General features: G+C 49.0%; 2 protein-coding genes, 1 long non-coding RNA gene and 1 other non-coding gene across 4 annotated transcripts; all 4 read right to left on the reverse strand.

The window, feature by feature from the left end:
• Positions 1-5,646: 5,646 nt before the first annotated feature.
• On the reverse strand, positions 5,647-6,273 carry LOC128918045 (GTP-binding protein Rhes-like). Its single transcript, XM_054221909.1, has one exon. The coding sequence runs from the start codon at positions 6,271-6,273 to the stop codon at positions 5,647-5,649; it is 627 nt and encodes a 208-aa protein (XP_054077884.1).
• A 21,343-nt stretch (positions 6,274-27,616) lies between these two features.
• On the reverse strand, positions 27,617-70,858 carry SEC14L1 (SEC14 like lipid binding 1). The gene is made up of 16 exons (XM_054221476.1): positions 70,722-70,858; positions 69,105-69,197; positions 45,797-45,946; positions 45,577-45,708; positions 43,394-43,522; positions 42,915-43,149; positions 42,081-42,190; positions 41,134-41,323; positions 38,065-38,153; positions 37,027-37,097; positions 35,251-35,422; positions 34,822-34,956; positions 32,922-33,056; positions 32,214-32,465; positions 31,011-31,189; positions 27,617-30,438 (listed from the first exon to the last, which is right to left on the reverse strand). The coding sequence occupies exons 2-16, from the start codon at positions 69,165-69,167 to the stop codon at positions 30,333-30,335; spliced, it is 2,148 nt and encodes a 715-aa protein (XP_054077451.1). The 5' UTR covers positions 69,168-69,197; positions 70,722-70,858; the 3' UTR covers positions 27,617-30,332.
• A 20,540-nt stretch (positions 70,859-91,398) lies between these two features.
• Positions 91,399-94,626, reverse strand: LOC128918145 (uncharacterized). Its single transcript, XR_008469449.1, has 3 exons — positions 94,432-94,626; positions 93,937-94,080; positions 91,399-91,544 (listed from the first exon to the last, which is right to left on the reverse strand). It is a non-coding gene; the product is annotated as an uncharacterized LOC128918145 (long non-coding RNA).
• LOC128918187 (small Cajal body-specific RNA 16) lies at positions 94,200-94,379 on the reverse strand. The gene has a single exon (XR_008469459.1). It is a non-coding gene; the product is annotated as a small Cajal body-specific RNA 16 (non-coding RNA).
• Positions 94,627-109,929: the final 15,303 nt, after the last annotated feature.

Raw genomic sequence — 109,929 nt, forward strand, 5'->3', positions numbered from 1 at the left:
AATGGCTCTCCCCAGTCAGCCCAGTGCGGGGCCAGCTGGGTCCCAGTCCAGCTGTGGGACAGACCCTCTGGCAGACCCTCTGCTGGTGTGGGGGCGGCAGGTTCGCTCCTTCCACAGCACTCAGCACACCGGCTTGTTTTCCCCTGTGCCGAGCCGCGCTCAGCGAAAGGCCCTAAAGACAAATACAGCTAATTATACCCTCAACGAGTAAGTGCCGCTTTTCCTTTTAAAATGTTTTGCTTTCTCGTTCGGTGTCCTTGGCTTAAGTGTTTGTGCCACATCTTTCCATCAATCAAGACCCGAGCAAACGGCAGGAGCCAGCACCAATTAGGCACAGCGCGGTCTCGCAGCTGATGCCCCCCCCCGCGGGCCAGCGCGGCTGTCACTGGTGCGCGGCTCTCGCAGGCGGCGTCTTGATTCCCCCTGATTGTTTGTGTACACAAATTAAGCGGGAGCATCTCGCGGCGGTTTGATGGGATGTGCTACATGATGTGGAACAGAACAGGAGGGATCACAGGGAGCTCTTCTCCAGGGGAGACGCGGGCTGGCGGCTGCTCTGGAGGCGAGTCTGGAGTGAAATGGTCTGACTGGGGAAGGGGGAGGCAGGGGGAAGGGAAAGAAAAGAGTTGCGATGGAAAGATGCTCAGGACCTTTCTGACATTTTGAGGGTGGAAAGAGGGTGGTTCGGCACATGGATGGGTCAAGTTCACCACAAGGTTTTTGGTTTGGTTTTTTTTTTTGATAGAAAAGCAGCAGCAGAGACTCAGCACCAGCCAGGGCGGCAGTGAGGGGTGGTGTGTGCCCGGCACAGACCGCACCACTGCCGAGGGGCTGGCGTTTACAGAGCAGCCCTGCGAAGGGAGCGCGACTTGCCCACGGTCACCCCACAGGGGCAGGGACACCCACCTGTGTCCTTGTCCCGCTGTTGTGCTCAGCAAAACCTCCCCTCCCCGGTACCAGGGCCCCTCTACACATGGCCATAATCGCTCACCTGTGAGAAACCAACCCACACTAAGAAGACCAGTGTGATGAAACCCCTCGGGTTGGGAGAGCCAGCACCGCTGCTGCCTGGGATGCCAACCCGGGGACAGCAGTGTCGTGCCTGGGGGTTGTTTCCTAGGGATCAATGCTTTTCCCAGGATCCTGTGCCCCGAGGCGTTGCAGCAGCCTCTGGCACACCGCTATGGGAGAGAGAGGACAGCCCTGATGGCCCACAGCAGGCCCCGATTGCCCCTGGGCCACCGTCATGGGCATCCTCCCCACTACATTACAGTTAACTTCTCTGTCCCCAAGGCTCTGCTGGGGACAACCAAGCGCTTCAGGGCAGAGCTGAGCTGGGGGGGACCCAGGTGGATGTTTGGATGGATCCTGCTCTCCCCAGGCTTTCTCCTGAAGCCCTGGCACAAAGCATCTGCCCCAGCTGCCTCCTCCTCCTCCTCCTGGGAGGGGAGGCAGAAGGAAGGGCAAATTTGGCTCCTCTCATCAGGCACGTGCCTGGGGTGGGGGTTTGCAGGGACAGCTCGAGCCGCGTGCGGGGCTCACTCCATCACACGCTCCACCGTCCCCCCTGGGCTCGGCTGCCCGTGCTGCGGGTCTGCTGCGTGCAGTAGCTGTGACTGGTGTCTGGGAAAGAAAAGCCATTTCACTTGTTGCCGCTTGTTGAGGGAAAATGAGCGGCAGGTGTTTAGTTCGTCACCACACCCCGTTGTACAGGGCTTTACCACCCCTGCGGGACCCAGCTCCACCGGGAGTGCCCTCAGCTGCGTTTTTCTGCGGAAGCAGAGGCTGAACACAGGCTGCACACACAACCCTCAGGCCGTGAGATGCAGGACCTGCCTATTTTTCACCTCACTCGGCACATTTGCAGCGGGGTCACGTCTTGCCCTGCTCCGGCACAGGAGAATCACAGAATGGTTCGGGTTGGAAGGGACCTTGAAGCCCACCCAGTGCCACCCCCTGCCCTGGGCAGGGACACCCCCCACCAGCCCAGGTTGCTCCAAGCCCCGTCCAGCCTGGCCTTGAACCCCTCCAGGGATGGGGCAGCCACAGCTTCTCTGGGCAACCTGGGCCAGGGGCTCACTGCCCTCACAGCCAAGAATTTCTTCCTAATATCCAATCTAAATCTCCCCTCTTTCAGGTTAAAACTGTTACCCCTCGTCCTATCGCTCCACTCCCTGATCCAGAGTCCCTCCCCCTCTCTCCTGGAGCCCCTTTAGGGACTGGAAGGGGCTCTAAGGTCTCCCCGGAGCCTTCTCTTCCCCAGGCTGAACCCCCCCAGCTCTCTCAGCCTGTCCTCACAGCAGAGGGGCTCCAGCCCCCTGATCCGAGAAGCGCTGCTGGAGTCCCAGCGCACCGACAGGCAGCAGCTGGGGCAGGGCTCACGCCACCTCGGAGACACCGCTGTGTCTGGCACAGATCCCTCCCCGGGGACAGGCAGCGGGGGCTCTTTACCACGCTGCTTTATTTGCATTTTGGCAGGACAGCTATTCCACAGCCCTTCTGCACCGAAACGCGGTGCCCGGCAGGTTGGCGGGGGCTGAGGCTCCTGGCTGCTCTCCCCGGCCCTGCATCCTGCACGGAGCCGCGGCGGGGGGAAGACATGGAAAAGGCTCTTGTCCTGCCAGAGTCCCTGCACGGCCAAAGCCCGCTAACCCCCAGCTTCCATGCCATGGCCCAAGCTTCCTGACCCCAGCGCCCGGCGAGGCGGCTGTTCGTAACCCCGGCACAGCAGCCCCTGCACCAGGATTTCATGTGACTGCTGTAAAAAAAAAAAACAAACCCCCCCAACCCGCAACGCCAGAGAGGGGGACAGTCAGGCGAGGGGCAGAAGGGCAGGGGAGCGTTGCCCCCCATCCCACCAGCATCCCAGCCCCCGGCCGGGGGAGCGGGGCTGGGGGCGGCCCCGGGGGGGATCCCACCCCTCTGGAGCGGTCTGGGGGGGGCTGTATAACGCTGGCAGGCATTGGGTGTGTGGCATGAGCTGCTGGGGGAGCTCCTCCAATGGCTCCACTCATTGCTGGAGCCCGGTACTGCAGGGGCACCCGGGGGTGGCCCCTCCAGAGGATTTCTGCACCCCCAGCATCTCGGTCGGCAGCTCCTGCAGCTCCGGCATCTTGGTCTGCAGCTCCTGCAGCTCAGTTTCTGCGTCTTCAGCATCTCAGTCTGCAATTTCTAGAGCTCCAGCATCTCGGTCTGCAGCTTCTGGAGCTCCAGCATCTCAGTCTGCACCTCCAGCATCTCGGTCAGCACCTCCAACATCTCAGTCTTTGCGTCTCCTGCACCTCCAACATCTTAGTTTCTGCATCTTGTGCACCTCCAGCATCTTGGTCTGCAGCTGCTGCTGCTCCACCATCGCGGTCTCTGCATCTGTTGCAGCTCCAGCATCTCGGTCAGCATCTCTGCCCCAGCAGCTGCTGTATCCTGCAGGTCTGGGGCTGGGAATGGGGGTCCTGAAGCCCCCGGGGGTTATTGCTCTGCCTGGGGAAGCCGGCAGTTGGGGCACAGGGCAGCCTCGCTCATCCCGCCTTCCTAATTTTACGCTGCAAAGACATTTTATTCTGCTTTTAGCATAGTACTGTAAAGCAAAAAGCCTGGTGCTCCTGATTCTAGCGTAACCCTGCTCTAAACCGAAGTAAAACCTCTCTGCAAGTTGTGAAACTCCTGCAGGGCTTGGCGAATTAGCGAGAGGTCGGATCACGGAGGCAGGACCCACTGCACTGGCCGGGAGGTGCCTCAGCACGGCCAGGTGCCCCCGGTCATGGCCAAGTGTGGGCAGCGCTGGCAGGGACAGCCCCGTCCCCATCCATCCGCGGCAGGGTGGCCCCGCTGATGGGTACAGCCAAGGTGTAGCATCACCCGTGGCTGTGTCCATTGTGCCCATCCCCGCTGTGGGCAGGGTGCCACCACCTTGGGTCAGCTGCCCAAAGGGAACTTTCTTCATGTTTCGTTCCCTCTGAGCAGGACCCCCGTTTTCCCGAGGAAAGGGCTCTGCCCTGAGCTGCTCCGCGTGTCCCCGAGGTGCTGGGCAAGGAGCAGCTGTGTCAGGGCATCATGGTGGCGGCGAGCCGGAGAGTGAGGGCAACCAGGCCCACCCAGGCACTTGCCCACCCTCCCCGCTGCCTGCCCCCGGCCTCATCCTGCGCCAGGCTCCAGGAGGACGATTTTGGCTTCTGGGGGTCGCTGTCATTATGCCGGTGCCCATGGGGGACGTGGTGGTGGGGGACTAGATGGGACCCCGTTGGGGGGTTGGACTAGATGATCTCCAGAGGTCCCTTCCGATTCTATGATTCTATGACCCCTGCAAGGGATGCCCATGGGGAGCCTGGGCTCTCCCAGCCGGCACCTTCTCCCCTGTCCGGGTCGGGAAGGGGGTGGGATCACTGGGCTGGGCAGGGGCACACCGTACACTAGGGCCGGGCTTCTGGAAGCCGGAGACTCCCAAACTGCCCAGCTCACCTCGGGTCTGGACCAGGGTGGGTGACTCTTTAATCCCCCAGGCTTGAATAGCTTTATTTGTTGTGTTTGTGCGGCTGCTGAGCCGGTTAAATGCTTGTTACAGCAGGGACGGGCTGCGCGAGGGGCGAGTAAATCAGTGCCGCGCATGGTGAAGCACAGCAAATACTGCCCTTCTGTGCTCTTCCCCCACTCCTTTTATTAGCTCCTTCTAATGTGTTTATGGGTTTTATTTCAGCGGATCCGCTGTCTTTTAACGGCTGTTGTTCTTTTCTGTACTTGGCCGTGAGAAGAGCTGTTTTATTTTTAGTTACTCATGCTTGGTAAAAACTTTAGGGGTTAAATTGTCAGGAAAATCGTAACACCGAATGTCCTGACACTGCCAGGGAGGCTCCGCTGGTGCCAGGATGCTCCAGATAAGGATGGAGGAGGGAAAGCAAACGCAGCGATAAGGGGTCCAGGCGTAAAACACTGATATCAGGCACTGCAGCATGTGAGGTACAGCAGAAAGAAACCCAGGTGTTTTCCAGCTCCACTTTGCAACAACGTGTTTATTGGGTATGCTAAAAAAAAAAAAAAAAACCCCACAAAAATAGAAAACCGAAGAGATGCATAGACTGCCCTATCGCATGCTCTACGTGCCTACCCGAGGTACAAAAATCAAAACTACTTTGGACATGTTGTAACCACAGCCGTGCCAGGAGGTTGTAGGAGCGAGCGTGTGGGGCGAGGTGACACAGGACCCGGAGGGGACCCAGGAGAGCGGCACCGGCGGGTGCGATGCAGCTGCACGGGCGCCCGCATCTGCCTTCTGATGCATGCAGCCAAAGACCCGCTGTTTGTCCCCATTTCCCAGCACGCGAGGAGCCTCCTGCCTGCCTCCTGCCTGTCTGCCAGCTCGCCAGGGCACAGCCGCGACCTGCCGGCTGACCGACGGTGCTTCCCCAGGTACCCTCTGCCTTTTGGGGCTCTCGCCCTCTCCCCGCGCCCTCCGGGTGACCGCCATCCCTTCCGAGTCCCTCCTCCTTGTCACCTCCGACTCCCAGGGGTGCCGGCGGGCCGGGTGGGGAAGAGGAGGGGAGGGGTGGGGGGCAGCGGGGTTGGTTTCGGCCGAGGCAGCGCCTCTCCCCACCCAGCCCACCTGAGTTTCCAGCCGCTGCCGCTGCCACCGGCGCCTTCCCGCGGGCGGCCGGCTCAGCACACCGAGCAGCTGTTGGTCTTGTTCATGGGAGGCCTCAGTGCCTGCTCCTTGGGCAACGTCTCCCTCCTCTTGCAGAGCGCCGGGCTGAGCCGGCTGGGCAGGTTGGCTTGCTGCAGCAGCTCCCTGAAGACCTCCAGGACGTTCTCGTTGTCCTTGGCCGACGTCTCCACGAAGCGGCTGTTCCAGTCCAGCTCCACCAGCGACAGGGCATCCTCCGCCGGCACCTGCCGCTCGCCACCGCTCTCCGCCTTGTTGCCCACCACCACGATGGGAGGGAACTTGTCTTCCTTCACCTCCAGGATCTCCTCCCGCAAGCTCTTGACGCTCTCAAAGGACTCGGCGTCATCTACGGCGTAGACCAGGGCGAAGGCATCGCTGTTCTGAATGGAGAGCTTCCTCATGGCCGGGAAGGAGTAGCTGCCGCTGGTGTCCAGGATTTCCACCGTGACCGTGGCCCCGCTCACCTCGTACTCCTTGCTGTGCAGCTCCTCCACCGTGCGCCGGTGCTTGGGCTCGAAGGTGTCCATCAGGAAGCGGCGGATGAGGGCTGTCTTGCCCACGCCGGCAGCACCCAAGAAGACCAACCGCACGTGGTTCTTCTCCTTCACCACCGGGGACATGGCTGGGCGCAGAGGGGTCGGGATGCTCCGCAGCTGGCGCTCCCCTCACGGGTGTCCCTGGGTGGCCGCAGCCCTGGCGTCCGTCCGTCCGTCCTCCCCTGCACCGTCTCGGTGCAGCTGGGGAAGTTTGGTGCCACCTCCCTGCAAACTTCTGCCGGCTGTTCTGCCGTGCGGACGCTACAGTCCCCAAGTCCAGCTCATCTTTTATCCTGGTTCCTCTCTGCCATGTGGCACCCGGCTGTCCAATCTCCGTGGGTTGAGGGTGCTGAAGGAGAGGGGGGGTAGGGAGGGAGGAGAGTGGGGTGCTCCGGGCCAATCCGCGGAGCTCAGTCCTGGAAAGAGCCACTCCAGCCCTGGAGAGCACCGCGCTACGTCGCACATTGCGCTTGCATCGCCTGCCGCCGCCGGTAGCACCGGGGAGCCGGCAGCGTCGCAGCCGTCACGCTGCGCCAGCCCTCCTGCCCGTCTCCCCTCCCTGGAGATTAACCCGAGCTCCTTGGCGGGGGCTGGCTGGCGGCAGGGGAGCCGGGTGGGGGTCCCCCACCCATTGGGCGGCTCATGGACAGACATGGCAGGGGGGCTGGCCGGTCACCTGCAGCGGTCCTTGCACTTTTTTGGGGCTGGGGGCTTGTTTGTGTCCAACTCTTTCCTGAGCCTATGAAATATTTGAGCTGAGGGGAAAAATAAGGTCTCCCTGAAACCCGTGCGTCATAACCTCCGCGTTCAGCTGTCAGTTATTCTGTGATTTCTGTGAAATATTTAACCTGAGGGGAAAAGAAAATCTCCCTGAAATTGATGCATCGCCATCTCCAGGAGCAGCCGTGGGTGGGAGCGCCGGCCGTCACCCGGCTTCGGCAAAGCCGTGACCCAGAACGGAGGGTTGGTTTCTGGGGCAGAGAGGCGGGATGTGTGTCCGTCCCCGTCTCCGCGTGGATGGGCATCGCCTCTGGACGTGGGACTGCCCGTGGCGGTGCAGGTCTGCACCTCTGCGTGTGTTTCCTCAGCCGTCGCCGTCCCCGTTTCACGCTGGAGTTGTTCCAGGAGCTGATTCAGGCAAAGTGCAAATACAAAGGGAACTTGCTCAAAAGTTAAAATAAGTTTTTATCCCAAATTTGTGCGTGTATGGATTTTTCTAGCTTTGGACTGGTTTCTGTAGTTTTAGAGCAGTTGGATTTCTTTCCATAGTGAAGTGCCAGTTCCGGCATTTAGTTCTGGCTGAATTTATTCTGTTGATTTCAAAAGCCCTTTTCACGAGAATGATTCCTGCCTCTTAATCCCCCAATTACCGTCACATGTTAGCCATGTTAAGAGCTTTCCCTACCTGATCTTATTCCCAGGAGAGCCAAGAGATTGCATGGGGGTGAGCAGAGTCCTGCCCGGGGCTCAGCCTGCCCTGGGAGACGGGGAAGGTTGGGTCCCTAACAGGACTGGCAATGGGACAAAAATACCCAGTGCCCCACGGCACCCTGAGGGGTTTTGCACCATCTGGTGATGCACCTTCGCTGGCCAACGTGAAGCTCTTTCCGGAGAGACTTGCTGTGCCACGAGCAGAGCCAAAGGAGGACTGAGCCGCAGGAGTTGGAAGGAGCTGAGGCTGCAGAAGATGTGATGGCACGGCCGTAGGACCACGGCGGGCCAAAAACCAGGAGAAGAGGTGGATGAGCAGAGGGTGCTGGCTTTAGGCACGTTACCAAAGCGGTGATTGCGTTTTGGTGCCTGGCGTGCCATCAACATCAGTGGAAGTGAAGAACTGAAGACAAGGAGGAAGCAGGGCATGACAGATAATCTCACCCCAGTTTGGGAAGCTGTTTAAAGACAAAAAACATTTTTTTTCTATTACAAAAGAATTTGGTTAATGCTGCTTTGTGCTTAGATAGACATAGCGATGGGGCTTTTCAAGAGAGGCGGTGAAAGGGTTTCCCGCAGTTCCTCCCCGCTGGCTCTGGTGAAGCTCCGCCGGGCACAGCCGGCTCTCAGGAGGTGCCAGGGGCCTGTGCCGTGCCCTCACCCCTGCTCAATTTCCCAGTATTTCATTCCGAAGGGCCTCAAAACATGGATCTGTTCAACCTCACAACACCCAGTGTCTCTCTTACAGGTGCAGAAATGGTGCCCAAGGTGAAGGAGGAACCGGTGGCAGGAGGGAACGGGGACCCCGGGCTCCAAACGCCCCATCCTGGCTCTAAACCATCCCCGTTATTGCCAGCGCCCTGCGGGCAAGGAGCCGACGGACACACTGGGAAACGCCAGCTGTGGAGAATTTCCCAAATTGTGTCTGGAAAGGTGACCCTGGTGCCATGGGAGCTACCACCAGGTCACATCACTAGTGCCATATCTGCATTTTTGAGTCATTTCTGCAAAGAACCGATGTGTCCTGCGTGGTGTGGCCAGGGTGAAGAGCCAGCCCTGGCTGGGTTAGACAAAGAGATGTGCTGCGGCCGAGAAGCTGCCCTGCCTCGGCGCCGCGGTCGCGCGCAGCCTCTCTGTACGTCCCCAGTGATTTTTCACATCAGTTGTCTCCCCGTGGTTTTCACATCTGTGCTGCTATGGTTACCGAGAGCCTGAAAGGTTTTAAATCTCCCTCAGAGCAATGGAGGATTTCAGGGGTAATCTTGTTAAGAGATGAGCAATGAATATTTCCAAAGGCCTTTTGCATGAATATCTCGTTCCGTATTAGCTTATGTCGGCTGACAGCAGGGAAAGCGAAGCGCGGGGGGACTGGGGGCAAAGAAGGGAAGAAACCAGAGAGGGATGAATGCAGCGACTTGTTTTCCAGACACGCTTGCAGCCTTTTGTGTCCAGAATGATGTGCTTAAATACTGTATTTTTCAAGGAGGGCTTGGCCAGCCACCTTGGGTCAGTTGTTATGACCCAATAATGGGTCATAATGGGTCATTATGGGGTCAATAATGACCCATTATTGGGTCATAATACCCTTTGGTATTGTAGCCCAATGGCTATACCCAATTGGTATTATAGCCCAATGGGTCAAGGCTACCAAGATGATGAGGGGACTGGAACACCTCTCTTGTGAAGAAAGGCTGAGGGATTTGGGTTTTTTTAGTCTGGAAAAAAGAGGACTGATTGGGGATCTTATCAAAGCTTATAAATACCTAAAGGGCGGGTGTCAGGAGGATGGGGCCAGGATCTTTTCAGTGGCGCCCAGGGACAGGACAAGGGGTAACGGGCACAAACTTGACCATAGGGAGTTCCATCTCAACACGAGGAGGAACTTCTTTCCTTTGAGGGTGGCAGAGCCCTGGCACAGGCTGCCCAGAGAGGTGGTGGAGTCTCCATCTCTGGAGACATTCCAAACCCGCCTGGAGGCGTTCCTGTGCCACCTGCTCTGGGTGACCCTGCTCTGGCAGGGGGTTGGACTAGATGATCTCCAGAGGTCCCTTCCAACCCCGGCCAGTCTGTGATTATAAAAAAAATAATATTTAAAGCCTCTGTTTCCCCCAGGGAAAGACTCAGGGGGCCTTTATGGGCACTCGGAGAGGGGGACACAGGAGAGCCCTGTATCCTGTGAGCCGTGCGTTGGGCCACGGGGACCGGCTGAGATGGCGGGCGGAGCCGAGATGGCTCTTGGCTTCAGCAGGGCTGCGGGAGCGTCCAGGATCCATCACCTGTGGGGTTTAGTGATTCTGATCCTGCAGCGAGGGGGCATGCTGCACCCGTGGGGACCGGAGCATGGCGGGGGCAAAGCCTCTGCCAGCGCTGAACCGCAGCACGTGCCCGCGGGAGAGGGGACCATGATGCCCCAAGAGGGAGGCGGGGAGGGAGCAGGGAGGGAGAACAGCCCCGAGCTGCTGGCGGGGAGGAGAGCAGGCAGCAGGAGGAAGGACAGAGGGACAACAGCAGTGATGGGGCACAGACGAGCTGGGGATGGGTTTGGGGCAGGTGGAGCCCCACACCCCGCAATCACAGGCAGGTCTGGACCAAGGGATGCTTGGAGATGTGCAACAAGAAGGTTCTTGGTCAGCCTTGCCCCAAAGCCAACAGCCACAGCGCGGTGGCGTACCCTGGGGGGAGGCGAGGGATGGTCCCCACTGTCCCAGCCGGTGCCAGGGCGCAGGCAGAGCAGTGACTCCAGCCTGAAACGCTAGTCAGTCCCTGCCTGGGCACAGCCCCCGCAGGCTGGGCAGCCTTCAGCAGTCAGGAGAGGGCGGTTTGGGGCAGAACGCGGGAAAATGGTGTGTGCACTGCTGCTTCCCACCATGTGCTGGCAGGAGAGAGCTGGGGAGCAGCAGCAGCAGCAGATGGAGGGGTGAAGGTAGAGGAGGGAGCTGAGCTGGACCCCCGCCTCCTGGAAAAAGCCAACAGAACTTGGTACGGGAGAAACTCTGGGCTCTGCATAAGTGACACGCTCCCCTCCCGCTGCTGCTCGCAGCCCGGGACGCGGGACACCGTGGTGCCTCTTCTGTCCCTGAGCCAGCCCACGCTGGAGGGACGGAGCTCCTCTGCTGGAGGGGGTGAGCTGAGCTTTCCCAGGTAAAGGCCCTAATGTTCTGACGCGTTTTGCAGCATCTTTTACAAACGTTCATATTTTATTTCACTTAGCAAGCCTTACGTTTGGTGCCTTGAAGTGATTGTGAAGTGTGAACCCAAAAGAGCATGGAACCTTTCCCACCAGCTGAGTGCTCCCAGCCCCGCTGCCGGACTGGTCTCCACTGCAGCTCTGAGCTTCAGTAGGACAATTTGCAAGGAACAGCCCGTGCTGCGACTGGATGAGTTTTCGGGGAGCTCGTATCTCAATGCTCAGCTGTCACGGTTCAGAGGGGACGGTAAACACCGAGGAAGCCAGGAACAATGTTCTCCAGCACAGTGCTGGAGCAGCTGGTGCTGGGCATCACTCCATTCCCGGACACGGTGCCCCAGTAACCTGCGCTGCCCAGCTGGCAGATCACCGTGCGGTCACACACGGGGTGAAGCTTTCCCAGCTGACGGGAACGATGTGCCTTGCCCATGAAGCATCATTACAAGCACCTGGATCATGGCAGTCCCAGGCACAAATACAGGTTGGGTGGAGAATGGCTTGAGAGCAGCCCTGAGGAGAAGGAGTTGGGGGTGCTGGTGGGCGAGAAGCTCAACATGAGCTGGCGATGCACGCTTGCAGCCCAGAGAGCCAACCGTGCCCTGGGCTGCATTAAAAGAAGCGTGGCCAGCAGGGCGAGGGAGGGGATTCTGCCCCTCTGCTCCAATCTGGGGAGACCCCACCTGGAGTGCTGTGTCCAGCTCTGGAGCCCTCAGCACAAAAAGGACACGGAGCTGTTGGAGCGGGGCCAGAGGAGGCCCCGGAGATGCTGGGAGGGCTGTAGCCCCTCTGCCGTGAGGACAGGCTGAGCGAGCTGGGGGGGTTCAGCCTGGAGAAGAGAAGGCTCCGGGGAGACCTTAGAGCCCCTTCCAGTCCCTAAAGGGGCTCCAGGACAGATGGGGAGGGACTCTGGAGCAGGGGGGGTTATGACAGGACATGGGGTAACGGCCTCAAGTTGAGAGAGGGTAGATTTGGATTGGATCTCAGGAAGAAATTCTCTCCTGTGAGGGTGGTGAGCCCCTGGCCCAGGTTGCCCAGAGAAGCTGTGGCTGCCCCATCCCTGGAGGGGTTCAAGGCCAGGCTGGACGGGGCTTGGAGCAACCTGGGCTGGTGGGAGGTGTCCCTGCCCAGGGCAGGGGGGTTGGAACTAGATGATCTTTAAGGTCCCTTCCAACCCGAACCATTCTGTGATTCTGTGCCCATGGTTTAATTCATGGTGTACGTGAGAGCAGCTGCGTTTTCAGCCAGGGCTTTCTGGTGTTCCAGCTGAGAAGGTGAGAAGGAAGCGGTCAGCAATGAGAATCTCTGGCGAGACCATCTCTGCTGTGTCCCCAGCTGCTGCCCATCACCGCAGGCAGTGGCCTCGCGGGGTGAATCCTGATTTCTCCCACCCGGAATGAGCCCTGGATGGGAGACCAGGCAATATCGGGAGAGGGGAGGAGAGGGCTGGCAGCAAGTTGTCCTGTATCAGGGGTCGGCGAGGCAGGTCCTCACCCCGGTGTGGGGACACCCGGCCGCGCAGGAGGGGGTTAAACCTGCCTCTGCTGGAGATTAAATCCAAATGGCCTTTGATTTAGCAACAGGTGAGAGGAGAAATCTGAACCGCTATCATCGCTTCCACCCCCACTTTAAAGGGAAGCCGCAGCCCTCCCTGATGCATAGATGGATGAGCCATACGTGGGGCTCCGTGCTCTGTCTGGAACAGCGTGTCGCCGCACGGATCCTGTTCCCGGCGCTGGCGGGGCCGCCGTGGGGTACATGCCACCCCAAGCGGGGAAAGCCTGTGGCTCAGCCTTGTCTTGGGGGGGCACATGGGGGTGACCAGCCCCGGAGAGGGTCACACGAACCCTGGCTCCTGCCCCACTGCCTCCCTGGGGCTGGTCCCCCCCCACCCAGTGCCAGATGGGGTTAATGGCTTAAAAGCCTTAATTGCACGGAGGCAGGAGTTGGTTGGAAGATGCGAGGGCTGAGGTTTGCCCATAGCCCTGGGCTGGGCGTCAGCAGGGAGACGGGAGGAGAACTGAGCTGGATTTGGGGTCCTCCAGTGCCGGTGGAGGAGGGATGGGAGGAGATCCCCGCTGGCGTGACCAGCTGCATGACCAAGAACATCCCTGTGGCATGCCCTGCCCGAGGGGACAGGACCTTCCCCAGGGATGGGGCTGATCCAACCTGCAGCCAGGCTGGTGGCAACCAATGTCACCCGTGCAGCCACCAGAGAGGGTGCTCAGCCCCCGTGTCGTGGCCGCGGCAGCCGGTCTCAGACACGGGGGTGAAGGGAAGCTGACCCTGGCACGGGCGCTTCCCAGCTCATCCTTCCCCCATATGACCAACCTCTTCCAAGCAAAAGAGGTCATCTTGGGTTTGAAACCCCACCTTGACCCAAGCCAAGCCCCTTTTCCTGCCGCAGCCCCCCCCAAGGGGACTGAGGGACCTGCGCCAGCGTGGCGGGGGGGCGGGCAGGGAGCCCACGAACAGCCTGTACTAGACAACCCTGGGTAATAAAATCTAGTCTCCCTGTAAACAAATGTCTTGCTGAGGACTAAAGGGATTTAGCGCAGCTGTTCTCCAGCTTGGAGGAGTTTCTATAGCATCTCTTATCTTGTCCTGGCCGGGATTATTAGCTGGAGCGACAAGCTTGCCTCTCTTAGGGCCACCGACACAGCTTTTCCTTGGGTGACATGAGGTGACACACTCTGTGGCAGCGCTCTTGGGTCATCAGGAGATGAAAAGTGTGATGCCGGGGTCTCAGGCATGTGTCTCTGCAGCCCCGAGGTGCCATACGGGAGCAGGGCTCCAGCCCGGCCCCTTCCCAGACAGGCTGCAGCGGTCCCGGTGGTCCCAGTGCCCGGCTCTGCCCAGCTTTGCCCACTGTGGTGGCATCAAGGAGGGAAGCCCAGCCCCGGCACGTGCCTTAACCTCTCTGGACACAAGCATACGGCTTCATATTAGCACTGAGCTGCTTTGAGGGCCAATAAATGCAGCAACCGGTCAACTGATGGGGTGTTACAGGGTTCATGGAGCAGCCGGTTTTCCCCACGCTGCTCCAAGAAGGGCTGAGTCTCCTCCATGTGGGGTTGAACCTTGAACCTCCTCCACCTGGGGCTGACCCTCCTCCCTGGGGGGGCTGCAGCTGCAGAGGCAATGGGTGGGTGGGCTGGGGGCAGGGAGGATGCTGTCCCCATCCACCCCCAGGCACGCTCCCTGCATTCACCCTGGGCCGCTGCAAATCATTCAGTCTGGGCAGCAGTGGGAGGCTCTCAGCTGATGCTACTGTAGGCATGAAAGCCCTAAAATAACACTGGGGTTTCCTGGGTTCAGGGTGCAGATGGGGAAGGGCAGGGAGAGGGGCCAGGAGCAGATGTGGGGGGGGACAAGGATGCTGACAGACCAGTGGGGCTGACCGTGAAAGAAGGGTGAAAAGAAATGGCACAAAGTGCAAGGCCAGGCTTGCAGGGGCGTAGCTGGCAGGGCACCTCTGGATGACCGATACATGTACGGGTAAGGTATTTCCAGGAGCAGGGTCCTGCCATTGTCCAAAAAACTTAAATGTGAAGAGAGGAGCTACTCTGAAGCTCAGAGAAAGCCTGGCACCTCCAAGGGGTGACTGAAGGGCTTTGGGGAGCCGGGAGTGGATATACGGCTTCTCAGAAGGGAGATGGGATCTTCAGCAGATCCACAGTGTTAGCACAAGGTGGGTGCAGCAGGGTCTGGAGCTGGCAGGAGATGCCGGACACCCCGGACTCGGGAGATGGGAGCACAGAGAGGGGTCTCACGGGCCCCCCCACCAGCTTGCCATGGAGCCCGACCAAACACCCCTGCCTGCCTTCACCCAGGGTGCTCCTGCTCAGGCCGGGACTGTGTCCCCTCTCTGCCAGGCTGTCACCAAGGCGGCTGCTGCCGCCAGCCTCACGTCTGGCCTCGGCTCCCCAGCAGCCGGGCGGCCGCCCCTGTCCACGAGCAGCGTTCGCAGCGGTGCCTCCCCTGACCCGTGTCTTAACGCGAGCGGCGCTCTGCAGCGTGCCCCGGTGCGAGGGCAGGCAGACGTGACGCTCTCGCCTTGAAAATCAACCGCTTCTTTTTTTTTTTTTCTTTTTTTTTTTTTCCCCGAGTGCATGAAAATGTCATGTTGTAAACATCCCCCCGTGGTGCCGCCTGCCCGCGGGAGCCTGCCCGTCACCGCCCGCGAGGGACGGTTCCCCGCCGACTCCGTCGCCTTTGGGGAACGAAAACCCTCCGTGGTTTTCATTCCACGGTCCTCTACCCTTTCCCCACTGACCCCGTGTCCTTAAATAACAAAATAAGCTTTTATATCACAGGGGCAAAAGTGACCTTGGTGTTATCCCAGATCTGAGCTGATTTTTGCTGTAGCCACGTTTACGGTCACTGCTCCTTCCTTTTCAGGGCATGAGCAAAGGATGGGTCTATCAGGGGCAAAAAAAGAGGGTTTCATGCATTTTACAATGACGTTCACACACAACGGTGTGGGCTGTGTGTGTCCTGCGAGCTGGGGGACGGGTGACCTGGGGTGGCAGCCCTGTGGCTGTTGAGTCTCAGCGGTTTTGGTCTGCCTTCCCCCAAAACTTCTCCTCCTGCCTCTTTTGGGGTTCGGAGGAGGGTACCTCTGCCTGGTCCCCGCACCGTCCCCGCTCCCTGAAGCCGGCGTCACCGTAAGAGCTCCTGACAGTGCTGCATGAGCAGCCGCTGTCTCCGCTCTGCAGACTGCGCCGAGGGCTCCGGCGCGACCGCAGCCTGTCAGGACATTTCATTTTTAAAACATATTTTCTGTCGGTGAGGATCAGCCGCAGCCGTCCCTGTTCAGCCCCCGGGGGCACCATCCCGCTGAGCTCTTGCGTGCCCGGCTCCATGACGCTCTCCAAACTTCTGGCATCCGCCCAGCCCTTGAGCCCTCCTGGTTTCCCCACGTTGTTTTCATTCCGAAGGAAGCAAACTGGTGTCGGTGAGCCATGAAATGGCACCTTCCCCTCCCTGCCTGCGGCTGGAGTCTGCTGCGGTGGGACTCTGCCCTGCCCCAAAGGACGAGTCTTGCCATGTCTCTGGTGCCCAGAACACCTTGGCCACCTGCAAACCAGCTGTGAACATGAAAAGGCCCCTCTCAGGGCGGTTAATGGGGTCAGTGACTGTGAGCAGAGGCGCTGGGGACTGTCCCCAGCAGGACAGACTGCCAGCTAAACCGGGAGGAGTGATGCTCTGGGAATAAAAGATGAAGAACCAAAAAGCGCATTTGCAAGAGGGGAGTGGAGGGCAGGGGACATTGCACGAGCCAACCTGGGGCTTCTCTACTCTGCTCTTGTGAGACCCCACCTGGAGTGCTGCGTCCAGCTCTGGAGCCCTCAGCACAAAAAGGACACGGAGCTGTTGGAGCGGGGCCAGAGGAGGCCACGGAGATGCTGGGAGGGCTGGAGCCCCTCTGCCGTGAGGACAGGCTGAGAGAGCTGGGGGGGTTCAGCCTGGAGAAGAGAAGGCTCCGGGGAGACCTTAGAGCCCCTTCCAGTCCCTGAAGGGGCTCCAGGAAAGCTGGGGACGGGCTGTTTGCAAGGGCATGTAGCGACAGGACGAGGGGCAATGGTTTAAACTAGAGCAGGGCAGGTTTAGATCAGACATTAGGGAGAAGTTCTTTCCACTGAGGGTGGTGAGACACTGGCCCAGGTTGCCCAGAGAGGGGGTGGAGGCCCCATCCCTGGAGACATTCAAGGCCAGGCTGGATGAGGCTCTGAGCAACCTGATCCAGTTGAAGATGTCCCCGCTGACTGCAGGGGGTTGGACTAGATGGCCTTGAGAGGTCCCTTCCAAACCAACACATTCTGTGATTCAATGGTGGGGAAAAGGGGGGCTCGGGTCTGCCCTTCCCTGTGGGGCCAGAGGGCACGGCTGAGAGCCATGGGGTCTCCTGGCATCAGAGCTGCTCCTGAGCGCCCCAGCAGAGCTTTGTGGCTCTTCGGTGGCTTGGAAGATGGGGAATGACATGCACTTCGCTTCCATCAGCCTCCTCGGGCATCAGCAGGAAGCAGAGACGAGCCGGCAGCAGTAAGATACCCTGTGCAGCTGCTTTATGCTCAAAATCAGCTCTTGTTTTTATCAAGGCCAGCGTAACTCCAGTGGCACCGGGAGAGGAGGGGAAGCTGATATAACACCAGGATTTGAAGACCTCTTCGCATCTCCCAAACGGGGCCACGCTCGCCCCGTGGGTCAGGCAGGACCTCCTGCAGCACCCGGCTGGCTTTATTTTCCTTGTGCAATGACCTGTGTGCGTGCTCTTGTGTTTCGCTCCTCTCCCTTCCAATAACATTTAAAACAATTGCCCATATTTAACCAGAGCTGATGGATGTGGCTTGTTGTGCTGAGGCTGGCCAAGTTCCTTCTCGTTTCACAGCAGGGACGTGGGAAGGGAAAAAAAAATATCCCAGCCTTCAAAACACGGCTCCAGTTCCTCGGGTCGGTCCCTCTGGCCGAGTGCTTGGAGTTGCCAAAAGCCTCTTCAGGAGCAGCCAAAAGGGGAAGAGAAGTGAGATTTTTTTACAAGGTGAACTGAGCCGAGGAAGGCAAAGCACTGCGCTCGCAGAGCAGCTTCTTTAAAGGTGAAAATAATAGTGCAAAGCTGGAAATCGCTAACTCACCGCAGTGGAGACATGTCCATGGGGGCTGGCAGGGGAACCCAGGCAGGGCTGCAGCAGCCTCCTTTACACGGTGCTGCTCGCCCTGCACAGGGTCTTCTCCAGCCCATGGTCCAGCAGGGCTGTGGACACCAAGGGAGAAGCACAAAAAGCCTCTGAGATCCTCCCAAATGCCTCTGAGATGCTCCCAGAGGCCAGGCACTGCTCTGCGTGAGCGCACAGAGGTGTCCTGCAAACGCACCTTGTCCTCCCGGGGAGCTGCTCAGTGACACCTTGTCTCTCAGACCCGTCGTACTTGCACCCTGGCTGCTGAGAGGTACAAGTTAATCTGTGCGATTAATTGCCCACCGAACTCGCCTCCCTTCCAGAGGGGGCACGGGGGTCCCGAGCTGAACCCCGAGCTGCAGCAAAGCAGGAACAGGGACACTTTGTGGGCAGCAGCATCCGCAGCATCCACAGCATCCCTCCTCCGGTGCTTGACAAAAGCACGAGCCTTTGCCATTATCAGAGGACTGAATGCCCAAAAGGGAGTGATCCTCTTGACCTACACTTTAAAACATTTAAAAGTGGCGAGACTGGGACCAATCCTGCCTGAGCCCAGGGAGGGGGGATTTTGGGCTGCTGCAAGCTCAGGGGTAAGAGACAAGCGTGTTTATTTACCCAGCCCTTGCTCTACGTCCCACCACAGGGCACGGCAGGAGACAGCACGTGCGGCATCGCGTCTACCCGAGGGTGGGAGCGGAGGGACGAGGGGATGTCCTTCTCTCCCCCAACCCTGCAGCTGCACCGTGCTGGTTCCCCCCGGGCCTGATCCGCATGCGGCGCCAGCGCCAGTGGGGAGACCTGCCCCGTCCCCGAGAGGCGAACGCCGGGAAATCGGGGCGGTGGCGCGGGCGGCCGGTCCCTGCTCACTGTAAAGAAGCCTCTTCCTGGGACGGATGGGGAGAGGGAGCCCCGTGAGCACACCAACCTGCGTCCGCCACAGGCAGAAACACCCCGCAGTTTAATTCCCAGAAGCCCTGCCGCCTCTGCCATTCCTGCCTGCCCAGCGCAAGGAGAGCAGCAGCCCAGTCAACCCCCGTAACCGCCGATTGCCACGTGCTGTGGCTCCTGGAACCCAGGAGGTGGGCAGGCAGCATCCCACCGGACTCACCGGGTCCCAGCAGAGCAGTCACAGCCCCAGTCCTGCCTTTGGAGGTGGGAGCAACTCCCAGTAACTGAGGCTGTTTCAGGACAGCTCATGGCATGTCCCCACCACCACGGCCACCTCCATGGATGTCCCTGATCCCTTCAGAGCCACCCCAAGTGACCGGCTCAGCCCGGCTCACACTTGTTTATTAGCGAAGAACCATCCAGAATGTGCCCTTCCTTCAAGGATGCTGTTTCTTGTCACTCTGTCACGTCCACAAAAATGCTAAGGCAGCGCCGTGAAGCATAAATGACACGTTCTGGCAGCTGACATCTCCAGGAGGAGTTTAGCATGAAGACAAAACAACCCTACGGTGAGTTAATGTTCCCGAGCCGCCGTCCTACAAAACCCAGGACGCTCGTGATGCCCAAACAGGGGAAAACAAAGGCGAGGGTTTGTCCTAGATCCGTATGACAAGCGCCAGCGGTGCGGGGCGACCTGGCACGGCCAGATGTGTTTGGCATTTCTCTGGCCCCGCTGCCTCATAAGTTGGATTTGCTGCTGCCTTGTCACGCTCCAGGTGGCAGGGTACCTGTGCCCCAGTGTTGGGGGGGGGCACGGCTGCGTGGTGACCCTCGGACACGTGCTGGCATCTGCTCCTGCCCTCAGGTGGACTCAGATAAAAGGGTCTTTCAGGGCTGGGAATGAAGAGAATAGTGTTTGCACATACACGGCTGTGTTTGTGCAAAGTTTTTGTTAAAAAAAAAAAAAAAAAAAAAAAAAAGAAAAGAAAAAGTTTGCCAAGTCACGGCACCAGCACGGAGTAAAGGCAGAGTAAAGCACGGAGCTGGGATCGGGCTGCAGCGACGTCCTCCTGCGAGCTTCTGCCCACTTCTGGCCGCTGCCTGCTCCATCCTGCCTTGTCTGAAGCCCACTCCTTCTCTTTTTTCCCCCATATATATATTTATTTTTATATACGGGGCACGATACAGGCACTTTGTCAAGCTCGTGTTTGAAGACATGGCCTCTGCCCTCCCCGGCCCAGCACAGCTCAGGCAGGTTGGGATGGAGGACTGGGTCCCAGGGAGGGATGCTGCGCCGAGGCCGACGGTGCTTCGCTGTGAGAGCCCCTGGATGCAGTTTGGAAGGGATTAAGAAACCTCCCTGCAAAGAGGGTCTGCAGGAGGTGAGGACAAGCACTCACATCGGCAGGGGGCTCAAATGTGCCACTGAGCACCCCCCCCCCGCCACCGCTGCAGCCTGGCTCTTGTTCCGCTTCGGTGTCCCTCTGCCCTCAGCCAGGGGAAAACACTTTTCCAGGGCTGAAAACACTGTTTTGGCAGCACTTTCCATGGAGCTGCAGACCGCAGACAGATGAAATTTATGACTTTGCCTTCCGTGAACCAGGAGACCGAAAGCTGTGGGACGAAGGCAGCGGCTCTGCCTTCACCTGCCGGGTTTGAGCTCCGTGGGTCCCTGCTTGCTGGCGTCTCTCCCCCAATCTCTTCCAGCTGCCGCGGGGGCTCGCGGGGGCCGCCAGCATCACAGGAGCTGGCAGCTTGTGACGTTGGTGGCTGAGTCAGAGCCCCGAGGCCCTGCCAGCTCCATCCCCATCCATCCATTCATCTATCCATCCACCCATCCACCCATTCCTCCCTGCCTGCCCCGGGATCGCCATGCTCTCCTGGCTCTGCCGGGGGAGGTTGGTATGCGTGTACCAGACGTCACTCCAGGTCCCCACGGCCTTTCTCTTCATCCCCAATGGGCTCCTTGAACTGTTTTCTTAACCCGGTGGCTCCTCACGGGGGTGGGTTAGGGCCACTGTTGGGCTGGGCGGGAGGAGGGGATGACTGCGTCTCCCGGCCAATCTCCACGGAGAGCCCTGGAGGGGCTGCGGGCACCGCCAGGTCCCCGACATGCCACCAAGCCACAGCGGCTTTCCGAGAACCCAGCGCTGTATGTTATCCACTGACCTACTTCTCACCCGCTCTCCCAGCCCCTCGCTAATTAACCCGTGTCCTCCTCCTCCTTCTCCTCCTGCAGCTCCACATTGGGTCCTGTGCCAGGATCCTTACACGTCACAGCAGCCTGTCCCCATCCCACCTGGGCCCTGCTCCTCCACCGCCCTGAAGCAACACAAACATGGAACAGCTCTGCAGCCTTTGAGCCTGAACACGTTTATCCTTCTAATTTTGGAGGCAAGGACCCAGCACTGCTGGTGGCACGCTCTCTGGGTTCCCTCCCAACAGCTCCCCCAGCAGCAGCGTGTCCCATGCCAAAGCCCATGTTTCCATAGGGGTTTGGGTATCTGCTTGCACAGGTTGGTGACACTTCTCCAGGACCCCCAGGGGAAGGGTCTGGAGATGTGGCTGCTGAGTGTCCTGCTGTGGGAGGGCCTGCAGGACAACCGCCACCATGCCAGGAGGGGTGACTGGGCCAGTCTGGTGCATCTGCCTTCACACCGGTGCTCCCCGTGGCCACACTGGTCCCAGTGTGAGACAGGTCTGGAGGGTGCCCTCTGCTCTCACTGGGTGCCAGCCACGGGGCCACCACCTGGCCTGTGCCTGGGGGTTGGGATGCTCCGGCTCCACCATCCCACTGCTCCGCATGAGTCCTGGGCAGCAGCACCAGCCACTGTTTGGCAAGATGCTGCCTTGTCCCAGGTGGGGAAGAAGGCTGCTGCTTAGCTCCGGAGAGGTGCCCTTGTGCCAGGGGATGGGATTTGCCATTCCTCCCTCTTCTCAGGTCTTTGCAGTTCCTCTCAGCATCATCTATGGCTCAGGAGAGAGCCAGAGAGGCGGGCGGAGCATGGGCTTATTCCTCTCCACTGCACAGCAGAGCATTAAATATCTTCAAAGAGAATTGCTGATTGCAGCGGCTGCAGGCAGGGAGCTCCACACCACCCAACCTCTGTGCTCCAGGGAGGAGGAGGGGGAGGAAGAGGAGGAAGAGGAGGAGGATGGTGCGATGCAGAGCAGAGCTGGAGCCCATGGCCTGCCCGCAGAGCAGCTCCTGGGATGCTGAGGGTGCCGTGGTGGCTGCCGCAGGGCAGTGGGACGGGGCTGGCAGCTCTGCCCCGCTGCCGGTGGCATGCTGGGTTGCTGTAGCGTTATCAGGGAAGCGTTACTGGGCAGGCTGGAGGGCCCCAGAGACCCTGCCCGTGGATGCTGGCAGTGGGGTGACATCTTCCTGACAGCACCAGGCGGCCGTCCCTGCTCCATCCCTCCCTGGGGAGGGCTCACATGATCCTTTCCTGCTTCTTTTCTTGTTAAATTCTTGTGAAGGACAAATAAACAGCCGCGGCCGGGGCTGCCCAGGGCTGGCTAAGGGCATCAACGTTATCATGCAATGTGTCCTGTCTCATCTTGGGAGACAAAGGCAGAGGCACACAGCGAGTGCCGCGGCGAGATTGCTGCAGCGGGGCTGATGGGGAGACTGGCCCTTCCCTGGCTCAGGAAAACAGGGTTTTCTTAGGAAAAAACCCATGCAGCGGAGGCTGCCCCACAGAGACCCCCATCTGCAGCTGGCCCCTCTGCCCAGGGAGCTTTCACCCCTTGCCCATGTCCGGCAAGAAAAATACCTTCTTTGTTTTGCTTGGGGTGACGATGGGTGCTGTGGTCCTGCAGGGCCACCCATCTCCGGCTGTGTCAGCTCCGTGTAGGGTGCCGAGCCTGGGGTGGGCAGCATGGGGTCAGGCTGATGCTGGTGGTCTAAAACCTTGACCCCACGGGTCCCTGGCCCCCCTGTCAGCCCTCATCCCCTCCGTACCTGCGAGCTGCTGGCTTTGGGTGTACCATCAGGAGCTGAGCGAGCCCAACAATGCTCTGCTGACACACGCTGCGATGGAGAAGGTTTCTGGGAGCCGTTATGAAACAGATCCATCATGGACTGATGAAGGATTTCGGGGAAATCCACTGGAGCAAGAGCAATGAATTAACCGGCCGTATTTACCGCTGTGCGTGTCCTCCACCGCCGCGGCAGATGGGCTCTGAGGCTCAGGCGGGGCCGTGGTCAGAGAAGCCATTGTTCTTGAGCCTCTCCAGCCAGCGGAGGGGACAGCAGGAGGTTGGAGGGGGACGCGCTGGCCTGGCCATCTCTCCCCAGGGCTGGTGAAGCCCCCGGCCAGGACCCGGCAGCACTGGGAGCAGCCGTGGGGAGAGGAGCGATTCCTGCCCTCCCTGCTCTGGCAAACGCCTTTTGGAGCTGAGAGTCCTCTGGCCCCTTTGCTGCTATTTTAACACCTCCAGGAAGAGACAGTACATCGTAATAATACAAATAATTACACAAAAGCAAAAATACTTGAGAAAAATTTTGTTTTGCAGTCCCTTCAAGGCTCTGTTTTGGGAGAACTTGCATGCACAAGCACGGGTATGCAGCAAGACCGTGCAGGTCAGGCGCATCCTTGCCTTAGGAAGGGCAGGACTAAACCCCAGTGTGGTACCCTACTGTGGGGCTATGTATGTCCTCCACGGCCCCCCCAGGGATGCGTGTTGTATTTTTCAGTTCCCATCTTTTTCACTCTCCTCTTTCCATCTCGCTTTCCCTGGGGGAGTCCTGTGCATAATCCAACTGAATTGTTTGGTTACAGCCCAGCGCAGCTCGTGGGCTGAGTCTTACTGGGGCCATGGCAATAAGCAGAATATTTTTTTCACTGCTACGGAATTTCTCCCACCAGCTCCTCAAGGGTTTTCTCCACTGTTGATTAACTTTCTCCATACTCTTACAAAATGACGACTGTTTTGGAACATCCCTAGGAGCAGGAGAGCGAAACAGCAGACAGGCTGATGCTCGAGGGACAGCCGAGCATCCTCTCGTCGCAGGCAGGCGGTTTGGAGGTTGCGCAGGGCAGGGGGTGAGGATCTGGCCCCAGGGCTGGGCGATGACCCGGGTGATGGTCTGAGGACCAGAGAGGTGTCTGCTCCCCGCAAAATGCTTTCCCTGTGCCGGAGGGGGTTACACGGGGGATGTTTCCAGTATGGCCCAGTGCCGGTGGGGCAGCAGAGCCTGGAGGGGACGGGGACAGCCCCGGGGACAGCGGGGACACCCCGGGCAGTGGCGCCGGGTGGCCCTGGGCCGTGCGTGGGCTGCTGGCACCATCTAGTGGGGTTTGTGCCAGGGACCGGCCGTGCCGCAGCCACCCCCGCTGCTGAGCCCTGTCCCCTGGGGGGGGCAGCACAGCCCCCGGCCCCCACAAACGCCTGGGTATTTCTCCCCCAGCCCTTTGTCCCGGCTTGGGCAACACAGGATTAATTTCTCTTTCATTAATTTGACTTTTCCATAAGGTCTCTTCTAACGCCTGGGCAAACTGCATTTTTAGAAAACTCTAGTGTCTGAATTTGCGAAAATATGTACTTTATGGCCAGCTCTGGGGCATGGGCTTCGAGGTCTCGGCGTTTCCGAGCTCCCCAGGTGTGGGGACGAGGAGCAACGAGACCCAGGCCCTTGACCCAAGCTGCCACCAGGGTTATTTCATACCATGAACGGCACTTTCAATAGAAATTAGAGAGTTTGCTGAGGAGTTCTCTCTCCCTCTTGATGGCTGCGACCCTGAGAACTCCTTACCCCGGTGCCAGAGCCCCGAGCCCGTCCCTTCCTCCCGAAGCCACAGCGCTCGCAGTGTCCCACATTGGCTGTCCCTGCGGGGAGCGCACGGCTTCTGCTGGGGGAATGGGCTGGGTGTGATCCTTGTCGATTTTATATTGGTATCGGGATCAATATCAGTTCTTTAGTGTTATTAATGTTAATTATCTAGTCTTATTCTATTAAATCTGTTTATATTTCAACCCCTGGGTTTCCTTGTTTTTTCCTGATTCCTGCTCCTGGGTGGGGAGGAGTCATCGGGTGAGAGAGTAAAGGTCTAAATGACGATAAATTGTTGTGGGTTCCTCAAACCACAGTGCACTGGGATGAGGGTTTTCTACTCCAGGCTCAGGCTGGTTGGGTTTGTGCCTTAACCCCCCACCTTGGCAGGTGTCCCCTGGCAGTGCCAGCGGGGCCGGGGGGGTATTTGGGGATGCAGAGGCTCCCCCAGGCACTGGCTCAGCATCCTGGGGATGGGTAACCCCATGGAGAGGGCCAAGGGGTCAGCGTGGGACCCCAGGCTGTGGGGTGGTGGCCTGCTGAGCCAGGGACACTGCACAGCGCTGGGTCAGGCAAGAGAGAGCTGCCGGCCCTGGGCTGGGGGGCGGCTCTTCCCCCACCCCACTGGGGGTGTAGGGGTGCATGGAGGGGGTCCCACCTGGCACTTACCCTTCGACAACCAGCTGGATGTTTCCTGCACAAAACGCAATTAGGAAAAGCTGGTGTGTGTAAAGCAAGGGGGCAGTGGAAACCGCTGGTGGTGCCGGGTAGTGGCAGGATGAGGTGTGAGTAACACGTTAACTTCCCTTCTTCCATTTCCTTTTTTTTTTTTTTTTTTTTTTTTAAAAAAAAACAATATAAAACACAGCCCTCAGGCATGGGGCAGTGCTGGCTCACAGCAGCCCAAGCCTGACCTGCTGGGGGGCGGTTTGGCAGCCGGGGCTGCCCTTGGGCTGTCCATGGCAGGGGAGAGCTGCCCCAGTCAGGTCACCCCATGGCAGCAAGGGAAGGCTCTGCCAGCACTGAGAAAAGCCAGCAATTTATTTATTTGTCTGTTTATTAGGTCAGGAGGAGGGTTGGGGGGAGGCCCAGCTCTGCCCAGTGTCCTGGGGGACCTTTCTGGTCCATGAAGCGGGCCAGCATTAGCCCCCGTTTCCGCAGCCCCCACGGGGGAAAAGGGCTGAAGCAGACCTGGCATCAGCCACAAAACCAGGGTCCCTTCCCTGCTGCCCTCAGGCCCACAGCTGCCAAGTGCCACCTGAGGGACCAAGGCATGACAGGGGATGAATTCAGTAGTGATCATCAGGCAGGGAATTAAAAAAAAAAAAAAAAAAAAAAAAAAAAAAAAAGCTAGAAAATCCTGACCTTTTCATTCTCAGCATCCAAACTCCTTACAACAGCAGGAGTTAGCAAAATAAAATAAGTTCTCTCCTCCCCTTCCCAAAAAAAAGGGAGATGGCAATTTTTTATTTTTTTTGAGAGCCCAAACTGTGCTGGATGTTAATGACTTTTGAAAGACAGCCAAAACCTAACACTTCAGGCTTAGGATTCTTCTCTCCCGGAGGCATTTAGCAACCCACAGCAGGGATGCACGGAAAGACTTGGAAATAGCAGCTCAGGACCCTTTGTCTTGGGCAACTGGGAATTTAAGGGCTCACTGGCAAGCTAGATTTGCAAATGAGAAAGGACACCAGGATCTCACGCCTGGAGAACAGGGAGCCCTTGGCTTTGTGGGGAGCAGGGAGGGCTGGCGGGGGAGGCAGGTGGAAAAGGGCAGGTGAAATTTCTTCCATGAGTTTTGCTTTGTCTCAAAAAAATCTACCAAAAAAAGAACAAACCCCAAACCAAAATCCATGGTTCAAACAGTTTCCTGCCTTTCCAAAGGGAGCTGCCCCTGTCCGCACTCTTATCACCTGCTCAGCTCAAATAAGGTCTGGTGCTTTGGTTTTAATTGCCATTTCAAGATAGGAGCATTGGCCAGGAAAGGTAGCTTTCCCACTGTCCCTGGGCACGGTGCAGCTGAACAGCCAAAGCCACCTTCTTGTACGGTGTCTTTTCAAGGGCTTTTGTATTTAGGAACATCCAGAGCAGCAGTAAGCCGGCCCATTATAATTATGCGCTGGCATAAAAATATTGGCCACATGTTAAAACTTGAAGTAGGTCAGGCAGCCATCTGGTCTTGCTGACAGACCTCCACGACCATAGTTAAAGATTCTCATTTTAGAAACTTTATAGCTCGGATAAAATCTGAAAGACCAACCATAATGGATGTTTCAGCCACTGCTCCAACTCCAGGGGTTAGAGAAACCACAGCCTGACTTTTATTGGCTCCTGCTTTAAAAATAGCTAAGGCTTTGTCTACTTCTACTAATAAAATAAAATAAAAAAAAAATAAATCGTAATTCCCCCAGATGTGACTGTGATTCCTCCCACCCAAGTGGCAGGGGCAGCCGAGTAGCCCATCTCCTTCACACTGTATGGCTTGCTCACCCCTGGAGGTGGGCAGTATCAAACCCCTGCATGAATACGCTTACACTTGAACCAGAGAAAATTACTGGACCTTTATATTGTTAAATTTCAGTTTAAACCCCCCAACCCTAACAGCAGCTGCATCCACCAGACTAAAACACATAGCAGTGCAGCTGAAAAACAGTCACCCCTCTCCCCGAGCCCTCGCTGCACACCAGGGAAGAGCAGCTCTCCCCAAGGCCTGCAGAGCGCAGCGCGATTGCAAAGACCAGGATTTAGAGGCAGTTTTATGGCCCAGGCAGCCGTCCCTGCGCTAAGACCACCCAAGTTTTCCCAGGACAGTCCTTGCCCAGCCCAGGGACACAGCCAGCCACTTATTCTGCCAGAAAGCCTACGGCAGGGCCACTGGGTAAAAAGAAATAAGCAGGTGGAAAACAGTTACTGCACTCGGAAGGTCAGGTGGCCAGAGACATTTCAGCCTCCACAGGGGCAAATGAGAGACATTTATCCGTCCCTTGCTGTGCTAAGCTTGGCAGTGCGAGCCTTTTAGCTAATACACTCCACAAGGGATGCTGCTGCAATCAGCTGTGAAAAAGGAGTATAAAGTCATCATATAATCCATAAAAGGAACCATTTTCTTTTTAGGGCTACCTGAAGATTTTTTCAGCACAGTATTTTGTTCCTTTTATGTATTCACAGACCAGTAAAAAATAGTGTGTGTACATGGACTATGGGGAATGGATTTTGTTATGTGACAGCGAAGTGCCCAGCAGAGGCCGTTTTCCTTCTAAAACCGCATTCCTCATACCTCGTACTAGCTCAGGCTTCTGCTCCCCAGGACAGGATGCTTTCCTGGAGCTTCTCACTGCAGCAGAGACTTGAAGCACCTCCTTCGTCCCCCATAACGGCATCGCCCCGGAGCAGCTCTCGCAGGCTTGAATTCAGCACCTAAAATAACCTGAAAGCTTTGCATCAGATGAATGAAATAAAGAAGCTGATCCCTTTTTTCCAAACAGTTCACATTTATTGATAACGATAAAAAAATCTTTTAAAGACTATCTGTATTTTATTACCAAGAATGAGGTATTATGTATACAAAACATTTACAGAATTTGATATGCAGTTCATGAGTACAGACAGGAAAAGTGCAGAAGGACACTGGTAACAGGAAAAAAAGCCAACAGAAGAGTCATTGGCTGAGAGAAGGAAGAAGAGCAATAATATCACAGAAAGACAGACCAGGGTATGGGAAATTAATTAGTCAGACTGCAGTGATCAAGTCATATTGCCACAGCACTTTGCTTAGAGGAGGATTAACTACTGTTTTTCTGGAATTTTATCTCCCCAGCTGTTTGTGCTGTCGTGTGCTTTGAGCTCTAAAAGATGTGTTAAGATTAACAGCAGGAAATACCCAAAGTGACACTTTTGAGCCAGCTCAAGTAAAAAACAAAATACAGATCTTCAGACTTGAAAAGTGACTGCAACTCAAAAAGGTCTACAAAGCCAGACACCTCTAGACAGATGTGGAGTGTTGAATGAAGCAGTTTCTTTACAGTTGTCAGCAAAATCGCCATCTGAGAGAGAGAGAGAGAGAGAGAAAGAAAGGGGACCTTCAACCCTTACAGCCTGGTAAATGGAAAGTGGCATTTGCAAAGAGCCATGAGTGTCATGAAGTCAAGCTCACTGTGTCTCCTGCTGCACCAGCTCCCTGGCACCTGGGAATACTGGTTCCTGCATGCCAAGAACCAAACCACCTCTTCCGCAAGCTGGGTTCCTCCTCGGCAGACAGCTCACACCAGCAGTCCCAGAGCCCCAGCGCATGCCCAGATGCTGTGCAGATGCTGGGTGACGAGCTGTGTGACACAAAAGCGGTGGCCTGTCTTGCACAATAACACACTTTGGCAGCCTAAGTAACAGTCTAACCTCCATCTTCAATTTTTAAGTCCAAAAAAAGACAAAATAGACCAGTTTGGTTCAATTTAAGGAGACTGGCCTCTCAGCACCTCTAAATCTATTATTAAAACACTTGTCAGCTCTGTCTGCCACGTTCCACAGCCAGACTTGGTCTGCAAGAGAGGTGCTCCTAGTTAGAGGTTAGTAACCTGCCTCACAGAAGCTTTGCAGTAGAAAAAAAAAAAATTTCTACTGAGTTCAGAACCAGCTTTCCTCAGGCAGGGCATCCAGTATCTTAAGTGAGTTCTGCTTTGAAAGTGCAAGACCTCCAAAAGCTTCTCTACCACTTACCACAGTGCTGCCTCCCAAGACTCAACAGAGCCTACTCAGCTTTCTAGCAGGGACTGCAGCCAGCACAGTAGCTCCTTTTTGCCTGGATAAACAGTTTAGCTCTGAGAGGGTGAGAAAAAGATCAGGCAGGGTCTAACTATACAAATCCTGCTGCGTTTCAGACAAACTCTGCTCCACTGCCAGGTATGGTCTGTAGTTGTCTGCTGACAGCCCTTTGCTCAGCACTTCAGTCTTTTGTGCCTTTTGCTGTGTGTGGGAAAGAGAGCTCGAAGTGGAAGAGTATCTGAACAGACTTTAACAAAACGAGTTCGAGTAGGATTGCCTGAACAATCCTACTTTTGCTGGGACAAAATCCAAAATGGCAATTCACCACTGGCAGGAGCAGTAGTGAAAATGGTGGAGCAGGCACTGCTTAGAGCGTCTTCTACTGCATCACTCAGAGTATAAGATCCCTGTGCTCCCTGCCTAGACCGAAGCTTCCGCTGCTCAGAACTAATGCGCTCTATTTCTGACATACACAGGGAAGGATAAGAGGCAAGAGGGATTGAAGACTGCACAGGAAGGATGTAAGCCATACCTCTTTCAGAGTGATTTAAGAAGCAAGCTTAAGCTCTGCATAAATTCCTGATAAGAACAGAGTCTCAGTAAAATCAATTCACGTAGAGTGTACTAAGGAAGTGGAGCGAAGCTCCAGCACAGAGCTGGGAACAAATCCTCAGAGCAGTTCTGGATCAGCCCAGCGTGACACAGCGAGGGAGAGCCTGCTCTCTGCCTCTCTCTCCACAGTGCTTCAAGCGCAAATCCAAGGAAAGAATTAATTGCTTTAACCCATCAAGACCCAGAGCTCAAATTCCCCAAAAATGTGCTCATACAAAAGGTATTAGTGTTTACAGCCTGGCCACAGCTCTGTGGGCGTGCTTTGAAAAAAATGGACTCACAAAGTCAAGTATCCAGCAACTGCTTTTCTTTGTCTCGGACATCACTCAGTGGCAACAGGAGAACAGTTTGCAGCACTGGAAGATCACAGGGGATTTCTTAAGATGGCAAGGAATGTCCTGACAGGAGACTTGCAGTTGTTCTCTAATGCACTACGGAGCATTTTTGGTAGGGTTTTTCCTTTTTTGCTTTTTAACATTTACACAGTTAAAAAAATTATTCTTAACTGATGCACTGGTTATTTTTCCTTTCAATGAGAGCCCTTGTGTTCAGAGTTAGGATTTGTGCAAGCACACTTGCAAAAATATTTATGGCTGAGTTAGGAAAAAAGGGTTAAAGTTAAGAGACAAGCTGTTGGATCTAACAACGACCAAAACAACTAAGTTTAAAATTCAAACAGCTACTTTACTATCTATAAAAGGTTTTTGTGGGGTGGGGATTTTTTGCGCAATTGCCAGTTGAATACGCTGTATTGCAGTCAGCTGCCACAGGCGAGGGTCCAGCCATCTCATCCATTTGCTTTTCATCTGTTGTGGCACTACCTGGAAATCATGGAGCTGGAATGGGACTGGCTAGAAGAGGTGGTGGCAGCACTGAGCTGGGAGAATCCACTGTGGCTTGATTCAAGGCTGGTCATAGATCCCCTGCAACATAAAACAAAGTAGTTTTAAGCTTCGGAACATACAAAGATTTTGCTTTCTGCTATGTGTTTATATTGTATTTGTTTGCACGTTGATTAAAAAGCAAGTAACAGTTTTGGTGCAGATATTCAAAAGCTTTTCTGCCTCACCACATAAAATAATGGAGACACTGAACACCTTGCAAAAAAACAGTCGCTGTTCAAAGCGACTGAGAACTAGTTTCAGTCAAGTATATCAAACTGGCAGGCAACTCAACCGACTCAACTCCATTTTGAGTTACACCCATTTCTACACGACGACCTGCCAGGCCCAACAATTCACACAACGCTTTCAAAGCGGAGCAAAGCAACCAATGATGATTACAGTGAGGTAACTAATTAATACCTTTTACACATTAGTTGCCCCCAGTGCTGTACAGGTTGAATTTTTTGGTTCAGGTTTTCTTTTTTTGGACTAAGAAAACACAAGTCCTTACAATTTACTTGTATTTAAGCAAACTTTGACTCTGGCTCAATTGTCTAAGTATCAGAGAGGTCTGACATCGGCTGACCTTCATGAACCTTGGCCAGACATACCTGAAATCTTCAGATCCTATTACTTCTGTATAGTACATCACTTTACATTTGTGAGAGGAGACCTGTAGAGATGCTAGTACATCATCCACACGAGGCAGGTTGGTTGTAGCACAGGCAGGCATGCTATGAAATTTCCACTGGAGAATATAAAAGCCAGGCCACCTGGTCACATGCGATCCCTGGAAGCAGCCGCAGCAAAAATTTAAAATTAACTTCATTAACACAATGATTTGTAAGCTTGAAATTTCTTTTCCAAGCTTAGAAAAACTACCTACATGCCCAAAATTTTCCCCCCAATGTCAGTATTTCAGCTCCTCAGCCTGACAGTGCTGGTGAACTCTCCCCACACAGCATGCTTATAAAAGTTATGACAGAATGCCAGCGGTTCCTCCTGCTTTTTGACAGTGTCAAGTGGTTAGGATTTAAATACAATGAAAGGACTAAGTTCTGGTTTAAAACAATATCAATTTTTTACATTTAGTTTCATTGATGCCTGTCTTTTGAGACTGAAAAGAACAGTCAAGGCTACTGCCTCACAGACAGAGAAAGTACAGTTCAAGACGTCACTGCCCATCTTTCCAGTTTAACGCTTCCAATTAGATGACTTAAGGGGCTCCTTTTTCAAAGGCTGTTCAAGTCAAAAGGAATAGCAATGGCAGAGTGTGATTGTAAAAATGCCGCATGTAATATCAAACTTGGCAATTAAAGGATAGGTTGCAATTGCCGTAAAAAAACCCCAAAAAACACTTCAGGAAAATTGGCCATAGGGAGCTCCTTAAAGTGCCTGTTAGAGGGACAAAACACAGAAACTCAGTCTTGATTTCCAGGGTTCTCATTACTGAGGTAAAACACTGATATTCTTCAAACAGAGACTGTTTGCTTCAGAAAATAATGGTCAAAATTACAGGACAGGAGAAAGCACCTTTTACTATTTTCTGGATGTGCACTACGTTCCAGGTGGCTTCCCTATATCCCTTGCTGCTCAATCTCAATCACTATTAGCCTGATGCAGCCTCCCCTCCCAGCAGATCCCATGTAACCCTCCAGCATGCAGCTAGGAACATACGTTGAAATGCCGGCCAAAAGCAAGCAGACAGTCCGGAGCTGAATCACCACTCAGTCATCAATAATGATTATGAATTAGAACATTTAGTTTTGGAGCTAGTTTCCATCTGCTCCCACACAAGGATTCGGCAGTCTTACCTGCACACTCTCCCCTTCTTTGCAGATAAGGGGAGACTCCACCATACTGTAATCGCGCCCCAATTGCCAGACTTTGTCTATCAACTGGACGTTGTTCCCACCAGGAGATGTAATACTGTGAGCTCCCAGAGAGTCCTTTTTAGGAGGCTGTGGGGCTCTCTTGGAATGAAAGATGTTAAAAACAATGTCGCCCTTGCACACGTCAAAATCCCATGTGATCACAGATGAGGCATCCACAATCTGAATGAGAACCTGAGACAGAAAAGTCATATTAGACAATAGCAACTTGCTCAGTAAAGACAGAAAATTTTAGCAGAAAAGATAACAAACTCCAGAGGTTTTGTTGCTGGGCTTCATTTAGACTTTTAAAAAGGCAGTGTAGATACAAATTCTCTCCTGATGGAGTGTCCTTATTTAACATGACTTTCAGGAGCTCTCAAGTAGCTTCTGAGAATATAATTTGTCTTTGCTTAGAAGGACACTGCTTTGAATAGAATGAAAACCAGCAATATTCTCTAAATGACAACAAGATGATACCAGGAATGATCACAAACTTCAGCTGCTAAAGCATCACTATCACCAGAACTATAGAACAAGATGGAAGCATGGCAACTAAATAATCAAGTTCTAAATCATATTCAGTTCAAGAGACAGAGTCCAGAGCAGAGGGTTGAGATGAAAGAAAACAAGGGCAGTCTGCAACCCTACCTCATGCGGAGCTCCTTTGAAGACGCTTGCAGACTGGTAGATTGTTTCAGTCCAAAGCTTTATGTCTTCATTTTCCAACTCTTCTGCTGTCCGGTAGAGGGACTTGGGGACCAGCCCACCCTCTGGTACTTCACACTAAAAGCATAAACAGCCATTAAAAAGTATCCCCTCTGTGCATCCACACCCTGTCATGCTCTCTGCCTGCTAGCTTCAGAAACAAAACCCCACATTTAGCAAGTACTCAGAAGAATGACGTATGAACAGAGTTTGAAAGTAATTTTATAGCTTGTACATCATACATATATAAATTTGTTTAGGTTTAGGTGAGCTTGCAGAACTTGACACTAAAGTAACAGATCTTTACACAGATCACAACAGCCCCTGCCACAGAAAATGACTGTGCAAATGCTATAATTATCGCTCATGCTGCCCTGTACTGAAGAAAGACGTGAACCACTTAAGAATCCTGAGGAAAGCGGCAATAGTGACTCAGTCTAAAAAAATACAGCCTAGAGAGACCTAAAGAACCCAGGTAGCAAAATTTAAGGACGAAGGATGGTGGGGAGATGCAGTTAAGTTTCCAAACAGGGAAAAGGATGTTGCAGTCAGGAAGGCAACAGCTTTCAAGTTACAACTGTCTTGACAGCTCAGTACTGGAACCGATTACACAACTTCCCTAAGCAATCATCTTTTTTTAAGAAGTCTCTAGTAATGAAGTTAGACAACTATTTGATCACGAATACGTCCCATAGAAGCATCTGGGGCAGAAGAAGTGTTTGATAACTGAATTACAACAGAGAATTGAAAGAATCTTTGAGAAATCATTTTTGTTCAAATATCCAGAAGTAAAGATGAAGAGAAAGAGACTCTATTACTGTCTGTGACCAGCAGGAAGTATTTAGCAATTTGCTTTCTGGTAACATCGACTTTTGCTTACTTAAGCAGTGGATTTTGCCAGCTGCTCAAGCTCCAAATTACATAGCACAAAGTCTCTCCGCTAAAAGCTACTGCTGCAGCAAAAAGCAGCCCACTGAAGATAAACACATGCTCTACTCCAACACATCTAACAGTACTTCATTATAATTTGAGACTATATTTGAACAGACCTAGATTAATTTTCAAGAACGGTACAGAAATTAATCTAGGAAGTGTACAGGGGCTTAAAAAAGCAACCCTGAAATTGTATTTTAATACAGCTGAGTTCAGAAAAAAAAAATCATCCAAGTTTTACTGTGATGGAGGCTGCAGAAATGCCTGAGTTATACTTCTACATCTCAGTCACAGCAGTGAGCCTGTGTTGTCAAAAACATTACAGAAAAAACAAACCTTATAGTATCATTGAGATGTTAAAATGACAGATTCAATTAACACCCATAGTCTAGGCAGAAAGCAGCTATTAAGGCATAGGACAAGGGACTGAGAAATTACAGAATCTTCCATTAAAAATATTTTTTTTTTGTTTGCTGTGGTCAACTCGCATATTGTGCTAGGAGACCTGGCTGTTTGTTAAGCCCTCCTAGCAGATGTGTCACGTATTTCCTTGGGCTTTCTGTGGTATCAGTTAGTTTTTAGGTGACACAGACTTCTGATTAGCTGATGGCGACAGCTCTTGCTCAGTGCTACCATGTCTGCTTGAATTTGACAGGTAACAGAGACTATGGCTTTTAACCCTGCCCGGCTACTTTGATAAGTTATTTGATATTCATTGTCAAGAAGTATTGCACTTCCCTTTTAACAGTGGATCCGAGAGAATACACTAAGCCTGGAATCCTACATCATAGCCCCCTCCCCTCCAAACTACACTAGGAATCATTCTGTGCTTCTAGGCTTCTTTGTTTAGAGGAGCAGGGGAATAAAAACCCCACAAATAATTGCTATATGCACTAGTTTATATTCATACCATGCACTCTCCACCAAGAAAATCAGGGATAATTTCTTTGTCGATGTAATCCAGCAGTCCCCCAGGACCCTGGTAGTCATTTCCAGCATAAATAAGGAATTTCTTTCTAGTGTTGTCATCAATGAACGGACTAACCTGCAAACAAAGAAAAACAGAATACATCGATTTTGAAGGAATCAGTCTGATTGCATTAAGTGTTACCATCCTTGTTATGCAAAGTTGATACTAAAAAGAAGCTAAATTAACCAACTACGTAGGCAAGTTCTTAGGTAGTGTTTCTAAATCCATTCCAGGAATCCTATACAAGAGATGTTTCCAAACAGTAACATTTCCTGCATATAAAGCCTGATTTCTGAAGTGCTTTTACAAACTACGACTGTGCAGCAGTCTACTGAGAGAGCTGAGGAATGCCTTGAATTACAAACATACCAGTGTCCAAAGAACTGGGAATACTCGAGGAGCTCTTAGGATTAGAAGACGACCCAAAGTCTCAGGGTAATTAGCTTCAACCACTTCAATGATTCTTAGCAATGCTTTGACACCAGGTCTCCATAAATGCCGCATGTTCAAGCCTTCTAGATCTACTAGACAGGTCCAAGAGCTGAATTTGAGAAAGACAAAAAGAAAAATCTCTATGGCATCAAAATTCTCCTTTCTTATGCAAGTGTCCAATGTACTGAAATGCGTGGACCCCACCACATGTTTCAGTTTCTTCTATTTTACCTCCTGGCTTTGTGCTACCTGTAGACACTGGAGTTTAAGATCCTTATAATGGAAATGTCTTGGAGTGGGCCAAGTATGGTTACAGATTATGTGCAAAGCTCACTTGCCACATCATACATATTCTCCCACAGACATCGCAGACTCCAGGTGAAGGTTAATATGGAGCCAAAAAAGATCCTGTCAACAGCTAGCCCAAACGTTAAGCCATTGCTTCTACTGGGAAGTCAGTGAAGCGGCCACACTGCTATGAAGCAATTTAACATTCATGGTGTAGATTTCCTACTAACACAGTACAGTAACAGTGCCTTTACACATCAAAGCTAATTCTGTTGTCAGATCTCAGGGAAGGAAGCTTTTTCTGTAGCAAGAGGTATGTTCTTAACTCTGAATACTGAGCTTCAGCATATGCTTTAGTTACTCTCCAAGTTCAGGTCTCGCCCTGGGCATGAATTCAAGATCTACAGCTGTGCTACACCAGCTAGCATCCACAAAGTTATGCTTCTGTGAAACAGCAAACGCTTCTTTGTTTCACTTTAAATGTTTAATATGTATCCCTTTAGGATTACGTCTACAATCAAGATCCAGTAAGCAGCACATAGTTACACACATGAAATCCATCTCTTGGATTTGACCTCCCACTGAGAGCTGGGACAGCAAGTTCTTTACCAGGGAAAGATAAACAGACATACCATGCATCCCCGAACCTTTTCAGATTAGGGGAAGGAGTCAGAAATTCTGAAGAGAGTCCAAGAAACACTGTTTCCCTTCAGGGACAGTCCTGCATTCAAGTCACATTCTCAAATCCATTTTACAGTTAAAACTTTCTTTAAGTGACCCATACAATGACTTCAGGATGGGATAGCAAGCAGCTTTTGGTTGAACTTCACGTGAAGTCATGCCAGTACTTGGACAATTACGAGGTTTCACAGGAGCCTCGTGACCTTACCTTGGATGACGAGTTGAGTAACTGCATATAATAAATGGAGAACGCAAACAAGAACTGAGTGTAATGAGCCTTGGTATGGACTATGGATGAACAAGTGACATGAAAACAATACCTGACACTACTGCAAAGGTTATCCATGATATTATCATGGCCTGCATTTTTCGGCAGCCTGTACCAACACCTGTCTATAAAATCCCCCAGAAACAGAGATGGGAGTTAGGCCGCATTGTTCTGCGGACATCCAACGGTAGAAGAGACACATAACACGCCCCCACGTAGAACCATTCTGAGCATGACACTGAGACACCTGGAGCAGGTGTTGTGTTTCCCTCAGGCTTGACCATGCAGATTCGCTTTAGCAGTAATTGGGGAGGCTCTCGGTTAACTGTAACCGTGCTCGTACCTGCATGTCAAACACACAGCCTACCCTATGTTTGTTCCATTTAATAAACTTTGCTCAGCAGCATCACATTGTCCCATGCACGCCGTGAAACCAAGTAATTCCCAAAAGAGCAGATCCACTTGTTTTATTTTACCTTATTGGCCTGCCAAATACTTTTGTATTCTCCTCACATCGCCTCAGTCCTTCTTCGTTTATTGAAAGAACCTGTTCAAGAAAACATGCTGTTTAGAGAAGACAGTCTTAAACTCCATAGATGGAATAAAAGAAAAAAATTATATCCAAAGACTAATTAAAACTACAAGCTCAAACCAGAATAACTTTTTTTTTCCAAAGAATGAACTAGAAATCACGACATTTACACCATTGGCTGATCTTGTCAAAAAATAAACATGCCTTTCCATAAAAGCAGTAAAATGTAAACAAGAACCTCCAGAAAACTGAGACCCAGGAGTGATACAGACAAGAAGTCTCCCTACGCTTCTGCCCCTTTAAGCATCGATTTCCTGTTTACGCAGAAATTAAAGCCCCTTTTTAAGTCAAAGAAAGTAACCTTGAAACAGAACTAGGGCAAACAAACAAAATTTAGTCTGTGGCTGGAAATGCCAGTGGAAGAAAAAAAAAAAGTAAAAACCAGCCCCTGCTTCTACTGGTTACTATGGCCGCGACTGTCATTACTAGGATACAAAAAAAAAAAAAAATAATACTGCAAACCTGTAATTCTGCCAGCTTTCTGCTTGGAAACTGAGCAGATCCACAATAACACAGTCTGAGTGATGCCTTTACAGAAGCCAAAATTACAGGCAAGTACTATTTCTTTAAAAATACATTATTCTTATCCTTGGAATACAGGCTTGACAAAATCTAATCATGGCATTTTCTCTTCTGTACAAATGCAGAGACTTGAAGCACTGCACAAACTGCAAAAGAATCTGTAAAAATGCTAACCAATAACTACAGGAGCTGCCAAGAGCTACGCCTTTCTGCCATCAGTTTGCAGTTGGAAAGAATGCAGAAGATCAGCTACTAGGAGCTTTCAGATATATTCAAACCAAAAACAGACGGCCAGAGAGTACATCAAAATATCCAGAGTGATGAATGTTCTGGCAGAGGAGGAAATTTCTAAATGAAAATATCACATTGTTAGTAACTCGCTGGCTCCAAAAATACTTACGTATCGAAGTAAGGCCTCTTCCCCAAGAGCTCGCACTAAACCTTTGGTATCCATCTGTCCCAATCTCAGCACATACAGCGGGCGACCATCTGAATAAGAAGAACAAATATATCAATGTAACACTTATTTTTACAGCAAAAGGCTATTTGAGTGAGCTAGTTTTATGCTAAAAATCCAAACAGAAACATGCCACAGTCAGTTCAAACTTTGTTGTACAGCTGGAAGAGGAAGAACCTGGAGCAGACGGCAATATAAACTTTACCCTGCCCAGCTATACCAAAAGATTGCCTGTAAATGAACTGCAAAAGTTTAATGCAGACATCTTGATGCAAAAATGGCTCCCCTGTCTGCAAGGAAAGTTCAAAGGTCTTCAACAAGTACATTGGTACACACAGGATCTTGGTATACACGATTAGATATACAGGACTATAATTAGCTTCCAGGACAGCTAAGATACAGGAAAAGCTTTAGCCCATTAGTGTAACTAAAGAGTTTCAATGAAGGCTGTAAGCCTTCTATCACGCACAACGCAATACTGCTTACAGCAACGTTTTTGGAAAAGTAGATACCCTGAGTTCTGGGAATTAATGAAACACAGTGTTAACCCAGAGAATTGCTTTCTGCAGTATTTGCTGAAGTCACACCTTTCAGCTATGTCATTACACATTATGCGGAACTGGCACACAGCCTCACTTATGCAGGTTAAGCCCGGTGAGAACTGACTCTGTTCCAGAAATCAGCTTCAGATGGACCCTCCGCATGCAAAGCCTCGCCTTTTCACAGTCATCTTGCTGCATACTGGAGCATCTCGATACTGTCTAGGATACAAGAGCATTGAGCTTAACAACTGCATTGGCTGAATTTGAGAATCAAAGCTTGCATTTCTGGCTCTTCGTAATACGAGCTAGTTGTCTGAAACAGCTTCCATCCTGCTCCCAAAGCTGTGATGCATTTTTTAAGCTTTGCTCCATCTATTCTAGTACACAAGCTAAATAACCACCCAACTTATAAAACTGAATATGCTAGGACACAAAATAAAAAAAATGAGCTTTCTACATAAAAATCTCCCTGAAGTCCTGTTGTCTGTTTAGCTTCACTTCCCTCCAACAACTGCAAAGAGAGGTATCAAATTATTACTAAGTCCTTTGGGACACAAGGAAAGAAACTGTCAAGATAAAGTATTAAAAAAAAAAAAAAAGGAAAAAAACAACCAAAACTGCAGACTCAAGGCAAGTTATTTATTTGGCAAAGACACTACCCCCATGAAAGATCACAGCCTTTTGTATTTTATCAGGTGGTCCAAAAGAAAATATTCTTGTAACATCAGCACACACTTATCTTGGAATGTACCGTTTAGCTTTTGAAACACTAAACAAAAAGTGCTACTCAGCTTCATAGCAGGTCTCCCTCCCTCACAGATGCACTTTGCATCCAAAATCAAACTAACAACTCACTAACTCTGGTCCACCCAAATGACACATGAAGGAAAGTCTCAGCTGACAGTGCTGCATTTTCACTGTACATTTTATATTCCATTAGAGCTTTGTGATTTAAAAAACCATTTGACTGAAGCACTCCTGTCAAAATAAAAGCCACTCAGATGTATAGAAAACTGTGCTAACTGCAAGCCAAAATAGTAACTTTTATTCTTTTGCACTAATAGCTCATTCCGGACAACATGCTTTATAATCGCTGCTGCTTTTGCTTTAGCACTAAAAGCTATACAGAATTTAGCTAGCTTAAGTTTGGCACATTTAGTGCACGTAGGAGGAAAGGAGCAATACTAGAGAAGAGGGTTTAAAAAAAGAACCTACCACTGTAAGATTTTAAATTACATAGAATTGCTCAGTTTTGAAATTCTGTTTCCATTATTGACAAACCCATGCTTTACTTGTGGGTGTGCTGCAAAAGAACTGGAACTGGAGAGGAAGGGAGGGGAGTATGAAGTTCACCACAAGACTGAAAAACTTCTCAGAAAAACATCAAACAACCCTTTCATGCATTCTGTACTTTTCTACTCACTGGCAGGACCCAATTAGATGCTATTGACAGAGGAAGTCTTTGCAAACTACGGACAAGGAACTGACAGAAAGGGAGAACTTATTCACAGTTTTTTTCCCTACAATCTTTACAAGCATATTCTCATTTTCCATTTTCTCAGTTTGAGGTCTGTCAAACCCTAAGCAGTAGGGGAGAGCCATTCAAGCTTCAGCTTTACAGTGATTAAACTTCTGCTGTGCCCTCCCTGTCTCCTGGCCACTACTGCTGACAGCATCTTGTCCTGTTTCATATGCTTTTTGTTAACAGGAGAAGCCAGCAGAAACAATGGCGCCTAGTGGGGGAAAAGACTAAATGAGAAAACAGATAGCTCACAGTAAGAGATCATTTCCTTATCTAAAGAGCCCAGCTTCCCTCAAGCAACAAATTCCAAAACATTTCATTTCTGTGTATGTATTAGCAATAAGACGAGCGCGTGATAAAGCGAGCAGAGGGATAGGGGGAGCATGTCAGGCACAATCACCGATGCTTTAAAGATCTGGCCGTGGCTCATCATCCAAAGGGAATTTAGCCAAAGCTTCTTCCCTTCTTAAATAAACCTGCTCTATTTGATGTTTTTCCAACATCACACTTCTCATCATTAAGCTGATTGTAATGCCAAATAAGTATTTATTTATGCCATCAACAGACATACAACATCAGAAACACGTTGATTAGGAAGATACTCTTATTTACAAACATCTTTTAATCACTGAAAGAGAATACTCAGCATTTGCATAACAACCTTCTAAACATTTCAGAGCACTACAGAAGTGCAATTAATAACTTTAAGCTACTAGCAAAGCAGAGCTCTTTAGAGAATTAAATATGTCAGTACTAGTCAGAAAGATTAGGACCTAGGAGTATGCCTCCACCAACTAAGGAGCTGGCAATATCAATTTAAATGCATTTAGTACATAGCAACTAAGAAGGTCTAACCATCTTTCCAGTCACCTCTAGTTAACAGAGGGACAACTATCACCTTTAATTCAGAACATAAAAGCTGTTCAATATCCACCCTATAGAGCATACCTTTGTCATGGTGATGCCAGCCTCCTGCATAGTAATCTTGGAGCACTTGAGGAGGGTTCCAGGTGTCTAGAATGTAGTCTACCTGGTGTTGCTTACGCCACGTCAGTGACTGGCAAAGGATCTCTCTTGCTTTATCAATGTTGAAGTCCCGGGCACGCAGGAATCTTAGAATGTGCTCATCCTTTGGGATCTGTAAAAAACACAACACCAAACCAAACCTAATTTTGTATTCAAGATTTGAAACAAGAACAAAACCACAAACAACAGAAGCTGAAAAACATGCAGCCCTGCACCAATGCAAAAGGATGGTATGTAACACTGGAATTTACTCAAGCAAATCAAGTCTTTGTTTGCAACAAAAACATGATCCCTGTCAGGTACTGCAGCTACCTTTATATAAGGGATATAAAAAATCTCATGAACTCTACTGTAATCACTTTCACCTGTATGACCATACTGAGTCGTTCCAATTTAAAGGAACCGAGGGACAAAACACGGACTGTATTTCATTGCTAAGTAAAAGGAAGCTGAGACATACATGCAAATCACAGGCCACTGGAAAACCCCGGACTCACTATCAGTGATTTAACTGGCCGCATTGCTTCCCTTTCAGTACTGCATGTAGGGATATAGATTTGAGAATGTGATGTTTGGCCACCAAAACAAACAAGGCAGAGTTACAAAACTGATGTTATTCCCCTGTGCTGGTTTATTGACATTCTGAGAGGCAGTCACACTAACCATTTAAGCACCTCAGTTGGCAAAGTCAGCTGGACAGTCACAATGAACTTCTGTGGCCATTGTATAGACTTAATTTAGGGTTTGATCATGGAGAGCCACTTAACAGGAACAGTTAGCCACAGTTGGCGTGGCACGATCTTTCATCAGGTCCACCTTGCATAGCACACATTCTGAGAAAGAGCCACAAGAGACCACCAGGAACTTACTTTGCCCTTGTGTGTCTCCTGGAGCCACTGTCTGAGTCGAATGAGGCAGCTTTCCTGCATTGGCGTCAAGTCACCCAGGTATCGCTTGATGTAGTCTGCATCTAGCTTGTCTAAAAGGAGATGTACATGTGATTAGAGTGGTCCTGAACTGACCTAGTCAAAGTAGCAAATGATCTTCTATGCTGATATCTGAGGCAGACAAGTGGCTGCTCTGCGTTCTGTGTAGTCAGAATTGAATAAAGTTTCTCGAATTAATGAAAAGATGAGCAAGGCAACGTACACAGTCATCTTAATTGTACACCAGGAACAGTAATTCTCCTTCTGCAATTAAGAAAGGAATAAATCCAGACATTTATAAAAGCATTTCTCCAGTATATTGAGATTTGTCAATCCACAGCTTCTGGAAATACGTAGAGAAGCTTTGATCTAAATTTCCCAGTGCAAGAATTTTCCCAAATTCCCTATTAACAAGGGAAGGAAGATATAACAGAAGACTGTGCACAGGAAAGCTTCAGTCCTTTCCTCCCCATTATTCCTATAGTTACACCCATCCCTGAATTTCAAGACAAGAAGTAGGCCATCCCTTTGCAACCTAATGAACAGCAAAGTGAAGAGTTTTTCTACTCATATCTGATCTTTATTTGTTAAAAAAAGCTCAGCTCATAACAGCTATCCAAGCTATCCCACATCTTACTGCTTTGCAAGCCTGCACTTTAGCATTGTATGTTACCAAAGAGCCAATGTGAAGATTTTCAGCCGCCCATGAGAAGCAACAGAGTGCCGAGAGCCTCTACAGTGTAAAGAATACCGCTAAAACAAGTCAGACCACCATACCATCAGGCGTTCCTGCTGTGGGCTCCGAGGGGCTATTTGAGGTGTTGAGGATCTCCTTATTGTTCAAGCCCTCCTTTGTGGCAGAGTCTGGTATATTAATAGCGGGTGAAACAGGTCGTCTTGGGTGGGATGTGCTGCTCTCCAGTTTACATGCAACAGGAGGAGTCCAACGAGGAACAAAAGTTATTCCTTCTTCCTCCAGCTGCTTCAGGTAGTATTCTATTATCTCTTTTCCCTTCAAAAAGAAATATTTACTTTAGCTAATAAAACCACCCATTTAGAGACAGAAAGGATTGGGCCACTAAGTGGCCAGACCTCTCTAAAGATTCCACTTGAAAATACAGACCTACACACACGCTGCCCCAGGCTAAAGGGTAAACAGCCCAGCTTTTCAAGCACAGCAGCCTGTTACTTAGCAGCAGCTACATTATCTTTTGTAACTTAAGAGCCAGGCACCTCCTTCATGACTGCAGGCTCACCTTTTTAATATTGCTGGTGTACTGCTTCATAGCAATCTTTTCCACTGTGCTTTCGAAACCAAAAAAAGATTTTATATCCAGACTTGCTGACTGTTCAAAACAGGTCCAGTCTTCGTTGTCAGGATGAACCTATTAGTTAAAAGGAAGTCATACAGCTCAGTTATCCATTTAGTAATTTTTTCCTCACAATATTTTAAATGACTTGTTTCTTGTTTTACAGGTTCACAGAGTCAAAAACATTCAAGTGGAATTTGCAGACTTTTGCGTCATTTGCAAAACACGGTTAGGAAATGGTAACGCTAAGGAAGAAAAAGCTGAGAGCCCTCCTATAGTCTCATGGCTAGCACAGAGCATTTTTTTCTTAACAAGAAAGGAGAGGGTAGAGAAATCCCACCAGCCAAGATCCAACGGACTAGCACATTTATACAATTAACACTATCTCATTCTAGATATGGGCCACGACTGTAGTGTTATCTGTGGAAGGGGATAAAACGCTCCACAGTGAACTTTCTGCTGCAGAGGGTTGGACTGACAGACCAAAGCCAGCCAGCTCGAGGACAGCAGCAAGTACAGCATAAGCATTTCCAAGCACTGCAGCCTAGACGTGTTTGCAACAGACATACTGCAATAGATCATTCCCTCACTGACCTACGAAGTACCTTAGTATGCTGTAGACTGAAAACTATTTTATTTTGTTCTCCTATGATAATGCTACAGAAAGAAGTGTAAGCTTCTCATTCAGTTGACAGCCGAATAAGCTATCTCAGAGCACTCCTAGCTTTCTTCTTAGCTTGTATCTTACTTTGCTGAAATGATCCTGAAACAGAGATGTTACAACTGAAGGAAAGCTGTTTTCTAAACTCTCTTCAGCTAAAAAGGACTCATCTAAGGCATTTCCAGGCTGGGCTCCGGATTTGTGGTTATACAAACATCACGGAAGGCTGGATTTCTGAGCATGCAATTGTCCTGATGCTTTAAGGTTCCCCTCCCCCTCACAACATACTAAAATTAACTGGGAACAGTATCAACACTTTATAACACAACAACTACAGAAAAAAAACAGCTCAACCCTTTTCCCTTCATTTTCTTCTTCTGCACTAAGGAATGGGGGGAACAAAAATAGCTTATACAGCCTAAATAGGTACAAATCATAAAAATAACATTTAAGAATCTTTCTGTCACTTCATAAATTCAGTTATAAAACAGTTTTAATAAGAATGAACTTTTAAAAACAATTTATTCTTGAATTAAAATTCCAGTTTTGTATTTGCCTACTAATTTCTTGATCGAGTAGAGCTAGGGCAAGGAGGAGTGTTCTGTTTTGTACATATTTGTCAAGTGCACTTTTCTGTATCGCATTTGCCCTGCTTAAACAGAGCTTTTGCAGAAAAATTGCAGATGGAAAAGTATTTTTAAATGTGTGCTGGAAATAATTGCAGAAATAGTAATTTAAAAAAATAATCAGATAATAGCGTCAAGTGGGTTTGACATCTAGTGACCTTTTAACCACAGTATTGTACATAACAGAAAATGTTATCACCTACACGTAAAAAGAATGCTACAATACAAATAAGTCAGTTACATTTGCTAGCTTTGATTTGACCTTTAACATCAATTGGAAGTTTTACTGCTATACATGTGTGCTGTATGACCCTATAAGTATTGACTAAGCCATTCAGAAAAAAACATGACCAGAGCATAGCAGTAAGCGTGCCACCAGGCTCCTTTGTATCAGAAAGCATCTGCGCTGAAGACCAAGAACAATGGAAAGAATTTGGTTAAAACATAGCTGACTTGATGAACATTTGTCTAAGCTGAGCAGAAGGCAAGTAAGCTACGCTGAACTTTCCTTTAACAGCTCTGTCAGGGTATCATCAACCTCACCAAGTCCCACACTGCTATTACAGACCACATTTGCCTCAACAGAGCTGTCAAACACAGGAAATTATGTTGTATTCTGCTCTCCGAGAAGATGCTCAAGCAAGAGGGTGCCAAACTTGTTTCAGTTCTTCAAGGAAGTGTGTTACATTTAACACTAACAACAATTATCACTCATGGCAGCGTGTTGGTTATTTTTTCTTGCAAGGCAAAAGCCAAGAAGAACCCAACTTCTGTTTATGAGTCCTGAAGTCTAAACACTGACTTAGCTCCATCTGTAGCACCACCAAGAGCCTGTTACTCACCGTGTAACAGCAGTGTTCGTTAATAATGACTCTATTAGAGAAGGTTTCGTTGTAGGCTTCTATATGCAAAGTCCTTTCTCGTCTGTTCAAAGAATTCTTCTGGACAAAGTAGACATAATCCACTCCTGCAATCTGTGGAAGATGACAGATTGCGTTAAAATACCATATTCATGTGAAAGGATATCCAAAACTATAAAATAGGGATTGCAAACGTAATCACCTTTTTCAATAGCCGCGGTGCATCTATATCTAGCTTACAGCGCCGTTCAATCACATGGATAGCTTCATCCTCGCTCTTGTATTCGTTTACGGTGTCACTGGCTACAAACATAGGGATCAGAGGACATGTAGGAAACCTTCTTTCGTAGGCCTATAGAGATGGAAAGAGAAGAAAACAAACTGTCATCACAATTAATTCCTGAAGGTGCGTGTAGAGTTCCTTCATTGGCATCACCAGCATTTGGAGGCACAATGCCCTTCACACCTTTCATAGAAGGGATTGAGTCCTCCTGGAGTCCCCGTTATAGCTGAAAAAAGTCACAGTGCATTCCAAACAATCCATTTATTGTGTTCCTAATCTAGCCAATTCCAGGTAAAACAATTACTCCAGGTAGAAGACACAAAATACCCCATTTCTCCCCTCCAAAAAGGAAATTGTTCATTATGTACAATGACAATCCTCTTGTCAGCAGTAACAGGAAAATAAGACCCTCTAGTTCTAAAATACCACAAGATAAAACAATTATGTGTTGGATTAAAAAAACCCACATGCTAATTATCGGTGTTTCACCAAGCTGTCTAGAGGGTTTTGCATACAGCTCCCAAAGGTCTAATAAAAACATTTCAAAACCTATTTCTTAAGCTAATAGAGCTCTCAAGCTCCCTGTGCAGAGTATTCATAATGATTTCACTGCACAGTTTATCAGCTTCCAGTTTTGTCCAACAACATACAGTAAGTATTTCCAATACAATGAGGCCATTTCATACTTCTGAAAATTTAAACTTTTTGCAGTAACACAGAGCTAGCAATAGCTTTGAGTCCGGTTTAAGAATCCAGTCATGTAAATAAGTTCATGTCAAATACTCGACAGAGGCAGAGAAGATGGTATTAAATCAAACACACTTGGAAAGGATAGTTAAGAATATGGGATCAATAAAACAGGTAAGAGGAAAATGGGAATTATCCTCATTAGTAAATTTGTTGAATTTTAGTTTTAAAACCACTGTGGCTGGAGAATACAACATAACTTTTTTTTTTTCCTTTTTTTTTGTAGTCACTAGGGTACCTCCACTACTCTTTGGCTTTTTTTCCTCATGGGGTAGCAGTAAAGTAATTAATTCTTTAGCCTTCCTTCCATATTCTGAATTCTTTCATTTTTGCTATTATCAGAACCTAGTTGGCTATGGTGAAAAGGCAGGATTTGCAAGGTATCCCAATGCAGAAGAAAACTTCAGGAACACAAATCTGAGAGCAGAACATGAAACAACTCTTTAAAAGAACTGAAATATGTACTTTGTCCTTTTAGATGATTTTAACTGCTTTGGATATAGCTGGGTTGCAGCACAGGAACAGCACCAACAGGGAGAGGGTGTGGAAGAAAATAAGCAGCAGCTGCAGAAAGTATGCAATGGTGGCACTGGACAAGAAAAGGTCTCTTAATTCTCCCTTTATAAGAATTAAAATACTTCGTTTGAATGCAGTGTTACTATGGTGACCGTAGTGCAATGCACTACAACAGTGTCAGCTTTTTTCCCCTCATGCACATTTTTAAACTATTTTTGCAGCATGATTGTCCTGAGTTCATAAAGCTTCTCTGTAATGCACTAGAAGTAAAACCAGTGAGTGAGTACACATGCTCCTTTTTTCAAACTTTCCATCTGTGCACAGCTGGTTTTGTTTAAATTAAGAATAGAAATAATTTCTGGGTTCAGAGCTGGTGCAAGATAGAAGTGACAGAGCATTAGTGTTGTAACACAATAGCAAGCAACAGGAAAAAAACCCTTTCACAGCTCCAAGAGAAGGGGAGGATGGGTCCTATTAATATCATATAAGAAGTTTCTTATTTCTTTTATGAGGCTCTTGTTCTGGACAGAAGGCTGTGTATTTTACAGTCGTTCAAGAATCTCTCAGTCCTCTCACTGAATAAATCTCAGCATTCTTTCTAAATTAATCCCTGTTTTAACGATATTGACTGTAGTTAAATGTTGTTCTAAGTCAGAAAAGAAAAGATTTCCAGAATAAGCAGAATTGAGAAGTACTTCTGGTTTTCAGATTACTTCACTTAATACTTTTATTTTATTTTATTTTGAGGACCTTATGTTACAGCAACTATTTTACAGACACGAGAGAAGAGGAAGTAGGTATCTAGCATTTTTCTTACTATTTTCAAAGCACTTTTACTTTTGTATAACAATGAATTTTCCCCATCTCAGAAGCCTCCTCTATGCCAAGCCTTTGCAAGTCTCCTTTGTTGCACATATTGATGCATTTCTCATCTTGGTCCTCAAAATGCTTCCCATTTGCCCTGTGAACACTTGCAAATTACAACATTACCTACTCCTAAGTGTTTATTGAAACTGTGAACAAAAAAATGCCCAGGAAGAATTTGTTGTTCTGAACGGGAAGACTGAATTGAATGCGTTCAATTTGGAAGAGAACAAAATAATTATCTGCCAAAAGTTGGCAAGCTCAGTGCTTACAGCAACAAAGTACTTGAAGGTTTCAAAGAGATTAACAGCGACACAGGATTCTTTCTCCCTAAAGAACGTGCACACAGAGTATTGAAAGCTGTTCACAGTCTTTTTATTTGGCTCTTAAATTAGGCTGGGTTTATTTCTTTATGTACCATTGCCAGTATGTTCTTGTAATGCATCATTTCTCAGCACAGCCTTGTTTGAAGAAAAAGTGATTATAGTAAGCCATAGCCACATCAAAATATTCGATCTTATTTAAGCATGGCTGTCTCTTCCACATGTGGCAAACCATTCTCTTTCATGCTGCAGAGTAGGCAGGAAAAAGCTGCTAAAGTCTACAGGACACTGAAAGATCTCGCTTCACCATGGACCAACACGGCACAGGAAGAAAACCTGTAATTTGTGGTACAACACAATAAGAGACACTTGAGTCAAAGCAGCAAGTGCATTGCCAAGACTGGAGCTATTAAAAGAATATGAGAAGATTAAAGAAAGATCAAACACTGCTTTTTCCTTTCTAATAAAATAATTTAATGGATTTTTCTGCATTATTGGGGTGTTTTGAACCAGAAATTTTGTCTCGAGTCCAGCTTTGCAGAGAGTGACTGAACTGCATTATCCAATATTTCTTTACCAGTCTGATAAAGCACAGTATATTGTAAGATGCCAAACATTTTTCCTGTACGGTAGGTCTCTCTCTACAAATAAAATCATTAGATAATACACACCTTTCTCTCAGGATTTCAATTTTACTGTAAAGATACAATCACAAAAGCCAATTAGTTCCTCAAAAGCAAAGCAGCTGCAGCAATCCTGATGGACTCAATGCAAGGGTGAAATGCCCTTGCTGTAGGACTAAATGCATCTAGAAAGGATGTTGCAAGGATATTACTTAACGTTACCATTTTCTTCTGTAACATTTGAAAAAATAGGGTGCGTGGAGATTCTGATATGCAACACAAGTACAAAGCGCAGGCGTGCTCACCCTCAAAGCCTCTAGAATTCATGCTGGGCTTGACATGAAAAGTCACAACGTCTCTTTGGCGAAGAGAGACACCCATGTACAGACCTTTCAAAAAAGTCATTTTAAGCCTGCAATTTTGTTGTTCCCTATAACGTACTTTTACAATTCCCCAGCAGCCTCTGGAACATTTGTGTACTCCAATACATTAGAACCTGGCACTGTGCATCAAGAAAAACACAGTATGGTGAAGCAGCTTGAACTTCAAATTTAATGGACTCATTATATAAACCCTTAACTTTCTTAATGCATGTTAACAGTAAGAACACTGACAAGCATAATTCCAACCAAAATAGCACCGTATTAAAGCTTCTTTTCCAACTGCTTCCCTTAGCAACTCATATTCAGAGTAGAGTCAAAATAACAGGATTTATTTTACTTTTATCTTTTCTAGTATTTCAGCTGTGTTTAAAGACATGAAAGCAATTCAAAAAGTGAGACTATTTTAAACCCATTGCAGTCATTTTTCATACCCAGGGGAATTATACTTGCTGCTGCTGTGTTTAGATGTTGGGATTCTAATATCAGCCATAACAGGATCCTTTCAAAATACCACCTTTACAACAGCATTTACATATGACTCCAACCCAATTTTCAGAAGGACCAAAGACATTGATCTGGATTTTTCCTTCTCAGACTATGCCTAGGGCTAATAAAATACCTTGATAATAAGCATGTGCTCAGTCCTCAGTGGAGAAAGTCAGTCATTTATGCAAATAAATTACTCAGCTTCTCTGGCCAGATTAATATATTCCCAGTCTCATGCTTTAAAGGATAGGGATTGTTCATATTTCCATTAGATGACTCGAAACGAATTTCAGTGCTTACAAGAAGCAAAAAGATCTAACAAACCTTGCAAGCAATCTTGCCCTGTGCTGTTATAGTAGCTGAACCCTCCAAATAGAACTTCTAACCTGGTGAAATAAGTAGGAATTTTAGGCACCATTCAGAAAATGAAGCATATTGAGGGTTTTCTTAATAGCATGAAACAAGCCGTGAAGATGTTTTATTTTTAAGATGTTTTCTGTTCAAAATTGCTAGAACAGTAACCTTCTAAGAGCAGCCCACATTCTCCAAGGGCACCTCGAGAACACACAAAGAAATTCATCCTGGCAACGGAATCTAGTTCACTGCACTTCGCGTGCACCACATACAAACTTTAATTTCTGCCTGCAATACCTGACCACATTTGGGTACTAATCTGCAAGTGCATACCAACGTTCACCACGCTCTCCTATCCACTTTGAGCATGTGGAATTTCTGAATTATTCCTAAGCACACAAGGAACAAGAAGGGTCACTCCAGCAGGATGCTGCCGTAGCTTGACAGGCTGCATTCCAGCAGCTTGATCAGTCCTGTGTATCAGCATATCCCCTTCCTCCCCCTGCATTACAGCTCTGTACATCAATAGGAAAAACACTGGCTCATGGGAGGCCAACCAAGAGGTTTCAAATTCTTGGCAGCTGCATTTGGAAAGAAACAATTCTGGATTAAACCTGACAAATCAGCAAATACCTTCTTATCCCCCATATACTGCTGTTCATAGCTCTTTACCATTCTCTTTATAATGCATACACGTTTAAAAATCACTATACTCTACAAATAAGTGTGTATCTCAGTGCCAGTGTATCTCATGGATGTTCGTAATCATCTCAGGGGCGTGTGTATGAAAGAAAGCAGATGGTTAGAGGGGATATACCTCACAAAGCTCTAGAAATAGTTTTTCAGTAAGGTAGCATTCCTAGGCACCAGGAAGGGGCAACATGAACTGGACTGCAGCTCGGGAAAGAAAAAACATCATTAATATACAGGTTGTCAGCTCTTTGGAAAGGAACATCTCTGTGAAGCCAGTTCTGGAAGGACAAACAGTCCTCCAAAGGGATACCTCCTCTGCTAAAAGCCAGACCCCTGCTGCCAGGCTGCAGCACAGTCAAACTTGGCTTTTTTGCCGTTAACTTCCCCCATCAGTACGGCTCTCCACAGCAGCCCTTCTTCAAAGTAGGCTTAAGTGGTTTTTTTCTCCACTGTGTTTTCACTTCATTAAATGTTCTCATTTACAAAGAGGGAAGTTATTTTCTTACTGCTGGGAAACAAAGGCTTCTTGGTAGTGACTCAGTACTAAGAACTCTCTCTCTCTCTGGAAAAGACCAAGAAGGCTTTAGTTACACAAGATTACAGATGAGGTTCACAAGGACTACAGGCAACCCACCCAGCACGAAAGAGGCAAGTTCAGACTGAACGGCTGTATATCATCTGAAACACAAAAATTTTCTATATGCACATTTCTGGCCCTTGACAAATAGGAGGTAGTTTAACCAGCCTTATTTTTGACTTGTCTGTAAGTCTTGGCACAGTCTATGCCATCAAGATAGAACTAGTCAGATTTTCAAAGTACTGGGATGATGACCCACTGCACAACTGGTATTTGTAAAAGTGGATAGTAGATGTAAGAGACTTTCCCTACTACTTTTCTTAACAGACTACTGAACACTATGTCTTATTTTAAAAGGGGGGAAAAAAAAAAGAATTTAAGCCTTCCATTACAATTTCTATTTTTAAAGAGTGTTTAAAAGGTTCAAATTAGAACACACTAGAACACTCCTCCAAAGCTTTCCCAGCAAGATTCACCAATGGTTAACCTGCTGGCTATCACAGCAAGATCAACAAACAAAATGTTTGCATAACAATTTATCACTGAACTGGATTTAAGCAATGAGAAAGTACATCAGGAAATACCTTGTGGGGAAGCCCTTTGTCTGAATTAAAAATTATAATCCTTCACCTGAATGACAGCTACTTCAAAGGTTTTAAGAAGACAAATTAAGCCAGCAGTGAGCAGCCATTAAAAAGGAAAGCTCTGTGTTCCATCTTGTTTTGCTAAAAAAAGAAACTAAATCCCAATGCCCCACATTTGAAAATAACTTAGTTTTAATACATTAATTTTGGAACAGGAAAAACTCTTCCATTCTTATGAAGAGCAAGATTTCACTGAAGAGAGGAAAATTCAGCCTTTACAAATGGAGCTGTACTTGAGAAGGGTGTGAATAGCAGAGAAGAACTGGCAGAACATTCAATCTGACAGCCGTGCAGATGGCTCCGAGGGGACAGCTGCGTCGTGTGGTGGGATGTATTCTGGTGAATCTCTTAAAATGAGACCTGACAGACATTCACCTGGAAAATGTGAGTAGCCCCTTACCCTAAACTATAGGCAAAAAATTGTACAACTCCTCTCCTTTCTCCCCCTCCACACTTTACTACACTGGCAACTGCATCTTGGTCTTACTTTACTTTGTCCCTCTTCTATCCTCCCTCCATTACACTCCAAAAGCATTTTACCCTCTTGTGGCACGAGTCACTCAGGAACAGGATATATTGTCTTCACCCTCTGTTCCCTGGTACAAGATGAAATTTGGCCTCTTAAGTATTAATGGTAACTATTAAGTATGTCCACGATAAAATAAATAACCCTTCTATAAGTTACACAGAAAAAAAAAATCAATAGGACAAGTCAATATCATTAAGACAAGCATCCTGCTTCATTTTAGAGGCTAAAAAGTTCTTGTTTGCTACACAAGTGTAAAAAGTGCTATTGACCTAGGACTTTCTGGTGAAATTAAGCGTAAGCTTGCAGCACTGGGAACAAGCAGTGCCTGCACTGTTCACATCCAGTCTACCAAAGCACAACATTCCCAAGAATTGCCCAAAATGGCCCAACTGCTTTTACTTTGCAGTATACATCCCAGCCTTAAAGTTTCATAACAATGGAGTTAGTCTAAAATTTTCATAAAGGGGGCTGTTCCATTTTTATATAATTATGCATCAAATCCTTGAACTACAATGGCTTTTTAGTTTTTGAAGTTCTGGGGGGGGAGGTTGTGTTTTTTTTTAAATATAGACCACACAAATACACACTATTATACAAATTATGAGGCAAGTACTAACAAGAATCTACTCTGCACAGATTTTGTTCATGAATTTTAATTGAAGGCTATTAATTGCTCAAACAGTGAGAGAAGCAAGCTTGAAAAACAATCTCAGATGTTCTCCAATGCAGTGAACAGAGCTTTTGGGTAGAGTATCTGAGAAGAAAAACTGTCAGTGGTTCAAGAACTTATTGCAGCGTGATACTCAGTTCTTGTAATGCTGTATTTATGATATTACACTGAAGTGGTGCTCAAATTTATAGCCTAGGTATACATCTCTTATATTCAGAAGATCAAAGGCCCAACCAATTCAGGAGAGACTTAACACACTGAATCAGTCATGACCATACTGACATTATTGGATCCTGCACAGGCCTCATAGCATTCCCTGTGCTTCCAACACCCACAGGTGTTAAACAACCTGTGCTCTAAGCAGCCCATAGGGCATTACAAACACTGACGGTCACTTCAGAAACGGTTTCATTAACATCTCCAGGGCTTCAATTGATCTTGTTAGAGTATGAAGTGCTAAGATGACTTGCTGTTTACAGTATCCTTGTCTCTAGAAAAGCACCTGAAAGCCAGTCAAGCCAGTAAGTTGAGCTTTCCCTGCTTGCCTCTCCTTTTGTGGAATGGAAATGAAATTCCTGAGAAATTCTCCAGGAAACCAGGAGCTGAGGGAAATTAAACTATAAGGAGAGGTGGACAAGAAAACATTTCTTTCCCTGGCATTCACCAAAGCCATTAATTTCTTGCCACTGACAGCTCCTCTGTCACTCAAGAGTTCTGCATGGAAGAAAAGTTTTTATTAGGTGGACAAAAGAGCATAATGCCTACTCTTCCTTGTCTTCTTTCGATGCTCATACTTGTTTAAAGGGGTCTGCTTGATTTAATCAGGTTTCATTGAAAAGGATTTCAGACCCTACACTGCTATGAATGACCTGCTTATACCTTGCAAACGTCCACCCAGAAAGAGGAAGGAAGGATGAGAAGAAAGATTTATTTCAATGCATTTAAATGCACCCCTTAGCTTAACTGTATAAAGCCTTAGGCTTCAATACTTTGTTCTGTTCGTTTCTACATTTAACTGTATTGGAAGCCCATAGTACTCTGAAGTTAAGTAAGTACCCAATTATGTTTCTTGCACATTTCTAATATACCCTACTCGTAGATGACGAGAACAGAGTTAATGAAAACCCATCGAAGTAATCTTGTGGATGTCACCACAGAATAAACAATACCTATTTGTTCTACCAAACCGGTTAACAGGATTGCCACACGCAAAGCAGGCACAGCAGCTTGCTGCTCAAATCCTAGAAACGCATCGAGAAAGCTTCTGACCTTCACATCCATTCTCCAAATTCATGAAACAAAGTGTCTGAAAGCAATAAGGATATTGTCCACAGCCACTACAAAATAACCCACTATACAGACTAAACTCAAATTCAATAGCTACTTCACAACGTTGTATGAAGAGCTTTGATTTAATAAATTAAAAATCTCTATGGAGTCAGGAAACAGCACAGAAGCTATTCTTGTGCTTTAGCTCAAATAAGTTACTCTAGCTGAGACCATAAAAATTTAGAGACAATTTTTTTTGTTTGCTTCTGGATCACCATCACTCCAAACAGCACTTACCACCAGTCACCCAAAACATGCAGGGGATGTACACAGGAGAAGGAAAACAACCTTGCAGAATAGAGACCCTTTTGACAAGGAACAAAGCTCTGTGACACATAACAGGAAGTATCAACCCTTATCTCCACACAGCTCTGTAGACACAGTCCAGGCTACTTCACACCTATTTAATCTCTTTGAAGCCTTCTGCTGCGTAAAAGGAACAGCTTCATGCTAAATTTCAGGCATAACAGTAGTTTATACACACCGCCAATCACAGAAATCATGAAATGCAACTGAAATGGCATCACAAATGAAACTGTATTCTCAATAGCTTGCAGTTAGCGTGCTGCTTACACAACCCCGTGGCACACCATCCTGGATTTCTGGCAACAGGACATCCTTCTCATGTGTTAACACTGCTACAAAGCACATTGAACACTGAAGTGAATGTAATAGCACTAACACACAAATACTGGCATTTCTGTTCATCTTTTTAGTTCAGGCAGCATTTCCATGGTTACAGTGTTGATCACTATTGGCTTTAAGTACATGCCAAATATAGACCGAATGCATAGCTTGTCATTTTAAACAGCCCTACTAACTACCCTGCAGGCTAGTTCTTGTAAACTAGCTTTGAGTCTCTCCGAGGTGTAATGCACTCAAACAGGCTATAGGGCCACCTGAAAACTTAGCAAGCATACTGTTCATTATGTCATCCAGGTCATTTGTAAGAGCAGTCACTGGAACTGGACGGATCTTCAAGCAATCTCATCACAGCATCTGCACCACTTTCTAAAACTTTGGTACCCATCTTAAAAATAGGTTTGTCTTGCTTGTGCTTAAACTTCTATCCTTTGAGGCCATCATGCAGGGAAAACATCAAGAGCCCTTCTGAAGTCAAAATATCCTTACTGCGCAAAACATTGCCCCAAACCACGTGCACTTTGGGATATTATCTTAGCTGTTAATCAGACAATACTGTTTGCAACAAGTATACCTCTTGGTAGCAGTTGCAGAGAATGTTTTAGAGAATTTCATCCTATGTATGCACTGACTAGGTAGGATTATGCATATTAGTATCACTTTCATTAACAGGATTTAGAACTAATTATCTTTTACTGCTATTAAAAGTTTTAGAAGACATCAAACCCAACCTCAAGACAATAGTAACAATTTCCGTATAAATCATATTTCCTTGTAATTCAAAAAGTTTACACACATTTCAGAGTTTGAGTTCACATTCTCTGTGAAGGGTATGTGAACCAAGGACGGACTCATTTTTCCACCAGCATACAAATCAGAAATCAAAAGGATTTCACAGGCAGCTTAGTGAAAGGATGCTCCATTTAGACAGCACCTTCAACTAAGTATCAGTAAAGCTTTAAGCTTATCCAAGGAAATACTTGATAATGTATAGTCATAAAGTGTTCTTGACAAGTTTGAGTTATACTAAAAAGAAGTATAGCATATTTGCTTAAGACTGCCCAAAACCAAAAGCAAGGCAGGGGACAGAAGGCAAAAAGCAGGAGCAAGGAGTTACTGGGGGACAGGAAGGTCTGAAGCAAACTTCCTCTGTATCGGAGTATAAACATGTAGGCCACAGAACTAGTGAATCTCAGCCTCAGCACCCAGTGTTTTCAAGCACGAATAAAGCTACTTTAATATTTTAATATTTCATTAAACTAATTTAGACCTTATAAATAAAGCAGGAGATTCAAAACAGGCTATGAAGCAATCTTCTAGGTAAGTGGAATTTTACTAGTAATTCACTGCTGAGTTATGCAACTGTGGTAACCAACTTACCAGACCAAGCAAAGAGCCTCTGCTTTCCTGCACCAGAAGAAAAAGTCAGACACAGAAACATCTATTCTTAGGAGGGATGTGACCAGTCAAAGCCACCCACATAGGCTCTTTCTATACAGATCACTACTTTATCCCCCTCAGTGTACCCTTCCTGCATGGATACTATTCAATAGCCGGGCATTGTCATTTCAGAAGAGTGGTCACACAGACAAGCTTTACTAGCAAAATTATAGTGGCCTGATTGTTGCATACAGCTGAATGTAATGAAACTGGAAGGGGACTGGCTCTTAACCACCCAAGAACCAGTTCACTACATGCAGAGCCATTATCTTCTTGCAGATAAAAAGTAAACCCTTCAATGACTTAACGCAACTTTATTCAAGCTTCTGGTGGTAAAGGTATACTGATTCAGCAGGCAAAACAGATTGGGGATAAAGAATCTGACCTGAAGACAAGGGCTAACATTCCATCTTTTATCTGTAAAAGATGATCTTTAATAACCACAGACATGCCTCAACGGTACTTTAATTGGAAGAGTGGTTTCTTCAAAACAGATACAAGTCATTTGTGGTTTGCTTAAATAAATTTGCACAGCTGCAACTGTGTAATACTTGATTCTCATATGGGAGCCTGAATGTCCATCTTCAGAGAACAAATAAATCACCAGGGTGGGATTTGAGAAGACAGTGGATAGCCAGTGTAAGAGTTTAAGAGTTACACCTGCTTGCCTCCCAGACACTCACCAGAGGATCATTAATTCTTTTCCTCCCTTCAAGAAGTCACAAGAGCCTGAAAAGAGCCCCAGGCATGGTGCCACTCCACTCAAGAGTGAGCGAGGCTAACCTCAGTTGCAGCCTCTGCTCAATCTTAAACACAACTCTAAAATGAGAATCTAGAATAGAGAAGTTGGGCAAGTACCACTGCTTCCTCAAGAGAAAATAAAAAGAGATTAAGGACAGAAAACCCAAACATGCTGAATGTAAATAATTTTAATCTTGCTTTCCTTTGGAGTAAGCCAGGAAAGCCCAACCACTCAGGTTAGGTTGCCTTGTGACTGGAAGGCCAATATCAAATTGCTGGTTGGAAAATAACCTGACATTGCTGTGGACTAGGTTGAAGGTGGAACATTAACAACAGACTTTACAGCCATGCTGCTCTAAGTTGCTCATCAGTATACCCAAACCTTAGTTGACTTAGCGGGGGCAACGGCAATATCAGATTGACTTGCAATTTTCACTTTAACTTGTTTATATTAAATGCATGCACAAAACCATTCCACTGAGAAAATGAGTGTTTGCTCTGCCTGTGTTCCAAGCAAGACAGATGGAAATCAGTTCTGGCCCAGAAGCCACATAACTCTGAGCACAACACTTTGACAGAACGTGCCCTGCAATTAGAGTCAACTTCAGTAGTTTCTAGGATAGGAAACTTGGCTTCTGACCCCAATTGCACAGGACATGACTGGTTTGGCTCAAGGTTAAAGCACTACGGAGAAGAGGCTGACCTCCAAAAGAGCATCACAGTAAAGGCTGGCAACAGGCCAGTGAAAGCGTAAATGCTTGGAGACTGACATGTGATTACTGGGGAATGTGAGCTATTCTCAAGCACTTCCTATTCCTCTGCAACAACAGCAACACATAAGCCTTCACGCAACACAGGAACATATCTTTCTTTGAAATTTTTAAGATACACACATCAAAATAACTGTAAACCATTAAGCTTGTCTTAGCATTGCTTGTAAATAACCATTACTTGTCTTACAGCAGCTGAAGAGTGACAACTGTGTTCTGCATTGCTAACAGGCATCTCACAAATGCACAGGTTTCTGTCACACAGAAAGCAGAATTTGGTACTTAGCTTCCCCATTCCTTTCCAGTTAACAAAACTGCATGCCTGGTTCCTCTGCAGTCAGTTTTACTTTAAAATTCATCTGAAATCCTACTGTGTCCACTGAGGATCTATTTTTGGAACGGTCAAATATTCCTTACTGCACTACTGATCCATGCTTAAGTCTCACTTTTATGAGTCCTACAATTGGTATTCGTCACTTTTTTGGTCTTAGAATCACAGACACTTTCACTAAGCAGGTCTGTTAAAACATGCTTAACATCTGGAATATGTTAGAGTATTTTAAATAAAATTATTACTGTGTAGACAAAATCTAATTTATGCACAGGGGAGGAAAGGATGACTACAGCATTGCTACACTATCAGCTCAGGATTCCTCATTAAACCATTGTCTGAAAGGTTAAAGACTTGTACTACCACAAAGAACAAAAGTCTCCTGATCTCCATCCAGATCAACCCCCCCACCGCATGAAGGTTCAGTGAAACAGGTTTGACTTCATTGTCTCAAACTGCACCCACCAGGTTTTAATTTGTCTCAGAGGCAACTGGCCTCTAAGCACTGCAAGAGTGATTTCACTCTACCAAGCGCATAATCAGTACAGTAAGGAAAGCTTTGCCAAAAGGGCATAATTCAAGATAAGCACCATGGCTCAACTGTAAAGGTCTTGGTTTGACTTTCGGACCAGCAAAATACCAGCGTTCAGGTCGAGAGCAGCTGTGTGCTATTAAGCAAACCAATTAAAAGTTATTAAGTACATCAATTAAATCTTGACCATTCACTAATGTCAATGGACTGTCATCAAAATGCAGCATGATAGAGTCTGGGGCTTGCAGACAATTTACCTCTTAAGCTAGGAAGTTAAATGTAACATTTAAAAAAATCTTAACTTTACATACATGTCTGATGTATGAGGAGATGCCTCAAGAAGGTTAGAAATTGACGGTGGAAGGTGTACAGAACAGCAGTGGTTTCTTATATGGAATCATAAACTATTAAACAGACTAAGGCTCATCCCCACAAAAAAGAATAATTTAAAAACTGAGAGAGATATCTTATAGACCTGACAGGGCAAGCAGCATAAAGGATGTGAGTAGGGTTTTATCGCCTCTTCCAACACAAGGAGCAGGTGGTGTGAAGCTGAGCGAGCAGGAGCCAGGCTCTAGATAAAGGATACATCTCTTGACAGAGCGTGTCATGAAGCACAAACTCCTGCTAGAGGGTGTCACAACAGCGAGTTCGCTTGGCTCCAGAATGGAATTGGGCAGGCGCAAGAGAGAAACCACATGCGGTGCTATTATAGACAACGGGCACATTCTGGACCAGAAGGGCTGTCAAGACACATTGCTGTAGGATGAGAGAGTATCCCAAGAGAGTGCTACCATATGTTTATCTCATTCCTATCCTCTTCCCTAGAGGCAGATACTGCCCTTGGCCACTACCAGATACATAGCACACTAGCTACATAGGCCTGATGGCGCAATTCAGTACTGTGGTTCTCATTAAGAGACAGAATACAATCTTTTTCCCCACATCCAAATACATTATTAAAATATCAATAACCAGGTAATACCACTGCTAGATGCATCATTGGCACGTTAAGGTGGCACAGCTTCTGTACCCCCGAATCTGCTCCCCCATAAAATACAAACCGAAAGATGCCACCTAGCTTCAAAAGATAAGCCAATTAAAAAAAGAACATCAAGGCTCCTTTGATTCTTTTCTAAAAAGCAACTAAAATAATAGATTATAGACCATCGGTTTTGTTCTTTACCCTCCTTTACAACAAAGAAAGGCAGACACACAAAAGCAAGAATCAGTTTAGTCAAAACAGAACAAACAAGTTCAAGTGAAATTGCTTTAAATCCTGTTCATTACAACATCAGTGGCTGCACCATGCAGACCATGAAACACTTCAATAGAAATAAGTAATTTCATAGAGCCATGAATTCAGTAATGAAGAATTTATCTACAGGCCAATGAATTGCACAGCAAAGAGAGTTTTGCAAATTAAGTAGTATAATTTACACACCGAATGAAATAGCCAGAAAAATGGCCTCTGGAAAGGATTCCGCTGACTGATGTTCCTGAACTGGTCTTAATGTCTATGGCATTCACATTTTACACTAAATGAAGAGTCACAACGCACTCCAGAAAAGAAGTGCTCTCATCAGGAAACTAACTGTTCCCCTTCCGTTGTGGCATAAACCAATATAAATGACACATGGCCATCCGGACCACCACCAGAGAAATATTCATTTTCACAAAATGAGATCTATTATCATCAAAGCAATATGTTATAATATTACAGCAGCAGTAGTCAAGGCAGAAAGTTATCAGACATAGAGAGGCTGAAATGTTAAGAGGTTTGCAATGTAGTTTTCAACTGTTACACCGATTGATCTGCATATATTCCAAAAAACACCTATACTCAAGTTTTGAGAATATAAATAGAAATGAATGAAAACAGCTGTAATTATCCAACAATTGAAAATGTACATAACCCTACAGATATAGACACTGAACTTCATAAATCTGACCAAAGTCTTGAAATGCTAATTTAAGAGAACCCAAATGTATATAATTAAAACAGTTCAAATAAAAATTCATTTTTAATACAAAAGGGTAGCTTCTCTTTGCTCCCTCCCACGATCCCTCTGCTGTCATCAGTTAAAGCTGTTAGGTTCCAAGAGCCCTGTGATATTTTTATTTTCAAATTTATTGATATATAGTCCCCAAACCTTATTATCATAAAGTAAAACCCAAGAACAGAAAATGTTCAAGTCTGAAGTTTCATACATGAATACAAAGCAAGAAAACCAACCAGTCACCTTGCATGCTACCCCATTAGATCATACAAACTACCTTTCTTCTTTTTTTTTTAATTTTCATGTTTCTAAGGAAAGGACAGATTCCCCTTTATGCCAAAGCAACTCCCAGAATGCACAACTCCAACTGTTAAGCACAATTTGCACTGCTAAATAATACCAGGCCCGAAGACTGCTGAATCGAGTTTCTAATGGCTCCTTCACTTACTGTTACAGCAATGGGCTTCAGCATTTTTCAAACTGCAGATCCCTAATTATTTCCCCACGGAATCAAGGGCTCCCGCAGGGCAACATGTACTGGCAAATGCCCTGCTGACTTGCTCTTCCTTTCTTGTGGCCAGCTGCCATCAGCTCACTAACGGTGCTGGGGGGACAAGCCCCTGCTCCCATAGGGGTGTACATCAGGGCACAGGGGTGCTCATCAGCCTTCCATGAGCCTGGTGAGGAAATTGGGCTGACGAGGTATTTATTTTCCTTTTTTTCCAGGACAGCTTTCAACCAGCCTAGCTCCCTAAACTGGCTTGCTGATGAACATGTCTTTGCAAGAAAGCAACAAGAGCAAGCTGGGACACCAACTTAGCTATAATGGGAAACCGCACCTTTGGTTACGTTTCTCTGACCCTTAGAAGCAAGAGCCCATGAACCACAAGCTGAAAACCCCAGTGGACTGGGTGGAAATCAGCAGTACTTGATCAAAAGCAACGCAGAGAAACAGCAGGACCTTGGGACCTGATCTCAAATTTTGATGGCTCATTGCTTGCTTGTACCCTTTTGGCAAGGCTGCCCCACGCTGCAGTGGAGCCCAGATGATGCCAGCCAGTCCTCCCAACACAGGCTTTCCAGCCATTGCCACCATTGTCTTCCACCAGCCCAAGCTCTTGGCGTGACTCTCACTTCAGACATCACTGACTGATGACAACTGAAACAAGCTGCATGCAAACTGACTGTGAGAAAGCCGAATTATTAAATTACCCGTAATAGGTCCTACTTAACATTTTACCTGAGCTACTAACCTGACCTGTCTTAACTATATCACAAAAATGAGATAAAAAGAGTTAATAATTCAGCTTAACAGCCTAGTGCTTCATTTAGAATATATACACAGTAATTTTAAACTACATGAAAAATTGGAAGACAAATTCACCCGGGAGAAAAGAAAATAGACCATTTAAGACTAACCTGTAATTAATTTTAACTTGAGCTAATTAACAGATTTCCTTGCAAATTCTCAGAAGATTCATTCTATATTCAGAACGCAACAGTTTTAAGATCACATCACCACCTTCCTTCCAGAAACACAATGAATTCAACTAAGTGCAAAACCAATCTTCGGTTACGAAAAAAAATCACAGTGAATACCCCTCAACTCTGTGTTCCCACGTCTGAACTCTGAATGTGCTTTACAGAAAACCCTCAGGGGTTGCTTCCAAGCCCTCAGGCTTTCCTTCTACTCCCTCTTCCACGGTGTGCTTGCTTCCGAAAAGCAGAGCTGCTCGAACACTCTGCTGTAAGACAGCAGCAAGAGCTCCACAGGAACGGGAAGTGCAGATTGCTCACGCCAGAGGTGCACGTAACCAGCCATACCATACGGAAACACCTCATTCTACGCCTGCAGCCGACGTCTCTGATCTCTGTGCAACCTCTGGCCCCTCATTGGACTCATTTTTATAATTAACAAAAAAAAAATACAGCCTATCTCTTTCCCATGGGGTTTTGAAGGCTTTTACGCATGCTTCTCAATGGTTAACCACTCGTTAAATTACGATGATGAAGTTACACCTTTTCCAGATCGTATCTGTAGTACCACGGGTGTCTAGGACTCTGCGGAATGCGTTAGCCACTTCCTTTCTGCCAGGTCCCCACATGTTTAACTTTGAGATTTTTTTAACTGAAAGGCAACAGTCACTTGTCCGACCAACAGATCCTAGACCAGCACTTCACACCAGTCTCAGAGCTAAAACACCTGCGAAGGGTGAAAAGCTTGGAATGCTTTCAGAACAAAGTGACAAGAACTGTTTTGATACATGTTTTTCTTCTATTGACACCTTTCAGAGTTTGACAGTAGTGGTGTTTTAGCTTTTAAAGTGTAAAAGACTTGCTAAAAACACTGACTAAAAGCATTTGGTGCACAAGAGAACTGCAGCTGTCAGCTACAGTCAGGTCATGTGTTTGCCCACAAAAAACAGGAAACAGCTAGCCATGGAAATATCTAAGCAGGCCATGAAACAACACGTAAATTGCACAGTAAGCAGCCTGCTAAGTCAATATTTTTCCCTAATGCTCAACTTAACTCTTACATCAGTTAATCACGGCTCATTCCAAACCAGCGGCCAGAAATTCATTTGTTCTTACAACACATGCTAACACAAGAGACCATCAAACATAAAACAGCAGTTAAACTGCATATACATATAAAGTAAGAAAAACCATACAAGGCACTATTCCACCACAGTTTTATCAACGCATTTCCAACAGTAAATAAGCCTGAATTTTGAACAAAGCCAGGAAGCAGAGTCATATCAGCGAAGGGAAAACTGCTGAGCAGCTTCAGGAGCAGACACTCGGTTACTTCCCCGGGCTTTAAGGATCCACTACAAATCCTCAAAAAGATGTGGGGGAATACATTACTTCTCTATACATTTAAAGCCTACTTTGTGCTTTCAAAAGCACTTGGAGAACGGCTTCCTTTTTCTCATCAGCCTCTCAGCCCCTCTTCACAAAATGCATGGAATGCATTTTTCCCAAGAAAAAGAAAATGAGACTAGAAGGAATAGAAATTGTTAGGGATTTATGAGCAGGTGTGGCACTTACCTTGATAGATAGTAAATTTTTTTAAATGACATTTTAAAGTAATAACCTTTAGAATGAAAAGATGATGTGCCGCCTGATCAGGAAACTCATTACAATCTAGACCAAGGGATTATACTTTGATTTGTCAATCTGAAAAAAAATCAGATAAATTTTTTCTAATCTACTCTATCACTGAAGCGTATTTATGGCATCTACAATCTTATTACTTCCCTGTAATTTAGGGATACTTTAAATCATGGAGATTTACCTTAAACATTGCTTTTTTCAGACCTCTAAACCCAAAGAAAGCCAGTCAGCCTGTTCTCCAAAAGCAGCAAATTCGAACCATTAAAATGACAATATCATCACATTATACACTACACATTATACTTATTAAGAAAGAAAGATTCGTGCTTTAGATACTTCAGATACTCTAACAGAACAAAGGAAAAACATGAGACCAATTTTTTTAAAAGGATTTTGATGAGAATACGTAGTTTGGAAGGAAGTAGTTTTCAGCCTCCAGGCAGTGCAAGATTAATAGCTATTTTGATCTTAAAATAAAAATCAAACACATTATTTCCACAACTGCAAGCTCCCGACATTGATGACTAGTTTACCTACAGACTTCTCCTCATTGTTTGCCACCAGTGGAAGCTGATAAATGCCAGGGACTTTAACAAAGCGGAAACATTATTTTAGGCATCCAAGAGACTGCAAAATACCTTTGAAAGTCTGTCTCCTGTCACAGGCAGATTTGAAAAATCTCAGTTTTCACAAAGCCACAAGTACTTACAAATCTACGTTAATTTGACTAAACATAACAGGACAGGTTCAGAGCACACTTGCCGTGTTCAGCTGTGTTACTATTCATATTTATTTCTGATACTAAGTAATTTATAGCTGTAAATAGGACATTTTCTAAAGCGGCTGAAGAGCAATACATTTTCCACAGAGCTTCCAGAAACTAAAAAAACCCAGAACCCTCTTGTCAATGCCTCAATTCAATGTGGTTCTTTCAAAAATCTTACTTATTTTCTATTTGCATAAATTCCACCCTTGGACTGCCATAGTAGCTGACTATTCATTATTTCAATTTGCTTTGGAAATTAAACTCGGTGGGAATTATCTAATGCATGTCAGACTGAAAATGAACTGTGAATCTCCAAAGTTAATTTTAGCCTCATGTGTGTTAATAAAGCTTCAAGATTCAAGTTCTTAACTGCCTTTTAACATTAAGAACTACTTATTCAGCAAAGTCCCTATATATTTCTTTTAATGTAAACCTCTTTAAGCTAATATCAAAAATTGAATCTATAATATTTAGAAGTTTTATAAAAGCAGCTTCTCAGTTTTTTTCTCCAATATATTTAACCTTGGTAAGTTGACAAGTGAGTCTAAGTAAACAGTCATTTTTCCACATCTCAGCTGCTTCCAGCATTACATAAACTTCAACATGAACAGGAGGAAAAACAAAGCAAGATTCTATTCAGTCTGATGAACAGCTGTGCAAGTTGTTTGTTTGTTTTTTTAAAAAATATATATGTATACATACACACAGAGTTTTCAAGAAGTTGATTATGACAGATATGCCACAGAGCAGCCAAAAGTCATCACATCGGCATTGGTAACCATTTGGTGAAATCATACTGCCTGTGTTAGGCATGTCAGACTAAAATAATAATTTCTAGCCTGATTCTTGAATCAGGAGATAGTTTCATTAAAGGATTTGGATCCAGTTCTTACTGTTTCCAAAGCAACTTAGATATCATCTGGAACCACACAACTCGCCAGTAAAAGAGAATCTTTCAAGGGAAGTAGCTTATATTAGATTTTACGTGGCTTGCCTTTAATGGTAAAGGAAGGCAAGAAACATGCAGCAATAGATCTCCCAACTCTCTACCAACAATAGTACTTCACCAGTTCTCTCGCTGACTTGAGAGATAAGGAGTTCTGCCTTGAAGTATATTGTCACAGGGATACATTAGGGCTCAATAGATGATTTTTGGATTTCAATGGAGGAGCATAAGAGAGAAACTTATTTTCAACACCAATTCAACTTAGAAAAAGAATTTTCACCACATCTATTTTAAGTCTTTATATCATAATTGCCTGCAAAACACTTGTCAATCTTGGTTTAGATCAAAGTGGAATTTAATCCAGTTTTTTGTCTCAATAGAGCTGCACTCACCCATCACAGAGAGAACAAAGTTCTCTCAAAACACACTAGAGCAGCATGAATGGAATGCTGATTGTACTTTATTCTCCTTCAAGTACCTCTTTGAAACACAGGAAAGGAAAAGTGGGCAAGTGGGAAGTTTGTAGTGTAAATGACCCATTCTGCAAGTAGCATTCACTTGGTTGCTTGTAGAAATTAAGAATTTTATGCTGATTTTTTCCATCTGAAAGCTAAATATTAGTTTGACTTAATGAGCTTCAATTTGTAGTTGGAGCACATATCATCCAGGAAATCTTTACAGTACACATGGGCTTCACTGACACTGGTGATCTTCATTACCACTCTACAGAATGAATTAACTTTTCCATCCCATGAAACTCCCTGGGAATGGAAGACAATTTTCCAAATAACATTGTTAAAAGTACTCTGCACCCTAAGACAAAGATGAGATCCCAAGCAACAAGACCCAAGCTAGAAACTATGATTTTTGTTAAGACTTTTGTTAGACAACTTAGCATAAAGAACACTGGTGCCACATTGACCAAAGGTTGCTTCAAGAGGCTTTTTACTGACAGCTGAGTGTCTCTGGTGTGCAAGTTTAAACGCCTTTTTCAGAACACATTCTCTCAAAGGTTGGGTCCACATGAAAGAGAGGGACAGAGGAAAAAAATCAAACATAAAAACCATATTGTTAAAGTTGTTTGTTGGGTGCCTTAAATTCCAGCTTGGTAGATACCAGGATGTGTTCCTCATTTCACAAGAGTTGCTGATACAGTTAAAATAACATTATAGGAATTTTTTTGTTGAGAATATGCAACAGAGCACTTCCACTTCAGTGAGCACAAAATTTGACAGGAATATTCCTTCCAGAAATACTTCATCAACTTATGCAATTCAACCACAAGAAAATAGTAAGAAAAGGCACGAAACTATCATATACTGTTTATATTCTTTAAAAAAATTGGCTCATGGAGGCACTCCTCTACATACTTCAGAAAATGCATGATGAGTTTTGATAAATCACCGTCAGGAATTTTACACGTTTAAAAAACCAATAGCGTAACAGAAGTGACATGGCAGGAGAAGGATGTTCATCCAGTGATCACATTCTGAACAAGTTCAAATGATAACTCGTTGCCCTGACATAGACAAAATAAATCATATGTATTATCGCTAATCTAAGCTTCTAGTCTCACAAAGCATCCTGTTCAGCTGTTTCTTTTTATAAACATTCTTCCCTTCTTAGTTCACTATTTTAGTTTTTCAACTATTGTTTTCTCCCAGTTGCATATGTAATATAGCCTCTTTCTTTCCAAAAGAGAAAAAAAAAAGCTTTTGTGCTTTTGTGTAAGAAAAGACTTAATATTTGTTAAAGATTACTCTTCAAATGTTACCCCAAGCTACAGAACAGTTTGAGAACTCAAAGTTGATACTAATAGTCAGAACTGTTTCTATTTACACCCAATAAAGCATTGTGAAAAATTCTGATGTCAGCATTTTAACTCAAAATATCCTCAAAGCAATAAAAGAATTTTTGCCTTCAATTCATCAGCAACGTAAAGACTCACCAGCTCAACAAACAGCCAGAGAATTTTGTCCAAGAAACTCATTTTTGTTGACTGATCTAAGAACAAGAATCAGTATACTTCACTGAAGGCCAAAGTTACACTCAAATTTAAATTAGAAACCATCTGAAGCCTTGCTGTCAGAGTGTAGTAAGGTCCTAATAGACCTTCAACATATCACGGTCAGATTCTCCACTACTCATGAAAATTACCACTCGCTGCCTTGAAGTGCTTGCAAGAGGAAGAGCTGCATGTATAGTATCGGAGGCAGTTTCAGGACTAAGATAAAAAGAAATTGAAGTATTCCCCTTAGAGTGATCTAATCCTCTTTTGCCCCGTGACTGCAAAGGATAACTTCTGTAAGGAACTCTGTACTCCAAACCATGTGATGTATCTAAATATTTACACTATGAGCACTATTAAAACTCCCCTCTGAAGCCATTAAACATAGTATTTTCAGCAAGTGAAACAAAACAATTACTATTTAGGTTATTATTTAGTTTTAAGTGTCTTTATCAGGTAGAAGCCGATTTGACTACTCTCCTCAACTGCTCTTCATAACTCGTAAGAGCCACACAGCTGTGGTTTTGGCTGAATATACTTAAAAATGTCAAATACCTACTTCCTTTCTATTCTCTAAAAGAACAAAGGGAGGGAAAAGGGGAGAGAGAGAAAGAAGAGGGAACCTAATTAGGATTTTTTTCTTCTTTTTGGTTACTATTTGTAACCTTAGCACACAAATTAGCAACCATGCACCCAAAAGGCTTTTTGTTCATCTCTCTGGCCTCCATAGCAATCAGGTTTTTTTCCGCCCCTCAAAGTATTACCAATGCTCAGAATGCTTTCTCCTCTTTCATTCAGGCTTATCCTTGCTTTCATGGCTTTTCTCTGTGCTTTCTACTCCTGTAAACTCCATACTGATGAAGAAGCAACCACAACAATCTTTTAATCAATGTACTTGACACTTTCTCCCATCCTAGAATAGATTGCTCCCAGTAATCAACTGGACAGTACACTTCAAGTCCACTTTTGCTCTAACTTTAAAATAAATCTATGAACTATAAACTTTGGGAGAAAAAGAGAACACATTATGTAAAAAAATACTCTGGGTAGAGAAGAAACCATCAAAACATATACCTCTCGTATTTTGTGTATCATTTCAGATTTGTATGTTCTACAGTACCTATCGAATGGAGCTCAGTAAGTACTTAGCAATACAAGGAACTGTCAAGGAAGAAAATTACAGCAAAAATACTTACAGCCATAATTAACTCAAAAGGGTGTTTATACACCCGTACGGGCGATTGATACTTCTGCACCATAGCTGCAGTTAGTAAGGTCAACTCTCAAACCTGAAAAATAAAATTTTAAAATCATCTGTTAAATATAAGAAGCCATTTTCAATCTTCTTTTACAGTTATTCTGTGCATGACACCATGCTAGCGATTCTATAGGAAATCCTCCACAAAGCAATGGGGCGCTGAAAAGCTATGTGTATTTTTGTCATAAATGACTTATCATTTCTCCCAAAGACGACACAAAATTAGCACATTTTCAGACCGGTTTTAGCAACAGATCTTCAACACACTTTATGACTCTTCATCAGGGCGGTGAGACTTCCTGTGCTGCTGCTGAGAACCAAACATTGACACATATCAGCTAAAGGCAGAAAAGCATTGCCGATGGTAAGTGGGCTGCCTTGCTTATAGCTCATTCTGAATGGGGACTGGTTGAAAAGAAGAAAAAAAAAAAAAAAGAGGTTAAAAAGTAAAAAAGTATACCAAGTGTTAAAATCCCTTTTGGATTTTCAGAAAGAAAGAAAAAAATGGATCACTACAGCACATAGCTACATGTAAGGCATTCCTTCCTCACTCCCAAATCAAATTAAGACTTTTGAGAAAGAAACTTAAGAGATAGCTGGAGGGAAAAACTTAAGAGAAACTACAAACAGTCCAATATACAGCCAAAAAAAATTCACTAGCAGAAGAGATAGGAGCTATTCCAACGGCTTCGTGCCTGCTTTCTCAGCAAACTGTTCGACCCAAACTCTCTTGAATGCAATTACGTTTATTGAAAAAAAATACTGGCAGTAGCACTTACAGATGAAGCCACGGGCTGCTAGCCACGCTCATTTTAGCGAGAAGTGGCTTTATTACAATAAGCTAGCACTATTTTTATTTTCTTTAATGGGTTCTCACGTTATCTACAGTGCTTCTGGACAGCGTTATCAGCCCCTGTTACCGAGACGGGCACCGCAGCTTCTCGGAGACGAGAAGCAGCCAACAATAAATTCAAGAGTCACAAGAAAGTTCACCCGACATCCTATTCCAGAGAGGAATTTACCCGTGACAACCATGCATTTAAAAAAACAAAAAAAGGGCAAAAAGAAAAAGCACCTGAATCAGCACAAAAAAGCCGCAAACCCTCTCTAAGCCTTGGACAAAAAGAGTTACACAACAAAGAAACTCAGCGCTTCTCCTCGCAGGCTGGCCGGGACGGCGCTGCCGCCCGCCGCCGTGCCCCCTCCGGGCCGGGGAGCTCCGGGGAGGGGGGGACCCGGCGGACACCTGTGACAGCCGGCCCGGCCGCGGGATGCCCGGCGCCAGGAGGACCCGCCGCTGCCCGGAGGAGCTCGTCGCGGCCCTGAGGGGCTCCCCACGCCCTGGGGAGGGGGACCAGACCCAGGGCCGCCGCCCGCCCGAGGGCCATTAACCCCCGCCGCCACGACAGGGGGAGCGCCGGCCGCTCCTCGGGGCTGAGGGGAGCCGGCGGGAAACTCGCCGCGGGCGGGGGGGGGACACAGCAACGGCAGAGGGTGAGGGAAAGGGAGTCCGGGGAGGGAAACGGGGAGACAGGCACCCGCGCGGGACCCTTACCGCCTCCCGTCACGACGGCCAGCCGGGCTCTGGCCTCATGCCGGCGCGGGGCAGCGCCGCCGCCGGTTCCGCCGGGGCTGGGGGCGGGGGGGGGGAGCAGGCAGGCGCCGCCGCCTGTTGTTAGTGGTGACAGAGCGGTGGGCGGGGCCTGGCCCCCGGCCAGCGGCTGCGCATGCGCGGCCGGCCCGCGGGGAGGCGGGGGGGCCGCGGGCGCCTGCCGTTTTGCGCATGCGCACGGCAGCCGGCCGGGCTGGGGTGGGGGGGGGGGGGCGGAGTATGCGCAGTGTGGGGCGCGGGGGGGCGGCCACGGAGGCGTGAGGGGGAAGTTCCTGTTACACACAGGGACAGGCACATGGACACCTACACACCCAGTCACACACACACACCGCGGGGGAAGCGGGATGTGGCACCCCGCTGCGGGCACCTCGCCTTTCTTCAGGCTCCCCGAGCACCGCTTTGGTCCTGCGACCCTTCATGGCTCCCCTCAGTGCAAGGCTTTGGCAGTGGGGGTGTTCAGCCTGGAGAAGAGAAGGCTCCGGGGAGACCTTAGAGCCCCTTCCAGTATCTGAAGGGGCTACAGGAAAGATAGAGAGGGACTTTTTTACAAGGGCACATAGTGATAGGACGAGGGGTAATGGCTTCAACCTGAAAGAGGGGAGATTCAAATTAGATATCAGGAAGAAATTCTCTCCTGTGAGGGTGGTGAGCCCCTGGCCCAGGTTGCCCAGAGAAGCTGTGGCTGCCCCATCCCTGGAGGGGTTCAAGGCCAGGCTGGACGGGGCTTGGAGCAACCTGGGCTGGTGGGAGGTGTCCCTGCCCAGGGCAGGGGATGGCACTGGGTGAGCTTTAGGGTCCCTTCCAACCCAAACCATTGCGTGATTCTGTGATATATTCCTCCTGGAGGCGAGGCCGCGACTCTGCCTGGGCCTGTGGCCCCTCAGAGGCTCCGGGTGGGCGCTGAGTATGATGGGAAGCAGGGGGTGTGGGGAGGGAGCGGTGCTGAGTCCAAGGCGAGAGCTCAGAGGAATGGCCACAGCTTGGGGCAGCCGTGGTGGCATTGCTGGGTGATAGTGCCAGGCTGAGGGGAGAAAGAACAGGAGAAAAATGGCCTCAAAGACCTGGCTGGGACATGGTTTATCTCTGCTGAGAGGGCAAAGAACTGCAGCATGGGATCACAGATGGTGTCTCCTGAGACAAAGCACTACATCATTTCATTAGTAGTGAGCAGTCGCCCCGTTTAGGCTAATCACCTGCTTGAGCATCTTTCTGCCTCTGGTCTGTCTCAGTCTCTAGCCAGCAGCCACCCAGCCTGGGGTGCTTAGCATTTGGGGATATCTGAGAGAGTTCTGTCTTAGACCACGTCTAGCAGGTTTTAACTATCATGTACTAAAAGCAAGAAATACAGTTATGTTTTGTACAGTACCAACGTATCACAAACAGTGTTAAAATAAGGGCTTGAAAATCAGAGGCCCGTGTCTCTGTTCCCTTCAATGACTCCATTAAGGCAATGTGTTTACCCAGAACATGTTTTATTACTGGCTTACTCCCTCAGAAAATAAATCTTTCTACTAAAATTTAGAGCCATTACCCTGTCCTTTTGGTGCAATTCTTTTTCTAGGAAGGCTGAATTTGTGGTTACTATTAGTGAGTGATTCAGCTACAGTTCTTTCTTACACAAGCCACGTGTCTTTTAAAGTTAGTCAAGAATAGTCTGCCGTCTCATCTGAAACTAGTCGTTACAAGAAGGTGTTTAATGTGTTGAGAAATTGTTTCTCTGAATCTGGTTTCTGTCATGGCACTTGGCCAGTTGCCTTCATGTAGCTGAAGTTAACTAGTTAATCTAGTAGCTCTCTAATTAGCTTTAGTTATCTGATTGATATTCCCTGCCATTATGCCTGTAACATCCTTTTCCTGCTCTGAAAGCCTGAGATATAATCCTACCAGCATAGCAGGGCGAGGAATTTACGCCCACTCAGATTCCTCTTTGTTCGTAACAGTTCTCTTCTAGATTCTGGGAAATGTTTTAATTCTTACTGACTGCCACTATTCTACTTAACCAAATGGCCATATAACCAGAAGAGCTTTATTTGGACTTTTAAAGGTATTCGGAGTTTATTGACAGAGTGAAAGCATTAAAGTGAAAGTCCATAATTTAATGTCTAAATCAATCGTGGTAGGTGTCTCGCCTGTTTTCTGCAGAAACAATAATTTTAACAAGATAGACACAGAAGAGGAAAGCAGTATGTTTCTAAATTTTTCTATTGTTCTTTATATTCCTCGTTACATCTTCTGTTATGGAAGCTCCGGCAGTGCATCGTTAGAAGGAATATAAATGAATAAATGGGTGGGTGAAATGTTTAAGGAATGCTGTGAGGCATGCTGAAGACCGGAGCCCAGACGACAGAGGCTGAAAGTGCAAATCATTCAATATTTTCAGAAAATTAGGAATGCGGCTCGCCAGATATGAAGGGAAGTTGGGCCTTAGGGAGGTTATGCAAGGTCGGTCCCTCCCCACCATCTGAGCACTTTTCCTGGATCGCATTCCTTCACGCTATGGACTTTGGTTACACAACTCAAAGCCCAGTCATTTATCTTGTTTCAGGCAATATTGCCATGGAAATTAATGAGAACGATCGGTAGTCTGTCCTTTATTATTAATAATAACTAACTTAAAGTACAATTGCCTGGGAGCAGTGCGGGGCTGATGTATACAAGAAAAGATTCAAAATGCCTCCGGGCCTTGCTGTAATTCAGGGCAAGCCCCTGGAATTTCAGCAGGCAGGGGCTTGCTCTGGTCTCTTTTGTTTGCATCCCAGAGGGTGAATAAAAGTGAAGTGGTCCTGGCTTCTTACTGTTCAGCGAGTCTCATCTTTGCAGCTCTTCTGCTAAAGAGAGGAGAGTGTCAGGAGTTCTCAACAAGAGAGAATGTGTGTTCATTCAAGGTCTTGCTGCTAAGCTGTACCTTTATTAAAATTATGTGGAAGAGGGATGAGATTTTGAATTGAGATATATTGAAGTTCTTCAAGAGCTGTTCCCTAATAAATCAGTCCCATCTGAGTCGGTGGAATTTTTTATTTTCCACTGACTATGTTGAAAAAAATGTCTGCTTCCTGAACCTTTAAAACCATGAAAAAGTTCCCAAATGATAACATTTCCAGCTAAAATAAGCGTGATGACTGACAAATAGATAATGGGACAGAGTTGTGCCCTGGGGACACGTGATTCTGGTTTACACAAAGTTCTTATTAAATGCATTATAGATGCTTAACTAGGTGTCACAATTTTTCCCTTCCCTTGTCAGTCTGGGGAGACAGTATCCGGTGGTGCTGGATGTGAGCTGGTGTGAATTCCTTCACTCCTTTACTCTTAAAACTAAAGTAACTGTGACACCCAAGTCGAATCCTCCAGACACATACCTGAATGTGCTCATCTGTGACAGCTGCACCTATTTTTGTAAGCTTCTTGTATAGCCCCTACTGGGGAAACGGTACACAGGGGGAGAAATATCTCCACACATCTCTGGAGGTCTGAAAGCCCTTTGTTGCGGCAGGGAAGATACTACTCGTCCTGATATGCAGATATAAACATGGAGGTTCACATCATGCTACACGAAAAGCCATGCAGTCAGCCTGTATGAGAAACCAGACCAGAGCTCTTCTCTCCCAGGGTGATCCCCTTGTTCCCGAACACCACTGCCTTTTCCTCCGCTGTAGTTTTCCCCCATTGACAAGATTGGGAACAGGGTGAAATAGCTCCAGACTGGCCTGGAGATATGATGAGATATGAGTTCAGAGAGGTGATGTTAATGTACGAAACCTCGAAGGCATTAAACTCTTGTGCTGAGATTTTAATTCAGCATTAAATCGGCTTTAGTTTACCGCAGTTTAGTGCAGTATAAATGAAGGTGTATTAACTTTATGCCATTATTTGATTAATCTGAACTTTCCCATTTGTCACAGTGTAGAAAAGCCTTAAATGACCTTATAGGCTGGAGCCCTTTATGTTTTGATGCCACAAACAGTCAGAGACATGTTTGTGCCTTTCTTCTCAAGTGCCTGATAGGAAAATGGAATTGTAGGCTGGGAGCTAGCCAGAGGCAGCAGCTGCCAGCGCTTGGACTCCGGCGGCTGACATCAGAGCACAGACACCATTGACATAGCAGAGGTTACGGAGACGAACGTTAGCAAATAAGACTAAGTCCTGATTCATAAAATACATGAATCGGGATGAGCATGTGGAAAGTGTCCCAGCCCTTATTCACATCCTCTCCTTGCAAAGCCCGTAACCACACGAGGCTTCCTGCGTCGAATTCAGTGTCCCCGCGCTTGAGCAGCGCGGTGCTAGAGCCAAAGCGAGCAGGTGGTGCAGGGGGGGCTGCTGCTACAGAAATAATTAAAGCCTGAGGAGCTAATGTACCGTGTATTCTGGATGAAGCACCAAATCCAACACTCATTCCAATACCCGCGTTGGATATTTGTAACACCCAAAAGGTTGATAGCGCAGTCTTCCTGGGGGAGTGTGAGGAGGGGGAGACACCCTTTGGGGCTTCCACAGGATTATTTTATCCCTCAGACATCAGGAGGTGGCACCAGGGGCCCAAAATGTCAAAGGAAACTCACACCCATGACCTTTTTTCCAGTAATAAAGGGAAAAACACTTGGATGGTGACTTATTTGCTGGAGTATTGTATTGTTGCTGAAGGTGTCATGCTGGAGTTGCAAGCAAGGAAGGGTTTAACCGGGCTGTTTGTAATTCCCAGCTTTTCCAATTGCCTTGGGAAACCTCCCGTGTGCCTGTGTGCCACTGCCTGGGAGCCATGGGGTACCTGCCTTCCAGGGAACAGCTTGTTACCAGTCGTCTCTCTTAGGGACTTAAAGGACTGCCTGGGTCTGATCAGTTCATTAATAACACTTTTCAATCCTTAGAAAAATATCAGGCTCAGCCAGGAGGCATAGCAAATGCAAGGATGAGTAAACTTCCTATAAAAATAAAAACAAAGGCTGTTTACTATCCCTCTTTTTAATGAGCCTGACAGTACAAATGCTCTCATCTCCTTCAACAAGCGTTGAATCAAGCTGTTGTGTTGTTCACCAGGTACACACTTTGTCCCTGTTTGTCTGTGAAATGTTGGGGTTTATTTTTTATTTTTTTAATACCGGAGGAGTAATAAGAAACAATTACTTATTTTTAAAAGCGTCCCACAAATCCAGCTCCTTTTAAAGTACGCGCTGACTCCACCAGTTCTGGGTCTGCACCCCGTGGGCAAACACTGCACCTTTCACTGGAGCTGTGTCGGGACAATCCTTCTTTGTGGCTTCTGCTCTGCCAGCGTAACAGCGCCTGGATCTGTGTAGCTTATTCCTGAAGGAAAACGAGGCGTATTATGAGGCACTTGCACACCAAAATAACTACCACTATAGCTATTTCAGGGTTTATTTTTTAAATCGCGCTGTCTGTGGATCAGGCCTGTGCTGGCAGCCTTCGTCCAAGGCTCTCTTAGAAAACACTTGAGAAACAGAAGTCTCTTGACGCTATTTGCAGGCCCTAGAAATGCTGCTTATCTTCTCTGATCAGCAGAATTCTTTGCATGAATTCCGGTCCTGTATCCAAGGCAATCTCATTATTTGCTATACACGCTCGATCTGCTTGCTAATTTCTTTTTCCTTGTCAGGAGGGAGGAACCTTCCTGTGCTCCACAGGCGTGCCTGTGTTTGGGAGATTAAAGAAAGCAAGCAAGACGCGTAAGAAATGTCACCCACTCGCAGCGGCGGCGGCCTGAATGGGGAGCGCAATTTAGAGACAGATGTTCCTGCCGATGGAATTGTCTGTGTCACCAATTCCAGCGAGTTCAGTGCTCCTGAAAAGCGTGAGGCGAAGGACACTGCGGAGCAGAAGGCTGGCTGCGGCCAGGGAGCTGGCACGCTGCTGATTTTGACATGGCTGCAGCATTAATCTGTCTCGGCCTCAAGCACCACTGGCTGACTCCCTGTCCTGGAATTAATTTGGCCAATGTACCGCATGATGGAAAGCCACGTTTGCAATCTCTTTGCTAGGCAAGAGTGAACAGAGATGGATAGCATCCTCTGCCCTTGGATAAGCAAACTGGTAGCAGAGCTCCACGGAAGGGGTACCCACCGAGAGCTCGGCTCCATCTCTCTAGGGATGAGAAATGATATGTTTAACACCTCCTGGCTCTGGTAGCTGTCAGTGTGGGGCAGGGGGAACCTGAGCAGAGATGGAAGAGGTGCAGTTGCCTTTTAAGTGTAGCACTGGCTCTGCAACCCCTGTGCAAGTGGGATGTGGAGGAGTTTTTTTTCTGAGGGCAGCTTCCAAATAGCAGTCTCAGAATAACTTGGTTTAATGAAGGGGATGATCTCCAGCACAGGAAGCCTATTTGCAGTTGTGGTTTCAAGCTGGTAGCTACAGACTAATGTGTGACCACTCAGTATTTCAAATTAGCTAATGAACAGCTGTTCTGTTGGATTTGCTTTTGGTCATAAGCAGCCTGAGCCTGAATTAAACAAGAGCCCAGTGATGAAAAGAACCGAAGCCCAGGGGAGCAGGAAAGGAGAGGCGTCTTCAGCACCCAGGAGGCAGCAAGAGGTCAGATGAAGAGGTCAGTGGTGGGAGTGGAGGTGGCACTAACAGAGCAGAGGCCAGACCCCCAGGCTCCAGAGAAGCAGAGGACAAATCTGCCCAGCAGATGACATCCAGCTCTGGAAGCAGAAGAGTGTGCAAGACAGACAGGAATACATGGGAAGGAGATAGAATTATAGAATCATAGAACCGTCTAGGTTGGAAGAGACATTTAAGATCATCAAGTCCAACCGTTAACCCAGCAATGCCAAGTTACCTCTAAACCATGTCCCTCCGCACCATGCCTACTCAGCTTTTAAGTAACTCCAGGGATGGTGACTCCACCGCTTCCCTGGGTGGCTTGTTCCAATGCTTGACAACCCTTTCGGTGAAAATTTTTTTCCTAATATCCATATCCTAAACCTCCCCTGGTGCAACTTGAGGCCATTTCCTCTTGTCTTATTGCCTTTTACTTGGGAGAAGAGACCGACCCCCCCCTCGCTACACCCTCCTTTGAGATAGTTGTAGAGAGCGAGAAGGTCTCCCCTCAGCCTCCTTTTCTCCACACTGAACAACCCCCGTTCCCTCAGTTGCTCCCCATAAGACTTGTGCTCCAGACCCTTGGATCCAGATCATTGTATATCCACCAGAGCTCCAGCTAAATTAATTTTATGTCCCAACTGGACAGGACTTTTTGAGGGGGACTGGGCACCCCTTTACCACCACTCTGTGAGACACAAGCTCCGCACTGGGTGAGGAACTGTGTGCCTTCCCTCCCCACCACTGCCCCGGCCACATCCAGCATGGGCACGGTCAGCAACACACAGAGAACTACAGGTGACTGCAAAAAAACCCATTAATACCTGGATGTGAGCCGCATCAACACAGCACTGCTCAAACTAACCCAGAAGGAGGTTTTAAATGCAGGCACGCTAACTGCCAAAAATAAACCCCAACCAACCCCGGCTGCTGCGCTCTGCCATGGGAACAATATTGCGCATATGATCAGATTCAGCAGGACACAAGCAGCCTAAGGGTCTTTTTACATTGGGCTTGAAAAGGCTAAAAATAGCACCCCAAACCGCATTCCTTTTTTGCATTGCCATCTCCTCTGCCTCTTCCTATTACTGGCACTTTTACATGCAAAGCAGGATTTGGGATCCAAGGCTGGGTAATTAGACTCCAGCCCGGCAGCTGCAAGTGAAACAGCTGGAGGTGTTACTTTTACGGGTTATTAATTGACTCCATGAAAAAAAAACAACTAAGCCCAGCAAACAGCGAGAGCCAGCGAGCTGCAGTCCACAGCCACATGACAAGGTCTTAGTGACAGAAAAAGATAAAATAAAAGAGAGAGCCCAGTATCCTAAAGCCGATTAGTTATAGCAATTTCTTCAAAGCTAAATATAGAAAAAAAATCCTCCCCCATCTTCAGCTCCGTTGGCGGAGATCAGAAAGCACAAGGAAGGAGATGGAGAGAAATTTCATTTTTCACTTAACCCCCTCATGGGTTGCAGAGAGAAACTGCTGCTTTGGGGACGTTCCCAACACTTAAAACCCGATTTCCCTGGCAGCTCTGCCCTGACCACCCCTTTCCTCAGCACTGACAAGTGCATTTGCTCCAGCCACGAAGCCCAGACTCCGGGCTGCTGAGCAGCATGATGGTGCCGGGCTGGGGAGCGAAGCAGGGAAGCTCCTGGTGCCCAGTGCCCGGTCACAGCTGGGCCAGCACGGTCGGTTGCCAGCACCGCTCTGCTAGGTGCCGGGAGGGGACCTTGCGGAGCCACCCCTTCCCAGGCACAGTTTTCCTCCCTTCAAAAGGGCTGAACCACCCACACTGCCCAAAGCCAAAGCAGGAGAGAGCCAGGAGACCTCCTGCCTCCAATCTTCCTTCCTCCCTGCCTGTCCTGCAGCTGGGGACGGACAAAGCTTGGGGACAGATGGAGCCACCTGGGGCCGGGCGAGAAACCCTCCACTTGTGGCCAGAGTAAGGAAAAGCTCAGGGTGCTGGTGATAGGAGAGAACAGGACCTGGGCCATTGCCTCGGTAAAACCTACTGCATATCTCCTTAGAGCTCAGGCAAATAAATAACAGGCAACTCCAACAGAGATGCTGAGAAGCCGGGAATCGGGCAGAGCCTCTCAGATTTATGGGAAATTAATTTAGGCCTTGTCTGGACACTGACAGCCAGCAAGGCACCGTCCCCAAGATTTCTCATATTGCTGGTCCTGGCTGTGGCCTCTTTGTTCAGGACCTGGGTTTAACTTGTGAAAATAAATCCCCATCGTACAGCGGAGGTGAAGCAGCCCATCTCCCAGCGGAGAGGACAGCCAGGTTCACCGCCCCTGGGCATCGTCTGTGCTGGTAGCCAGAGGGGAGGGAGAGGCAGGGGAAAGGCTGCTGCTGCTTTGGACCAGCCTTGCCAATATCTTGCCAAAACCCAGCCCAAGAAAGCCCCCTCCATGGCAGTCCTTGGCAGGAGAGCCCTGTGTTCCATGGCTCCAGCACAGGGATTCCTTCCCAATTTCATCACCCATACAGCAAGAGGAGCACTGGAGGCCACCCCAGACGTCTCTTCCCAATGTTCAGGCATAAGCAAGACACAGAGACGTTGGTTAGAAGAGGGGGATATTTCTCTCCAACCTCTACCCGTGACACTAGCCATTCCTGATGTTGGGTTTGGGGTATTTTCAGTCCCTCCCATGCTCCCACCTGCACAGGCTCCATCTGTGGAGCTGGATGAGGAAAACACACATTTTCTGATCTCTCCCCTTGGAGACACTTCTCTGAGGTGCAACCAGTTCCCTTAGACATACCTTCAACATGAGCATGCACTCCTGAATCCAAGCCCACCCCTGCCTGCTCGCAGGACCAGCTGCTGTCTGTGCCAGCCTGGCATTGCTGGGATCGTCTTTGAGTAGGAAAACTCCTCTTGGAAAGCAGCTCTGCCACGTGCTGTGAGCTGGGAAGAGCTGTCAGAGCTCCTGCTGGATGCCGGCACATCATTCTGTAGGACAGGGTTGTTGGTTAGTCCCTCATTTTCTGCTGCTTTGCCTCAGCTGCAGTCTGCCTGCCCCACATGCAGTGCCCAGCACTTGCAGCCCTCCCCAAGCCACAGCAAGGCCATGGAGCTTCCAAAACACCGCATGTTTTGTGCTGTTACATGGCCTAGCCTCAGGCTGGAGGTACCCGTGAGACCATCAGCTTCATGCAGAGACAAAGGCAGAAGTGGCAGGGGACCAGGATGTCATGTTCCCCCCAGCCCCAGAACAGAGTTCCTGCGGGGAATCACAGCATGGTTTGGGTTGGAAGGGACCTTAAAGCCCACCCAGTGCCACCCCCTGCCCTGGGCAGGGACACCTCCCACCAGCCCAGGTTGCTCCAAGCCCCGTCCAGCCTGGCCTTGAACCCCTTCAGGGATGGGGCAGCCACAGCTTCTCTGGGCAACCTGGGCCAGGGGCTCACCGCCCTCACAGGAGAGAATTTCTTCCTAATATGCAATCTAAATCTCCCCTCTTTCAGTTTAAAACCGTTCCCCCTCATCCTATTGCTCCACTCCCTGATAATGAGTCCCCCCCACCTTTCCTGTAGCCCCTTTAGGTACTGGAGGGGGCTCTAAGGTCTCCCCGGAGCCTTCTCTTCTCCAGGCTCCCTTCCAGGGAAGGCAGGGCTGGGTACCCAACTTCAGAGCTACAGGGACACATCACCTTTCCCCTCACGCATTAATTCAGCTCAACCAGGGAGTCGCTCCATGTCTGACAACGTGGGAGCAGCTGTAGCTTTGCAGAGGCCCTGTGTCCCCATGGTGGCTGTATGGAGCCCCCGACACTACCTTTAACCTGGGCAGGTGGGCCGCAAACAGGCTGCCATGGGAAGGGAGCTCAGCATCAGCTGTGTGACCCTGGTCAGGCCTGGGGAGACGAATGTTGCTCGTGCATCCAGAGCTCTGGCAGCACCACAGCTCCCCAGGCTTTCTTCCCTAGCAAGACTCAGTGTGAGCCATCTGTGCTACCATCACACCTCTCCACAAGATCCAAAGTCGTGGTTACACAGGGATAGACAGCGCTTTGGGGACAGCAGAAGGGAAGGAAGCTTATTCGAGGGGGTGTCAGAACCCCAGGTGACCTTGCTGGAGAGCTGCAGGCAGCCCCCGGGGCTGCAGAAGTCTTTGGCCTCCACAGCGTGGGATGGGATTTGAGAGCGAAGCACATGAAGTGAGCTGAAGGAGAGTGACATTTTCCTTCCCAGCTGCTATATCCGTGCCCACACAGCCGGTGGGATGACTCTGCGCAGCTAATGATGCGATGTGATTAGTAAACAAATGATGCACTTGCACCAGGAATAAAAAAAAAAAGAGGAAGGGAGGAGAAAAGCAAGGAAAGAAGCCACATTTCAGGCTAGTAGCATGCAGCAGTGAGCTCTTTAAAAATCTGCTGAGGAAGGCACTTGCACAGCACATGGGTTGTGCAGATCAATGAAGCTGCAAAGTGGCCTGCTCCTGGCAGGCACACAAATCCACTTTCTATTGAAATTTACAGCAAGTGGAATTTAGGTCACTACTCGGAAGCATTCAGTTTATTCCAGGCAGCTTCTTAAATATTTAAGAAATAGCTGTCAAATTAAGCCAGCTCACCTCTGGCTGGAAGGTCCAACTTGGAGCCACGGCAGATTTCTTAGCTACAGATTATAAATAAATATATTTTTAAGCTTTCTTTGATTTCCCCTTCCCTTCATCATCACATCACCGTGGTTGAAATCAACTCCTGCTGTATAATCCTGGCACGGGTGAGAACTAAGGCCCCAAGTGATGCTCCGGCGGTACCCAGCCCAGCCTCATCCCTTCCCCAGGGTCAGGGCAGTGAGACACCCCGCCATGACCTCCCTGCAGCCTCTGCTCCCCCTCCAGCAGTAAACGCAGGACTTTATCTGCTGAACGAAGACCAATGCTACAGCCAGACCTAAAAACGGCTCTCAAGGGAGCAGCTAAAAGCAGCCTTCTAGCAGAGGTGAACCTTCGCTAAAGGCTGAGCGATGCCGAGTGGAAAGATCTGGCTCGAGCCGGTGGTTGCTAGCACCATTCCCAGGCGTCACGCATTGAGAGAGCTGCCGGAGCCTCTTTGATGGATGCTGGAGAGGGAGGAAAGGTGGAAACCAGGCAGTTCGCTGTCTGTTTACTCAGCAGAAGAGGCCCCAGCCCCAAATCTCCATGCTCTCAATTCCTGTACAAATCAGAGCGAAAGTACAGACGTTTCCTCTTCCGACAATGCAAAGTTCAACGGTTTGCATAACAGGCTGGTGGCACAAACCGGTTCCTGTCCCAGCTCAAGGTCCAGCCTGCTGGGCACAGCCCTCGAAGCTCTCCCAGCCTAAGCACAAACCAGGAGCAGAGGAGGGGAGAGCAGAAGGCAGCCTCAGAGCACAGCCAGGCTCCTGGCATGTGGCTGCATTGTGCTGGTTCCTGGCCAGCTCTTGAGGACTGGCCCAGCAGAGGAGCGAGGTGGCCTCATGGCTACTGGGTCTAAGGGCTTAGTGCAAAGGGAGAAGCCACCTCCACAGCAAGGCAAAGGCACTTGCTGGGACGTGCTCTGGAGCTCAAAGCAGTTTTCCCCATTGCTCACTGACTTGCCCTACCTTGGCAGCCACCTGCCCGCCCCTGGCCCCCATTCTGTGCAGCCAGGGCATCTCCCCTGCCCGCACGGGACCTGCTCCCCTTCCCTGGCATCCAGCTTTCCCCCCAGCCCAGCCCCAGTGCTCAGGATTTGGCCCATCTGCAGTTGAGATAAAACGTGGGTGCATATGCAAACACCTCTGCCTCCTTCCTCATTATTTCTGACTTGCACACATAAATATCCATTTCATGCTCAGCTGATGAAGGATTTTCTTGGCTGGGTTACAGCCATGGCTTTGTACCAGGATCTGGCACCGGTGGACACAGTCGGTCTCTGACCTACCTTCCATCATCACTCCTTGGCTTGGATGAGTACACCAGGATGCGGCTGCTGGCGCTGCTGCCGCCGAACACAACGTGGCACCATCCCCAGCCGGCCTTTCCCTCTGCTCTGCCTTGCAAGCGTTGCCGATGGAGCGATACACTTCACTCGTAAGAGAGAAGCGGCAGTCTATTTATTGATACAAATCAACAATTTAACAAAGTTTGATAGTAAATGCGTCAGTTTTAACAGGATTCAATGGCAAGGTCCACTTGGTTATTTACTGCACAGAGGACAGGGTCAGACAGAGCCACCAGGGAGACCCTCCTGTTGACTCATGAGGTTCAAAAAGCACACCCTTGCTTTTCTAAACTCCTCCTCAGAGTGGAGCCTAGGTGCAGCTGGATCCGATCCAAGCCCCAGACTTGGTCAACGGTTTATGTCTAAAGGATTATATGTGCACAATCAATCCTTTATGTCACTTAGCTAAGAATTTAAAAGTTTAGCATGCTATAAACCACTTACCGAGGATCTGTTGAGGCAAGGAATCTCTTAACCTTGAGGAGTAATCTTGAGAGGTGTCCCTACTCAATGGGAGATCCTTGAGCCCGCTGCCATTCAGGAGAGCTCCAAAGGCTCTTGGGCTGTTCACTATTTATGGGGGTAAGATGATTGACTTTTTGTCATATTTGCATATTGATCACAGTACCAGTACTGTGGTTAGGTGGACGCTTTGCTCAAGTTAGCCCTTGGCTGTTGTGGCTGTCTCCCCAAAACCACTTTTGAGCCCCAGATGACACCGCCATGACTAGATGCCCCCATTGCGACCACCACGGGTGGTTATCGCTTGGGCAGGGTTACGGGAGATAAAGGCGAGGTTGGGGCCTGGGGAGGAGCACACCGTCACGGCAAGGCAGTACCAGGGCACGGCAAAGGCTGTGCAGAGAGGGATGAGGAGGGACCAGTGGCGCAGAGAAAATACCATCCCTGTAGAGCTCCGCAAGCCTTGTTGTCCTCCCCATCTCCCATCAGCGCTGTGTGCCAGCCTCCTCCGCACGGCTCAGCTGCAGCCCTGGCTCCGTGCTGCCTTCAGGCTGCAAGTACGTCTGTGTTTGTCCTCAAGTGAATTCCCACCGGTGGCCCATTCAGCCGGGTCTCAGCACTGGCAACAACGTCCTTGGATGGAGAATCTCGCAGGAGGGCTCAGGGCACTGGTGGTCCCACCAATCTCCCCACGCTGGAGCTGGGATCTGTCCCCTGCCTGCCTCCATGGAGCTGCCTCCCCTCACCCTGCCTCAGGCCTCCTCCTGCCCGCAGCTCCAGGAGGGGAGAGCACCACAAACAGCAGCTGGTTGCTGTGCGTCTGCAAAAAAGGGACTCACCGGCCGGGCCACGCATGCCTTGCTTTGCCCATCTGTAATATGGGAGTAAGCCACGCTCCCACGGGTGGCCAAAGGCACTGACTGCTCTTTTGCTTTCTACTTAGGAGGAAAAATGCTCAGCGTTAGATGCCTCACAAGAGCGATCAGATATTTTATTCTATCACGTGGCCAGGGGAATTGCTCTCTCATCCATCTTCTGCTCCTAGGTGCCCGCAGGGTTTCATGCCCGCTCGCTGCACCCTTCTCTGCTGCAACTGGCTGCGGGAAGCAGCAGGTCCTTTATCCCCGCCGTCCCAAGGGCTTGCCCTCCAGCTCGGGGATCAGGGCATGTATTTTAAATCCAGAACATTGTGCATGGACTCGTTAAAAACAAACAACCCAGGTGAGAGCACAAAAGAAGACTCCAGCAACATCAAGGCAGCCCAGCAGAGCAAGAAGCCTCGCTGCAGGTTTTACTTCTGTACATCTTTTATGACTTCTTGGCCAGTCCCAGGTTTTCTATTCCACAGAAAATTCCAACGCCGAAAACCCCAAATCGGGCCAATTTCAGAGCATTTGGTGTTTTGTTTTGTTTTGTTTTTCCCCAGAAACTTTAAAGGAAAAGGAAGAAGCTATTAATTCTAGAGCACTGAATTCAGGATCGAGGACTGTAAGAAGAAACACTCACAGTATCACGACATCCCAACCTTTCTGTACCCAGGCAGCATCCTTCGGCCTTCAGGAGATGGCCAGACTGGGGCTCTGTGACCGGGATTCATTGTTTAGGAGGAGAACCCTCATCCCATCAATAAAAACAACGCCCTTAAACCCTGCCTGGAAGCCAGAATAATTATTCAGCCTGGAGGACTAATTTGATGTGGAAAATGAGGGGAGGAGGCTGGCTCTGACTTGTCCTCCATGCCTTGTGCTGGTTGGCGAGGAGGGAACGAACCCCCCCCTCAAGCTGGGTCTCCGGTTCTGAAGACATTTCCAGGGGCGGCGGTTGGAAAGCACAGAGGAGCTGCAGTGCCCGCTCCAGCCACGCAAAAGCCGTCAGCCTTGCACTTGGTTTTGCTGAGAGAAGCCTGACAGTCCCCACCACCTTCTCCGAGTCTGATTTTCCTGTTTTTCCATTTAACAGATCCTGATTAGTCCAAAAAGAAGACGAACGTGGCTGCTCTGGCCCAGCAGGTTATACAGACCATATCAAGCACAAACCTCCTTATCAGGCCATGGTGGCTGGTGGCAGAGCTGCGTGTGGCACTGTTATCCCTGGCATCTGCCAGCACAGACAAGAGGGCACAGACAGCTTTTACTGCACCTGCAGCCACAGTTCTCCAGTGGAGGGGCTTTTTTTTTTTTAATTTCTTTTTTTTTTTTGCCTGTTACAGAAGAAATCAGTTTATTACACAGAATTTGCATCCTGATCCAAGAGTCCTGACCTGAAGTTTTACTTCTCCCAAAAGAAGTTTGGCATCGAATGGGCTGAAAAGCCAAGTCATTCCCCATGGTCGCTACCGTGCCACAGCTGATCCTCACGTACAGCAATGGTATCACAGTCCTGCCATAGAATCACAGAATGGTTTGGCTTAGAAAGGACCTTAAAGATCACCCAGTGCCACCCCCTGCCCTGGGCAGGGACACCTCCCACCAGCCCAGGTTGCTCCAAGCCATGCCCAGAGAGTGGTGGTAAATGGAGTTAAATCCAGTTGGTGTCCAGTCACAAGTGGTGTCCCCCAGGGCTCGGTGCCGGGGCCGGTTCTCTTTAACATCTTTATCAATGATCTGGATGAAGGGATCGAATGCACCTTCAGTAAATTCGCAGATGACACTAAGCTGGGTGGGCGTGTTGATCTGCTTGAGGGTAGGTTGGCTCTGCAGAGGGATCTGGACAGGCTGGACCGATGGGCTGAGACCAATGGTATGAGGTTCAACAAGGCCAAGTGCCGGGTCCTGCACTTGGGTCACAACAACCCCATGCAGCACTACAGGATTGGGGCGGAGTGGCTCGAAAGCTGCCCGGCAGAAAAGGACCTGGGGGTGTTGGTGGACAGCCGGCTGAATATGAGCCAGCAGTGTGCCCAGGTGGCCAAGAAGGCCAACAGCATCCTAGCCTGTATCAGGAATAGTGTGGTGAGCCGGACTAGGGAAGTGGCCATCCCCCTGTACTCGGCACTGGTGAGGCCCCACCTCGAGTACTGCGTTCAGTTTTGGGCCCCTCACTACAAGAGGGACATTGGGGTGTTGGAGCATGTCCAGAGAAGGGCTACAAAGCTGGTGAGGGGTCTGGAGGACAAACCTTACGAAGAACGACTGAGGGAGCTGGGGTTGTTTAGCCTGGAGAAGAGGAGGCTGAGGGGAGACCTTATCACCCTCTACAGCTACCTGAAAGGAGGTTGTAGAGAGATGGGGGCTGACCTCTTCTCCCTGGTGACAAGTGATAGGATGAGAGGGAACGGGTTCAAGTTACGTGAGGGGAAGTTTAGATTGGATATTAGGAAACATTTTTTCACTGAAAGGGTTATTAAACATTGGAATAGGCTGCCCAGGGAGGTGGTGGATTCACCATCCCTGGAGGTGTTTAAAAAAAGGGTAGATGGGGCACTTAGGGACATGGTTTAGAAGTGGCTTTTGTCAGGGTAGGCTAAAGGTTGGACTCGATAATTTTAAAGGTCCCTTCCAACCTCAGCAATTCTATGATTCTATGATTCTAAGCCCCGTCCAGCCTGGCCTTGAACGCCTCCAGGGATGGGGCAGCCACAGCTTCTCTGGGCAACCTGGGCCAGGGGCTCACCACCCTCACAGCAAAGGATTTCTTCCTGATATCTAATCTAAATCTCCCCTCTTTCAGTTTAAACCGTTACCCCTCATCTTATCGCTCCACTCCCTGATAAAGAGTCCCTGCCCATCTTTCCTGTAGGCCCCCGTTAGGTACTGGAAGGCTGCTGTAAGGTCTCCCCAAAGAGTGCCCCATGAGCTGGGGCACTTTCCTGCTGGGGAAAAGAAATCAGCTGCATGTCAGAAAGGGCAGTATTTCCCAAAACCAAAGTGGCCTGACTCTGCCATCCTGCACAGACCCACTTTTGCACTGAATAACTGTCCACCATCACCACAGAGCTGCCTGCTGTGCTGGGAAGTGCTGCTGGGCAGCTTCAGCAGGGACCAGATGCTGCTGGCTGCTGGCAGAGCTCGGGGGTGACCTTCAGCACCGAGATCTCCAGGGCCTCGAGTCCAGCAGGATTTTCCCTTGCAGTAAGAACTACTGAGAAGCCATAAAAAACCCAGTTCTGTGGTTAGAAGCAGAAGAGAAAATTGGAAGCAGTGTCTGTGCTCGGTGCCCTCGGTTTAGGGTGCAGGACAGATCCCAGTCTCCCTACAAAAACACAATGGGCAGAGCTTTTTCCAAAAAGGCACGGGATGTGCAGAGCATGACCTCACCAGAGCTGACATAAGGGCTCAATGCTGCCAAAAGGCAGAGGTCCGGCTCCCCCAGTGCCCACCCGGATCTTCTGTGGGCCAGTCTCGCTCCTTCATCCAGCAACAATAAAAGGCTTTTCTGCCAAGCGAGTGAGTTGCGTCAGCAGCTCCCTGTGAGGAGAAAGAAGAGCCAGGCTGAGCTGGGCACAGTGAGCACTCCAGCTCCCTTCCCGCAGTGCCAGGCTGCTGAAGCAGCTCCCGTCCCCATGTCCCCAGAGCGGCCAGAGGAACCATGTTAGAGCACAGGATGAAATGAGCAGAGAAATCCCACGTGCTGGGAAACAGGGACCCAGACGCGTAAGGGAAGAGCAGAGGGGAGCTGAGCTGCCTGGGGCTGGAAGAACAGGTCGGATGCTGCAGCCAGGCAGGCCACCCACCTGTGCAAAGGATTACAGCAGCTCCTGTCCATGGAGCCATCTTCAAGGAGGTTGACAGAGCCAGAGATGGATGAGAAGCTGCAGAGACCCAGGGGCCACATGGGGAGCAAAGGCACCGCGCTGCCCCAGCGCAGGGAAAAGCAGCGCTTGGAGGGTCACCAGGACTGTGACCTGCCAAAGAGCGACGTTCCCTCCAGCAAGCAAAGGCCTTGCTCCAACAAAACACGTTTCCTCGGCTCACTGTCAGCGTGGGGAACGCGTCCAAGCAGATAACTCATTGCTCTGGAGACTTGTCTACTCATGAGATGAGCTATTCTTACGCGCTCAGGAAGGAATGGCTTGCAAACGGCACAAACAAGTGCGTGGCTCAACAATATCGCAGCACACAGGGCGCAAACGGCGGACGAGGCTCCTCCAAACAATTACTCATGCTTTGACAGTGGGGTTGTGTTTGCAAAAACAGGGAGCTTCAGTGGTGGCCAAAGCATTTTGCATACAACCTCCTTCACAGACAGGGAAGAAAAATAAATGGCGTTGTGTTTGGAGAGCTGGAGAAAGGACCGCTTTGGGGACCTGGTGACAACACCCAAAGTCTGCGTTTGGGTGCAACCCGCCATCCCTGCCAGCGCCCTCAGCACCTCTCCTGGGTCCCTCTGCAACGCATGCAGGGCTCGCAGCTGCCCTCACATCGCCCAGCACCGACCTGCTGCGGATGCAGGAATTCCTCGGGGAAGACAGGCTGTTTGACATTGCCCACCTTCCCCCAAGCAAGAGAGAGCAGCGAGGGAGAGGGCGATAAGTGCCTTGTTGACCACAGGGTTAAAAACAATTTCCCTTCTGGGAGAGTCTGGAGCTAACCACGGTAGGGATTAATTTTGCCCAAGTAGTGGGTAAAACTAGTAAAACAGCACGGGCTTCAAAACATACCCATGCGATACCAATGCTGACTGGTGAGGGTGTTTGCCTACTCTTTCTTGGCAATAAATTCTCAGTTACTATTTAAGAAACTCACAGCAGCTTCAAGTTATAGGAAAACCAAATGGGCAACTGATAAGCAAATCCAGGTGCACCCATCTTCCCTGAGCCACGAGAGGCTCCGGAGCAGGCAAGCAGGGACAGGGGATGCATCACCCTGCTCCCAACAGGCACAAGCCATTTTTACAATGCAATTTGAGTCACTCCCACTGCTAAACAAATAAGATCCTTAAGCATGATTTGCAAGTTACGCAGCCCCAAATATCCAACTGACCCACTTCTCCCGGGGCGGTTGTGCTTTCCTCAAATGAAGGCTGTTTACAATCCCTAATCCACTTTGCGTGTAGGTTAAGCAGTGACCTCAGCACACCGAGCCGCATCCTGCCTCCACCCATCAGCCCAAAGAGGCTTTTACTGCAACGGTGCTTCTAGTGCAACTAATGACTCTTTCCACTGGACTCTTTTCACAGCAAGACCCCGGGAGAGGCGCTGGGATGGGCTGGGGACCACACTTGGCAGTCATGTGCATATGACCGTATCAAGACATGGCATCCCCCAGGAGAAGCTGGGGAAAAATATTTTTTTTTTTTTTTTTTTTTTAAAAGGCAAACGGTGACCAGCTCCACGCTGACCCATTCTGAATTAAAACCTTCAAAGAGAACACTGACATTATTTTTGCAGAAGCCGCAGGGTCAAAAAGATCTAAAATCTTCCTGAAAACAAAGCAAAGGCAGAAAAGCCTTGCAGGACTGCCCTTTTCTGCAGACACCCCCCTCCCCACCCTCAACTCACTCCTCAGCCCTGCGAGCACCACCCCATTTTGGCTGCCTCCCCGTGGCTCTCCAGCAGCCTCCACCCCGACAGCTGCAGTAGGAGCAGCAACCGGCAGACATCATCCTTCAGCCAACAGAAAGATCGAGCTCCAAAATGTCCACAGACCCCACCGGGTACCAGCAGCTAGAGAGGAGCGTGCACTCCTCTGCATCTCAAGGCACAGCAATAACATACTCATGAAGATGCCCATCTCTCCTTTAGGCACTGCTTCTCAAGCAGTACGAGTGCTGGAGCAAAGCCAGCATTGCTGGATTCTGCTCAGGAATTCATTCTTAACGTGACACTTAAGAGGCAAAATTTAGCAAGGAAGAAATCCTGTGCTCAGCCAAGGAGCCAGGCTGGCCACTGTGAGCTGACCGGCTTCTGCAGCATTTCCTATGAGCACTAAGCCCAGGGAACACAACACAACCCTGCAAGCAGCACGCGTTCACGGCATTTCACAGCACATTGGCCTCAAGCTTCGCTTGGGAGTGTTCCAGATCAAGGGTTCCAAGCAAGGGTACATATTACTGCCCAGGTGGAAGGAAAGGGAACTTAACATCTGCAAGTTAACCCTTCAAGCAACCTCTTCCAGGTACCCGCATTGGAAGTTGGCACCAACTGTATCAAACCCGCGGCAGAGCGGTGCCCCCCAGGCACACACGCACATTGCTTACGAAGAATTCCACTGGCCAGGGACGAGCATCATCACATTGAGCGCGCGGCCAGCCCGCCTGATGGTTGTATAACGCACAAGCAACCTGGGCTGCTGCCAACGTGCAGAGCGGGGATCTTCAACGGGAACGTAATCCCACCGCGGCCTCGCTGCCCACGCATCCGATTAATGGAAGAAAGTCTCCCTGTTTTCCAGTTTCAGTGAAATTCAGCCATTCCGTGGAGCTTCACACCCTCTAGTGGAGATGGGAGCTTGGCACACTGAGGAGATGCTCTCAAATGCCTTCAGCACTGCTGAATTCAAGACTGAATTAGCCCTACAGACCCCCACGGCACTACACGTCTCCAGCGTGTGACTGCCCCGGGCACAAGCCACAAGTGTCAGTGCAGAAGTAGTTTTACATGCCTACTTGCCTGTATGCACACATCCAGCATGTTAAAAATCTACTTTGTCCATGCACACTAGCAAGTGTTAAATACAAAGAAAGGAAGAAAGTCAACTTTGAATCAGATTTTATTTATGTTTACCAATTAGTTAAGCAAAACTACTTTCTGTAATCTAAAAAGACCACAGAGGTATAACCAAACTGCAAGGGCAGCACTCTCTCACCATCCTGCAGGGCGATCTTCTGGTCCAGCCACCTGAAAAGAAACGAGGATGTTCAGTAGGAGCAAGCACGCTGCAGGGAAAGCTGGGCACAGACATCAGAGCTGCTCAGCGCGTGCGCCAGGTAGCCAGACCCTACAAGGCTGTCACAAACAGCTCGTGACCCAAGGCCCTCCTGCAAATGGTTATGTTGCATATTAATTACATTGAGAAAACGCTTTATTGTTTAAAAGTTAGCTGGCAGGAAAATCCTCGGTCAGACAAATCACTTTGTTTTTAAAATTAAAATTCTTCAAGATTAGAAAATACTTTTCTGATTTATATCCAACTTTTCCCCCCTTTATTAGAAACCTGACAAGTTTTAAGTACAGCAAAATTTATACATTTTGGATTTAAAGGATAAATATAGGTTATTTTCCAGGAGCAACTAAGATCAGGATATTTGCAATCACTCTGTCTAGGGCTCCGTATGCTTTATTCTGACAGTCCACCTGGCCAAAAATATGAATTTGTAACCCAGGGAATAGCAGCATTAGTGAAAGGAAAAGGAAGTGCTTGTTCAAATAATAAAACGATCAAAGGTGTCAGTCTGCAGCAGTACACAAGTGAAACGTCTTTAACTGCAGCTTGAGACTGTCAGACAGCTCTGCCCAGGTCAGTTCAACATCAGGAGACAAAGCAGAAAAGGACAATTGGTTGCAAATTCAAAACATGTGACTTTACAACTGGTGAACGGAGTGCAGCTTTGCTCGGTGCAGGAGACGTTACCTGGTCAGGATGGTAGCCAGAAATCCAGCTAAAGCTAGAGACCACTGTCCTACATGAAGCCAACTTCTCGGGATCAGCATCAACTGAAACATCTAAGCGAAGCAGCATGCCATGCCAGCTCTCCTTAAAATCCTTCCCAATAGCACTTCTACCGTGAAAACTTCCAACAGCACACTAGTGGCACCATCTCCTCTCCAGCTGGGGGGAAGCTACTCTCAAGCCTGTGGTGTCATGGTGAAAATAAGGCTGCCAGATCAACTCAAGCACGTGCAGGCATGGCAACGTGACTGCATTTCCGCCAAAATGGCTGTAACACACAGCCCAGAGCTTATGCCGGTTGACACTGATAGCAGAAGGTCAGATGTGTGACCAGCAGAACGCCTGCCAGCACAGCATTAACCTCCTAGACTGGTCTGAGCAAATTAGAGCCAGCAAAGCGAGCTTGGACTGGATCAGAGTGTTGTGACACTCGGGTCTGGCACCAGAACACCCTGAGCCAGAGACACTGCTCCATTTCTGACGAGGAGGTACAGTATGAACAGCGTTTCTTCAAAAATATACTTCATGCCGTTGCAGTTACCCTGGCAGAATCAGCTGGCCAAGACGTAACACTTCACCACCTGATGAACAAGTAGGTGTCACACAAAGAACTAACAGTGAGCTTGTTAAACCATCAGGCCCCCAAATTAACACCTCGCTAGAATTATCAGGGACAGTTCACACATCTGGCTAAAACGGCATGAAACTGGACGGAGCAACAGCATATTAGAGCTCCCATGACAGACACATCAATCACATCCTTCGAGCTCAGGTGCTGCTGGTCTGCAGTGCCCGTTTTCAAGATTTAATTGAAAATACAGCATCTGGTGGCTTCTGCATGGCCACTGTGCACACTGCGGTCTCTACAGCACAGCAGAGCTCCCCCACAAAACAAAGCCACTGCGGTGAGGAGGAAAGAGGGGCAGAAAAGTTGTTTTTCTCTCCCGCAAACTACACAGTCCTTCCTCTCCCTACCAAACTCTGATACTGTTAGCTTTCCTGTAACTTCATTAACGTGCTAGAAAGTTACTTATTTTTCTCTCCTCAGCTTGTTCTTGCTGCTTTATTGGGTTAAATCTGCTCACGTATGGTCCCAACAAACCCCAGTGCCAGGTCAAGGTGTGCAAAGGAAGCATTTTGCTGGGACTGGGGGCAGGAAGGGTTTCCCACTCCAGCAGCAATGAAATATCCATTCATTTTATCCCAAACTGCACTGAGAGAGCTCGCCAATCAACGGCAGATCAACTGCAGCCACATGCAAAACACAATGACAGCAAAGCTGGTTTAAGGAGCAGCTTCTTCCTCCCACTGCCTGACAGCTCCTCAGTTGTACAGGAGCAACCATCTGGGGTGACCTTGCTGTGAGCCAAATCACCCAACCACAACAAACAGCAAAAGTGCTTTGGTTTTTTTTTTTTTTGGCAAAGAATTTTTGTCAGAAGCCAGGGCCACCTTGGTGCCAGGTTCACAGCACAGGCCTTCCCCGCTTCCCTTCCCGCGCTTGCGAGAGCACGTGATGCCTGAGCTGTGTCCCCAGCTGAACTCCCCAGCTGCAGGAGAAAAAACAAACAGTAAAGCAAATCACAAGAGCAAAGCACACAACTTCCAACAAAGCCTTACAATTTGCAGAAGTGAAGAAACCACCTTATCAGTATTCCCTACGACGTAGGGAACAAAGTTTTGTAATTCAGTAACAGTGATAAATCAAGGGAAAAAAAATACACGTGCAATGTATCGAAGTTCTGCTTTCCACATCTGTAAAACCTGCGCGCAAAGGAAGGGCAATGTCAGTTTAATTTTGCTAGAGCTTTTTCAAAAGAAGATTCAGTATACATTAAAGAAACTAACGTAAAAGCTGATTTTCCTTGGCTTAGGTAGGAGCCTGTTGTATGCAGTATCATACATGACCATCAAAACGCTGCATGAATGCTCACACCTGTTACTGCACGGGATGAACCCCAGCACGGAGCCTGCCGGGGAGTTGATCTTGGGCGCGGGTGAGGCTGGCTGATACGAGGCAGGGCCGGCTGGCCCCAGCGCCCAGCAGCCCTTCCCCAGCCCCATGCTTGCTGCAGCACCCACAGACCCCTCGTGCCCATGACCCACAGGGCTCACCTGGCTCGCCTGGTTCTCGCTCAGTGGAAGCGCCGAGGGCCAATGTAACCACTGCTGGTCACCATCCGGGGCTGGGGCTTCTGTGGGGCTGAGCCCTGACAGGAAATCCTGCAACGCACGAAGTTTTGGGAAAATTCACAAGAAAAATAAACAGCCCCCTTCCTGCTGCACAGCTCGCCCGTCCCACCCCTTGGGCCCAACTCAGCTCTCCCCCTGCCCCCCCACCCCCCGCCACCTCCAGTGTGGACTCCAACACCTCCTCCATGGAGCAGCCGTAAATCGAGTCTGTCCCCTGCACAGCCCCCAGCTCTCCCCCATAGTCCCCCAATCCCCCCCGCCACACCCACACTGAACCTCATCTCCTGCACCCCAGCCCCTCACTACACCCCCACGCTGTGCCCCAAGCCCCCCCTGCACCCCCCATACCCTGTCTCCCACTGCCCTCCTCCCCGCACCGCCCCCCAGCCCCCTCTGCACCCCATGCCCCACTGATTCTCAGCCCTCACTGCACCCCCCAGCCCCATCTCCTTCCCCCCGACCTTCACTACACCCCCAAACTGCGCCCCAAGCTCCCCTTGCACCCCACCATCGCTCCAGGCCTCCATACCCTGTCTCCTCCAACCCCCACTGCCCCCCTACCTCCCGCACCGCCCCCCAGCCCCGACTGCACCCCATAACCTGCTGCCCCGCAGCCCCCACCGCACCACCCACCACTCCAACCCCATATCCTGGTCCCCAGACCCCAACAGTCCCCCCTCCACTACCCCGAGCGCCCAAAATACAACCCCTCCCCACAGTGCACTCCCCCCCGCAACCCCAAACCCCCCGCCCGGCCGCCCACCACGAGGCCCCACACAACCGGAAGCAGAAAGGCCGGAAGTGCTCGTCTCGGTGGGCTTCCGGCCTCCAGCGGTCCTCCAAGCACTGCCTTAAAGTGACAGCCACATGCCGAGGCGGGCTGGCCCGCGTCGCTATGGCAACCGTCGGGGCCCGAGCCAGGCCCGAGGGCGGCGTTGCGCGCTCCGGGGTCAGGTAGCCCGCTGGCGAGTGCCCCGGGGGCAGGGTAGTGTCAGCAAGGCAAAATCTCTGCAGGCAGAGGGTTGGGAGGGTGCTCTGGGCCAGCGCTGAAACTGCACCTGCATTAATATGGAGTAGATCAGCATTTAGATCAAATTTTCTGTTGTTGGTTTTTGAGGCCGCTCAAAAACGTGGCGCGGTCCACACGCTGGAGGGACGGGATGCTGTCCAGAAGTGGGACCGTGCCAGCCTCATGGAGTTCAACCAGGCCAAGTGCAAGGTCTTGCACCTGCGTCACGGCAATCCCCGGCCCAAAGCCAGTCTGGGCGGAGAATGGTTGGAGAGTGGCCGTGAGGAGAAGGACTTGGGGGTCTTGGTGGATGAGAAGCTCAGCATGCCCCGGCAATGTGTACTGGCAGCCCAGAGAGCCAACCGCAGCCTGGGCTGCATCCCCAGCAGCGTGGCCAGCAGGGCGAGGGGGGGATTCTGCCCCTCTACTCTGCTCTGGGGAGACCCCCCTGCAGTGCTGCCTCCAGCGCTGGGGCCACCAACAGCAGAAGGACACGGAGCTGTTGGAGCGGGGCCAGATGAGGCCACGGAGATGCTGGGAGGGCTGGAGCCCCTCTGCTGTGAGGACAGGCTGAGAGAGCTGGGGGGGTTCAGCCTGGGGAAGAGAAGGCTCCGGGGAGACCTTAGAGCCCCTTCCAGTATCTGAAGGGGCTACAGGAAAGATAGGGAGGGACTTTTTTACAAGGGCACATAGTGATAGGACGAGGGGTAATTGCTTCAAACTGGAACAGGGGAGATTTAGATTGGATACCAGGAAGAAATTCTTTGCTGTGAGGGTGGTGAGCCCCTGGCCCAGGTTGCCCAGAGAAGCTGTGGCTGCCCCATCCCTGGAGGGGTTCAAGGCCAGGCTGGACGGGGCTTGGAGCAACCTGGGCTGGTGGGAGGTGTCCCTGCCCAGGGCAGGGGGTGGCACTGGGTGGGCTTTAGGGTCCCTTCCAACCCAAACCATGCTGTGATTCTATGAGTTGTGCTTCACTTTCAGTGGCTCTGACAGCTCCACTCCTGGCTAAGTGAGAGGGGCTTTTCAGCATGAATAAAGGTATCTCAGTCATGTAATTTAATCACAAATTTCACTGTAAGGCATTTCAGTATAACTAGTCCTACAGAAGAAAAACACTACAACACACATGCAATAGCTTTCTCCCCGATGGCTCATTAAAAATTAAAAGGCGCTTAGTTTTATTTCTGCAATAACACATTTTAGCAGACCTTTTATGAAATATACATACAGACCTAAATCAAACATGCAAAACCCGGACAAAAAGAGCAGCTGGTAAAGCCAAGCACCACACTGCTAGCAAACGCTCGCTTTCAGCTTGCCCAGAAAACCTTAGCATGGCCTCTTGTTGCCAGCATATTCAAGTAAGGGGCTTGAATGACACGGTGACAACTCGTGGTCCCATCAGCCTGTGAGGGCAGATCAGCCCCGCCGGCTGAGCAGGTAATTCAATACTCTGGTTTCCCATTAGTGGGTGTGCTGTGCCGCCTGCGCGCTGCTGGGAGCCTGCTCGGAATACTAAACTCTTCATTTTCTTGTGATTTTTCTTCTGGTGCTTGTAAATATCCAGGCAGAGTGTTTTACAAATACCGAGGAATGTCTTTCCAGTCCCCATGAAATCAGAGGTCACGATCCTCATTTCGCACGCAGAATTGTGATGCAAAGGGATGAATAAAAACATAAATACCCGTGGATTTGAGGAGCTCGCTTTGTATAACTGCTTCTGCGCTTTTCAGGGTACAAAGCCCTTTCTGCCTCTCAACTGGTGGTCACAAGCCAAGGGACATTCACCTCTCTCCCAACACAGCCCAGGTCCTCATGTGCAGCTGGTTTAATGTTGGATGTGGTAATGCTCAGTAGGTTGTTTTTTTTTTTCTTATTATCAGAGTGAAGTCCTTTAATGGTGCCAGAGCAGGATGGAAGAGCCCTGCAGCCAGCCTGCCCGAAGCTGGACCCCGGGACCTCGCATGCAGTGGCCGCGCGAGGCTCCTTGACGCCGGGACCTCGCATGCAGTGGCCGCGCGAGGCTCCTTGACGCCGGGACCTCGCATGCAGTGGCCGCGCGAGGCTCCTTGACGCCGGGACCTCGCATGCAGTGGCCACGCGAGGCTCCTTGATGCCGGGACCTCGCATGCAGTGGCTGCGCGAGGCTCCTTGACGCCGGGACCTCGCATGCAGTGGCCGCGCGAGGCTCCTCGCAGGCCTGGGCACCCTCACAGAAGAGATGGGCTTTTCCAGCTGAGTGAGAGGGGCTCCAAGACCCTCACAACCTTCTTCAACACCAGCCCAGCAGGGAGGTGCAGCCGGACACCCCACTCCGGACAGACACCCCCTTTCCTCCGGGGCAGTGCGTCAGGGTGGCATGGGGACACGTGTGTGCAGAGCTTGAATGCATAAGCGTTTCACAACCAACACTGCGACCTGCTGCACGCCTTTGCCGTGTCCCCTTCCCCTCACACACCTCCTTTTGTCTCTCCTCTTCATTTCGGCGCCGCTGAAAGGAGCCACGGGACCACACTGCCAGCCAGCACCGACTGATCGGCTTCCACGCACCCTCATCCTTCCATTTTTCCTCGGTGCAATACTGCCAGGGCTGCAGCCAGCTTAAATGTTATGTATCTCATTTGTACAGCTGAACCTGTGCTGTCTGGCTGATGGCAGGGACAGCTCTGAAAACAAGCTAATTTTTTTTTTTTTTTCCTTTTGATAAAAGAAAACATTACCTCTCTGAGATATACACACTAGATCAAGCATAAACCTGAATTATCTCCCTCTACTTTTTTTTCCAGGGAGCAGATAATAGGTAGATGTATCCATCCGTCTGCTTTGTTACACGTCGCCCAGCTTGGCAGCATTTCTGTTGCTGTTAAACCATGTTCATCCCCCTTGACATTTAAAGGGCCGTTATATGATTACTGTCACAGTCTCATACGTGGATCCTTAAACCAATTCACTCCTCCTCTTCCCTGTGATGATGGATTTGCTCGTTTATGCCGTAGTAATTTGTTTTTCTCATGCTGCGCTCCAGCAAAAAGCTTTCACTGTCAAACGTGGTTTTCTGTACAGCCCTTCCCCGCAGTGCCGTGTTACAACTGAGCAGCTCCGGGCAAATTGGAGCTGCCCTGTCTTTCAACAGCGTTAGCAAAACAAAGTCACCTACACCCTCGGGAGCCCGATGGCGTCAGGGTTGAGTCCTCCTGCGTTCGGAGCCACTGCTGCAGCGGTGCGAAACATGGCAGACCACAGTGCTGCCATTCCTGTTGATGGGACCATCGGCTACCACGGCTGCTCCATGCAGAACGCCCCATGGGACATACGGACCTCGGTGAGGAGCACGTGGCACTTGAGAGCAGGGTGTTGAGGCTTTCCGGCTTTTTGGGAGCCTCTTTTCCAGCTCTTTTAGGTGGGAAGCGCCATCCGCTCAAGGGATTGCAGCTTGTCCATCAGGTCAGCACACACATGGGGAGAAAGTGCAGACCGGAGGGTTTGCTGCCACCAGAGCTTTTCCAGATGATCTGCAAAGGGGAAAAACATTTCAATGCATGAACTCCTTAGGGTATTTTAAAGTCCCTTTTGGCCTTTCCCATGTTCTCCTATTGGCAAGATCAGAAACACCGAGGGTGATACCCAGCTCCACTGGGCGCTGGTGGGCAGTTTTGCCAGAAAGTTGGTCTCTTACAGATCCAGGCATTGAGTTAAATGGGTAAAAGTGATGTAAAGCTGAGCCCTTGGCCTGTGCATCAGTTTGTACTTTGGGTATCTCTGATGGGAAAACCTGGCTCTGTACTTGCTCCCAGCCTGCTCCCACCGCACAAGCTCCTGCCTCTCCTAGGGCTGCTCACACCGAGGGACTTCATCGACTCTCCTGAGCGGGACCACTGATGTGCTCCGGTTCCTGCCACATGGGAAACAGGCTGTAAGCGGGGCTACCCAGGCCCTTCTCACACTTGGAAAATGTGGCCAGCAGAGATCAAAAGAGATCTCCCTTGGATGGAGAGCGTCATGGCTGGTTGTGTGGCAGCTCATGTCACCTGGACACCTGAGGCCACAGCCCTCGACGCGCGCGTGTCCATCCCGCCATGGGGCTGCAGTGCTGCTGAGCTGAAAGCTTGAGGATCTCTGGTTTAACCTGAAATACGAAGTGAAGATTTCCTACTCCACAGAGCTCAGCTGTTTCTAGATTTACTCTCCTCAGCATCTCCTCTGTTCCCAGTCCCCTGCCGCAGAGATGGTGGCAGAGGTTTGTGTATCTAATGAATTGCTATTCAAACCCACTTGCTTGTAGAGAAACATCCTTGACCGAATCCAGCTGTGCTGGGGAAAGATGTTTTCTCTCTCAGGCACTTGTCACTGTCCCCAGCTGGAGGTTTCTCTCCCATCAGCCTGCCAGCAGGGCAGTTTGCGTGCACACTTCAGCCACAACCAGCTGGGCTGGTGTCCGTCTACTCCTGAGAGGACAAATCCGAGAGCAGGCTACCTGATGAGGAGCGCTGCGGTGGCCAGGCATGCCGCTGCCTCCCACATACCGGGAGCTTTTTGGAAGAATAACTCATTGTGGCAAAATTTCTGCTAGACTTAGTATCGTATGGCTGTGCTTCCCTCCGTTTAGTGACAACCAGGTACTATCCGTCCTCCAGCAGACAGCAACGAGCCACCAAACAGTATGTCGTGGAGCTTGACTAACTTAGACACAGACTAACTATGCCCAGCCCCGAGGTCCTCTCTGCTGCCTGGTGGCTCAGCATCATGCGCGTGAATTAATGCCTGCAGAACAGCAGTCTTAGACCTTGTCATATTGCTGCAACAAATGCCAAAGCGGGACGGTGAGTCCTCCCCAAACTGCTTGACCAGCACATCTGCAAGGGCGGCAGCATCCAGGCATGACCAGCTGCGGGATGCTCACTCCTTCCACCAGCACAGCTGGATCTCAGCCATGGTGTTTCTTGGCTGTATGCGTTGCCTGCAGGGCAGGACTCAACACCGACACTTATTCGTCTGGTCCTCCCATGAAAACTGTGCGAGAAGGAGAGCTCTGCGGGCTGGCAGCGAGGTGTTTAGCGTTCCTGCAGACACTGGGGGTAACGACCGTCTGTAACCACAGCGGACCCCCGTCTGAGCAGGAGGAATACTGGTGGCGGGGGCCAGCCCTGAAGGATCCGCAGCAATCCCTTTTATTCTGTCCTCAGGTAGCCAGGCTCTGGAATGCCTTTGAAATACTCCAGAGCACTTGGTCCTTTTCCACCCGGGAGCTCCGTACCCTTGTGAGCCAGGTCACAAGTCATGGCAGCAAACAGGAGGCGCACCCATTCACTGAAATTATCCCAAGGAAATTCCTCTGTATTTGCATTCCGGGGACCGGCACTGACACCCTCTTGCTCTGCAAAACCCACAGCCCTAAATGTCCCCCTATCCCCAGCCAGGCATCATGACTGCTCACGGAGCCCCCCGTGCCCCCATCCGCCTCCCCACCGCCCTGAAGAGCTGTTCTACAGACACACTTCCAATGCCTCGGATGAGCTGGTGCCCTTTGCAATCTCCTTCTGTTCCATTCCTACAGAGTTTGGCCAATTTGCATAACAAACGCACGATATAAATGTCAAAATCGGCCGCGTCCGTATCTTATTTTCACTTCAGACTCTAATTGCATCATTTTTGACTCTGACTTGCCTTTGCAAATAGCCGGAGCCTGGCACACCGGGGACGTCGCCTTCCCGGATCCCTGGGGCTGTGCTCCGAGATCCCAACATCCATCTTACTTACAGCCGCCCCAGAGCTCCTGCCTTTCCTGCAGATGCAATTAGCAGCTCTGCCATGGCTGCCCTGCACAAATGGATCAGGGAGAAGAGAAAAACACATGTTGAGCCAGGAGACAGACCTGCATGGCAGCCCGGGGAGGCAGATGGCACTGTCTGCATGCCACGAGGGAAACTGAGGCAGAAGCAGCCAGGGGTCTGGGTCTCCGTTGCAGACCCACATTCCCGGTGCCACCCTTCTCTCATTTTGCTTTGCACAATTTCTCGTGAATTGCCGTGAGAACAGATGTGCTCAGGGCGTTTTTGCGGATGCGGGGTGAGGAGAGAAGGCTCCAAACCTGGGTCTCTTCCAGGCTTGTCCATGCCCTCCATTCCTCCTCCTGCTGAGCTGTGCATAGACCCGATATAAACCCTCCATAAACCCCATATAAACCCACCTGCTGCTCCCTGTGACAGCCCCACCGACTGCATCCGTTGCCTCCTGTGGGGCAGATTTCGGGCTCGTATCTAATGTTTCAGAATCCCTAAAGCACCACGTTTCATTTAATTCTGCAAATGCAAATGAGGATTTGCAGGAAACCATTTGATTCACGGGTTCATCCTTTATTTTGGCAGATAGCATCAGTTAAACGCCTGCTTATTTCTGCTTTGTGAGAACAATATAAACCACTTAAGTACACATACAAGATAGACTGTTCCATAAGTGCTTATGAGCTGTTTGATTTACCGGGGCGTCTTTATCTTTGCTGAGTATCTTACAAAGTCATTTATTATTTAGCAGTAAATTAAAGGAGAGGGTCTGCGATTTTCAACAACAGAAATTAATATCCCAGCACTCCATTGTACCATATATATCTATAATTTACAGCACGGAAATCGGCCAGATAGAGCTGCGAGACAATCCGTTTCCCCTTCTCCCTTGTTACCTCCTGATTACTGCTGCACAGGGGGAAATAAAAAATGGACTCGCAGGAGAGACACTCAAGTCAGTGAAGGATGGTTTTAAATTAAAAGTCCACTTTTTGTGGCTCTCGTGAGATCCCCTTTGCATCCCACTCTGCCCTCCTGCGCACATCACTTACGGATAATGTATTGCGTATGCTGCAATTTTGCCTTGAGACCACTAATTTTTTAATCTTACTGGTTCTATGCTCAGGGTTAATAAATAATAGTAATAACAATAATAATAACAACAACAACTGTTCCACCTGTAAGCCTCGCAAACACATGCTGTGGGGTTCTTTGCCCACCCATTCGCGGTGGTGGGGTGACCACGGTACCTGCAGAGCTGGAGCAAGCGGTGGCACATCCAGAGACGCAAGTGGCAGCGAGGACAGAGCTCCTCCCTCTGGGGCTCTGTGGACCCCTGAAGTCCATGGGTGACATTAGAAACAAGGGTGGGGGTGTCACATTGAAGAAAAATCCATCCTTTGAGCTGGCAACCCCTTCCTTTGGGTCTGGGCCAGCTTGCCGCCAGCAGCCTGGTGCCACGTTCAAGCGCAATAACAAGGCCGGAAAGTTTTATGGGCTGCGTTGGGCTCTGGCTGACACAAAGAAGCTAATAATTTATAGCGATCTCGTGTACTACAAAGGCAAAACATGTCCCTCTCGCATGTAGCTCCGCGAGCCGCAGGGATAAATCAGCTCCAGCAAGGGAGCAAATATGAGAAAAGCAGAAAAATGACCCCAAACTTTCTGCGTGGCTTCTCTGGAAGGAGGAGAGTGCAGGGGCGCTGCCATCGCCCTCCTGGCCCCGATCAGGTCCCAGCCGGCCCCTCCAGGCACCCGGGCTGTGCCGGGGTCTCTGGGCACTGCCCGCAGGCACCGCGGTGTGATCCGCTGTTCGGCTGCAGCTGCCTGGACACCCACCACACTGCTCCGACCTCTCCTCGCATCACCTTTGGCTCATCAGTCCCCCCATCCGTCTGGAGCCCACCTGGGGGCTGCAGAGGAGGGAGGTTTTGCACCCCAGAGATGTGGGGGATGGAGCCTGCATCCCCGGGAGCTGCACGGAACCATCTGGGTGGCAGCAGGGGAGCATTTACCAGCCATTTCTAACGCTCACCTGTGAAGGGAGGCATCTTGGAGCAAGGTCCTCGTGTCTGGGACCTCCGTGAGGGCAGGATTTGTGCTTTTGAGGCATCTTGGAGCAAGGTTCTCATGTCTGGGGCCTCCTTGGGGACAGGTTTTGTGCTTTTGGCCAACGAATCCATCTTCTAGAATAATTCAGTGCTACCTTAGATGCTGCCAGCCGGGAAAGACACCCATGGGCAGGTACAGATGCTTTCCCCTTCTCTAACCACCACCTCAACCCAACGCAGCCATCTCCCCGTTGGAGCAGCACCAACCAACCTCCCAGTGTCCACCAGAGGTGTTTCACCGTGCCAGCGGCCGGGGCTTCACCACGCCAGGACCGGGGCGGATCTCGCCACAACGCTGCCTGATGTTCTGACACAAGAACCGAACTCCCTGGGGCTTGGCGACCGTGCCGCATGGGATGGGATGCAGCACCCCATCACCTTATTTTCACCGTACTCATGTGCCGCGGTTCCCCAGGCAGGCGGCTGGCTGCACCACTGCCGAATTATACGGGCAGCCTTCAATTTCTCAGCTAAATTGAGGGAGTCGTTTGTCTTGCGGCAAACCAGATAAAAAGGAGGAAAGACATCAAAAAGTTCAGTCTTTAACAAGTCACACTTCCCCCCCCTCTCTTCTTCTCCATGTGGGGAAATTTCCAAGGAGAAACCGTTGCAGCATTATTTGTCTTTGTTTTGGGGAAGAAAAGCAAGCTGATTAAAAGCAAACATAAAGCAAGAGCTGTGGGGTCCCAGAGGCTCCTTTGCAGGATTTCAAAGGAAAAAAAAAGGAATGAAAAACTGGAAGCATCAGAGCAAGACATCTAAGCTTTGAAGATAATATCAGTTATGGATGAATTAAAACACACAATAATTACTACGATACCTGAAGAGATGGGGAAAACTGGTTTCTTGGTGTACACCACGTCCTTCCAGGGATGCTCGTGCCAGGCTGGGTTTATGGTCCAGGCGCTCGCATTGTCACCGGCAGGATCTGCGCATCGCGGCTGAGCCTTGCCGGGCTGGGATATGGGTTATCGCCGGGAAACACGCTGCCATTCGCACGGCTGGGGAACGCAGCCCTCCCTCGGACCCCCCACCCGGAGCGGGGACGGGGACAGCACCTCTCCGCGCCCCCCCGGGGCCCGTGCTAAGCCCCGAGATGACATGACCTGGAGGTAGAGATAAGGTGGGAGAACAAAACTCCTCCGTGAGCATTGGGAGGCACCTGAAGCTTATCTCCTCCGTGCCTGCCGGTTGAAGATTATAGGCTTTTATTTTCTTCTTCCAAGTGGCAAGGAAAAAAAAAAAAAAAGAGAGAAATAGGGAAAAAAACCCATCCTGCATGCAAAACATGAGCCTCAAATAAATATCATGGATATGTTATCCCATTAAAAAAGCATTTAGCTTCGAGCCTTGAACAACTTGGGCCTTATGATGCTGGGCTCCGATGGTGGTGAGCAATGGGAATAGACGCCTGCCAGCTGCTGTGGGCTCCTGCCTCCTTGGCAAACCATTTCCTCTTAGTGCAGAAATTTTTCTAGCAGAGCCACTTGGCTTCAGCCTCGCCCAGGAGTTAATTTGCTTGAAAAGCAGCAAATTAGATTAGGTATCCCCATAGATGAGGGGTCATGGGCATGGAGGAGGGGGTCCTAACTCTTCAAGGGTTTCACCTTCCCCTTTAGGGTTGGGTCAGGCTCTCCTTACTCTGCCGTGGAGTTGGGAACGGGGCTTTCGAGCGGCTAATTTCTATCCTCGTTCTGCAGAAAAGGGGTAGTGGGACCATTGTGCTCTGATAGTCCTCCGAGGGCAGTGAATCAAGTGCTTCTCCAGCAGATGAATGGGAAGGAACCACTTTCCTGCGTGCACACACACAACCGGGCCAGCGATAAGGATGCTCAGTGGGAAGAAAAAAAACCCAAAAAACACCCCAGGCAGATTCCTATCAAATAATGTGCTTCCGTATAAGCGATTCTCAGCAGCGTGGAGGCCGAGTTGGGCTCTGTGGCACTTTGAGAGGGAAGTTCAGGACTGTGGAGATGAAAAAAGCCATAAAACTCTGCACTACAACGAAGTGTGCCAGGTTTGGGTTTTTTGGTGGAGGAGGTATGATTAGTCCAGGCACCAAGGGCCAGCTCCAGCCCCGAGAGCCTCCCCCGTGCCGAGGGACGGGTTGCACCGGGTGGCTGCGCCGGCACAGGTTTTACAAACTGGGTTTGTGGGTGCACAGCATCTGTCGTCCTTGGTGGGGTGACAAGACCAGGCAGCATCTCACCCATCTCCCTCAGGAGAAATCCACCTCCGTGGAGCTGGGCACATCCCAGCCTCAACATCCCCCACCCTTCACAGCCGCCTCTCCTGGTGCTGCTCCTTTTCTTCTTGCCTTTTTACAGCTTTTAGCTCAATTTGAGCGCATCGAGGCTGACCCAGGCTACCCCCTCCTGCCAAAACTTTGCGTTTCTTCAGATGGGAAAGATGTGAGAACCCCCCCTGACTAATGCCTCCAGTAGCATGTTTCAAAACCCATCCTTGCCCAGGAGGGCAGCCGTGCTCCAGGCTGCTGGAGGAGCGTGGAGAAGGGCAACTGAGCAGGTAAACTGCAACCAGCAGAGGTTTGCTGTTATATTTTAAAAGCATTTTCATCCGGGACCAAGTATTTAAAGACCTTTTTCCACCCTGGACCCTTTAATGACTCCAGATGTCCCCATCTGCAGACCCAAAGTAGTGCCAGGGACGCTATTTGCAAGGAGGTGGCTTTCCCTGGGGGAGGTGACATCCCACCAAGGGTGGGGACCCGCGGAAAAGGCTGCACCCCCGCTTTTTGCCTTCAAGCGGCCACCCCCCGTTCCCCCCACCCCCGCCAGCTCTAAGTGTCCCCATTGCCACTAGATGTCAGTGAAGACTGGAGCTGGGGCTTTGCTGGGGCCGGGCCGATCCTGGCAGCAGCGTTGGGGAAGAAAAAGTGGGGTCCTTGGGTATGGGCATCCCACTGTATCCCTCCCTGCAAGGCTTGGGGACACCTAGTGTGACCTGGCATCTCCAGGGCATGGGTTCGGAGGCTTCCCCCGCATCTCCCGAGGGGCCAAGGCCCCTCGGGAGATGCGGGGGAAACCTCCGAACCTTGTAGCCAAGGGATTCAGGAATCCTGATTCCCCATCCCCAGCACTAAGCAGACAGCATCCTTCAGCCGAGCAGGCAACCGCTCCTCGTTAGGTGATAAGTTGCGTGTGAAAACAGCAAGGGAAAGAAATGAGGCGGTTTCTTTGAAGGATGCGCTACGAGCAGCCTGTTAGCGTGCAAGGAAGGGTGGGACGCGGGGTTTCCTGCAGACCGTCCCGCAGGCTGGCGCGGGGCGAGCTGTGGGGTCAGCTGTACCCTGTGCACTGTCCCCAAAGCCCTGTTACCGGCAGTAACACATCAGCTATTTTACCATCCTCCTAAAAGCATCCCCCTCTTCCCAAATGAGCTGTTTAACATCCCCCTAAAAGCATCCACCCTTTCCCAACTCAACTGGGAAACCTGAAAAAACCTCCCCCTGAAACCGTCCTCCCCTTCCCAAGTCTTGCCAGATCCTTAGCTTTATCATTGGCAACAGGTTTTGCCCCGAGCACGAAGGGGGATTTTGGTTTTCTCACTGGGGATGGGCCACATCACAGCCCAGATCCAAGCTGTCCCTGCATCCTCCATCTCCCGAGGTCCAGACCGGGAGCTTTGCTGCTGCCCCCCAACCATGGTGTCCATGTGGGAGTAGCTCCCCTCTCCAGCAAGCTGGGCTCACTTACGGCATCGAAACGTAACAAATAAATAATAAATGTCTTAATTCCACGGAAAGTAAGGAATAGTGATATTACTGAGCCGAGCGGAGCAATTGGATTTTTCACTTACTGAATTTTGACGCATTGGCTTCAACCTCCAAATAAAAAGCAGTTTCCCACCGCCAGTGGACGATTATTTAGGCAGAGTTTGAATTAGCTCCCCAGCTTCCTGCACCAAAACCCATCAAAACACACCCTTTTCCCACCATTTTCTAGTAAAAAAAAAAAAAAGTGCTTTACGTCAAATTCTCAGCTACCTCTAGTTATGGGCTGGAGATTCACAGATGCTAAATACCTCAGGAGGGTAAAAACCCCATTCTCCTGCCAACCTTTCTCAGTGTGTATTTGGGGGCTCCCTTTTTCCTCCCTGTTTCCAGTCCCGCCACCCAGGCGCTACGCACCCCATCCCTCCAAAAAGCACGGTTTCCAATCCCATTCCTATTTTTACAAATGTCTTCCAAGATCCAGAGAACTGCAGAGGAGCAAGTCCCCGCTCGGCAGGGCCCACACCCAGAAATACACCTGAAAGTCCACATTGATGAAAAGCTGCTTGATTTTCACTACAGAATAGTATGGGGTCTGGTGTTGGGGGGCGTTATTAATTTTTTTCTTTTGGTTTGGCTTGACTTTTTGGGTTATTTTTAAGTGGTCTATTTGCTGAAAGGCCGCGTAAAAAAAGATTGCCTTGCGCCCACCAGGGCTGGATGGAGATCAGTTGGACGGGCTGGAACAACCCACGCCAACCTGGGGCAGAGCGCGGTGGGATGCGCTGCCAGATTTCCCAAGGATTTTAGCCAACACGCTTGGGGATCTGAGGGTCTCGCTGAAGGGCTCAGCGGCTCCGCGGTCCGGGCTGTCAGGAAAAAGAGGTGCTGTAAATACTAAGTGGGATTTGCAGTGTGTAAACCCCCGCTGAGATGCCTTTTGGACCCTCAGAGGCTGGGAGAGGCTCTAAAGAGACACATTTTTCCGAGCCTTGGCTGACCCATTTCGTGGTGGCCCCCTGGCACGTGGCGGGGTGACACCGCTCCTCGCTGTCCCGTGGGGGACAGAGCGAGGCCACCCCCGGGCAGCCGCCCTGCCATCACCACCTGAATAACGCATAAAACACCCACGGAATAACAGCTTCATCGGCAGCAGCTCCATCGGTCCTGCCCCTGGCTCCAGTCGCAGCCGTTGTTGGGAAGGGGAAATAAAAACCCAGCCACTGCCACCAAATCTGCGGAGCCCGGGAAGGCCGGGGGCTGCCTCCGAGTTAATTGCATGCAAGAAAACAGCTATTAGGCTTTCTGAAGAGAATTAAAAGGGAATTAAGTTGCTCACTTCAGCTTAGTCAGTACAAATAAACCTTCAGCTGTTGGATTAGCAATGCCGGAGCGGAACGGTGGCTGCTGGAATTTCTTTCTTTCTGGGTTTGTTTTTAATTATTTTTTTTTTTTAGTTTGCTTTTTTTTATTCTTCTCATTCAGGGCAACAGAGTGTCAAACAAGCCTGGATCTTCTCCAAGAAAGCTCTGCCTTTGCAGCCCTCATGCTATTGCTTTCATTCCTCACAGAAATGAAGGAAGAAGAAAAAAAAAACAAACCAAAACCCCAAACCCAAACCAAAACCCTAATCCTAATTCATGCTGGTACCTTTTATCCCCACGAGAGCCCAATTCAGATCTCATTTTTCATATAATATTGCACAAAAAGGCGTACCTGGCAAATAAAGCGATGCTCTCTCCCCGCCTGCCTGCGGTTTGCTTTGTGCGGTGGGACTCGGGCTGCACCCGACGAGAGAATAAACTGCCAAATAACCGTCACCTGAAAACGGACGTGGAGACAAAGATTAGATTGGCTTAACGACCAAAAATCCCTTGTTGGGCGTACCAAAGCACGGTTTGAGAGAGCAGAGACCCCCTGAGTACCATTGCACGCCCCGGGTGGGTTTGTGACCCGGTGGCATCTGCAAACAGCCCGGCCTGACCGAGGGGCGATGCAGATGGAGCAGGCAGGGCCGGCACGAGGGATGCTGTGGGGGAGCCATCCCTTTTCTGGTGTAACTGAGTACGTGTGAGGAACCTACATTTCTTCACTTGGTGGCTCCAGGTACAAGCCAGCTAGTCTGTGCCTCAGTTTCCCCATCTGCAAAAATCACACTTCTTTTTTCTACAGAGCAGGAGTGGATATCGACTTGCAAATCTGCCTGGTTTTATATATATGTGTATATACACATACATACATATATACACACGCACACATATGTGGTATTTATAGTGGCAGAAATAAGAATTTCTGGCTAAGAAAGGACACCCGCCCCCCTACAGACATGCTTAGGGGGGGTCACAGCATCGCAGCCCCCAGCTGTGTTTGCGGAGTTAACCCCAAGCAGAAGGCAGGGCAGGCACCCAGAAAAGCAGCCGGGCTGGGGCAGAGAGCGGGGGCCGGATCCGGGTCCCAGGGAGTCTCCGTCGGCCGGGCCGGGCTGGAAGCAGATGTTTTGCGGCGCATCGACAGATGCTGCATTTCTGCTCCGTTCCTGTGCAGGCACTGAAATGCCGGGTGCCAACTGGGGCTGCTTTAGCTGGGATTTTTATGGTTTCGGTGAGGTTAAAAGCATTAAGAAGAGCCTTGAACCCCATCAGTGAGTAAAGCCATGGTGCCGGGGGGGGTCCATGCAGGTCAGGTTTACCCATTTCCAGTTGCCCCCCAGCAGGATCTAGATTCATTCTGGAGCCAAACCCTGCACCCAAAATGGGGACTACCCCCTTAACCCTGTTCCTCAAATGA

Source organism: Rissa tridactyla, chromosome 15 (genome assembly GCF_028500815.1).
Source record: "Rissa tridactyla isolate bRisTri1 chromosome 15, bRisTri1.patW.cur.20221130, whole genome shotgun sequence".
In the NCBI taxonomy this organism is placed as follows: Eukaryota; Metazoa; Chordata; class Aves; order Charadriiformes; family Laridae; genus Rissa; species Rissa tridactyla.

Coding starts and splice junctions, on each gene's coding strand:
- SEC14L1 (XM_054221476.1), bottom strand. CDS start 69,167: ATGGTGCAGAAGTATCAATCGCCCGTACGGGTGTATAAACACCCTTTT. Junction 38,154..41,133: donor CTGGCATCACCATGACAAAG/GTATGCTCTATA, acceptor CTTCTTATTCAG/ATGGTCGCCCGCTGTATGTG. Junction 32,466..32,921: donor TCAAAGGAGCTCCGCATGAG/GTAGGGTTGCAG, acceptor TTTCTGTCTCAG/GTTCTCATTCAGATTGTGGA.
- LOC128918045 (XM_054221909.1), bottom strand. CDS start 6,273: ATGTCCCCGGTGGTGAAGGAGAAGAACCACGTGCGGTTGGTCTTCTTG.